Source organism: Cajanus cajan, chromosome 3 (genome assembly GCF_000230855.2).
Source record: "Cajanus cajan strain Asha chromosome 3, NIPB_CcT2T_4, whole genome shotgun sequence".
Classification (NCBI taxonomy): Eukaryota; Viridiplantae; Streptophyta; class Magnoliopsida; order Fabales; family Fabaceae; genus Cajanus; species Cajanus cajan.
In genome coordinates this window covers 66,553,735-66,697,913 of record NC_138519.1, presented here as the reverse complement: position 1 = coordinate 66,697,913, position 144,179 = coordinate 66,553,735, and the positions used below count along the sequence as shown (strand labels likewise).

Sequence of the window (144,179 nt, the reverse complement as noted above, 5' to 3'; positions counted from 1 at the left end):
TTCGTAATACTAACGTAAGACGTTCCTAAATAACAAAATAAAACATGAATAAAAGGAAAATATTAAAATTCAATAGTCACAAACAAACGCGAATAGGGCAACACCAAAAAAAAAAAACGCGAATAGGATAAACATAAAACAGATATTTAACCGTACTACATTCAACTTGCACCACATGAAGTGGGTCGAACCTTTGGATCTGCCACAACCTTTGAGTGGGCTTTAACAAATTTTAACATATGAAAGTCTCAACTCAACTCTGAAGGGAATCAAGAAGTGTGGTATGAATCAAGAACAAAATTTGAAGTTCTAAATCAGTGGTGGCCGTGAGTACGTGTGAGTGAGCAATCTTTCTAGAGTTTCATTATTTGAGGGACAAAAAAATTGTTATTTAGTCGATATAATATAAAAAAAATTAAATAATTAATTTATATAAAAATAAATTAGGGACAATAAATAACTATTTTTTCAATTAGTCGATAAAAGTCTACTCATAATTTTAAGAAAATAATTCAATAATATTAAATGTAAAGGGAAAAATATGATATATTATTAACTTATTTCCTTCTTTTTTTTTTCTCTCCGTATGAACTTCCATAAATATTAATGTAAAATTATAAATAGAGGTTGTCTTTGACCTTTTTCCTCCTTATCTCTAATTTATTTCTCTTTTTATTTTTTTTAAATCATGACCTATCATATTTCGTTAAAATCTTGAAATTAAATCGTGAACTTCTATCTCTCCACTGTGAGCTTCTTTTTAATATGTCATCATTATTGATTCATTATTTTTCGATACGTAGTGGTCTTCGAAGATAATTCATTGTTGTTGACTAATTGATGTGAAGTTTTATATATATATATATATATATATATATATAATTAGCTTGTTGCTTTCTACAATACATGTTTATTCTTTTTACACAATCTTACCTTTATTTTTCCATAATATTGAACTATGATAATCATACTTATTATGAGAGCATGTCAGGATTAGGCTGGAGGACAAATTCAGTGTTTTGATCATGCAGAAGATGGTGTTGATGGATGTTGTTCTGACATGGCTAGTTAGTTGTTTGATCGAAAACTTAGAATTTTTTTTCTAGTTTTGGATCTTGTATATATTTGAATAAGCTTTGTTGTAATGCCAATGTGAGACTTTATATTTTCAAGTTGTTATAAGCAGAGATTGATTTACGTTTTCTGTTCCTATACATATATTTTTACATGATTGTCTAGGTACTATTTGCATGAGAATCATAAATAAGATGATGTTTATGTTTTTTGCTATTTAGTTATTGTGTTATAGCAAATGTAATGACTTATTGGATCGTTATATATAACATAATGCACCAAAGACTCTTAACTTAGAGAAATTAAGATGTACTCTCACTTCTCTATAAAGTAGAAAATGAGAATATTGAGATTGCAATGACTTGGAATGTAGTACATTGATAATGTGAATTGCATGAGATAGTGAAATACAAAACTGGTTGAGCAAATTTATATATATCTAAATATTAATAAAGGTCCTAGAACTTGTTTGGATTTAATCTTGATGGAGATTTGAGAATTACTCTACTAAAAATAAAAAGCATATTTTAATAGATAAATTCTTAAAAACACTCTTTTAAATTTATATTAAAACATACTTCTAATAGTATCGAGTATTTGTTGGTGTTTTCACTCCACAATCTCATTTTATTGGGGTTTCAAAACAAGACAAAATCAATTAAAATCTACCTTGCCTTTGATTTTAGTGTGTGTTTGCTTTCACGTTTTAAACATGAAAAATCACGTTTAACGTGAAAGTTACAACATGTAGTTTCACGTTAAACGTAATTTTTTTACGTTTGAAACATGAAAGCAAACACGTATTGGGTTTCATCAACCCAACCCATGTATACTTAAATCTATCATTCACTATAAATAAAAAATAATGGTGGCATTAAAAACGGAACAAACAAACATCAACATGCAAATAATCAAGGTTGGTCATAGGCCTTAATCGTAGCTGCAATCGTCAAGGGTTTATGGTCAATAAGAGGGGTTCAAATATTTTAAAATATTATATAATTATGTTATAATTTCTTACATTATTTTAGAAAATAAACTAAAATTATTATCTCTTATATTATTTTCATATCCAAACATAAAGTGATATTATTATAATGTCTTATTAATTTTATTATTATTTATTTTTATATATTACATTCATAAAAAGGTAAAATATATTTTTAATTCTACTAAAGAATTTTAAGTTTGGTTTTAGTCCTCAATTTTTTTGGGTGTCTTATTTTGATAGTTATAATTTTGGAGATGGATTACTTTGTCTTCAAGATTATTTATAAATACCATTTTATAATAAACAATAGTATAGAAGTAAATTGAATGAAAAATATAAAATATCATTTTAAAATATGTTATTATTTATTTGTTAAATATAATAAAACATGTCCGTTTAATTAAAAGTTTGATACATTATTTAGTTTATACTAGCAATTTTTAATTAGATCTCTAAAAAAATGTAATTAAACTATCTATATTTTTATATTTTTGTTATTTAGGACATAGAGTTAGAGATTTGTTTATAATTTGTGCAATATGATATATTTATTATATCATCATACTTGTACAATCAAATCAAATTATTATTTAAAGTATTATTGTACATGTCTAGCAAATTTTAATCTATCAATAAAAATATTTATATTTTCCTTAATTATAAGATTTCTGTAACAACCCAATTTTCACTGAGCCAAGAGTCCAATTAAGGTGGTTTAGTAGCCCGGAACGGACCGTTCCAAAAGTGGAACGGGCCGTTCCAAATTACTAAATAGACCTACTTTTGGTAGCCTAGAACGGGCTGTTTCGGATTTGGAACGGGCCGTTCCAAACCATTAAAATTGCCTATGATACTTAGTTGGGAACGGGTCGTTCCCAATTGGAACGGGCCATTCCGGATTTTAGAAATGGCCTTTGAACCTTATTGAGAACGGGTCGTTCTGGTTTCAGAACGGGCCGTTATGGATGTGAATTTTATACATGACGTGAGATTTCAGAACGGGCCATTCCGGATTTGAAACGGGTCGTTTCGCGAATCCTGATGCCTATAAATTGAGTGCTCTGGCACTCCTAAAATCATATATTTCAGTTCTGACTTCTTTTAGTTCTTATTTATTTCTTCTACATTCTCTTATTTCCCTTCTACACTCTCTGAAAATCGAGGGGCACTTAGAGGAGGAGACCAAGAGATCTCTGTTTTAGTTTCAACTGTTGTTTATCCAGGTACGGGGAAAAAGAGGATTATTTATATGTAGAGTTACATGATAGAATTGGGTAGAGAAAGAACCCTTAGGATTATGAGTAATTTTATAATTATTTCTGTTTGAAGAATTATTGATCTTATGTGATTTTGTATGTATTTAGGACTATGAATATATGATTAATTTGTAAACATGATGCTCTGGGAGAGAGAACGAAATTATAGAAAAGTGCTTGTAAGTTAGGTTGTGGAAAATTGGATTATTTCTGTTTGAGGAATTGATGATCCCATTAGATTCTGTATGTGTTGAGGATTAGAAATATATATTTATTTTGTAAGAATGATGATATGGGAGAGAGAACAAAATTGTAGAAAAGTGCATGTGAGTTAGGATTTGGAACAATTGCGGGTTTTACTATTTATGTTAAGATTATATTAAATTGGTAATTATATTGATTATTATATTAATTTCTGAATGTATTGTTATATTATTTGTTAAGAATTGATGATCTAGATGTGAATTGCTTGAGGGGTGTGTAAACCCTTATTTTGTTGGACTTATCTGTTGTGTATGTGATATGGAATTGTGTATGTGATATGAATTTGAGTTGTGAAATGAGATGTGTGGAATGTGAATGAGATGTGGTTTTGGATCCTCATACTGATGACCAGGGGTGAGCACGACCCTAGACTGTTAAAAGGGTAGCGTGACCTTGGCATAGTGTTATGTCAGGGGTGAGCACGGCCCTAGGCTACTAAAAGGGTAGCGTGACCTTGACATAGTGTGATGTCAGGGGTGAGCACGACCCTAGGCTGAAGGGTAGCGTGACCTTGACATAGTAAAATTTGTGATGATTGTGATTGTGATGTTATTGTGGTTCCTCACACATATGATCAGGGATGAGACGAACCTTGAGTAAGTGATGCTACAAGGACGAGTGTGCCCCTGGCATGGTGTGGGATGAGTGAGGCAATTAATACGTATCACTTATGTCTAGAGTGGCACGACCTTGAGGTGGCGTGACCATTGACATAATGTTAATTGCAAGACTTGTGATAGATTGGTGTGATTTTGAAATTGTGATGTGAATATGATGCATGATTGATAGAATTAGAATGTATGGATATGTTTGTAAAGACTTCAATAATTGATGAGATTATGTTGTGTTTTTCCTTGTGTGCTTTATATATAAATATTTTCTTTTCTCACCGTACAATTTGTGGATGTTTTAGGTGAGTCCGACTTTGAGTGACATCTAGAATGTCAATTGTTGAGTTGTGGGTGTGCTCTGATATTGTGACATCGGGGCAGAAAATTCTAGGATATGGAATTTTTATATGGATTTAGAGTTGTATTTATTATTTTTAAAAATAATTTGTAAACTCTCAAGTTTTACTTTATAAATTTCATTTTTAATTATTTTGGTTATTTATGAAGGTTTTATGTGAACCCTTTTTACCAACGTTGAATATTTTATTCTTTAGTTTATTTACAAGATTTATTTATATATGTGTTGGGGTAGTTAGGGTGTCACATTTAGTGGTATCAGAGCAGGTCGATCCAATCGGCCGTGAGTTATGAGTCTACTATGCTTGTTTGGTAGATGAACGATAGAATGAATTGATTGTGGAATTTATTGATATGCTAGTATGATGATTGATTTTGTTTGTTGTTATTTAATTGTGTGTACTCTAACAATGTTTTGCATTATGATGAGGATAATGATGATGTTTCCTTTATGTTGTTAGTGTTGTGCTTACTTGTGTATTGTTTTCTCAGAATTTGGCTGAAAGACATGATATAGCTTAGTTGATGCTATTCATGATTGCTTATTTGTTTTGATACTTCTTACTTACGTAAGAAGTAGCGGTTGAGTGGTATCGCTCGTATTCCGAGCATATGTGTCAGTAGTAGTGGACGACGAAGCCTTGCTAATCAACTAGAAATTATTGGGACCTTAGATTTGGGTGAGACATTGATTTGTCGAGAGTTTACGGTTAATGAAATTTCTGGAATCTATAGTTGTAGCGATTGAATCCAAGGAGGTTGTATCTGAGAATTGGGGTTTTGGTATCCTTGATGAGAGATTGAAATGTTGGTATTTCTCTTGAGTGTTGGTGCTGGCATGTTAACCGTTTACGGTTTAGGTAGTGTTAAATTTTTTTTATAGGCTAGCGCACCCAAGTCTCTGTAGTATGAATAAAAGGTTGTCGAACCTCAGGGACTTGTGAGATAAACTTAGATTTCTATTATATTAATTGATGCTTATGAATTGAAAACTGGAATAATTACACATATTCAAATTTGATATAGATGATTTTCCAAGTTCAAGAAACCACAGAGTAATTTGACTTAAAGAAAAACAGATATAAGAAACAGTTGGGATTTGATTTCATCAATCTCCCTCCTATGCATTCCTATTGATTCTTTCTAAAAATTCCATTACCCATTGCCATTGAGTTCACTAAATTCATTCAAACCCAACCCCTTGGTATAAGAAATTCTAAGATATTTAACTAGACGAATGATCCCTCACTTCATTCAGTTTAATATCTTGCATTAAGAATCAGAACTTGATACAACTATTAAGTTCAAGACCATTCCTGGCTCTCAAAACTAATAGGTGATTCGTTCCAAGTCTGGGTTCAGAAAACGTTTTCCAACCAAATCCCAAACCCAAAATTAGAGATAAATGATCAGTTTATCAAAGCATTAAAAACAGGAACAAAATCACTAGCATAAAGTAATGGATGATATATATATTTGAATCAAAGAGAAATACATAGGAGTTTGATGATTACATCTATCCCAACCCTAGAGATTAGCTCTCCATTTTACAAGAAAATGACCAAATTACAAGTTGAGAGGTAGAAGAAGAAGAAGATCCTTTGAAGATTCGCGTCCCCACGAGCTCCAGAGTACTCTATTTCTCTCCTCTCTCTGTTTTCTTTTTTCGTACAGCTTCCCCCCTTATCTCTCTGTTTTTTTCTTATATATTAAAACAGAGTGAACAAGAGAGAGACGAATCCGCTCAGCGCCTTGAAACGGCTGAGCGGATTGGGAGTTCTTCACCATGAAGAAACCTCAAGGGCTGAGCGCCTGAGATCCGCTGAGCGCTTTAGAGGCAGAGAGCACCCCTTGTTCCTAGATGAAATCCGCTGAGCGGATTGGAGGCAGAGAGCACTCCTTCTCCTCCAGGGGCCAATCCGCTGGGCGCTTTGAAGTGGCTGAGCGCCTTCAGTTTGGGAAGTTCTCTGACCTGAATCCGCTGAGCGCTTTAGAATGGCTGAGCCATTCTTCTCCAGGTTTCAAAACCTACAAAATAAGCACCAAGTTGGATCAAAGGCTTCCTATTCCCTGTACTAACATTAATCAAAAGCACCTCTTTGATTCTAAGCATATATAGATCAAAATAATATCAGTATGTACACAAAATGTGCTAGATAAGTGTCTCAAGTGAGTATTAAATCAAACTAATTAGACACTTATCAAGCTACCCCCAACTTGGAAATTTGTTTGTCCTCAAACAAAAAGTCTTAGAGTATCATATAACTAGTTTATATATCCAGTGAATCACTAAAAGTTTCACTCACAAAAAATATGTTAACGCACTTACATGATTACAAAGAATCCAATGAAACTTGTTTACACAATCCAGTGAGTACATGTTGCAATAAATAGTGCCCACATGATAATGAAAATTATGAACCTCAAGCACACTCAAGGGGAATATTCACTCATCTTCCATTGTTTTCAGCCAAGAGCACTAAAATTTCCTCACCAATGTGTATCTCTCAGTGATATGTTGTGAAGGGTGAGTGTTTCTCTCATTTCATGCACTAAAACACGCTAAGTTTGATTTGTTACCTGTCTCCCACAAGTATGTTGTTAAGACTAAGCATGGATCACTAAGGGCTTAAGAGGGTTGTAATGTGGCCTGGCTATCAGAGAATTGGTTTTTCTTTGGGAATCTGAAGGCCTGTTTGACAAGAGACATTCTCACTCATATGGGTTAATTCCAAATTCTTGCACTAACTTGAACTCTCTTGACTCTTTATGTTTCATCCCTCTTTTTGATTGAATTTACTGGTTCCTTCTCTTTCAAACTGTACACAAATTGATGAACTGATAACAAGGAACCTTGATTATAAAATTAACTCTATTTTTTTTTTTAAGTAATGGATATACACAGGAAACACACTTTGCCTGTACAATTCAGCTCCAACCATATGATCTCTTCATACACGCTACCCCCAACTTGGTTCAAAACCCACTTGTTTCATGAGAATGTCTCTTACCAACAAGGCTAAGGACAATCATGGTTTTTCTTTTTAAGCTTAGGGGTTCTGTTTAGGCTCAAAACTGTTTGATTAAAGGTTTATGTAGTTCATGGGTTGGCTTTTTGGCTACTGGCTACATATAATAAACAATTGCCTTAGTAAATTCCAAGCATACTCCCCCAAACTTAGAACCTTGCTTGTCCTCAAGCAAAAGGTAATTAATCAAGCAGATAACAAGCAATGCATGTGTGTCAAGTTCCTTATTCTTGGTTCACTTACAATTTCATTTCACAAGCATGAACCTTAAACGAATTTTCAGCCACAATTATTGCAATGGAACATGACAATGTGCAAACAAAAGTTTCAAAAGAGATCAAAGAACTGAGAAAAGCTAATGACTATCTGTGTATGCATCCTCACTAGGAAAATGTTTCTCTCTATGCACACTAGTGTATCAGGGTGAGTGTTTCTCTCTAGTCTACTACTCACGCCACATAATTCAACTTTGCTCTTCGTTTCCAAATGAAACCAGTGGTAAAACAAATGCAGAAACTTATCACAAGGTCTTTATTAGGGCAATCTGGGTCAAGCAGGGTCAAGCGGTAGCAGTTTTATGGTTTTTCAAGGATTGAAGGTGCTATAGCTTAAGAGGGCAAATAAGATTTTACAATGATGTCCCTCTCCATACCCCATTACAACAATTAAGCACGTGCCCGTTACCTGATCCAAGCCATTAGCCTTTATGAGATGCATATTTACATTTTTGCATCTTAATATTTTTGTTTTTGTTTTGTTTTGTTTTTTTTGTTTTTTTTTTTTTTAATTTTGTAATGGCTGACCACATACTTTCTTGTTCCCAAAATTTCCCGTTCTTCAACTCCCCCAAACTTATTTGATGTCATCAGTTTGCTCTCTTAACCAAAGCAAGGGTTATGGTTAATTTTTCTATGGTTTGGGATAAGTGGAAGGCGTGGTGTTTAGGCTTATGAAGGTATGGGTCAAGTGAAAAGTGGGGATGGCTTTTTGGCTTAGATGGTTAACAAAATATGAAGATGTGAATGCCTTGATCATATAAGTGCTTAACATAAGCAAACCACCAGTGAAACTCAAGCAAAGTCTATCATGCAACCTGAGCGTAGTTCACTCATCAGTGTTTAGGCTCAGACCTCACTCGGTTGGCATCCACAGATTATCACACTCAGCTCAGTCTATGATCAACATTGAAACCCGTATGCAACTAATCATGAACTAAAGCTCTAATATGACTTGAAAATGTCTAAAGTACACACACCATAAACATTAAGCAAACCTCAATCCAAAATTGATCACATACAAAACAAGTATTCAACAAGATTAAAAACCATGCTCTAGCAGGATATTCAAAAAGATGTACCAACCAGAGTAATCCAAAGACAATTAAAATACTGAAAATAACAACAGAAAAAATAAATTGCAAACAGAGGTGAACTAAGGTGAGCTTCATCTATTTCCATCAAATTTGGTCATCTTCCTCAGTAAGTGCTCAACCGCATCTGCATCAGCAGCTCCACTCCCCCACATTTAGAAGCCTGGTCCCCAGGCCAACCAGTATATGCCTGCAAGTCCTAGTAACCAGAAGTTGTGAAAGAGTATAATCATGAAGAACATGGTGAGCATAGTATACAATGATGACCATACAATTATATCAAAAATGAAGAACAACCTTAGACCAAAATTAACCACAAAGAAACATGCTTGAAAACAGAGAAATATAGGTTCAGGAGAGTGCTCGCGCCGAGCGCAGCACAAACTCGCGCCAGGCGCCATCTCAGAAAAAGGCCAACGAGGTTCAAATTCTGATACCGCGCCGAGCGCAGCACAAACTCGCGCCGGGCGTGGTACTCTGAAATGGTTACATTTTGCCTAAATTTGCTTTGAAGGGAACCTTGTAACCAACCAGAACCAGAATTACCTCATATCTCACACTCCAAACAAAGTATAACCTATATTTACTCATTTCAAACATGATTCACACACTTAACAAATAACACAAACAATACATAACACAAACAACATATAACACAAACATATTTACATATAAACAAACAAGTCACAAATAGCTATAAATACTCAATTTGCCATTCTAATCCCCGGCAACGGTGCCAAAAACTTGTTGAGATTTCCGTTGAAGTACTTTTATTTATAATTATAGATTAGGTTACTTCCCTCAACGGACTCAAACACGGCAAGTGTACCGGCCGTACAAGTAGTAAAAATATCGTATCCACAGGGATTAGAAGGTAAACTAAGCATTCATTGGCTACTTGTGACTTGAGAACAATCCCAATAAATATGAATATGAATTTAAGAACAAAACTACTGGAATTGTTAAAACACAAATGAATGAATTAGAAATGAAATGGGGTGAGAAATGGTAAAATGGACACTTGAAGTTGTGGGGGTTTGATTTCACCAAAGAAACACTAGTGAATCCTATGTCTCTTATTACATTCATTGTTCAGTCAACCATAAATTTACTCAGACCTAATTCCTTAGAGAAAGAGCCTAGGTGCAAAATATTGAATATCAATCCCTTGAGTACTCAATACCTCCACCCGCATTACCGGTTAGGGTTTTAAGACTACTAATGAGTCAAGCCCTATCCCTAGGTACAATTCCCACTAGGCATATGTTCATAACTAGTTTCAAGGATATTTCCCAATACTCAATGAAACCTTAAATCATGCAAAGGGTGATCAAGCCAAAGCAAGCATTAAGCATAGAATCATACACAACAAGGAATGAAACAAAACATATATAACATTAAACACAAAAGGATTACAATAGAGTTTGTTGGTTACATCAAAACCCCAATACAATGGATAGAACCTCTCAAAACAAAGAGGGGAAAACTAAAATAGAGATGGAAGAGGAAAGGAAGAACCGAAGGAATGATCCACCGTGGGAGGCTTCTGAAGCCTGAGAATCCCTCCTGCAGCGCTCCTGGAGGCGCCCCTGGGCGAATGAGGGAGAAAACCCTCGACATTTTCCTTTTATGCAGCCCGAGGAGACAAATTAGGGTTATTGCGCCCGGCGCGTTACACTTCGCGCCCGGCGCGGGCTTCCCCTGATGCTCAATGTGCTCTCGGCCTTGAATTGAGCCCGGCGCAATTATAAATTGCGCCCGGCGCGAGGTTCCCAAAGGCTGAGAGTACTCTATTTTATGCCCGCCCGGCGAGATTAATACGGCGCCTGGCGCGGTTGCCTGCTCTGCTCCTTAATTCTTTTGTTTTCCACTCCTTTAATCCTTTTTTTCCTCAATTCTCTACTTGAATACCTGCATATACAAAAGAAACCAAAATGAGAACAATTATATGCAATGATACAAAGAATGGAAGAATTTGATCATTAAATCTTGTATAAGTCTCATCCAAAAAGAGGTAAAATTGAGACTTAACACATAGCTTAACTGTAACTCATGGGAGACTCAAACAAAACTGACTGCATGAATCAGTGATGACTCTCAATGATTGAATTTTAACTGTTTGGCTCACTCCCTCACACGGCTTGGTTAAGTGCCCTGGATGTCAACAACTTCAGACTCATTTCAATTTCACTTGAACATACTTGAAGCACACAATTAAAGTCAAAAATGTACAACCACTTGTGCAACAATGTAGATTTCCAGATTAGCAAACAATGCTGATTGAAAACTTGAACCATGAAAATGCTCATTCCAGAAAGATTATCAATTTGATTCCCAAAAAGAATTTTGTCATCACCACAAGTGGACACAAAACACATTAGATACTAATACGATATTTGTATGAAAGCACAACAGAAATCAAAAGAGAGAACTTAAAACTTACCTTGAATCAAAGAGAATGATGGTGTGTGTGAAAGAGAAGAAAGCGAGAGAAAATGAGAACACCAGGTTTGAAAGTGTTGGGAATGAAAGACAAATAAAGGGATAACTTATTTTCTGTTCTTGGATTGGTCTTTCTCAATTTTTTTTTTTTTTGAGGCGCTCAACCCTTTTTAGGCGCTCAGCCATTTGGGTACAGAGAGCATTATAAAGAAAAGCGCTGAGCGCTTTGAAAACGCTCAGCCATTTGATGCAGAAATCTCAACTAAAATGTTTTGCTGATATGAACGGTTGAGCGCCTTGAAAAGGCTGAGCCGTTTACCCCCTGTGAGGAAAATTTATCTACAAAGTAGACACTGCAACCAAACGGCTGAGCCGTTTTTAATGGCTGAGCCGTTTTGTCAGTTTTGTGAACTTACCTGGAAGAAGCACATTTTGTTCTCCTTTCACACTCCCACTTCTAGTTACCTTCAATAAACTATAAAAAGCATAACACAAGAGAAAAGAATGTTGAAGGAACAAAACATTTGATAGAATGCATCATCAAAACATCAAATCACAAACTCAACTCTTCAAAAGCATAACTACATATGTAAAGTATTAAACTAAAATGAAGATGAGAATTCAAACCAAAATGGCTGGGTTGCCTCCCAGTAAGCGCTTCTTTATTGTCATTAGCTTGACACTTCACTTAGTCATGGATCTTTGAGATGAATGACAGTGGTAAGTTTCTCAACCTCACCACCCAGATATGGCATAATTCTCTGACCATTCATCATCCAAGATCTTCTAGAATTTGGTTCTTCCAACTCCATTGCCCCAGAAGGTATAGCTGATTTCATCACAAAGGGGCCTGACCATTTGGACTTGAACTTTCCAGGGAATAATCTCAGCCTAGAATTTAACAATAATGCTTGTTGGCCTGGTTGGAAATTTCTCTGCACAATTTTCTTGTCATGGTAGGACTTCACCTTACTCTTGTAAATTTTTGAGGATTCATAAGCCTGCAAACGCATTTCTTCAAGTTCATGTAATTGAAGTTTCCTCTTTTCACTTGCAGTTTTCATATCAAATAAATTTAATGACTTCTCTACTGGTGTGGCTAATGAAAATTTTCTTTCAGATTCCAAACACACTTCATCCATCACATCCACTCTAAAACAATCTTTCTTGTCATTTGGGTGTTTCATAGCTTCAAAAATATTAAAATTCACCTCATCACCATGCACCCTGACCTTGAGTTTGCCATCATCAACATCTATAATGACCTTAGTTGTCTTCATGAATGGCCGACCCAGAATGAGAGGAACCTCAGAATCCTCTTCCATGTCCATGACAACAAAATCAACTGGAAACCAAAATTTATCAACCTTAACCAAGAGGTCTTCAACAATACCATGAGGGTACTTAATAGATCTATCAGCCAGCTGCAGAGTCATCTTAGTAGGTTTCACCTCCACATCACCTATCCTCTGTAACATAGATAAGGGCATAAGATTGATGCTAGCCCCTAAATCCAATAATGCCTTGCCCACAGAGAGATTGCCAATGGTGACTAGCAAAGTGAAACTCCCTGGGTCTCTAGATTTTTGTGGAAGTGACTTTTGAATTATAGCACTGCAACCTGCCTCTAATTCCACTGTTTCATCTTCACTCAATTTTCTCTTCTTTGTCAGAAGCTCCTTCATAAATCTTGCATAAGATGGCATTTGTTCCAAGGCCTCTGCAAAGGGTATGTTGATCTGTAACCTCTTGATTATATCAAGGAACCTTGCAAATTGGCGTTCCTTGTCTTTCTTTGACGGAGCATGTGGGTAAGGTAGATTCTTCACAGGAGGAGGCCTACTAACTTCTCTCCCTTTCTTCTTGCTCTCCTCCTTCACATCTCCATCTCTGCTCTCATTCTTCTCACTCTCTTTTTTATTTTTCTCATTTTTTTCTGCCTCTTTATTCACCTCCACCTCTTTCTCACTTTTCAACTCAACTCCACTCTTATCTTCATCCACTCCATCTTTATTTTCTCTCAAATTATCACCAATCCCCTTTCCTATCACAGTCCCTCTCCTGGTTGTGATTAACTGACAATACTCTTTAGGATTGACCTGTGTATTGGCTGAAAAATTATTGCTTTGCTGCTCTGCCAACTGCTTAGCCAACTGCCCTATTTGTACTTCTAGATTTCTGATAGAAGCTTCAGTATTTTTTTGATTGGTTGTGGAAACCTGGATAAACTGTGTAAGAGCTTCCTCCATTTTTGATAGCCTATCTAGCTGATAAGAAGATTGATTTTGATATGGCTTCTGAGGAGGTTGCCTTTGTGATGGCCTTGCTTCTTGCTTCCACTCAGAATACTGGTTTTGATTATTCCTCCAGCCTTGATCCTGATTATAATTGCTAGAGAAATTCCCTTGCCTTCCTGGATTATTCATGTAATTCACTTCTTCCTCCTGTTCTGATTCAGAGATAGTGCAATGTCCATTTGGATGATCACCTGCACAAAAATCACATCTCATTACCTGTTGAGGACGTGAAGATGATCCTACTTGAAGTTTGGACATTTGCTTCTTTAACTCTTCCATCTGCTGAGAAAGAAGCTTATTCTGGGCTAGAATTGCATTCTGAGTATCCAGCTCTAGAATTCCCCTTTTTGTAGGCTGGCTCCTATCATGGTGAGCTTGGTAATCGTTGGCTGCCAAAACATCAATAATAGTGATTGCTTCCTTAGAATCCTTCATCATCATTGAACCACCTGCAGAAGCATCCAATAGCATCTTAGTCTGTGGTCTTAACCCATTACAGAACATGTTGAGTTGTGCCACATCATCAAACCCATGATTTGGGCATTTCCTCAGCAAGGATTTATATCTCTCCCAAGCTTCACATAAAGGCTCATCAGCACCTTGAGAGAATGTTGCAATTGTTGATTTGGCACTTATATATCTAGAAGGAGGAAAGAATCTTGCCAAGAACTTCCTTTCTACATCCTCCCATCTAGTTAAGCTCTGATTCGGATGTGCCTGCAACCATGTGTTGGCCTTACCTGTCAAAGAGAAGGGAAATAATCGCAAATAAACTGCTTCTTCATCTTCTCCAGGTATACCCATAGTACCAATAAGCTCATAGAAAGTAGACAGATGTGTGTAAGGATCTTCATGGTCCATCCCTGCAAATTGATTGGCAGTAATGAGAGATAGTAATGCTAGTTTGATCTCCACCCCCTTGGTTGGCCTTGCTATACTGGAAAAATGCCTAGGACCCAACTGATGATTGTATTCTCCAAGGAGTCTCCTTGGCTGATGATGAGGTCTATCACCGCCTGGTCCTTCTTCAGCCATTGATTCAGGAATAAAATGTTGAGCTGAAACTGAAGTGGAAGTACCCTCCATTTCTTGTCTCTCCTGTTCAAGCTTCCTTTATCGCCTTCTTCTGCTATTATTTTTCCTAGCTGTTTTCTCAATCTCTGGATCAAATAGCAACTACTCAGCAGGAATTTTTCCTCGCATACAAAGACTGACTTAAACAGAAAAGTTAGAACAACAAGTAAAGAATATATTTAACAAATGAAAACTAAACAATATATACAATAAGCTCCAACTAGAACAATAGAAATCACAATTATCTTGACACAAGTCCCCGGCAACGGCGCCAAGAAACTTGTTAAGATTTTTTTATAGGCAAGCGCACCCAAGTCTCTGTAGTATGAATAAAAGGTTGTCGAACCTCAGGGACTTGTGAGATAAACTTAGATTTCTATTATATTAATTGATGCTTATGAATTGAAAACTGGAATAATTACACATATTCAAATTTGATATAGATGATTTTCCAAGTTCAAGAAACCACAGAGTAATTTGACTTAAAGAAAAACAGATATAAGAAACAGTTGGGATTTGATTTCATCAATCTCCCTCCTATGCATTCCTATTGATTCTTTCTAAAAATTCCATTACCCATTGCCATTGAGTTCACTAAATTCATTCAAACCCAATCCCTTGGTATAAGAAATTCTAAGATATTTAACTAGACGAATGATCCCTCACTTCATTCAGTTTAATATCTTGCATTAAGAATCAGAACTTGATACAACTATTAAGTTCAAGACCATTCCTGGCTCTCAAAACTAATAGGTGATTCGTTCCAAGTCTGGGTTCAGAAAACGTTTTCCAACCAAATCCCAAACCCAAAATTAGAGATAAATGATCAGTTTATCAAAGCATTAAAAACAGGAACAAAATCAGTAGCATAAAGTAATGGATGATATATATATTTGAATCAAAGAGAAATACATAGGAGTTTGATGATTACATCTATCCCAACCCTAGAGATTAGTTCTCCATTTTACAAGAAAATCACCAAATTACAAGTTGAGAGGTAGAAGAAGAAGAAGATCCTTTGAAGATTCGCGTCCCCACGAGCTCCAGAGTACTCTGTTTCTCTCCTCTCTCTGTTTTCTTTTTTCGTACAGCTTCCCCCCTTACCTCTCTGTTTTTTTCTTATATATTAAAACAGAGTGAACAAGAGAGAGACGAATCCACTCAGGGCCTTGAAACGGCTGAGCGGATTGGGAGTTCTTCACCATGAGGAAACCTCAAGGGCTGAGCGCCTGAGATCCGCTGAGCGCTTTAGAGGCAGAGAGCACCCCTTGTTCCTGGATGAAATCCGCTGAGCGGATGGGACTGGCTGAGCGGATTGGAGGCAGAGAGCACTCATTCTCCTCCAGGGGCCAATCCGTTGGGCGCTTTGAAGTGGCTGAGCGCCTTCAGTTTGGGAAGTTCTCTGGCCTGAATCTGCTGAACGCTTTAGAATGGCTGATCCATTCTTCTCCAGGTTTCAAAACCTACAAAATAAGCACCAAGTTGGATCAAAGGCTTCCTATTCCCTGTACTAACATTAATCAAAAGCACCTCTTTGATTCTAAGCATATATAGATCAAAATAATATCAGTATGTACACAAAATGTGCTAGATAAGTGTCTCAAGTGAGTATTAAATCAAACTAATTAGACACTTATCAGGTAGGAAGTGAGTTTTATTTTCTAAGTCTGTGGTGCTAAATATGTGAGTTGTTTTGGTTTAAGATTGTAGTGGGAAGCTTGAATGTGAAGTTGAGGTGTGAGTTTGGAAGATTTGAGGTATTTTTGTGGCCTTAGATATATTGATACACTATTGCTGTTTGGTATAGAGGATATTTTTGCTACAGTTTTGTTGTGCTAGTATGAGTACCGTATTAACAAATTTAAATTTTATGGTCTTCACAAAAGTTGTAGTCTTAGACGTTATCTTTCTAATGGAACTAGAATAAAGTAAAACGGAGGTCTAGAACTCCAGTTATAGTTATTTTGGTAATCAGAGGCTAGTTGTAAGCATTAAATATATCTGTTGTGATTTTTGAATTGTTAGCTAAGAAGAGGATCTATTCAGAATCTTATGTCTTCATAAGATTTATAACTTATTCTTTTATCTTTCTTTTGAGATAGAATTGAGATCATTGGACGAGTGTAACTCTCTAGGTGTCGTTTCTTGCCAGTTATTGAAGGGACATGTATGTTATCATGATGTTTTTGAGTTATTAGGCAATGCAAGGATAAAACTGATTTGGTTATGATAGCCTAAGGCATCGTCATATGGATTGAAAGGTTGTTTAAGGTTGTATGATGCTATATGTGGTAAGGTTGGTTCATATACATTGCTATGTGGAGTAAACGATGATGGATTCGTACATGATTAGGTATAGTATATACATGAATGTTTGAATTAGGTGTTTTAATATGATTTGATATGCATGTATATTGATATGAGGATAGATGATCTTATATATCAATTAGTGGGTGTTTGTGTGTTTAGTAAGATTGACCTTAGGATGTGATATCATCAAATTAGAGATGAGGATGCTAGACAGTTTTATGCTAGTTATCTAAGTGTGATTCTTGATTGTTTGAGGTGAGTGTTCTTGGCCCTGTAATTTCTAGCGGAGGTATAACGTAGATCTACCTAAGGTAGAAGTTATGCTTAAATGGGAGATACGTAAAGTCAATTAGTGAGGTTAAGAGTTTTCTTAGGATAATTTATAGGAGATTTACTGAGTAAATTTCTAAGATAGCAGTTCGAGGTTTAGGCTGCTATCATTTCACTCGCCTCTACTACAGGAATTGCTTTTGCTTTCTTTTCCTCTAGCTACTAAGATGTTTCAGTTCACTAAGTTTTCTTTTACCTACCCATGAATTCAACAGTAGTTTGAAAGGTTAACCTATATCGAGGATCCCCGGACCTATGCTTATTTTCAACTCCCCAAAGCATTTCGTCGCTTACTTCTCTAGTTTGCTTACTATTTGACTAGATTGACTAGGAAAGAGTTGCCTTTGTATGAGATAATAAATATGAGAGTAGGTTTCAAATTCTTAAGGAAAGATTGATTGGTGCACCATTATTAGCATTGGCCGATCTTAGTAAGCCTTTTATGGTATATAATTATTCTTCTAAGATAGGTTTGGACAGAGTGTTGATGCAAGCAGGAATAATAGTAGCTTATGCTTCTAGGAAATTGAGAATTCATGAGAGGAATTACCTTACCCATGACCTTGAGTTAGCGGTTTTAATATTTATATTAAGATTTGGAGACACTACCTATATGATTCTAAGCTTGAGGTATTTAGTGATCATAAGAACCTTAAATATCTTTTAACCAAAGAAGTTGAATATGAGATAAAAGAGATAGTTGGAATTTCTTAAGGAATAAGATTTTGATCTTATTTATTATTTGGCCAAAGCCATTGTGGTGACCGATGTTTTGAGTAAGAAACCTTTATATTTATCTTCCCTCATGATTAGAGAGATGGATCTTTGGGCTCAAGTTAGGGATTTAAGTTTGACTTGTGAGATTACTCCTAGTAGTGTAAAACTAGGTACGACTTGAGTAACGAGTGGATTGTTGACGGAAATTGGAGAGGCATAATTAGTTGATTCATTTTGGTGACAAAACATGAGGCTATAGGACAAGATAGTGGATGAGAGTTTGCCTTGGATGTAGGAGAGTCGTGAGATTTAGATACCGAGTATGAGTACCTAGTAAACTTATGCCTAGGTGTTTGATCTTTGGAGAGGGTCATAGAAGTAAAGCTAATATTGTGACAGATGCCTTGAGTAGGATGATCATTCACCTATCATTTTTGATGATGTAAGTGTTGGATTTAATTGAGGAGGTTAAAAACATAAGCGTGATGTATAAGCTCACCCTTAAGAGCATTGGATTGGGTATGTCAAAAGCAACTAGTGAATTAATGGATGAGATTAGAGAAGCCTAGGAGTTAGATCTTTTCTTAGTGAACCAAGTGGAGAGAGTTAGTAGGGGTATGGATAGCCCTTACAAGTGGAGGTTGATGGTGTTTTAGGGGTTCGAGGATAGAATATATGTGCTTAGTAACCTTGAATTAAGAAAGATGATCTTAGAGGAAGGACATAAAAGTACTCTTAACATTCATTTAGGAGCTACTGAGATGTATCGGGACCTTAGGAGGATGTATTAGAGTGGTGCAGCGGAAACATGGTGGCCTAAGATAAAGAGAGGAGTAGAGGAATTTGTATACTCGTGTTTAGTATGCTAGAAATCTTTAGGAATTTTTGTAGCACTTAGACGTCTCATTTTGGAAGCGAGATGGTGTGTAGATAGACCTTAGTTATAGGTTTGTCTGAGATGCTTAAGAAATTGATTCTTTTTGGATTATAGTGGATAGACTCACCAAGTTTACTTGTTTTACCCTTGTTGATTATAGACATTTCTTGGTGAAATTGATAGAGTTGTACATCTATATAAGGTAGTGAGGTTGCATAGGAATTAGAAGGCAAAATGCGAGGAGTCTACCATTGCAAAAATTTCGGGGACGAAATTTCATAAAGGAGGGGAGAATTGTAACAACCCAATTTTCACTAGGCCAAAAGCCCAATTAAGGTGGTTTAGTAGCCCGGAACGGGCCGTTCCAAATTACTAAATAGACCTACTTTTGGTAGCCCAGAATGGGCTGTTCCGGATTTGGAACGGGCCGTTCCAAACCATTAAAATTGCCTATGATTCTTAGTTGGGAACGGGCCATTTCCAACTGGAACGGGCCGTTCCAGATTTTAGAAATGGCCTTTGAACCTTATTGAGAACGGGTCGTTCTGGTTTCAGAACGGGCCGTTCCAAAATATGACCGTTGAGAGTTTTAATGCAAACCCCAAAACGGGTCGTTCTGGTTTGAGAACGTGCCGTTATGGATGTGAATTTTACACATGACGTGAGATTTCAGAACGGGCCGTTTCGGATTTGAAACAGGCCGTTCCGCGATTCCTGATGCCTATAAATTGAGTGCTCTACCACTCCTAAAATCATATTTTTTAGTTCTGACTTCTTTTAGTTCTGATTTCTTTCTTCTACATTCTCTTATTTCTCTTCTACACTCTCTAAAGATCGAGGGGCACTTAGAGAAGGAGACCAAGAGATCTCTGTTTTAGTTTCAACCGCTGTTTATCCAGGTACGGGAAAAAAGAGGATTATTTATATGTAGAGTTACATGATAGAATTGGGTAGAGAAAGAACCCTTAGGATTATGAGTAATTTTATAATTATTTCTGTTTGAAGAATTATTGATCTTATGTGATTCTATATGTATTTAGGACTATGAATATATGATTAATTTGTAAAAATGATGCTCTGGGAGAGAGAACGAAATTATAGAAAAGTGCCTGTAAGTTAGGTTGTGGAAAATTGGATTATTTCTGTTTGAGAAATTGATGATCCCATTAGATTCTGTATGTGTTGAGGATTAGAAATATATATTTATTTTGTAAGAATGATGATCTAGGAGAGAGAACAAAATTGTAAAAAAGTGCTTTTGAGTTAGGATTTGGAACAATTGCGGCTTTTACTATTTATGTTTAGATTATATTAAATTGGTAATTCCATTGATTATTATATTAATTTATGAATGTATTGTTATATTATTTGTTAAGAATTGATGATCTAGATGTGAATTGCTTGAAGGGTGTGTAAACCCTTATTTTGTTGGACTTATCTGTTGTGTATGTGATATGAATTTGAGTTGTGAAATGAGATGTGTGGAATGTGAATGAGATGTGGTTGTGGATCCTCATACTGATGACCAGGGGTGAGCACGGCCCTAGACTGTTAAAAAGGTAGCGTGACCTTGGCACAGTGTTATGTCAGGGGTGAGCACGGCCTTAGGCTACTAAAAGGGTAGCGTGACCTTGACACAGTGTGATGTCAGGGGTGAGCACGACCCTAGGCTGAAGGGTAGCGTGACCTGGACATAGTAAGATTTGTGATGATTGTGATTGTGATGTTATTGTGGTTCCTCACACATATGACCAGGGATGAGACGAACCTTGAGTAAGTGATGCTACAAGGACGAGCGTGCCCCTGACATGGTGTGAGATGAGTGAGGCAATTAATACGTATCACTTATGTCTAGAGTGGCACGACCTTGAGGTGGCGTGACCATTGGCATAATGTTAATTGCAAGACTTGTGATAGACTGGTGTGATTGTGAAATTGTGATGTGAATATGATGCATGATTGATAGAATTAGAATGTATGGATATGTTTGTAAAGACTTCAATAATTGATGAGATTATGTTGTGTTTTTCCTTGTGTGCTTTATATATAAATATTTTCTTTTCTCACCGTACAATTTGTGGATGTTTTAGGTGAGGAAGATCCGGCTTTGAGTGACATCTAGAATGTCAACTGTTGAGTTGTGGGTGTGCTCTGATATTGTGACATCGAGGCAGAAAATTCTAGGATATGGAATTTTTATATGGATTTAGAGTTGTATTTATTATTTTTAAAAATAATTTGTAAACTCTCAAGTTTTACTTTATAAATTTCATTTTTAATTATTTTGGTTATTTGTGAAGATTTTATGTGAACCCTTTTTACCAACGTTGAATATTTTATTCTTTAGTTTATTTACAAGATTTATTTATATATGTGTTGGGGTAGTTAGGGTGTCACAATTTCTACAATAGTAGAGAATTTTAATGGATAACGATTAAAATATTACACGTGGATGATGATATTGAATCGTAATCTAATATTATTGTTTGAGTATGGGGATATAAAAAATATGATGTAAAATTTAATGGATTATAAACAAGTCTCTAATCTCATAGACTAAATTACAAATATATAGAATAATGAAGGATCCAAATTTTTTTTTTATTTAAAGACCTCATTAAAAATTCTATAAAAAAAAATCAGAGACCAAACAATATATATTAAATTTAAACCATGGATTTATTTTTATGTTATAAATATTTACATTTGATATATATATATATATATATATATATATATATATATATATATATATGGTTTCAAATTTTATTACATTTATCTTATAAGAACACGCACAATTTTCTGAATCATAATGACAAATTTTTTCCTCATTAGAATTATCCTCTTGACTTATTTGAACTATTTCTTCTTCACATTCACTTTAGGTCTCATGTAAAAGTAATTTAGAAATCTGAAAATTTTGAAGATTTTGACAATCATATATATATAGAGAGAAAGGAGAAATCTACTTACTCAAAGAGTAAATTTACCTAGACTTACACCATTCAATAATTCATATTCTATATTAAATTTTAACAATTCAACCGTTAAATTAAAATTTCTCAATGCATAAAAGTTTTAAAGTTTTTTTAAAAAATTAAAAATATTTGATACTCCATTTTATTAATTCAATTGACAAATAATCGTATAAACATTTTATATATTAATTTAAATTTATATAATAAAATATTAAATAATTTTTAAATTTTTTTAAAGAATTTATAGATTTAATTTATGTATTAAGAATAATTTAGATAACTTTAAATATTAAGAATAATTCAACAATAAGATAATTAAAATTTGTAAAATTTGAATTATTGAATAAGATATACGGATGGTGCTTATATGCAAAGTTATATAAAGTATTAGTGTTGTGAGAAGGAAACGGGAGTCACTTTTATTTGGTAGAGTGACACATCACAAGCGGTCTTTACATGAGAATCAATATTACAGTTCATTTTTTTTAACAAAGAATGAGAATACAGGTAGCAGTATTATCAAAGAAAAATGCTTCATCCCAAAAAATGAATAAAAAATTGATTTAAATAATAAAATATTAAATTAAATAATTATTTTATAATAAATTTATTTAAAAATATTAATATTTTATTTATTCAGACACTAATTGAAATTTTGTTCGAAATATATAACAATGCTTATTAGCATTATCAAATGCAAAGTTATTATGTGACGTAACATTGTGTCTCAATTAATTATGTATAATCAATGTTCTCGATCAGCACTACCAATCATCCTCAAGGAGAACCTCTCCCAGATAAAACACATTTCATTAGCCATTGTAACATGACAAGATAGTGTCTGCATAAACTTAGCAATGGATATGAAATTAATCGAAAATGCTGGAATATAAAGAGCTACATAAAAAAAAATAGCGACTCAGATAGAGGAATATTGCCATGTTGGTAGCACAGGTTTATTGTCCATCAGGCAGCCTGAAATGGGTAGGATTGATCTGTAGCTCGGAATCCAGTATCCAAGAAGAAGAAATTTTACTCAAGATGAAGATTGCAAGAACATTAGCTAGTTCGTAGAACAATCTCAACAAGCCACAAACTCCACCACTTTCGTTAAAGTCTCCCTCAACATCGCTTCTATCAGGCCACAAGAACAAATGGTGTTCTTTTTCTTTAAGCATCCTTAGCAACATCATGCAACGACCAGTACTTCATCAAACTCAACGAATTACGTGACATAATGGCACCTATTTAAAGTGACCGGGAGTTCAAACAAGCCTAGAGCCATGCGCATATGCGTAGCAGACCCACACTCATCACCTCTGCCACCAGCAGGCCATGACTGAGCCATAGTCATACACTTCTGCCATCAACAACCCAATCAAACCAAGTGTGAACGCAACCCAAGAAAGGATTTTCTCTTTCCAATTAATATATGTGATTCCCGTCCATAAGGGCCACAAGAAAGACACACATGCAGTATTTAACCAAATCCAAAAAAGAAAATATAATATGAGTAGTGTTATGTAAGGAAGATTCTTCGGTGAAGTACTTAAAAAATGCTATACTGAATTATCGTTTATCATAATTAGATTTATTTATAAAATATTCTATGGCTGAGATTAAAGAAGGGTGACCGAAAATCTACTGGTTATCCGATAGGCAAATATTCTCCATGAGAAAAATACCAATTAAACACACGGTAACCCTTTGATATAATGGAAGTTGTTGATTAATCTTTCATGCTTTCCAGATATAATATCTTTCGTGTCATACAACAATTTCCATGTGACATTGACTAGGGAACACTAGTGACCCATTGAACGTAACTCCTGAATTAAATCATTGAAATCGGTGTACGATGATCCTCCTTCCTGCATGGCCCGATTAGCTAGTTGCGAAAACGCCTTTGCTTTGATCCTCATTTGAGTGGCTTCTTCCCTTTTCATCACCCTCTTCACAGCCTTCTCCACTGCATCCCATGCAATACTATCCCCCTGAAATCCCACCCGTTTTTTAGAACCAACAGGTACCCCAATTTGAAGAACTTCAACCACCAATTTCTCATTGAAAAATTGTTCTGCAGCAATAGGCCAAGTAACCATGGGAACCCCTGCAGTCACTGCTTCCAAAGTTGAATTCCACCCACAATGAGTCACATACGCTCCAATCGCCTCATGTTCAAGAATCAGTAGTTGAGGTGCCCATCCTCTTATTATTAGTCCCTTACCTTCCATCCTCTTCTCAAATCCATCAGGCACCCATTCCTCTCCACCATCTTGTTTGTTTTTCCTCACCACCCAGATGAAATCTTGCCCTGATGCTTCAAGACCCATAGCAATAGCTCTAAGCTGAGAATCACACAACTTTGCTATACTTCCAAAGCATACATAAACAACTGAATCGGGTTTCTTTGTGTCAAGCCACTTGAGGCACTCGTGCTCATCAATAGAAGCTTCCTTTCCTCTATTTGCTTTCTCTTGGGAGTTCCTGTTGCAAAGAGATAAGGGACCAACATGCCATGCTTTTCTTCCATGCACCTTTCTGTAATGATCGGCATACACCTTCTCGAGTTCGTAGAAGCTATTAACAACAACCCCATAGCTCCTCAACTCTGATTCCCTTGCCTCCTCAACCAACTTATACACACCTGTTATGTCATTACTCTTCAAAAATGATCCCGCTTGCATCCTTGTAATTTTAATCTCACCCGGGAAATTAGGAACAACGAAGGAGTCGGAATCAGAAGAAACATCATCGTAGAGTTCCAAACACGTCATGACACACAAGGAGAAGAAACTAGTTCCATGAAAGACGAGCCTAGGGATTCCAAATTTGGCTGCGGAATCCGTTGTCCATGGGAAGAACATGTCAGCCACAATGCAATGTGGACGTTGGTCGAGCAATAGTTGCTCAAACGGCTCTTGTAGCAAACGGGTGCCCAAAATGAAGGGTTTAAACAAGTCTAGGGAAGGGATTGAGTCAACATTTTCACAGCCATGAGATAAACCAACCTGTGCACTAGGGAACGCGATGGTTTGAATGTGGATCCCGTTTTCGTCGTTCGTTTTGGCTTTTCCAATGGCGTTGGAGATGAAATGTGCGTTGAGGGGTGTGGTGATTATAGTGGCCTTCACACCCTTTTCAACAAATAATTTGGCCATGTCAATGGCTGGTATAATATGACCATGTGCCAAGAAAGGGAAGAAGAAAATGTGTAGAGGATGATACTCACTACTACCCATCTTTCTCTCACATAGTATGTTTAATAAAAAGATCAAAATTGATTTTTTCAAAAAAAGTATAAGAAACTGTATTAGATGTGTGTGATAGTCTATTTAAATAATATAATAATAAAATAATATATTATTAAAAATATAAATAAATAATTTTATAAGATAAAAATAAATTATTAATATTTAAAATATTTTTTATATAATTATTTTTTATTATGAATTTATAAATTTACGATTTGTACATAATACATATTAATATACATAATTATACATAAATTATTCTTTTAATAAAAAATAATATAATTTTTTTCTAATATTTTTTTTAAGATTTAAATTTAATAATATTAAATAAAATTATATTTTAAAAATAATTTTATTAATTCTTAAAAATAAATTTATTAACTTAATTAATATTAATAATTTAAGTAAACTTTTAATTAGATTAATACATTAGACCAGATTTTAGATTAGATTTATAAAAAAATTATAATAAATTATATTTTTATTTTTATTTTATAAAATAAACTTAATTTATATATTTAAAATATGATTTAATTTAATCTATTTTCTTTTTTAATGAGAAGCAATTAAATTAAATTACAAAAGAAAAGAAATAGATATAGATTCAATTTATTGTGATATAAATATTTGTTCCACAGTTTATTTTTAGATTATTGTTATTATTATCTTTATTTATTTATTTTGAAAGAATTTGCTCGACAGCTAGAAATTAATTTCTGGGTCGGTCCGTGAGTGATTTTGTCGGTTACGGCATGCATGTGTCATTATTAAGAGAAGACTGAGGCATGTGATTGTCAGGAGTCAGGACAGATTGAAATTGTTACGTCATTGAATACATAGAAGCCGCTGCCCCCATTTTGTAGAAGCAATTCTTTTTTCTTTTTTTTTTTTAAATCAAACAAGTCTTAATTACATTTTTACAATACAATTTTATAAATTTTGCCTAGAAATATCTTATTTTTAGTTTATATATATATATATATCGAAAAGTTATAATAATATTGATATAATTTTTATTAAATATTACATTATTAAATAATTTTATATTAAATATAAATTTTGTAAACTCAACTGTTAAATTAAAAGTTCTTTATTCTTAAATTATATATATACAAAATTTTATATTAATTCAACATGATTTAATATTTTATTTTTATAAAATAAAATTGACGTAATATATTTATTTTAAAATATATTAAGATATGAATATTTTGATTATTTTCAAGTTGTTATTCTATTTTAACAAAATTTAATATACACATATAAGTCAATATAACGGTTGAATTTACAAAATTAATAATTAATATAAAGTTATAAAGCGGTGTATTACTTAATAAAAGTTACATCAATGTTATTATAACTCTCCTCATATATATATATATATATTATTTTTTTTTATTTTAATTTTTGTTATTTAATTTTATAGAAATTAAAAAATAGTATTTGTAATTATATAAACTAAAACAAACAAAAACATATATAAGTTAAAATAAAATATTCAAATTATATAAACTAAAATAATAAATTAATATGTAGAGCCATCAAATGGATCAAATTAGTCTAATCAACATGATCTATACATGTCAAATATTATGTCAAATATTATTTTTTATTAGACCATCTTAACTTATATATTTTTAATTGTAATATAAAACATCTAGTTATTTTTGTATAATTATGAGAAATTCTATCATTACATGTTAATTATAAAAATTATTCTAATAATATTTACATATAAATTATGTTAATTTCATCTGTCATTTTCTAAGTTGAAAACCCAACTTGATTTTTTTAAAATTATATTATATTGTTCACTATTTAATACTCAAATAACAATGTGATAAATAATCCAAAGCCATAAATAAAATGTAATATTATCAATAAATAATAAATCTCATACTTTCTCTTTAAATTTTGACCATGCTATTAATGGAAGATATATTATCCTATGTGAGAGAAAATATGTTTTCATCTATCCTTCACCCCTTAAGAGTTCCAAGTAATATTTTAGATAAATCTAATCTAGTATGTAAACTATTCAATTTACAAAATCAAAGCAACTTACAATTTAACCTCCAATTTAAATTAACATAATGAACAATTACAATCATATAATCTTTTTGAGTAGTACAAATGTTCATACATCATAAATCAAACATATTCTACTCAAAATAATAGTTAGCACATTCTTTAGTTTTTTCTATTTAGTTAAAAATATTTTATTGTAAATAATTAATCCTAATTCTAAACTTATAAATACAAGCAATACAAAAAATTTGAAATACTACTACTATTAGAGTATTATTATATTATTCTATTATTTTATAACACATTATGAATTGATGTTAATTTAGATTATTTCAATTATTAATTTAATGAACTAACCTATAAATTTGCAAGTCAGCTTGACCTGAGACCATTTAACCTATTAACCTTAGCAGACTTGGCTAAAATAGTTTGATTCTATTTAGACCATTCTTTTTAAAGACAAATTTGCTCTTATTTTCGAACTGAGTGGACCATCCTTTGAGTTAATCCCCAAATTAACAACTCTATTAATATGAAATCGTGTATTGCTCATCTACATGTGCTATCATATTTATTTTCTTATACTATTTAATTATTAATTTGTTTAATTTATTTTATAATAACTTGGTTGATTTTCATTAAATAAAGTTAATTAACAGGATAAGTATTTGCATTATTTTTGTACTGACTCAGATATATTAATCACTTATTCTTTTAAAACTAAAAATTTAAATTTTTAACTTTTACAATTTAAATTTTATTGATTTTAAAAAATATGATTTTAATATTAAAATACTTCTTAATTTACTTTAAGATTCATAGAGAAAAATATAAGGTAAAATGAAATGAACTAATTTTACATAAATACTATTTTGTTAATAAAAAATAAGTTTATGAAATTATTTTGGCCACAAAAATGATCTTATCACCGAAGTACTCAATTATTCTTTTTTTCTATTTTTTTTAATTGTGTTTTATTTCTAAAATAAAAATCTGTCTTTTTACGGGATGTCTTTCTCTTCTTAACCTAATAATAAGACTTTGTGACCTTGATTTTTTTGTCTCCCTCTTGATCTTGAATAAGTAATATTCTTAAAAGTGGTTAAATCAATACTAAAGAAGATGATTAATTTATCAAACACTTTAAGTTGCAGCAATTTACATTACTATTTAGATACTAAGCAAATGTTTAACTAAAGTAATATAAGATAAGACTTTTGTCATAGCTTGTAGTAGAAGAAATTCATCAACTAAACACCTATGAGTATTTAGACCTATCTATTACATACATGTTTCTCATGAAGAAAGGTAGAAACAAGAAAATAAGACTATACAAGAGATGTTCTTGGGGCACAGCACGCAGAGAAAGGACTACAAAGTTTACAATTTACAAACAAATCTCATCATTAGTTAAGATGTTGAGGTTGAAAAAATGTTAAGAACAACATTTTCGTTCTTGTACAATAATCTCAAGAATTTCAAGAAATGACGGGAGATCCAAATATATATATAAAACTTGCAACACAACTATGCTTGAACCTAATAGAATTATGAAGAAATATCATAGAATAAAAGAAACATAACAAATTCAATTCGAATAATATAAAACAGAAGATCAAATTATGAACTATGCTCAAAGTTACTGAAATTTGTATCAAGGAAAAGTATTAGATCCCAATGCAAATATAGGAATATGTTAGAAAAGTATTATCATAAATAATCAAGAAAAGTAAATAAACAAGCTCTTGAAAGTACTGTAATGAACTTTAGAATTCATGCTAACAAACCACGGACATAATGTTCTACACACTTTTACCTTACTCTTTTAAACCAGCACAACTAGTGATAAAAAATAAACGCAACTCCTGTGATACGTGGGCCATTACCATTACCGAGAATAATGTTCTACACACTTTTTTTTTTTCTATCCATCCGGATAGCCGTGACTAATCTCCTCGCTAAGTTGGAAGCACCTCAAAAACTACACACTTTTATTAAAACCAACAAAATTCTTCTAAATTAATAATTAAAAAAAAAACTTTCATCTTCCTCTTCTCGTTTAAGTCTCTCCGTATTATTTCATCACTTTATTCTTCTTCTTTCCTTTTACTCATTTTTTTTTCTTATTGTTGTTTGTTATTGGAGCACAACTACCCACGGTGATGTGGGAGGCTAAACCCTATTTTTTCAGTTATTTTTTCCAACGAATTTAACATATTCCGGAGAAATTAAAAAAAATAAAAATACTGCGAATTGGTTCTCTCTGCTCACTACTAGAATTTCTCTAATTACATGCGAATTTTTCATAAAAATTTGCAAGAAACGTTGTTCCTGCAAATTTTCCTACGAAATTTTAATTGCAGGTAATATCTTCGTGGATAATATTTCTTTTCGAATTTTAAAATTCGCAGGAAATTTTCCTGCGAAATTTCTTGCGAAAAAAATTCACAGGAAAGTTTCTTGCAAAAAAAAATTTGCAGGAAAGTTTCCTAAAAAAAAATTCGCAGGAAAGTTTCCTGCGAATTTTTTCGCAATAAATTTTACAAGAATATTTTTTACGAAAAAAATTAAAGAAATTACTATGATACATAAATTAATGAATTCATCCGAAGCATTTGTTTCCATGCCTCCAACATGTGATACATAATCTTATAAATTCTAAGATGGTAAATTATAAGCCTAACACTTAACCATATAAATCAACTTGTAAGGTAAGTGTTGCCCCAACTTATATACTCTTTAATTGCTTTATTTTCAATCGATGTGGGACTTGAAGTTTTTTTAAAATATTAAACTTATAAATTTAAATATATTTTTTTTTATTTTTCCTGCGAATTAAAATTTGTAGAAAAATCTGCAGGAAAAGTTACCTACAAAATTTTTCTACTATTTAGTAAACATTACTTGAGAATTTATTTTTGCAAGAAAATCTGCAAGAAACAAAATAAAATTCTTACAATATTTTCTGCAAATTTTTACCATGGAAAAAATTTTCTATGATTATTAAAATTGTAGCAAAATTTGTAAGAAATATCTGTAAATTATTTTTCGCAAAAAATTTTTACGAATATTTTTTTGCATGAAAATTTTCAAGAAAATGATACTTTTCTAGTTGTGGCTGGTTGGAGCGAATTATGTGAATGTGACTATGCTTCTGATTTTGTTTCCATGAATTTTGCCTGCCTTTGTTATTTATTTTAATGTACAAAGTATTATTGGTCAGGCCATTTAGGTTTCATTTGTGGTCCAATGTTTATTTTGGTGGTGTATAAGTATAACAATGGTTTGTATTGCAGATTTGCAGCAGGTCTACTTGTGTCTTTAAATGAGTTCGTTCATCTCCATGCAAAAGATCGATGGACTCGTGAATGCTAATTGGTGAAGCTTGTGTGTTTGATTTGTTTCACCATTGTTATCAATCTTATTTTGGTTGATATATATTGTTTTTTTAGTTTCGTTTTTGTCATTTAGTAATAATTGCTTCCCAAATTTAATATGAATAATGTTACACATACTACAAAAATTAAAAAATTATATAATAATTTACAACATCATTTTTTATCTATCTTTTTTATAATTAATAATATCATTAATAGTATCTCTTTATTAAAGAGGAACACAAAAGTGATATTATCCGATTTGTTTATAACATTACTCTTTTAATATTATTTGTGTTACTTGTGCAAGTGGTATGCTCATCCTGGATCCAAAAACCAATTCTTTAATAGTGCTTGTTTCCTTTGGGTTTTATTACTGCTGATTTGTATTTGTATTATTGAGGTCATTTAGTGAAAATTAGCGAATTCAGTTCCCATCTATATCCTATTTCTATTCCATGATTTCTATTTTCTGTTTCCAATTTATATATGTGATTTCAATCCAATAAAGTAAGAACCACAAGAAAGGTACACTTGCAGTATTTAACAAAACCTAAAGAAGAGAATATACTATGAGTAGTGCTACATAATACGCAAATATTCTCCATGAAAAAAATACCAAACACATACTAATATTTTACTTAATGGAAATTGTTGATTAATCTTCCCTACTTTCCGGCCATATAACATTGACATAGGTATATTACGTACCATATTAGTGGCTCAATAAACTTAACTCCTGAATTAAAGCATTCAAATCAGAGTACGATGATCCTCCTTCTTGCATGGCCCCCTTAGCTAGTTGTGAAAACACCTTTGCTTTGTTCCTCATTTGAGTGGCTTCTTCCCCTTTCATTACTCTGTTCACAGCCTTCTCCACTGACTCCCATGAAATGATATCCCCCTGCAACTCTACCGGTATTTTAGAACCAACAGGTACCCCAATTTGCAGGACTTCAATCACCAATTTCTCATTGAAAAATTGTTCTGCAGCAATAGGCCAAGTAACCATGGGAACCCCTGCAGTCACTGCTTCCAAAGTTGAATTCCACCCACAATGAGTCACACATGCTCCAATCGCTTCATGTTCAAGAATCAGTAGTTGAGGTGCCCAACCTCTTATTATTAGTCCCTTACCTTCCATCCTCTTCTCAAATCCATCAGGCACCCATTCCTCTCCATCATGTTGTTTGTTTTTCTTCACCACCCAGATGAAATCTTGCCCTGATGCTTCAAGACCCGTAGCAATAGCTCTAAGCTGAGAATCACACAACTTTGCCATACTTCCAAAGCATACATAAACAACTGAATCGGGTTTCTTTGTGTCAAGCCACTTGAGGCACTCGCGCTCATCAATAGAAGCCTCCTTTCCTCTATTTGCCTTCTCTTGGGAGTTCCTGTTGCAAAGAGATAAAGGACCAACATGCCATGCTTTTCTTCCAAGCACCTTTCTGTAATGATCAGCATACACCTTCTCAAGTTCGTAGAAGCTATTAACAACAACCCCATAGCTCCTCAAGTCTGATTCCCTTGCCTCCTCAACCAGCTTCGACACAACTGTTATGTCATTACTCTTCAATAAAGATCCCGCTTGCATCCTTGTAATTCTAATCTCACCCGGGAAATTAGGAATGACGAACGAGTCGGAATCAGAAGAAACATCATCGTAGTGTCCCAGACACGCCAAAACACACAATGAGAAGAAACTAGTCCCATGAAACACGAGCCTAGGAATACCAAATTTGGCGGCGGAATCCGTTGTCCATGGGAAGAACATATCAGCAACAACGCAATGTGGACGTTGGTTGAGCAATAGTTGCTCAAACGGCTCTTGTAGCAAACGGGTGCCCAAAAGGAAGGGTTGAAGCATATCTGGGGAAGGGATTGAGTCAGCATTTTCACAACCATGAGGTAATCCAGCCTGTGCACAAGGGAACTCGATGGTTTGGATGTGGATCCCGTTGGCTTTTCCAATGACGTTGGAAATGAAAGCTGCGTTGAGGGGTGTGGTGATCACAGTGGCCTTCACACCCTTTTCGGCAAATAATTTAGCCATGTCAATTGTTGGTATCATATGACCAGGTGCCATCATAGGGAAGAAGAAAATATGTAGAGGATGATACTCACTACTACCCATCTTTCTCTCTACTGGAATAAAGAGGAAAAACACAGTAACATAGAGAGTCGTTATTTGCTTTTGGTTTCAGAGTCTCAAAGAACTTGTTATATAGGAACGGGACTGGACAATTTGTTGGACGCACTGACCAATTAAAATTGCAAAAGAAATCTATCTATTTTTAAAATTATTTTATTCAAGTAATATTATATTTTCATAATATTTGAAATTTTTTGACCCCTAATATTAAAGTACTTTTATTATTTATTTTTATGACTACATGTAAGACTTTTTCTAAAAATTTACTAACACCGTAAATAAAATATGTTTTTAATTACTTCATGTATTGCATTCATAAAAAAGTGATTAAATGATAATGAACGTTTATTTCTCATTGAGCTGCCGAAATAGATGTATGAAAATTTAAATATGTTTAATTTTCAACTGTGGTAATTATCTATGTAAGAGAATGTAGCAATAACGTCATTTTAATCAGATGTATAATTTTTTAAAATATCTATGCAATAGCACGAAGATTATCTTTATACGAGTAGGAGGCTTGCTAGGTTGGGAAATTTGGGAACCACATTCAGAAAAACATTTATTAAGTTGTGGGTCACTTGAGAGAAGGGTTCACTTCACGGTAGACATTGGTTAACTAGAAGGCCACAAATTAGTTTGTGGACAGCACTTCCGTGAGCCTGTGCCTGTCGGTTTCTGCATCCATGTGTCACTATTAAGAGATGACTCTGGAATACAGATTCAAATTGTAACGTCATTGCATACGTAGAAGCCATTATGCAAAGGAAAATTAATTAAATAATCTATGCTTAAATGGAATTTTTTACTGAAATAATTTTTTTATCAAAACAGCACTTGTTCTAATTTATTTCTAATTTATTTATAGAAGTAGCACCTTTTACTATTTACACTCAGAATTCAGTTCTAGGAACCGAATTCTGAACTTTAATTTTTGTTTTGTTTTTTTTTTCTCAGAATTCGGTTCTCGGGAAACCAAATTATGAGTAGTGTTTAAATTTTTTTTTCTTTTCTGTTTGTAGTTCAAGTTGTGTGTTAATGTTGCAATTGGAACGACCCGTTCTCAAAGCAGAACGGGTTGTTCTGCTTGCACGCGTAGTCTGTTAATTTTGAAACTAAAACGTCCAAGCAGAACAGCCCGTTTTGATCCATTCGTCATGTATGTATTTTTTCATCTGGAACGGCCCGTTCTGAAAGGAGCACGGGCCGTTCTGCAGGGAGAACGATCCTTTCTAAAAGGAGAACGAGCTGTTCTAAATCCAGTTTTACACCATGCTCAGATCCAAAATGAAAAAAAAAAATCACAGCTCAGAATTCGGTTCCCTCCTAAACGTGAATAGTAAAAGGTGCTTCTTAGGTAAATAAATTGGTACAGGTGCTTTTTTGGTAAATTCTTTTTTAAAAAAAATTCTATTTTAGTGAAAAATTTTGCTTAAATGTGTCAATTGTGCACTTAGCGTGTTTGGGTTCATGTTTTCTGGACTCGACCCGCTTAAAATACGTGAAAACAAGAAGCTATCATATCTTGCTTCTGCGTCAAATTCGTCAAAACGTGGATTATTGACGTGAATTCAAACATGCACTTAGTCATAGGATGGCAAAATGGGCTATGACATGCAGGCTGGCCTGTTGGCTCATCAAAAATTGGCGAGTCAGATTCTTCATTTTAACTCGTCAACTCGTCAAATTTGTCTCGTCAAATTTGTCCCGTCAAACCCGCTAACCCGTCGGGCCAAATAATGGGCTGACCCGTCACAATCCCCTAACCGACATAAATAATTGGGCTTCAATTACTTGCATAAGTAATGGACATGCTTTGTGGACTATCAAAAATTTTTGATTATTAGTAATTTGTAAGTTTATAATTTGATTTTGATTTTGGTGTAAGTGAACTAATTTCTATTTGATTTTGTTCTAAATTTGTAATTTCCTTTTGTTGAACATATATTATGTACAATATGTATGCATTTTTAATTTCATATAGTTATATTTATTTATTTGTAGCAATTTTTTTTTATTTGAACATAAAATATATGTTTTTCATTTTTTTTGTAATTTTTTTTTTGTGGTATACCCGCCAGCCCGTCCTTAGGCGGGGCGCGCCAACGTTTCCAACCCGTTTTTCATAAGCGGCCCAACCCGTTTTTGGCTGGCCAGGCCAAAATGGGCCGGCCTGACCCGTTTTGCCACCTCTACTTAGTCATCCAGTATCGATTATAGTTGTTATTTTAATCTCTTAAATTTTAATATAATAATATTTTTAGTCTTTTAATTATTTTAATTGTGACATTTAAATTTATAAAATTTTGATTGAGTAATTATAGTTTTTAAGTTTTACAATTGTATGATTTTAATTTTTTATAAAAAAAATTAATAATTTTTATTGACACTACTATATTTAACATTTTTAATTATATTTTTCTATTTTTATTTATTAAATGTTATTATAGATTAAAATTATAGGTTATTGTAACATTTTTTAAAAAAATATTATTATAGATAAAATAATATTTTTTATTTTACTATTATTATTTTTAATTATTTTTTAAAATTAAGTCTAACATCAAGTAAAAGAATATGTAAGGATTATATTTCTCTAATTTCTAATTGATTCTCTGAATTTAAGTCTCACATTAACTATTGTAATGACACATAAAGAGTACAGATAACTATAGAATGAAACCTTAGATAAATAAAATTTGATATAAAATTTAAATTTAATGGTGATTAATCTAGGATATTTTTCTAATAAAAAAATTAAAATATATTCAATCTTAAATTTTTTTTTAAACAATAAGTGATAGTAATTTTATATTATTACTAATTATAATTTTATAAAATTTATAAAAATTTAACAACATTATTAAAATATTGCAAAACATCACTTTGAGAACTTTTTTAAATTGCAGTTATTAATATGTAAAATGTTACTAAAAATCTTTAATAACGTAGGTCTTATCTTACATTAAATAAAATGTTGCAAAAGTATATCAGTAATATTTACTCATAAATTAGCAACATTTTTTTATTGTTACTAAAAATATATTTTGTTGCAGTATGATGTGGCACTAATAAGTGATAGAATGTATCAATATTTTTATTTAAATTTATTTTAATATATTTATCATACCTAATATATTTATATTTTTGTTAATATATATATATATATATATTTATTAATTTATGTTTATAAAATTATTGATTTATTTATAAATATACTAATATTATTATTGATATTAATTTATCAATTATGTTATAATATTAATGAAATATATACATTTTGTTTATTTATTAATAGTAAATACATCTCATTTAATACATGAATAAAATTTATAAACTAATATAAAATTTAATTACATTATAACTTTTTAAAAAATAATTTCATTTAAGAATATTGTGATAACGTGTTGACACTTGGTATTGATTATCAACAGAAATTATAAATATGAATTTTTAAAAAAAATGATTAGGAACAAATTTTCAAAAAAAAATTCAAATTAAAGATTTTATACATCTTGAAATATGAATAGTTGTAAATACAAAAAAAATCCATTACTTACCTCTTTACTAAAAAATATTTATCAATAAATTTTTTAAAAAATTGAATATCACTTTTATATTAAAACTTAATGTAACAATTCGATGTGGTCCTAGATTTATCGGTTCAAATATAAACAAAGAAAATAATTACATCTATCTAAGGTTAATATACATGCAATATTTGGTATACTAGAGGTAATATATGCATACATGTACAAAGATTTTACAATAACTAAAATACTATACAAGTATATATATATATATATATATATATAGATAGATAGATAGATAGATAGATAGATAGATAGAGAGAGAGATACATATATACATATATGTATACAGTAATTCAAAGGAGAAAACTGTATGAACTTAGGTTACTGATTAAGCAACTTTGCAAAATATCCACCTTAGTAGCACCTAGCTACACTACATCCAACATGGCTCTCAAACCTCCAAAAGTCTCCAGTCTAACCCTACCCTACTCTCATGTAAACATGATTATCATAGTTCAACTACCAGGAAAATATACATGGGTAAGCTAGTGTACGAAGGGATAATCATACAATAGGTATAGAAGGAAAGACAACCATACTATTGAAACCACTCAACAAAGCACTTCATGGTCTATAACATGTCAAAACAACAAACGCCTCAACATAATATTCAACAACTTACAAAACTAAGCAACTTATAACATAAGATACTTCATATTTCACCATATCAATGTCGTTCAACAATCATTCCATATAGCATATGAACACACCAAAATACACACATCATATGCAACACGTCTCAACTACATGTGTCATCATGCATTCGGTTATGGAGATCTTCGACAACAAAGGTGAACAATCTAAAAGGCTTGACCCTAACGAACTAATCAATCTTTTTACACCTGCTAGATCAACAACCAATTGAGATATCAATCCTTACAACATGATTTCTCTGATGTCGTCACTTAAACTAGGAACGTGCAACACCAATGTTAGGTATAACATAGCTTGGGTATGAGCCTACCATGACATTGACATGCATTAACCAAGTCACTTATGGATTCAACTCGCTAATTATCCTCACAATACCACACACCTCTCTAGTAATCGGTTAAAAGTTTTAGTCCTCAACTTCATACATTACTCCAATATTAAATAAGGATCTATAAGAGACTTAACACCCACTCCAAGAGATAATGACTAGACAAGGAAGATTTTTCAACAATTAGACTCATAGAGCACCATGCCAATATCCACACTATGCGATATCCGACTTTCAAAAATATCATATCTTCTTGTCCTAAGATAATCAACACCACATGCCTAAATGTCTTGAGCACTCTTAATATCATCATCTCAACATTCAACAATTATAATCATTTATTTATATTATCTCAGATCGATATACATAGAACCATCAACACCTATCAACATACAACATGTTATAGATTCACCTAACCTATTCATGTTCACCATATAATCATTCAAACAAGTTTTCACAAATAAAACCATGCTTAGCACTACACACCTTGCATTTAGCACTATCAAGACAGGGAATACTCTACCTCACCTACACCTAGTGTCGTTTAACCTGCATCTAAAGCGGATGAGAGCAAAGATCCCCTGGTTACAATCACACTCGACCCCATTTTAGGTAGAGATGAGTCTCTCTTCTCACGCTTGATATCACTCCATTGACGCCTAGTGCCAATTCAGGTAGAGTCAATTTTCTCACCTCACATCCAACACCATTTAAATCACGTACAACATGACCAAATCAGAGACTATTCTTTTTTCCCATGCCCAACACCACCAATCTTTCACCTAGTGTGAATAAGATAGAGGACTCCTAATTTGAGCCACAACCAGAACCATAAAGGCATACTCTGTTAAGTCAGACGAAGCAATTCCCAGCAAGATTTTGAATGAGACAAATATAATACATATTGTTATGTCTAACATGTGTGTTAGTGTTTCAGAAAAATATAAGTATTGTGACACCCTCTACCCCAACATGATTATATAATAATTAAAAGAAATATTTTATTGGGTTAAAATAATCTTTAGAATTAAAACAACAATTCCAATAATGAGAGTAGAGAATTCACATTCATCAACTTAAAACGTGATCAAATGCGGAAAAATTGAAACATGAGTTCTTCCAAAATAAAATACAATAATGAAATCCTAATTACGCCTAACTATGCCCCGATGTCACATATCCTATCAGAGCATGCCCAACTGAAGCCTAAGCCTCATCACCAACATCCTCATGCTGATGATCACCTGCAACACAATTTTAAACACATATAAAGAACAACAAGGGAGTGAGAAATATCTCACTCGGTTCTAAGTGTAGAAATAACAGTTAGACAACACACACACAAATCATACAAGCACAGTCATAGCTACACATTATTTAGATACAAATTCAAATTATACATACAATAGTAACACATGCACAGTCATTCATCATGCAATGATCTCATGGACTCGACTCATAAATGCATGTGGCGCTAGTCACGTGTCTCATAATCACATTTCTCATCATTTCATCACTGGTGACCCAAGGTACACCTTGTTAGCTTGTTACATCACTTGGTGACACAAAGACACCTGTTACATCACTTGGTGACACAAGGTACACCTGATTAGCTTGTTACGTCACTTGGAGATCAAAAGGTACACCTGATTAGCTGGTTACATCACTTGGTGACCAAAAGGTATACCTGATTAGCTGGTTACATCAATTGGTGACCAAAAGGTATACTTGATTAGTTGGTTACATCACTTGGTGACCAAAAGGTACACCTGATTAGCTGGTTACATCACTTGGTGACCAAAGGTACACCTGGTTAGCTGGTTACATCACTTAGTGACCAAAGGTACACCTGGTTAGCTGGTTACATCACTTGGTGACCAAAGGTACACCTGGTTAGCTCATAAATGCAAATGATTCATGCCATACATTCACGATTTTATTGACTTAATATTTCACATTTCACATCTCATCATATCCCATGTAGCATTATTTCACAATATCATATCACAGATCATATGTTCACATTTCACATTCTCACATCATGTTCACATAGTCTCATGCAAGAAACTTCTCATAGTCATATACATAAATCATACCAAGTAATTATCCAAAACATGAAGCCATCATCAATTTTACATATATTGCCTCAAAATCATCCAAAGATCATATTCCTAATTTTACTTCATAGGGTTTCCCACAAGAAACCACAGACCACTCTAATTCATATCAAAACTCATCTAATTATGAAAGCAAATACATATTTACACTCTACATCACACAAGAAACACAACAGAATAATCAGAAGGCAAAACAGAAAACATTCATATTTTGCCTGTTTCTCATAGGGTTCTCTCAAGAACTCACAGAGCACTCTAATTCATATCAAAACATATCTATTTTCAAAATCAATCACATATTCATACATCACAGCCAACAAGGAACACAACAAAAGAATCAGAAAGCAAAATAAAAAACATTCATATTTTGCCTGTTCCTAGAAGCATGCATCAGGCAAGGGATTGGGGCCAATCCTACTACCTAACAATTATTTTCACACCCCGAGCGAGGTTTCCCACTCCCCCTTACCTGGATAAGCAGAATGCAAAGCTAGAGCGAAATCTAGTTGATCTCCTTCTCTTGGTTCTCTTTGGTCTCTAGAGAGTGTGTCCAGAAACAGTGCCAAAGTGCTCTATTTATAAATTTCAAGAGTGGCCAGAACGGCCCGTTTCGGATCCGAAACGGCTCGTTCTGGATCCTTTCATCATGTAGAAAATTCACATCTAGAACGACTCGTTCTCAAACCAAAACGGCCCGTTTCAAAGATGAGTTTTAACTCACAACGACCATATCTGGAATGGCCTGTTCCCAAAGTGGAACAGCCCGTTCTAGGTCCAAAATTTACTCATAATAGCTTGTGTTGGAACGGCCTATTCCAATCTCGGGTTTATAAGCCATTTTAGTAGTTTGTAACGGTCCGTTCCAATTTGAGAATAACTCGTTTTGGGCTACTAAATTACCCATAAATCTTATAAAAATTACTAAATTACCCTCCATAAAAAGTATGAAAATTGGGGTGTTACAAGTACAAACAAGTTGAAGAATAGAGCATACGCGACTTCTTATACGAGAACCAAGATAAAGGAAGGAAAGCTTGAAGCATCAGACGGAAAGGTCAAATAAAGCCTGGTTGAGCTGTACAAAACATCAGACAATTGATATCAAGCATCAAGACTAAGCATAATCTAAAGCCAGACAAAAATTCAACAAATACAAGACAAGACATACTACCAGTCGAAGTCTTGAAGTATCAAATGAAAGGCCAAAATAAGTATCAAACAAGGCTAAATCACACTAGTGCAAAAAATTGGATTTAAAATCGGAATTTTAAGATCGGTTATAAGGTAACCGATCTTAAAAGTGACGCGGTGGCAATTTTGTAAATAAAATGAACACTTTTAAGATCGGTTCAAATTTAACCGATCTTAAAAGTACTTTTAAGATCGGTTATTTTATGACTGATCTTAAAAGGTATGTCTGACACAACTTTTAAAATCGGTTATTTTATAACCGATTTTAAAAGTAGCACTTTTAAAATCAATTATTTCATAACCGATTTTGTATACTACATAGATTTTGTATACTACATACAAAATCGGTTCTGAAATAACCGATTTTAAAAGTATCGTCGGAAAAAGTACATTACTTTTTCAGATAAAGACAACGCCTCTGCAACTATGATGACCGAAAAAGGACAAAAAGTTCCCAGGTCTCAGTTAAAGTCAGACACTACAGCTAACAAAACGTAGAAGACTTCACGGAATGTCTATAAATAGGAAGCAACATTTAATGCAAGATCTAATGCATTAAATGAAAGATCAAAGTAGTCATGAACGACTACATCCTACTTCAACAGACACTTGCAACGGGCAGATTTTACAAAGACTATATATGTCATGACTTCAAACCTTGAAAGGTTGGTGAAGAGAGTGATTTCAAGCCCAAGAAGCAACGAAACCAGAGACAGAGCATATATAGTCAAATGTACAATAGTGTATTGTATTTATCTCTGTAAACTAAGGAGTTCTAAGTGTAACTTAGGAACATAAACCTTAGTGAGTGTAGTAAATCTTTGTATCTTCTCTATGAGAGTAAACCACACACTCAAAATAAACTATCTATCATTTGTAAAGCCTGAAGAGGCTAGGGAAAGAATACTTGTATAAGCCTGGAGAGGCTTGTCAAAGAATCCTCACTAAGAGTCTGAAGAGGCTGAACAAAGAATACTAACGCTAATAGGTGAAGTTAGCGGGCCAGAAGTGGTCAATAATCCTCACTAAGAGCCTAAACAAAGAATACTAGTGCTAGTGAGTGAAGTTAGCCAACCAAGAGTGGTTGATAATACTCGGGACCAAGAGTGGTCGAGAATACTCACTAAGAGCCTGAAGAGGCTGAACAAAGAATACTAAAGCCAATGAGTGAAGTTGGCCAACCAGGAGTGGTTGATAATACTCGGGACCAGGAGTGGTCGAGAATACTCATTGAGAGCCTGAAGAGGCTGAACAAAGAATACTAGAGTCAATGAGTGAAGTTGGCCAACTACGAGTGGTTGATAATACTCGGGGACCAGGAGTGGTCAAGAATACTCACTGCAAGCCTGAAGATGTTGAACAAAGAATACTAGCGCTGACGAGTGAAGTTGCGGTAGGCTAGAAGTGGTTGAAGATACTTGGCAAACCAGAAGTGGTGATAATACTTGTATTTAATTGAAAATCTAGTGGAACCCTTCAATTGAAGGAGACTGGGTGTAGCTCAGACTGAGCGAACCAGTATAAAAACCTTTGCACTGTTTATCTATGTTTCAGAAGCAAATTTCGTTTAGTTAATATAGCATACTGAATATTTCAACCATTGTTTATTCTTCTCTGTAACTCTCTTCAGACGAAAAATACAATTGCTTAACTTATTATTTTAAGAAACATTTTCCTTGTGCAGACAATAAACTTTTAGACGCAAAATTTTTTGTTGAGTAAATCCTGCACATTTCTTAAGTATTCAACATAATATTTTTATTGGAAGAAAAAGAATCCCTCTATGAAAACATTTTTAAAATTCTTCCGTTCGCACACACATATTCAACCCCCCTTCTATGTGTTTTTCTTCTAACTTCATGCTTGACGTAACGGTGAATTCTACACTTGCAGATTCACAAAAATTACTCACTTCATCTGAAAACTAGAAAATTCCAAGATACAATGCAATATAACATACATATACATCATTCACAACTCATTTGTACCAAAAATCCAATATGTAACCACCAATTTAATCAAGCCAACAAATTCATCCCAAACATGCTTCACAAGCAATAAACCCCAACTCCAATCATTCAATTCGAATCACACAACTAAGCATTTCTAGATGAAATCAAACGACATACAACTAAGGCAATTCAACATAGACAAGGTTTTAACTCCCCTTACCTCGGAGTCGAAGAGAACTGAGGAAGATGAAGAATGAGCTCCAAGAAATCGCAAGCTCTACACCTACACTACCAGGTCTAATTCCAAGCTTCTCAAGCACTACTAGAAAAATTAAAATTAGAGAGGGAACAAAATCTGTCACTAGATATCTTAAAATTCATCACAAAATAAATTAGTGACGGAATTTGTGACGAAACTGATTTCGTCACAAAAATTGGCGTCACAAAATATTTAGTGACGGATAATTTGAGTCCGTCACAATCAGTGACAGAATTAAGGCATCACAAATTCCGTCACTAATTTATAATATTAAATGTTCATAAATTAATAAATTTCCATCACAAATTGTGACAAATTTAGTGAGGGACTTTTTTCCGTCACAAATTTGTGACGGAATTTGTGACAGATTAACTCCGTCACAAATCTGTGACAAAATTTGTGCCTCTTATTAACACTACACGTTGATAGGGATGTTGGCGTCACAAGAGAGGTCTATTTTACAACATTTCACTTTTTATGTGTTTTATCGTTGCTTGCACAATTTTTGAGAGACTTCCCAGAAGGTCACTCATCCCTACATTACTCCATGTCAAACACGCTTAACTGTGAAGTTCTTATGAGATAAGCTACCAAAATGTATATGCATGTTATCAGTATAACTTGTACAAATTAATTCATTTAAGTCATCCTCAACTATACAATCTCATACTTGTACTATAATAATAATATATAATAATTTTATATTACGATAATATATATTTAATTAATTTTTATTTATATATACTTACTTTTATAATTAACAATCTACTTATTTCTATTTTAAATTATAATTTAAATTATTTATTTTTATAATTTATAATGATAATATAATTTATAAAATTATAAGTATTTATTTATTACATATTTATAAATTAAAATTTAACATTTTAAATAAATTATTAAATAATTTAATATATTTATTTATCTTAAATCAGTGATATAAAATTCAAAAAAATGTATTTATCCTTGTTTTATTTTCTAATTATCAACCATTAATAAAATACTAACTTAAAATCTTATCTAATTATATCATAATATTTTCACATCAAATTTAAAACCATATATTAGTTATACAAATATATTAAGATCATATAATAAATTGTCAATAAGATTTTAGTTAAATAACTTAAAATAATTAATGTTTCAATTATATTGTTAATTAATAAATAATTAATTCCAAAGCTAATTAATTTTTTTATATATTAATTATTAGTAAAATTTAACAACTTTTAATTTAACAATTGGATCGATGAAATTCAACACACACCATGAGTTACTGAGCGGAATTACTTTACCAAGAGTTATTTTGTAAATTATTTGATTTCGTCTCTCTCTCTCTCTATCTCTCTCTCTCAGAGAGAAAGGATGATTATACTATTACCGGTGTAATTTTTACTAAGTATTACACACCGTTTAATAACTTTATATTAAATGTGAATTTTGTAAATTCAACCGTTAGATTATTATAAAAATATAATAATATATAATAATTATATTACGAATAATAATAATAATAATATATTTAATTAATATTTATTTATATATACTTAATTTTATAATTAACAATCTACTTAATTCTATTTAAAATTATAATTTAAATTATTTATTTTTATAATTTATAATGATAATATAACTAATAAAATTATAAATATTTATTTATTACATACTTATAAATTAAATTTTAACATTTTAAATAAATTATTAAATAATTTGATATATTTATTTATCTTAAATCAAAGATATAAAGTTCAAAAAATGTATTTATCCTTGTTTTATTTACTAATTATCAATCATTAATAAAATACAAACTTAAAATCTTATCTAATTATATCATAATATTTTCACATCAAATTTAAAACTAGATATTAGTTATACAAAAATATTAAGATCATATAGTAAATTATGAATAAGATTTTTGTTAAATAATTTAAAATAATTATTGTTTCAATTATATTGTTAATTAGCAAATAATTAATTCTAAAGCTAATTAATTTTTTCTATATTAATTATTAGTAAAATTTAACAATTTTTAATTTAACAATCAGATCGATGAAATTCAACACACACCATGAGTTATTGAGCAGAATTACTTTACCAAAAGTTATTTCGTAAATTATTTAATTTCATCTCTCTCTATCTCTATCCCTCTCTCTCTCAGAGAGAAAGGATGATTATACTAATACCGGTGTAACTTTTACTAAGTATTACACACCGTTTAATAACTTTATATTAAATGTGAATTTTGTAAATTCAACCGTTAGATTATTATAAAAATATAAAAATATATAATAATTATATTACGAATAATAATAATAATAATATATTTAATTAATATTTATTTATATATACTTAATTTTATAATTAAAAATCTACTTAATTCTATTTAAAATTATAATTTAAATTATTTATTTTTATAATTTATAATGATAATATAACTTATAAAATTATAAATATTTATTTATTACATACTTATAAATTAAATTTTAACATTTTAAATAAATTATTAAATAATTTAATATAATTATTTATCTTAAATCAAAGATATAAAATTTAAAAAATGTATTTATCCTTGTTTTATTTACTAATTATCAACCATTAATAAAATACAAACTTAAAATCTTATCTAATTATATCATAATATTTTCACATCAAATTTAAAACTGGATATTAGTTATACAAAAATATTAAGATCATATAGTAAATTGTCAATAAGATTTTTGTTAAATAATTTAAAATAATTATTGTTTCAATTATATTGTTAATTAGCAAATAATTATTCTAAAGCTAATTAATTTTTTCTATATTAATTATTAGTAAAATTTAACAACTTGTAATTTAACAATTAGATCGATGAAATTCAACACACACGATGAGTTATTGAGCGGAATTACTTTACCAAGAGTTATTTCGTAAATTATTTGATTCCTCTACTCTCTCTCTCTATCTTTCTCTCTCTTAGAGAGAGAGGATGATTATACTAATACCGGTGTAGTTTTTACTAAGTATTACACATCGCTTAATAACTTTATATTAAATGTGAATTTTGTAAATTTAACTGTTAGATTATTATAAAAATATAATAATATATAATGATTATATTATGAATAATAATAATAATATATTTAATTAATATTTATTTATATATATTTAATTTTACAATTAACAATCTACTTAATTCTATTTGAAATTATAATTTAAATTATTTATTTTTATAATTTATAATGATAATATAATTTATAAAATTATAAATAATTATTTATTACATACTTATAAATTAAAATTTAACTTTTTAAATAAATTATTAAATAATTTAATATATTTATTTATTTTAAATTAGAGATATAAAATTCAAAAAATGTATTTATCCTTATTTTATTTACTAATTATTAACCATTAATAAAATACAAACTTAAAATCTTATTGTGACACCCTTACTACCCCAACACATATATAATATAATTTAATTAAGAAGAATCAAAGGTTTTGTAAAAGGGTTCACATAAAACTTCAAAACTGTTCTTTCTTCAATATAAGAAAATGACTGAAAATTAAAACTTGAAAGGTAAAATTTAAGAGTTTACAATTTTAAAATCATTTATTACAATACCAAATCCATATAAATATTTTGTCCTAGAAATCCTCTGCCCTGATGTCACACTATCAGAGCATGCCCATAATTTAACTGTTGGCATTCTAGATGCCACTCGTAGCCGGATCTTCTTCACCTAAAATATCCACAGTTTATACGGTGAGAAAAGAAAATATCTATATGCAAAGTACATACAAACACATCACAATATAATCTCATCATAATTCATTATTTGATATATATATATATATATATATATATATATATATATATATATATATATATATATCAATCATTCATCATCTTCACATCTCAATTCACATTTAACATATCTCATTTCACATACATATCTCAATCCATCATAATCCACACCAATTATACAATTAACAACATCATTTCCATATCCATAATTCATGTCAATCTTACAATTAACAATATCATATCCACATCCATAATTCACACCAATCTTACAATTAACAACATCATTTCCATATCCATAATTCATGTCAATCTTACAATTAACAACATCATTTCCATATCCATAATTCATGTCAATCTTACAATTAACAATATCATATCCACATCCATAATTCACACCAATCTTATAATTAACACTATGCCAAGACCTCGCCACATCTGACACAAGTGATACGGGTTAATTGCCTCCCACACCAAACCAGGGTCACGCCCTCCTTGTAGCATCACTTACCCAGGGGCCGTGCCATCCCTAGTCATTAAGGAGTACGCTCGTCCCTGAAGCATCACCTACCCAGGGTTCGTATCATCCCTGATCATCCGGGAGTACGCTCGTCCCTGAAGCATCAACTATCAGGGTTCGTATCATCCTTGATCCTTTAGTGTGAGGAACCACAATCACATTACAATCCACACAATCTCTTGCAATTAACTCTATGTCAGGGCTGCCATAATTGACATAAGTGGTGTGTGTTAACTGTCTTACTCATCCCACACCATGCTAGGGTCACACCCTCCCTGTAACACCACTTACCCAGGGGCCATGCCATCCCTAGTCACTGATGTGAGGCACCACAATCACAATCATAATCACATCCATACAACTTCTCATCTCATAATTCAAATTCACATCACGTACACAATTCCACCTTACATACACAACAGATAAGTCTAACAAATTAAGGATTTACACATCCCTCAAGCAATTCACATTTAAATCATCAATTCTTATTAAATAATATAATAACATTCATAAATTAATATAATAAACAATAGAATTATCAATTTAATATAATTTTAACTTAAACAGTAAAATCCCCAATTGTTCCAAAACCTAGTTCACGGGCACTTTTCTACAATTTCGTTCTCTCTCCCCGATCATCATTCTTACAAATTATTAGCATATTTATAATTCTCAACATATACAAAATCTAATGGGATCATCAATTCCTCAAACAGAAATCATCCAATTTTTCACAACCTAATTTACAGGCACTTTTCTATAATTTCGTTCTCTCTTCCAAAGTATCATTTTTACAAATAAATCATATATTCGTAGTCTTAAAGATATACAGAATCACATAAGACAATTAATTCTCCAAACAGAATTAATTATAAATTACTCATAACCCTAAGGGCTCTTCCTCTACCCAATTCCCTCATGTAACTCTACATATAAATAATCCATTTTTCCCCTGTACCTGGATAAATAGGAACTAGGGCAGAACCTCCTCCTCTTTTTCCTTAAACAGGGACCGGAACTAAAACTAGGGTAGAACTGGAACGGCCCGTTCCAAAACCGGAACGGCCCGTTCCAAAACCCAGCAGAATGGCCCGTTCTACTTTCAGAACGGCCCGTTCTCCAAACCAAAACGGCCCGTTCTCCAACCGGAACGGCCCGTTCTCAACTACGTTTTTTAGGCAAATTCTTTATTCCGGAACGGCCCGTTTCACTTTTGAAACGGCCCGTTCCGGGCAACGAATTGGGCCCAAGGCCTAGTGAGAATTGGGTTGTTACACTTATATAATTATATCATAATATTTTCACATCAAATTTAAAATCAGTTATTAGTCATACAAAAATATTAAGATCATATAGTAAATTGTCAATAAGATTTTAGTTAAATAATTTAAAATAGTTATTGTTTCAATTATATTGTTAATTAGTAAATAATTTATTTGAGAGCTAATTTATTTTTTTTCTATATTAATTATTGTAGACACCCAATTTCGTCCGGGGGCACACAAACAAGGACATGGATCTCTGTTACGAAGGGAAGGAGCTCCCGAAGCATGCCAACGAGAAGACAGGACTTCAGAGGGCCCAAAAGCACAGATTAAATATTTTTATGGGCCCGGAACGGGCCGTTCCAAAATCGGAACGAGCCGTTCCAAGGTCCGGAACGGGCCGTTCCGAGGCTCCCAAAAAGCCAAGAACCCTAATTTGGAACGGGCTGTTCCGAGATTGGAATAGGCCGTTCCAAACTCCTCCAAAAAGGGGTAAAAGCTTATTTGGAACAGATCCGAAACTGGCCGTTCCTAAATCTGAACGGGCCGTTCCAGACCAATCATGTGTGCTGAATTTGGACCCCAGAACAGGCCGTTCTGAAATCAGAACGGGTCGTTCCAGGGTCCAAATTAAGGCACTACGTCCATATCCAGAACGGCCGTTCCGATTTTGGAACGGGCCATTCTGGACCCCCCTTCTGAAGTCTATAAATAGACGGCTGGGGCTCATTTCTCCGGACTCCGAAATTTCGTCCAGACTTCCTATAGCTCGAAATTTCTCTCTTTTTCTCTCTTCCTCTCTCTTTTTGTATTTCTTGAGATTTTTGTGAGGCATTGTAGTGTGAAGGGCTGCCAAAAAGCACCCAAATCTCCATCTTTGAAGATTAATAGAGCTCGTTCAAGAGGTATTCAAATCAATTTTCTTCTCTCTATTTTATTTCTTACATTTGATAAATATTGTTTATAATAAGAGCAATCATGTAGATATTTTAGAGTCAATTGTTAATTTAAATTTTAAATCATGTAAATAATCATCAATAAAAGGGGATATAATATTTAATTTATTATTTCTTATCGCATTAACTTCATCATAGGGTACCGATTTAGGGCGTTGTAAGGGTGCTTAATACCTTCCTTACACGTATAGCTTGAAATTTCTCTCTTTTTCTCTCTTCCCCTCTCTTTTTGTATTTCTTGAGATTTTTGTGAGGCATTGTAGTGTGAAGGGCTGCCAAAAAGCACCCAAATCTCCATCTTTGAAGATTAATAGAGCTCGTTCAAGAGGTATTCAAATCAATTTTCTTCTCTCTATTTTATTTCTTACATTTGATAAATATTGTTTATAATAAGAGCAATCATGTAGATATTTTAGAGTCAATTGTTAATTTAAATTTTAAATCATGTAAATAATCATCAATAAAAGAGGATATAATATTTAATTTATTATTTCTTATCGCATTAACTTCATCATAGGGTACCGATTTAGGGCGTTGTAAGGTTGCTTAATACCTTCCTTACACGTAACCGATCCCGAACCCAATTCTGGTTATCAAGGCCATTATTGGATCTTTTAAAAATCTTTTCTTTTTCCAATGTTTTGAGTAAAACATTGGTGGCCACTCCATAGAACCTATTTTCAAAACCATTGATTAAGGATTAGTCTGGTGTCCGGGCATTCCTTAATTGATGAGATCTTTAAAAGGATGTCTAAACCATTAGTCGCGAGATCGAAAATTTTCGGGTTGCGACAATTATTAGTAAAATTTAATAAATTTTAATTTAACAATTAGATCGATGAAATTCAACACACGTCATGAGTTATTGAGCGAAATAACTTTATGAAGAGTTATTTCTTAAATTATTTGATTCCTCCACTCTCTCTCTTTCCCTCTCTATCTCTCTCTCTCTCAGAGAGAGATCTGAGAGAGAGAGGGGGGGTTATACTAACACATGTATAACTTTTACTAAGTATTACACACCACTCAATAACATTATATTAAATGTGAATTTTGTAAATCTAACAGTTAGATTACTATAAAATATAATAATATATAATAATTGTATTACGAATAATAATAATAATATATTTAATTAATCTTTATTTATATATACTTACATTTATAATTAATAATCTACTTCTTTCTATTTAAAATTATAATTTAAATTATTTATTTTTATAATTTATAATGATAATATAATTTATAAAATTATAAATATTTATTTATTACATACTTTTAAATTAAATTTTAACATTTTAAATAAATTATTAAATAATTTAATATATTTATTTATCTTAAATCAAAGATATAAAATTAAAAAAATGTATTTATCTTTGTTTTATTTTCTAATTATCAACCATTAATATATTACTAACTTAAAATCTTATCTAATTATATCATAATATTTTCACATCAAATTTAAAACCAGATATTAGTTATACAAAAATATTAAGATCATATAATAAATTGTCAATAAGATTTTAGTTAAATAATTTAAAATAACTAATGTTTCAATTATATTGTTAATTAGCAAATAATTTATTCCAAAGCTAATTATTTTTTTTAAATTAATTATTAGTAAAATTTAATAACTTTTAATTTAACATTTGTATCGATAAAATTTAACACACACCATGAGTTATTGAGCAGAATATCTTTATCAAGAGTTAGTTTGTAAGTTATTTGATTCCTACTCTCTCTCTCTCTCTCTCTCTCTCTCTCTCTCTCTCTATATATATATATATATATATATATATATATATATATATATATATATAGAGAGAAAGAGAGAGAGAGGAGGGTTATACTAATAACGATGTAACTTTTACTAAGTGTTACACATCGCTCAATAACTTTATATTAAATGTGAATTTTGTAAATCCAACCATTAGATTAAAAGTTCATATCACTTTATATGTTTATATCAAATTTTGTGAAATTTGAACAACAACGTGAAGGTAATCAAAATGTTCATATTTTAGTATATTTTGAAATGTATATATTACATCAATTTTGTTTTATAAGAATGAAGTATCAAATCATCTTGGATTAATATAAAATTTTGTACATATGATTTAAGAGTAAAGAATTTTCAATTTAACGATTGGATTTACAAAATTCTCATTTAATATAAAATTATTGAGCGGTGTAATACTTAGTAAAAGTTATACCGGTGTTATTATAACCCTCATCATATATATATATATATATATATATATATATATATATATATAATTTTATGGACCTTTTTTTTTATATTGTAACACCCCCAATTTTTCTACTAATACTACGAATAATTATTATTTATTTGTGTATTTATGAAGATTATTTCCTTATAATTATTTTGATTAATTAAATGGGTTTGATTGAATTTTTAAAGGTTTTTAATAATAATCATTTATGAAAATTATTTTTTATAATATTATTAATTATGATATTTTGTTATAATTATTATTTGAAGAAAATCATGTTTTAAATTGTATTGATATTTTATTTTAATTTGATATATATATATATATATATTATTTATTTATTAATTAGTAATTATGGATTTTCATAGCCCCGGAACGGGCCGTTCCACTTTGGGAATGGGTCGTTCCGGATGTGGTTTTAAAGAACAAATTATTGACCTAGAACATGCCGTTCTAGTTCTGGAACGGGTCGTTCTGGCCAAATCCTGATGCCTATAAATGCGTTCCGGCACTCCAGAAAAACGCATTTTTTCACTTTTGACCCTTTTTCTTGTACACTTTCTGGAGACCAAGGGGAACGCGGAGGAGGAGATCCTGCTTCGGTTTCAACCCCTGTTTATCGAGGTAAGGGGGAGTGAGAAACCTCGCTCTAGGTGTGGGATTGTATGCTGGGTAGTGGGATTGACCCCCAATCCTGTGTTTGTTGTATGTCATATTTTTCTTGTATGTTCCAATTACTTAATTAATATGCGTGTATGAATAGAAACTTTGTTTAGGCTATGATTGTGGAATTTGGTGCTCCTTTGGGTTCCTACGGGAAACCCTAAGGGAGTGCATTGGTGCTTGTATGAGTAAATTAATTGTGATAATAATTATATACGTGAATTGTCTTATTTTAAATGTTTATTGCATAAATTGGAACGCTCTATGGGTTCTTGAGAGAACCCTATGAGCAGTAGGCAAAATAGGAATATTTCTGTTTTGCCTTCTGTCTATTCTGTTATATTCCCAATTAAAAGAGATGTGTGAATGTGTGTTTAATTTTGAAAATAAACAAGTTTTGATATGAATTAGAGTCCTTTGTGGGTTCCTGTGGGAACCCTATGAGAAACAATCATATTTCTAATATTTTCTGTTTTACCTTCTGATTGTTCTGTTGCATTCCTTGTTGTATGAGATGTATGAATATATGTTTACTTTCGCAAATAGACGAGTTCTGATATGAATAAAAGTGCTCTGTGAAAATTGTGAATATGATGTGATAATGCGAATGTGATGATGAAATGTAATGAGGAGATGTGATGATGAGATGTGTTGAGACATGATAATGTGATATGGGAATGAGACATGATAATGTGATATGAGAATGCATAGACTCTTGATTGACATGCATCATTTGCATAAATGTTTTAAGGGTACGATATGGAATATACCGCCAGAGAAGGTCCCCTAGTGTAAAAGCTTTGGGGATTAGTCCTTGGGGATAGCTCGGTTTGGAAGTCTCAGTCTCGCCCATTGTGTGCATGGGATGTATCTTGCGGCTTAGCTATCTCGACGAGACTCTGATAGTATATCCTTCTAGTGAGAGTGCGCAGAGGGTGTGACCCGACATGTACTCCTAGACTACTCTTTGTGTATTGCTAGCGGCAATATGCCATGTGATGTTTTACTGGTGCCACATGCATGATAATATGTAGTCCGTGTCCATGCATGTGCATTCTTATTATTAAATGATGATAAATTACTATTTGTATGACTTGGATGATTGGATAAGCTATTGTTGTTGATTGATCTATAAGGTAACTGTATTGTTTGTGTTTGGCTATCCGGTGTGCGTTCCTACACCATGAGCTAGAGTGAGATGTTTCTCACTCCCTTCTTTTGTGTTGTTTCTCTTGTTTGATATACAGGAGACCATTAGCAGCATGAGGCTGAGGATGTGGACGATGGAGCTTAGGCTTCTATGTGAGATTTTGCTCTGATAGGACATGTGACATCGGGACATAGATAGAATTAGAATATGACATTGTTTATGATTTATTAAAGTATATATTTTGGAAATTTCAATTTTTATTCTTTGTAATTTTATTTGCTATTTGGATTAAGGACATGAATGTGAATTCTCTACTCACATGATTATTGGAATTATCGTTTCAATTTTATATATATACTTTTTTTATCCAATAAGATATTTCTTTTTATTATTATATATATATATATGTTGGGGTAGAGGGTGTCACATATATGATTGTCAATTTTTGTAAATTTTTTTTTACATTTTTGACAAATATAAATTTGTTGTCGGACATATTCCATTGGTAATATAACTTTTCTTATGAATTTTTTTTCCATCAAAAACATAAATTTTTCGATGGATTAATTTGTCATAATTTTAAAAAACAATTTAACATATATTCTTTAATTCTGCATAATTCTTACATATAAAAATTTCATAAATAAAATTAAATATTTTGATAGGGATCAATAATTCTTCATAAATGTTGACAAAAATTCTATCGCAAAATCCATTACTGACTTATTTATTATAGTATTATGACGCATTTTTGTGAGAGAATATTTATAGAGGAACTTAATCCGTCACAAAATCCGTCACTAATTTTATTTTTTTATTCAGTGACGGATTAAATTTTGTCTCTAAAAAATCCGTCACAAATTTTATTTTTTTATTTAGTGACGGATTTTGTGACGGATTAATTTTTGTCTCTAAAAAATCCGTCACAAAATTCGTTACTAATTTTATTTTTTTATTTAGTGACGGATTATGTTACGGATTTTTTAGAGACAAAATTTAATCCGTCACAAAATCCGTCACTAATTTTATAATAAATGCTAGAAAAACTTCGTAGGTAATTTTTCCTGTGGATGTCCCAGCCAATTTTAATATACAAAGATATATAAAATTTTTTAAATTTATAAGTTTAATAATTAAAATTATAAATTAAAAAAATATTATTTTACTAAATTATTTATAAATATATTATTATAATTAATTTTAAATTAAATATATAAAAATTTGTAAATATGATAAATTAATGATAATGAGTTTTAATTGAATGATAATTCATAAAATTTTAAAATTAAAAGTATTTACTTAACAAAATATTATTTTACTAAATTATTTATAAATATTTCATAAAAATTAATTTTAATTTAAAATATTAATTAATTAAACATTTATTTTAATTAAATGTATAAATTAATGATAATGAGTTTTAATTTAATGATAGGTTTTTAAAGAAAATTATTTAATAAAAATCTATTTTTTTAGAATATTGAATATTTTAAGAGTTAATATAATTTATAATAATATAATTTTGTAGTTCAATATGATGGAATTAATTTTATTTCTAAGGACATGATCTAATTAATTTTTAAAAAAAATCTAAGTCCCACATTGATTAGCAGAAATAAAATAATTAAAGAATATATAATTAGAGGCAACACCTTGCAAGTTAATCTTGTAGCCTGAGTTAGATTTATAACCTACATTAGCATATTATGAATTTATTGTGAGTGTTTGAAAGTTAAATAATTAAAGAAATAATGGTGATTTGATACTCATAATTATGATAGAATTTCTTGTAAATTTAAAATTTGTAAGAAATTTACACAAAAATTAATTTTGAATTATAAATTTGCAAGAAACTTTTTGCAACAATTTCTTTAATTTTTTTTTATAAAAAGTTTCTACAAAATTTCTTGCAAAAAAATTCGCAAGAAACTTACAAATTTTTTCACAAGAAATTCCCTAGGAAATTCTCTTGTAAATTTTAAAATTCGTAAAAATATATTATCCATGAAGATATTACCTGAAGATAAAATTTTGCAAAAAAAATCGTAAAAATTATATTTTTGCGAATTTTTATGTAAAATTCGCATGAAAATCACATATAATAAGAAAAATTCTAGTAGTAAAATTTTTGAATATGAATGCACCTTGATTTTTGTTTTACACTTTTTTTAATAAAATCTATTATGAAAGAAATTTTAGAAAATAATCAAAGACTTTCTATCCTTATCATTGGTCAAGAGAAAGTTTGAATTGAAAATTACATACCTCTAATTTAAGTTGAATATGCATGCACCTTGACTTTTTGTTTTACACTTTTTTGTTAACAAAATCTATTATAAAAGAAATTTTAGAAAATAATCGAATACGTACCTTCCTTATATCATTGGTCAACAAAATGTTTGAATTAAAAATTACATACCTCTAATTTAAGCTAAATATGGATGCAGCTTGACTTTTTGTTTCACACTTTTTCACAAAATCTATTATGAAAGAAATTTTAGAAAATAATCAAATACTTTCTTTCCTTATCATTGGTCAACAAAAAGTTTAAATTAATAAGTACATACCTTTAATTTAAGTTTTCTAATCGTAAATAATTAGCATTTTAACTTGTGAATGTACAGACACTTTTATTATATATAACTAAAATTAATTATAAATTATATATAAAAAAATTATGTTTGAATATATAAATTATATTTAAAATTTGTACATATAAATATTTTTAAACATATAAATTATATTTTATATTTATGATTATATTATAGCACAAAATTATTTTTATTTATTGACAATTTATTTTAAAATATTCATATTTAATTAATTAATAAATTTTATAAATAAAAACTAAATTAAATAAAATAATTTCTACAAACCATCTCATTGAAGAAAAACTTAAAAAACACTCCTACACAAGATAATAGTTCATGTTTCATATATAGATATTGATGCAAACACATTTTTTTAAATAAATAAGTATACTACCATACTACTCCTTACATTTAGTTTTGTTTGACATTTTAATAAAAATATAAATACTTTAGTTTGATTGTCTTTTGACAATGACAACGAAGTATTAAATTTATTTTTCTTATTATAAATTTTAAAATATTAATTACACTTCTTAATATACTTACAAAACTCTTAAATGTCACACAATTATTATTTATTATAATTACTTATTATACATTAAAAAATTACATAAATAAAATATTACCAAAACACTAAAAGTGCAAAGGTATGAACAATAGCCTAAATCATTTTGTTTTATAAATTCTCAATCCTCTGATAATCATACAGCCATACCAAGTCCTCTTCTGCTAATTTCTACACAAAATCTAAATTTTCTTTACCTACGATATTAAAGCGGGAAAGATGGGCACTAAGTATGATTCTTTACACATATTTTTCTTCCCCTTCATGGCTCATGGCCATGTGATACCTTTAGTAGACATGGTCAAACTATTTGCTGCAAAGGGTGTGAAAACCACCATAATCACCACACCCCTCAATGTGCCTACCTTCTCTAAAGCTATAGAAAATGCCAAAACTCATCGAATCAAAGAGATCCAAATCCAAACCATTAAGTTCCCCAACGTGGAGGTTGGTTTACCAGAAGGATGCGAACATGTTGATTCTATCCCTTCACCAAATTTATTTCCAGCCTTCCTTGAGGCTATTGCTTTGCTAAAAGAGCCCTTTGAGCAATTTTTGTTTCAACAACGTCCAAATTGTGTTGTTGCTGATATGTTCTTCCCATGGGCAACTAACTCTGCTGCCAAGTTTGGAATTCCTAGGCTCGTGTTCCATGGCATTAGTCTATTCTCTTTGTCGGCTACTGCAACAATGACCCTTTACGAGCCTTACAACAACACTTCATCTGACTCAGAGTTATTTGTTATTCCTAATTTTCCTGGTGAAATTAAAATGACAAGGTTGCAGGTGGGAAATCTCCTTAGTAAAGATGAAATGAGCTCATTTTGGAAGGAAGTGCATGAATCAGATGTGAAGAGCTATGGGGTGGTAGTTAACAGCTTCTATGAACTTGAGAAGGATTATGCAGATCTTTATGTGAAGAAACTTGGAAGAAAAGCATGGCCTATAGGCCCTTTGTCTCTTTGCAACAAGGATAAAGAGGATAAAACATATAGAAGGAATAAAACATCTATCGATGACCATGAATGCTTAAAGTGGCTAGACTCAAAAAGAAGTAATTCAGTTGTTTACGTGTGTTTTGGGAGTGTCGTAAGGTTTCCCAATTCTATGCTTCGAGAGATTGCTATGGGACTTGAGGCATCAGGACAACAATTCATATGGGTGATGGGAAAGCAGAAAGAAGATAGCGAAGAATGGGTACCTGATGAAGGGTTTGAGAAAAGAATGGAACACAAAGGACTAATTATTAGAGGTTGGGCACCTCAAGTACTGATTCTTGAACATGAAGCTATTGGTGCATTTGTGACTCATTGTGGATGGAATTCAACATTGGAAGGTGTGGCTGCTGGGGTGCCCATGATAACCTTTCCTGTGAGTGCTGAACAGTTTTACAATGAAAAGTTGTTAACTGAGGTGCTTAAAATTGGTGTGCCTGTTGGTGTTAAAAAATGGACTCTCTTTGTGGGGGATGATAGTGTTAAGTGGGATGCAATTGAGAAGGCTGTGAAAAGAGTAATGGTAGAGGAAGAAGCTGAGGGAATGAGAAATAGGGCAAAAGCGCTTGCGCAGATGGCAAGACTTGCAGTGGAAGAAGGAGGATCTTCCGACTTAAATTTGGATGCTTTAATTGTGGAGTTGTGTTCCCTATCCCATTGATGCAACTCACATGAACAAAGTGTTATGTTTAATTTGATGCATGCTAAGGCTAAATTAAGTCGAACTCTTTCTTTTGGTTTTTTTATTTTTACTAAATTGTACTTTTTATCTTCCTATAATATCAAATTCATAATTTTAGTTCTTTCATTGAATATTCATCCATTGTTAAAATTATAACATTAATTGTGATTTAATATTATGATGATTAATATTTAGATTAATTTAATATGCAATTTTAGTTCTCATCATTATTACATTTTTATCTCGTTTTACCAAATGCATATATAAAAAATAACACCCTTAACATCCTAAAAAATTGTCCCTTCTATATGCACTCTAGCAAAGTGTATGAAATATTTACTATATATATGCATTATACTGATAAATATTTATTTATCAAAAAAGTAGATATTAATAACGTGATCTTTAAATTTGTTAAGTAAGATTTCACTTGACAAATTATATATAATAAAAAAATGACACCCTTAGTGTCTAGAAAAATTTTTCCTTCTATATGTGTTCTAATAAAGTGTAGAAAATATTTATTGTATATACATCACATATTAATAAATATTATATTTACCAAAAAAGTAAATATTGTTAAATAATAACAAATCATAAAATTTTTCAAGTGAGATAAAACAAGAACTATTTTTGAAATTTAGCCTAAATATAATTATATATTAATTGACATGTATTTATTTAATGTTTAATGTAACAATTTTAACGATAAACAAATAAATATTAATCAAAACAAGAACAAAATTATGTACTTTATAAAATTGGAAAATCAAAATTGTAGAATTAAAAATAAAGGAGTCTAAACAGATATTATAAGAAGAGCAAAAATATAATTTAATATTTTTTATGCACCCTAATTTAAAAACTCATAATTATCATGTTTTAAAAGTTTTACTTTTGATGATAGAACTGTGTAAAAAATAATTATAATTCATTTTAAATACTTTTAAGATCTAAAATATTATTCGGTATTGTATATATAATCAAATAAAATAATATGGTAAAATATCATATCATTAAATCTAATATATTTATTAAGTATAACAATTTATTGTAGAAGTTGAATACAGAAGACAATAGTTAATACAAATATGAAACTAATTTAAAAATTAAATTACTCATATATTTATATTATAATATAAATTGAATTTATAATATTGTTTTAATCAAAAATTATTTTGTAATTTATTTAATATATTAAAATTAATGTCATATATACATATATTTTTAAAGTGCATGACAATAAAAATATTATATTTTTATTATTGTTTAATTTTAATATTTTTAAAAAAAATAAGTATAGTAGTATATAATTATATCTAAGTGACTAAATCAATACAAATATTTACATTAATTTATTAGTTAATGATAAGAGTTGGTTTAATTTTCACTAGTAAGTTAATGGATCATTTATTGTGGAGAGCACCATTGTTGGTAAAGAAGGACAATAATTAGAAAAAGAACAGTAATTTAAAGCAATATATCGATTACCTTCAACTGAACAAGTTGACTATCAACAAATATCTTTAGTCAATAATAAGTGACTTCATGGATCTACCAAGAGAAGCAACTGTGTACTTAAAGATCCTCTTTACATATATTAGTGACACACTCTATAGTGACACTATATATGTCACTAAAAATTACTTTTACTTATATAATAATTATAATATATGTCGGTATATTATTAAAAAGTGTGGATATAAGCTATAATGACATACAAAATATGTTGTTAAATCTCATTCAAAATCAACACTAAAATTGTGTGTAACTATATATCAAATAAATATATACCTACATATATTATATCTATAGTGACACTTCTTGTATGTCACTATATGTAACATTTCTTGTAGTAACAATATAATAATAATAATAATAATAATAATAATAATAATAATAATAATAATAATAATAACATTATTATTATTATTAGATTTGATAAAATACGAAAAATTATAAAGTAAGAACATGTTTGATTTAATAAATATTTTCTCTCTTCTTTTTTCTTTTTATAAATAATTATAACAATGTTGTTTTATTTTTAGTTTGTTTTTTATTTTAAAAAACTGTATAAAATAATGAAAACAAAAAAAATGACATTTGTTTTTTATGTACAAGTCATTGGAACAGAAAAATAAAATGGAAGCATAATATTATTCTAGTAATTTTTTAAAAATTAGAAAATATTGTTCATTAAACAAACATAACTTAAAAGTGATTCAAATGTATGAAGTATATTAAATCAAAGAAAAATGTAGTGGTATCATAGTACGGATCAAGTTAGTTTCTACCAAATGTTAGATTATTTAATCTAATATTGACTCATATATTTAAGAAATAATATTTAATGTGATGGTTGTTGGATTTAAAATATATTAAAAATTATTGGAGATTATTTTAAAGTTATTAAATTTATTCTCTTCCTTCCTTCTCACTTCATTAAAGACAATTTTGACAATAAAAAAAAGTAATTTAAAAAAGTAGATATTGACTACGTGATCATTAAATTTGTTAAGTAAGATTTCACTTGACAAATTATATAAAATAAATGACACCCTTAGTGTCTAGAAAATTTTTTCCTTCTATATGTATTCTAATAAAGTGTAGAAAATATTTATTGTATATACACCACATATTAATAAATATTATATTTACCAAAAAAGTAAATGTTGGTAAATAATAACAAATCGTAAAATTTGTTAAGTGAGATAAAACGAGAACTATTTGTGAAAATATTTTCTAGTAATTTTGTAAAAATTAGGAAATATTGTTCATTAAACAAACATACCTTAAAAGTGATTCAAATGTATGAAGTATATTAAATCAAAGAAAAATGTAGTGGTATCATAGTACCTCCCATGATACGGACCAAGTTCGTTTCCCTTGATGTTCACCAAATGTTAGATTATTTAATCTAATATTGACTCATATATTTAAGAAATAATATCTAATATGATAGTTGTTAGATTTAAAATATATTAAAAATTATTGGAGATTACTTTAAAGTTATTAAATTTGTTCTCTTCCTTCTTTCTCACTTCATTAAGAACAATTTTGATAATAAAGAAAAGTAATTTAATAAATAAATAAATAAATAAATGAAAGTTATGGAAGTTAAGAAGTGGAATTTTTTCGCAAGAAATTTCGCAGGAAAATTTCCTGCAAATTTTAAAATTCGCAAAAATATATTATCCACGAAGGTATTACCTGTAAATAAAATTTCGCAGAAAAATTTGTAGGAACAACGTTTCCTGCAAATTTTTATGAAAAATTCGCAGAAAAAGTCGCATGTAATAAGATAAATTCTAGTAGTGAATACTTGACTCAAAAAACCTTTTTTCATCCTGGAGTTTTGAAAAACGTGATATTCGAATACATGTTTTATTTAAATGACTGGAAATTGTATTTGAATGAACAAATTTTATTTGCATAGTTGGATAGTTTATTCAAATGATTTGTGTTCTATTTGAATAGCTGATAAACCTACAATTTTTTCAAATTGACATCATTCTCATGTCTCCAACGAGAAAAAATAATTCGAGACAAAAACAAAAACTTATGCACTAGAATCTTGAACAAAACCGTAGATGTAACTGGCAAATGAATATCTACTTAACCTAAAGAAAAAAAGGCTAACAAAGAAAAAACATGGAAGTTAAAAAATGCAAAGTCCTATGTTTTTCTGTATCAATAAATAATATAACAGAAAATTAAGTATTGGAGAAATTATAGCAATCAAAAACTAGTTATAAAAAACCTTAGTATAATTTCATTAGTCCTGCAAGTTATTTTATTCAAATAAACAACATAAACAACAATTCCACTTAGTTGTATTTTGGTATGTAACATAATGGTAAAATGTGATTTTTAATTGATTATAATTGTTTTCCTCTTCATCCATTCAAACTAAAAAAAAACTTTATAAAATTATTTATCTTCTATTTCTTATCTATTTCTCTTAAACCAAACAATCGTATTTTCATCTTTTCTCTACTCACTTATTTCTCTCTCTTCTATTTCTCTTCACTCTATTTCTTACCTATTTCTCTCTTCACAACCAAACATACACTAGTACAAAAAGGGTAATTTATGTTGGTTATTTTAAGCTTTTTACGTCAAAAAAGGTTTGACGTAAATGCGGGAGACGTAAATTTACGTCGGTTGTGATAGCCAACATAAATTTTCGTCAGAGATTCACAAGAGCCGACGTAAAAAAGTTGTAAACAAAAAAAAAACATAACGCGTGCAAGTAGAATGGGCGGTTCTGCAAGAAGAACGGGCCGTCCTCCAAGCAGAACGGGTCGTTCTGCTTGGAGAATGTCCCGTTCTGCTTGGAGAATGTCCCGTTCTGCTTGGAGGCGTGCTGCTTGGAGATCTACCCAAATGCGAAGAATTTTCTACTTAGTATTAACTAATATATTAAGAAACGATGATCCACCCAAACGCGAAGAAGAGGATAATATTAACTAATATATTAATAGATCAATACATACATTTATTTTCAACATATTAGCTAATATATTAAGAAAGGATTTTCCAAACTAACCTCAAACGCGAGCCCAATGCAATCGGTCAAATACTCAAGAACCACCCAAACGCGCAAACGTACACTCAGATGCAATACACTCAAACGAAATCTTAACTCAAAAGACTTGAATTGCACATACACGCAAAGCTCTCTTGTTTAAATATTGATGTGCGCGTGAAGAAATTTGAAATTTGTAGATATTTTACGTTGGAGCTTGTAGGGGCTGACGTAAATTGGAAAATCTACGTCGGACACAAGCTATATCCGACGTGGATTTTCTTTTTTACGTCGGCCCCTATGAGGTCCGACGTAAAAAGCTTGATTATAATTACAAAAATTCCACCGCATTTTTTTAACGTCAGATTTTCTTTGTCCGACGAGAATATAGTGACGTAAATTACCCTTTTTCTACTAGTGATAGAGTAAATTTTTAGAAACTTAATTTACAATTTTTAGAATTTACTTGAGATTTATGTAATTTTTACTCTATTTTAAATTTGTTAGATGAAACTTAAATAATGTAATTTTGTAATTATCACTCAATGTTGAAAATCTTTTTATCATATTTTTTTGCAAAAAAAATTTAATTAATTTCTAAGTGGGTACGGTATATCCAATACCTGATGGGAACGTGGATAGGAAACAAAAATATCTGTCGAGTATGGGGATAGGGGTCGATATAGGGTATAAACTTGAGGATAGAGATAAAGATATTGAAACATGCACTTGCCCTGCCCCATTGCCATCCCTAAACCATACTTAAAGTACTTGAGTTGACAAAGTAGACTCCACATTCTCCTGGCTCGCAACTAGTTGTTGACGTTTTGAATGAGATTACTAGTTCCCTTAACAAACACTAGATTAACTCATAGGTACAATAATATGGCTTGCTCTTTCTAAAGGAACCATAGCACCTCTACTTTCTCACTGGTCCCACACTTTTATAGTGTGATGCATGCGCTCAACTAAGACACCTTTCTACCCTAAAGAATTATAAACAAAAATTATTAATAAAATGCATTTAGTTAAATGGTAATTAAAACACACACACGTGTATGTATGTACGAGGAGTGGTGATTCATTTACTACAAAAGTAAGTCTTTGTAGACTTATTTCACTCAATAACTCATGTTTTACTTCAAATTCCAGCTATCTAATTTTTAAAATTAAAATTTCTTAATGTATAAATTAAGTACAATTTTTTAAAAATTGGAATACCATATGATATTTTGTTCTGTAAATTCAAATCAACGTAAAAGATTTTTATGACTATCTTTTAATTTGAATTAAAGAAACAAAGTATCAAATAGTTTTTAAATTTTGTTAAAAATTTATAGACTTGTTTTATGCATTAAGAACTTTTAGTTTAATAGTTGGACTATTGAAATTTTTTGTAGAACAAGAGTTATTAAGTGGAGTAAGTTTACCAAGATATACTCTTGGAGTTAGTGGATCCCACTTACTCTAAAAGTACTTTTGGTAGACTTACTCTATTTAATAACTCTTATTCTATATCAAAATTCAACAATTCAACCATTAAACTAAAAGTTCTAAATGTATAGATCAAGTTTACAATCAATCTCTCCCTCTCTCTCTCTCTCTCTCTCTCTTTCTCTCTTTCTATATATATATATATATATATATATATATATATATATATATATAAGAAGGGATTCGTTCACTCTAGGAATAAGTTTAGGCAAACTTACTCCATACAATAATTCATGTTCTATATCAAATTTCAACGATTCAACCATTGAATTTAAAGTTCTTAATCCATAGATCAAATCTACAAATTTTTCAAAAATATGAAAACTATTTGATACTTTGTTTCATTAATTCAAATCAATGTATAAAATGATTTTATAGTTTTCCGTCAATTTGAATTAATGAAATGAAGTATCAAATGATTTTCAAATTTTCTAAAAGTTTACAGATTTGATCTATGTATTAAGAAATTTAAATTCAACAGTTAGATCATTGAAATTTGATGTAGAACATGAGTTATTAAATGATGTAAGTCTAGGTAAACTTACTCTTAGAATAAACAAATCCCTTATATATATATATATATATAACACACACACGCACACACACACATACATATTACTCCATAAAGGGTTCATAATTCATTAACTAAAAACTCTTTAATAGAAAAAGGAAAATAAACATCATTATAAGTATAAAATGCAAAACCTATGGCACAAACAGACCTTTCATACAAACTTCAAAAAAAAACATAAACAACATAAATTAAAACCATCTACAACTAAGGAAAACATATAAAGATTCTCAAGCCTCAATGTTTATCAAAGCAAGATCCCAAAATAATCATCAAAGCACTAAGCTTCATCGAAGCACTAAGCTTTCTCTCCATCATACTGAACTTCATGTACATGTTCTACTCCTACAATGGCAACTAGCCCAAACAAAGACAACAACACAAACACAACAAGTAAGAATATATCTCATCCATGTATAACACATACAAGGCATAAATATAATACTAAAACAACATGTATCCATAAATAAACATCAACAATAATATCCCCATTCAAAGTATATACATCTCCATAAATCCAATACATTTAATCCAAATAAACCTCCACATAAAAATAAAGACTCTTGTGATGTATACTCTTAACTCCACATTCATGTGATACCAATACACAATATCATCATCACCAATACAAGATAGTCTAGGAGCCATGCACTCAATCACCAATACAAGACACTCCTAACTAAGGAATATCTATTAGGATTTAGTTGAAGCATTACAATTAGTTGTTATTAACTCTCATTCGCATTAGAGGACCCTTACTATAACTCCTCCAAGGTCTAGGTAGATGATCATAGAGACCCTCTTGCATAGATTCACACCACTTCACCAAAGAAAGTATGCAATGAATGGAATCTACACAATTATATTCAAAACCACCGAGGTTATCGATAGCAGATAACGATCTATGGTGGTGAAACCAAAAATCCTTTATACATTGATACGAATTAATGAAACGAAGTATCAAATGATTTTCAAATTTTCTAAAAACTTGCAGATTTGATCTATGTATTAAGAACTTTAAATTGAACGGTTGGATCGTTAAAATTTGATGTAAAATATGAGTTATTGAACAGAGTAAGTCTAGGTAGACTTACTGTTAGAGTAAAAGGATCCCTCCTCATATATATATATATATATATTATATATATATATATATATTATATATATATATATATATATATATTATACAAAGAAAATAAAAAAAACAATAATAACAAGCAACAAAACTAACAAGAGTACAAGAAGCATTTTGCTAATCTAATCATCATCATCATTTTCCTCCTCTTCCTCAATGTAATCATTCTCTTCATTGAATGCCAAATGGGCAAAGCATTCAACTTCTTCACCTTCTGAATTGTCAAAGTTAATATTTGGCAATTCTTCCTTTAACTCCTCACTAATATCTTCTGAATCTTTTTCAACCACTTTTCCTTTTCCTTTTTCCTTTCCTAGTTGAAGAAGACACTCCTTTGCCTTTTTTAGAAACTTTTTGAGATGATGCTCCTTCCCCACTTGGAAGTTACTTCCTTTTATTACGTCTAGTATACATTAGAGGCTTTCCAACCCCAGAAACATCATAAACTTGATTCCAAGTAAGTGGATCATTTCCACCAAAAACTCTCTCATCTAGAGCTTCAACTTCATCATCATCATCCCCATCCATCCCTCCAACCAGTCATTGATTACATTCATCAATATCATTAAGGCTAATGGGATCAACTTCATCCTTTAGATTGTATCATCGCATGATTACTTGATTATACTTAACATAGACCAAGTCATGTAATTTTTTATGATTAAGCCTATTCCTCATCTTAGTATGAATCTACAACATTAAGTTAAATAATTAAGCAAACATTTTAAAACATTTTGAACTAATAAGACTATTCAAAAGCAAATTAATTACTTGCTCGAAGACACTCCAATTACGTTCAAAATTGGATGAACTACAAGTCAAGCTCAATATCTTTATGGCTAGTTGTTGTAAATTAGGGGTTGATGAACCATAAAGTCTCCACCATTGAGCTATAAACTCAAAATAATGTGTGTTAAACACGGAGCAATTAGTAGAATATAAGTTTAAAACTCTTAAAGGTTTAGTTTGTAGCCTAGTGAAACCTTTTTCCTCATTGTTATAAAAAATTCAATCCCAAATAGTTCTCCTACAACTTTATAAGTGTGTGATTCCATCATAATTTTTCGCTCCACTTGTAAATCTTCTATCAACTTATTCATGCTTGCATAAAACCCTCTTATAATCTCACTATCAAAATCCATTTAAGGGTTTTCATAAAACATCTCTGGATTCAAAAAATGACCAGCTGCACGTAATGGGTGATGAAGCTGAACATCCCATCTTCTATTAACAATTTTAAACATGGCTTTATATTTGGTTTCATTGTTATTGAAAGACTTGATACTAGCCTTCTTTTCCTTATCCATAGCTTCATATATATAGCCTATAGATGGCTTTTTCTTACCATCAACAAGCCTAAGTACTTTTACAAGAGGCGTCGTGACTTTAAGTATGTACACTACATTCCTCCAAAAAGAAGGCATTAAAATAATTTTACATGCTTCTCTTCATTTTGCTTCCTTTTAACTTGTTTGAATTCCACTATTTCGAAACAAACAACTTTCTTAAATTTGATTTTTCTTGGTGGATCCTTTCCAAAGAAAGAAAAAAATGTTGCAAATCGAGTCACTGCATGCCTCACTAGCTCCCTTTTGTTTGCATAAAACCTTAAAAAACTTATGATGCTTGAATGGCTATAAATGAAGCAACCAAGAGAAATTGTTTGTTGAATTGTTTTCTTGATATTGGGAAGCTTCCTAATGTCCTCCAACATTAAATCCACTAGAAAAAAATATGGCATTTAGTGACCACCAAAATTGGTCGCTAAATTGCTAAAATCGGTCGCTATTTATCTTAGCGACCGAATTTAAGTAGTCACAAAAATCATGATCGCAAAGCTATATAGCGACGGAAAATTTTTTTATTGCTATTTAGCGACCAAAAATTTCGATCGCAAAAAGGTTGCAATGACTTTGGTCGCTGATGTGTATGGGGACCAAATTCGTGACCGAATAATGCGTCGCTAAATCGGTTGCAATACTAATATATGTGTATGGTCCCAATGATGCCTATGGTGTCTAATTAAGTTACAAATACAACACTATAAGTTCTATGATTTTCTAATACATCAATTATAGAAAATTAAAGGATATTTGAAATTCATGATACTCACATAATAATAAGAAAGTGTGTACCTTTCTTTATAATGAAAATCTCCTTTGATCCTTAGAGTGCTTTGATCTTCTTGAGAAGAGAACCAAGATTTCACTCCCTTTGACTTTTCTTTCTACTCTCTCTATCTTTCGTGATGGCTAAGGTTTGAGAGAATACTTTCTGTCAGGGGTATGGACCTTGTTTCACATTAGTGGATATTTATAACCCCTAAAGATTATTATTTCTATCAAATAATAATTATTCTCAAAATTGGTCCATTAAGCCCATTTATGATTTAGTCCGTAATTATTTAATTATTTATGTATTAGTCCCTTTATACATCACATGTTTCTCACATAAGACATAATTATCTTACATTCTCCCACTTGACTCATGTGACATTTCTCATAATGGACAAATAAATAAATTAATTAAATTAACATAATGTGCATTAAAATGACTAAATCATTTTATACATTGGGTTCATCATAATTTCATAATTAAAAAATATGAATTAATTTGAGTCATGACAGTTGTACATCAATTTAATCGACATAGTCCCTTCCATATACTACAAACAAGTCTTCTTCTTAATATGATCATTACTAAGGAGCACATACTTGGTCCAACTTTATATTTTTATTCAAGATAACACCTGTTTACATTACTCTAACATAAATATGCATAAAACCATAGAAAACCGGTACTCAGAAACATATCATTAATGAGCTCAAAATGTCAATCACTTAATATAAAATAAACATGATACTCAACAATCATTAGTAACAATAATGCCCATATTTTTAACATGCTTAATAAATGTTTTGGGCGGTAATTCCTTTGTTAAAGGATCAACTATCATAAGATCTGTGCTAATATGTTATATTGACACTCTTTGTTTCTGAACTTCCTCCTTCACGGCAAAGTACTTTAATTCCATATGTTTAGCACCCTTAGAGTACTTTTCGTTCTTAGAAAAAAAATACTGTTGTAGAATTATCACAATACATTTTCAGCGGCTTAGTAATACTGTTAACAATTCCAAGTCTTGAAATAAAGTTCCTCAACCAATTAGCCTGAATTGTAGCCTCAAAACATGCTACAAATTCAGCTTCTATAGTTGATGAAGCAACAACTGTTTGTTTTGCACTTTTCCATGATATTGCTCCTCCAGCTAAGAGAAATACATAGCCAAGAGTGGATTTTCTTGAATCCACACATCGAGCAAAATCAGAGTCTGAATATCCAATCACCTTAAGGTGATTAGATCTCTTATATGTAAGCATGTGACACTTTGTTCTCTGTAAGTATCTCAGAACTTTCTTTGCAACTTTCCAATGTTCCATTCCCGGATTACTTTGATATCTTCCTAACATTCCAGCTACAAAACTTATATTTGGTCGAGTATAGATCTGAGCATACATGATACTCCCAACAACTGATGCATACGAAATTCCTTCCATTTTTTTTTCGTTCCAAGTCATTTTTAGGACATTGAGTGAGACTAAACTTATCTCCTTTTTGAATTGGTACGGGAGATGCTGAGCACTTTTCCATCCTGAATCTCTCTAGTACTTTATTGATATATGCACTACAAGAAAAATGTAAATTTCTGACGGACATAAATCTGTCTGAAATTATTAAATAAAATATAAGTCAATTGCTTTTCAAATGCAAGCAATCATGATCCCGTCGATACACACAACAATGCACTATATAATATTTTCATTATTATATGGGTGTTTTCAAAATATAAATATATTGTAATGAATAAGATAAATATAAATCAGAGTGAGTGAGGTATGGCTTACCTATATATAATTATATCTTTAGGTTATTATAAATTATAAACTAATTAGCATAAATGTGTTTTTTTTTTACTTATTATCTTGAAAAATACCAACACATGACGTCCAAATTTAAGAATAACATATCTTTTCTTTAATTTTTAAAAATCAATCATCTCTTTCAAAATAACGTTATTAATTAAATAAGGGGGAAAGAGTTAAATTATGTTATGCAAATCATATATATGTGTCTATCATTTATTTCTAAATTACATCCAACACTATGTCATCTAAAGTTAATATATTTTTTAAATCATAGTGTGCATGATATTTAAAATATATTTCAAAAAAGTTGAAATGAAATAAGAGATCAAATCTCATTTAATTATTGATATTTGTATTAATAAATTATTTTCTCTTAATAGTATGTAAATAGTATTATCTTATATAAGTAGTTGTATGTGCCACTTAAATAAATAAATAAGAAAATTAATACTCACTTAAAAATTTGAGAAGAGATATACGACGTCATTGAGAAAAACTTCAAGTAGGGGTTAATGGAATTTTTTCTAGATTAAATCTTCTTTATATAAAACTTAAAACATTATATTTAAAATAATTACACTAAATAATTATTTTTGCTCTTAATAACTGATTGATTTAAAAATATCTCTCCAAGTTGTAGTCATTTCTTAAATTTGCATTTTATTGATTTCTAAATTTTATATTTAAGTAAATCAGTAAAATACAAGTAACGAGTATAAATATGAGTATTTAAAACTTCAACGAATCTATATATAAAAAGTAGAGATAAAGACAGAGAAAATGAATGGAAGAAAAATAGTTAAATATATAGTTGTTTGATTATCTATAGTAATAGATAAAGGAAAATATACGTCACCTTGTAACTGATTTTTGTCTAAAAAATAATGGATAATTATACCCTTAATTCTTAAGAAATAAATAAATAATTTTTAATTATTTTACTTTTAAAAAGATTTGAAGACACAAAGTGTCTGTTTCCTCTTTCTCCTAGTATATATATATATATATATATATATATATAATGATATGTGATAAACTAATTTAATATATGAAGAGGGATCTTTTTACTCAAAGAGTAAGTTTGCCTAGACTTACTCCATTCAATAACTCATGTTCAACATTAAATTTTAACGATCCAAGTGTTCAATTTAAAATTCTTAATGCATGGATCAAATCTGCAAATTTTTAGAAAATTTGAAAATCATTTGATACTTCATTTCATTAATTCAAATTGACAGATAATCATAGAATCATTTTATACATTGATTCAAATTAATAAAACGAAGTACCAAATGATTTTCAAATTTTCTAACAATTTACATATTTGATCTATGCATTAAGAACTTTAAATTGAACAGTTAGATCGTTGAAATTTGATATAGAACATGAGTTATTGAACGGAATAAGTCTAGGTAGACTTACTTTTAGAGTAAAAAAATTTATTCTCTTTAATATATAGACCATATATATATATATATATATATACATATATATTAAATGATTTTATCTATAAATTTTGCTAAAAATAAAAAATATTAAAAATTAAATATTTTCATAAATACTAGGAGGGTTGAATCACTTTGTGCCACTAATAATGATATGTAGATAGAATATTAGAAGATTATATGTAGTTATTTAGAGAGAATATAATTTTTTTTATATCCAAAAAATATAATGGTCCACTAAAAAGTAGAGACAAAAAATAATTACATAACCTTAATATCTTTTTTATAATAGGTATAGATAAAATTTAAAATTGATTTAAAAATTTAATATAATACTAATATATTTAATAAATATTTTTACCAAAAGAGAAGGAAGGAGGTGTGTGAAAAGAAAAAATAATAAATTGAAAATTAGAAATATAAAATTAAAAATTTTTAAAATAAAAAAATGATAAATATTTTAATTTAAAAAAAAATAAAACAAAGGAGAGTAGTTATAAAAAATAGGAAGTGTATATATCATTAGCCTATGTATTTTAAAACTAGATGCCAGGCCCATTAGAAATGGTGAACCGTGAGTCCAGGCCCAATCGAAACCCTGAGGGAACGCGCGAGCGCCCCTACGGCCACTGCAAGGTCATCAAGAAGGACTCCGCCAAGAAGTCCCGCGTCAAGGCCTTCCTCAAGTTGGTCAACTACCAGCACCCCCGACGCCCTCCACGCCAAGGATAAGAAGGTCACCGCCCTCAAGGAGACCAAGAAGCGCCTCGAGGACCGCTTCAAGACCGGCAAGAACCGGTGGTTCTTCACCAAGCTCAGGTTCTGAGCTATTCTATATGCCTTCTTTTTGCTTCTGCATCGGTTTACATTTCTTAATTGTTAACTTTTAATTCTCTCCTCAGCCTAGATTTTGCTACTTTTCGGTTTATTTTTGTTATATTTTCGCAATGTGTTTGATTCGTGTTGTTGATTCACCTTGTTTGGTTCCTGAATCGGTTAGATTTGCCTTGTTTGATTTCGATTGTAGCATGTTTTCGAAACCCTAGCATTTTAATTGGCCGAATTAAAAAGAGAGAAAATACACTCTAATTAATCTGTTCAGTATTTCAGTTACATTTTGAGAAACATTGTTTGTGAATGGGTTTAGAGAAAAAAAATTTGCGTCTCATTCTTTGATATGATGTTGCTTACTAACAGAGGAAATAGGACTAACATGAAACTGTTTCCAACTCTTTTTGCAGAAGCACAACAAGATTTGATGGGGATTGCTCAGTTCAGGTGTATAGTGTGCAGGCTAGCATTCCAAAGGATCCAGCTGTGCTTTGGAATGCTGAATTCATTCAAGCAGAAGAGCTCTTCAAGCAGCCTTCCTCAGTTGATAATTGTTTGAGGGATAATAGGCAGGTTCCATAACTGCAGAAAACGTATATAGTTTAGTCATGTGATGGTAGGTGTGCAATGTGAAAGTATTAAATTGTTTAGGGTTGACAAACAAGAAAATATTGATATTAGTTGGAATATTTTGTGTGAATTATTCGGATTCTTTATGAAAAAGAGATTTGATGCCACTCATATTGCAATAAGTGTTTTTGTTCCTTTTGCCAAGAGTTTTGGTGCTGCTCATTTCTGTATGTGTAAACTTGACATGAAGCTAGAGAATATATAGAAAAGGTTTCGGTGAAATGCTTGAATGGGAGTACTCATCAAGTTAGCATCCTTGATATTTATAAAGTATATGCATTGAAAAAATAACTTTTCGAGACCAATGAAAAAAAATTTAGGTTTTATAAAGAGAGATGGGAAGGCTTTCCATTGATTCTTTGAATGGTTCTGGTTAATAGGAAGACTTCCTGATTCCATTGTGTTATTTTCTTCTAATGTTTTGAATTTTGGCATCTATTTTACTATGAAAGGATAACTGATGGAATGCTATGATATTATGATGCATCTCCCATTCTGCCTGGGATGAGTAGTATAAGCCCCTTACTCATTTGTAACTTGCACCATATTTCCTTCCTCTAATTAGGCCATTTTATTGAAATATAACACAAGAGGTCGTTTACATAAATAACCCCAACTATTTCTGTATAAACTAAATGATATTATATGTCAATAATCCTAAATAAAAAATGATATAACTGTATGCTTCAAAGTTCAACTGGGTTCCTCTTATAACCCTAGCTAATTAACTCTTGATTTAAATTTAAATTTTATTTCAAAGATACTCATTCAATTAGAAAAAGAAATGAATAATTGTCTCATTAGTAAACTTTACAATAAATTAAGAGTAAAAGAAAATCAGTAACTAGTAATACAATAAAAGTGAGTCCAGGTTTCTTATAATTATGACAAAAAATACTCTCATTTTTTATTTATGAGTAAATTACACCAACATTTTTTTTGAATTTTTTGAAATTGAATAAACACCTTATACTTTTTTACTCCGTGCGGTAACATCTCCTTAGAAATTACATTATTCTAATTAACTATTTTTAAAATATTACATTGCAATTGATGACAGAAATTATTGTAAACATTAAAAGAATAAAGGATGTTAATGTAATTTGCAAACTTGGAGATAGTCCATATTTGCATTGACCTTAAACTATTAATATTAAAGAAATTGGATGGAGGGAATAGATTTTTTCTAATTTATTTCTCACTGCTCATATAATAAATAGTTAAGTCCTCTCTATTTTTCATAATAAATGTCAAAAATTAATAAATAGATAAAAATAATAATTTTACAAAATTAGTATTGTTATTAATTTTTATTAGAAGCGGTTCAGCATAACAAATTTTTATAAAATATTATTAGAAATACTAAGGTAGGTATATATACTTAATTTACTTATAAGATAAAGCCGTAGGTAATTTTTCACAGATTTATCGTGGGTAATTTCCCACGGATTTATTCGTGGGTAATTTCTCACGGATTCATCCGTGGGAAAGTTATCCACGGATTATAATCTATCGGCAAATATTTCAGACGAGCAATTTACCGATGGATTGTTGTCCGTCGATAATCCGTCGAAAATGAACTATTACCCACAGATTTTTGGGATTAGCCACGAATTTCGGCCGTCTGTAATCTCAAATTTTCTTGTAGTGATGCTTTCTGAAACAAGCCTAACAGTCCTTGTGATCTATCTCGAAATATTTCTATTCCTATCATATAACACCTTGCCCATATCTTTCATTTCAAAATTACTAGAGAGAAACTTCTTAGTCTCATAAAGAAGACCAAGATCATTAGTTGTAAGCAAGATGTCATCAACATACAGAATTAAAAGTATAACTTTACTCTCACTGACCTTCAAATATATGCATCGATCAACAATGTTTTCTTTAAATCCAAAGCAAACAATGGTATCATTAAACTTTAAATACCATTGGCGGGAAGCTTGCTTAAGTCCATATATTGATTTCTTTAATTTGCACACCATGTGTTCCTTTCCTTCAACCGAGAACCTCATTGATTGGTCCATGTAAACATTCTCCTCCAAATTTCCATTTAGAAAGGCGGTTTTCACATCCATTTGATGTAGCTCCAAGTCATAATGGGATACTAATGCCATGATAATTTTAAAGGAATCTTTTCGTCAGGTGAAAAAGTCTCTTTGTAATCAATGCCATCTTTTTGAGTAAAACCCCCAGCAACAAGTCTAGCCTTGTATCTTTCAAGGTTGCCATCAGAGTCACGTTTAATCTTAAAGACCCACTTACAACCAACTCTCTTGCAACCTTCTAGCAATTCTACAAGGTCCCAAACATCATTTTGTTCCATAGATTTTAATTCTTCTTTCATGGCATTTAACCATTTTTCAGAATTATCACAACTTACAGCTTGTGAAAACGAAACTAGATCATTCTCATTAATACTTGAGTCAGTTTCTAACTCATGTAGATGTACCATATAGTCATTTGAAATAGTTGGTCCTTTTTCTCTTTGTGACCTTCTTAATGCTATTTGTTGTGGTTGTTCTACAATAGGTTCATTATGAATCATGGGTTCATTATTGTGTTGCTCTTCTTCATTGTTGTTTGACACAACAGTTAGAGAAACACTTACTTTATTGTCAGAGGTATAAGTCAAAGGAACTCGCATTCTAACTTCTTTGACTTCCACTTTTTGTGAAATTGTACTCCCACTGACTTCACCATTTTCAATGAACTTTGCATTTTCAGTTTCAACAATTCTCATACTATGATTAGGACAATAAAACATATACCCCTTTGATTTTTCTGGATAACCAATGAAATATCCACTAATTGTTCTTGCATCCAATTTCTTTTCTTGTGGATTATAAATCCGTATTTCTGCCTGACAACCCCAAACATGTAGGTGCCTTAAACTAGGTGTCCTACCAGTCCACAGTTCAAAAGGTGTCTTTGAAACTACCTTACTAGGAACCCTATTTAACAAATACATGGCAGTTTTCAAGGCATACATCCACAAATATATGGGTAAAGTTGAATTGCTTAACATACTTCTAACCATATCCATTAATGTTTTATTATGCCTTTCTGATACACCATTTTGTTGTGGTGTACCTAGCATTGTATATTGAGCACAAATGCCACGTTTTTGAAGAAGTTTAGCAAATGGACCTGGGTGTTGCCCAGTTTCATTATATCTTCCATAATACTCACCACCTCTATCAGATCTTACAACTTTCACTTTTTTGTCTAATTGTCTTTCTACTTCATTCAAGTAAATTTCCAAGGCATCGACTGCTTGAGATTTCTCATGCAATAGATAAACATAACCATAACGTGAATAGTCATCTATAAAGGTAATGAAGTATTTTTCCTTTCTGAAAGGAGAACATTTCCAAGGAAGTTTCATTCATAGCCATTCCAAAAGACTTAAGTCTTACTGCAATATTTGTCATCTCAATAACATGCTCATGCATAGTACGTGAACCATCAAATTTCATGGTGGTTAATGTACTCATTAGTGTCTCAGCAAAAGACTTATCAGTTGTTTAAGAGCACTCTCCCATAAAACCCATAAATCTTTAGCACTTTCAGTTTTGGGAAGAGTTGTCTTAATACTGTCAGCAACAATCATTCTCATGAACATTAGGCAAAATCTGTTAAACTTTTCCCAAGCTTTATAATAGGATTTCTTTTCATTACTACTAGAGTCAGTAATAGTAGCAGACTTCTCTTCCAATATAGCAAGGTCTAGATCTAATACATCGAGATAAAATTGGACTTGTTCATTCCAGTAATAGAAATTAAGCCCATTAAAAATCGGAACAGACACTACAAGAGAATTTAGTGAAGATACTACATAATAAAATTTTCACATGAGTGTTTTGAGACATAAAATACATGCTACACATATAATATATTCAAACATCAATTAATAGTATATTGATGCTCTCCTTTGGGTGATACATCAACACACAACATACAAACATAATGATGTTAATAAATTTAATCATTATTTTGCAACTAAACATGCACCAATTAAAATTATCTAATACCTTTGGGTATATAAATAATTTGATAGCACACATAAGTCACACACAATTATATTCATTAATTATGAGAACAACTAATCAACCTTTGGGTGATACATAAATGTCTTATAATAATGAATTTCAATATACCCATAAACAAACAATTATTTTATTTAGCATCCATTATTCTATGAGTAATTGAATTAAATCACCATTGATTTGGAATTAAATAAATATAAAATTTGGCCACTTTGGTGACTAACAAATTCATCATACAATTAATTCCAAGTAAATAAAAAACTTTACTAGTCCCAATTTAATCATTCATGAATTTCATATAAAAAAAATTTCATACTTTAGAAATTGAAAACATTGGAATTCTATGTTGAAATACATGAAGGTAACATGCTCAATCACAAATTCCAAAATTTGATTAAAAGGAAAAATCAATTATTTCCAATTTGAAATATTAATTTCTACGTTGAAATACATATAAGGGTAAAATGCGCAGTCACGAATTCCAAAATTTGATTAAAAGGAAAAAATCAATTCTTTCCAATTTAAAATACAAATTCAGGCATTTCAAAAAAGGAAACCTTTCAATCACTCGATTTCAAGAAAATAATGCTTACGCGAATGCCATTAGGATTTCGATAATGTGGGATTTAATGTATTGATCATAATTCAAAATTAAGAATTTCATTCATGATCCAAACAAACAACATGCAGTGAAAAATTAAATCATAATTCCTAATTTATAAAATTAGGGTTCATATGAATTGGGATTTATATGTATATAATTGTCCCAAACATCATTTAACATTGCAACAATGACATTGATAAAATTATTCCACTTCTGGTGGTACTCAAAGGATCAAATATAATATTTATATCATATTTGTTTCTTTATCTATCCTTTTCCTTTTCACTTTTCATATTATTTTCTCACTTCCGGTAAGAAAAATATTCTTTTATTTTCATTATCGTACAATTATCTCATTTCCGGTGAGAAAATATTCTTTTATTCTCATTGTTGCACAATTATCTCACTTCCGGTGAGAAAATATTCTTTTATTTTCATTGTCGTACAATTATCTCACTTCCAGTGAGAAAATATCATTTTATTTTTCATTGTTGCACAATTATCTCACTTCCGGTGAGAAAAAAAAATGCTTAAAACTTCTTAATTTGACAAATGTCTTCTGGATCATTGCAAAATCGTTATATATGTATATATATAACATTCATGGAGAATTATACAATTTTACAACACATATCATTCACGGAGAATCATTCAATTTCAAAAACCTTGCTCTGATACCACATGTAAGTTCTATAATTTTCTAATACATCAATTATAGACAATTAAAGGATCTTTGAAATTCATAATACTCACATAATAATAAGAAAGTGTGTACCTTTCTCTATAATGAAAATCTCCTTTGATCCTTAGAGTGTTTTGATCTTCTTGAGAAGAGAACTAAGATTTCACTCCCTTTGACTTTTCTTTCTACTCTCTCTATCTTTCGTGATGGCTAGGGTTTTAGAGAATACTTTATGTGAGGGGCGTGGACCTTATTTCACATTAATGGAAATTTATAACCCCTAAATATTATTATTTCCATCAAATAACAATTATTCTCAAAACTGTTCTATTAAGCCCATTTATGATTTAATCCGTAATTATTTAACTATTTATTTATCAGTCCATTTATACAACACAGATTTCTCACACAAGACATAATTATCTTACAAACACATCAACTAAAAATAGAATTATTCAAACAATACTAAAAAAAAACAATACAATTTTTTTATTTGAGGCATTAATTTGATCAAACACCTCTAATATTGCATATGTTAAAAACAATCAAAAGAGCCACAATACAACCAAGGATATATACAACTAAAATACATTTTAAAATAAAATTAATCAACATCATAAATAGAACATATATAGAACTAAGGATAGCCAACAATAGTGAACCAAAATCAACATCATCAAATCTTAAAACCAACCAAAATCAATGGATAGGGGAGGATACAAAATCATCAAAATGACAATTGGGGACCAAAGTGACGAGGGAGAGAGAAGGGCGGAACACATACCTTTCATAGTAGAACGCAAGGGGCGGCGACAATAGCGAATACGAGGGAGAATGATAGGGTTGGCCACCAAGGTGAAGAGGGAGAAAGAAAGGTGCGAAAGAGAGAGTTGTGGGGAAGGTTGGGCGCAACAGTTTGAGAAAACGGAGATGGTGATGAAGACATGACGACGACGACGAAGTGGGGAGTGCGACAGAAAAGAGACAAAACATAACTGAGAAAGAGGGAGACTTATATCCTATTTAGAACAGGACAATTAAAATTTTTCTTGAACAACTAATTTTATATAATATATAGAATTAGATTTCAAAGAACTTTTAAAGTATTACAAATAACACCGGTTAAAGGTTAATCAATTTTGAAAACACTTTTAAAATCAATCAAATTTTAATCGATTTTTAAAAATGGTAATATTATTTATAAAAATATCATCGCATCACATTTGAAATCAATTCCTTTTTAATCAATTTTAAAATATTGATTTTAAAAATGTTTTTTATACTAGTAATATTTGTAACTTGCATCCATCTTGATATTCTCTTATTCATTCAGCAAGATTTATAAAGAGTCCATTTCTTTGGCTAATTAATTGAATTCATAATTGTAATTATCAATTGATTTTAGAGAGAAAAAAAAAAACTAAGAAAGAATCAAGATCCTAGGGGAAGAAATTTAATATCTGATTCACCCCATCCTGTTGTCTTGAACAAGGCCACTGTTTCATATAATAAAACAATTTAAGTTTTCATATAATAAAAAACGTTCATATAAAATGAATAAAATTAAGAATGCGGAAGGAGCCCAAGACGAATGCCTCATTCATCTTGCGAGAAACACAAGTCTGGGTTTTCTCTACCTTCATCAAGTGTAATGTTTTTTTTAAGTCCAACTTGGGTAGAAAATCATGGAACTTACATTTCAAAATCTTCATTAACGGATTCTACACTACTAGCTAGTACCCATTCTAAAGAGTTAACCTTCTAAATTAAGATTAAAATAAGAATTTAATATGTAAGGATAAATTAAATATAATAACAACCATTAACCGGACATTATTAATAAAGATTTTTTTTAATTACAATATTAGTAGAAAGTAAACCCTAAACAATTTTAGTTAAAAGAGACATTATCAATCGTGTAAATGAACAGTGATGTATCATTAGTAAAGATGGTGGTAGGAAAGAAGTATATATGTGATAAACATTCAGCACAAAACAAAAGGATCATGACATTGGAAATTAACAAGTTTGTGTACACATCAATGTGCATGCAAGCTCAAATCGTGAATTAAAGAGTTGAAATCGGAGTAAGACGATCCTCCTTCCTGGACAGCCTTTGTGGCGATGAGGGCAAGCTCCTTGGCTCTGTTCCTCATTTCCTGTGCTTCCTCTCCCACCATTATCCTCTTCACAGCATTCTCTATCACCTCCTTCTTCACAGCCACCCCTCCCATCATCCCAATCCACGTTTGCACCCCAACACCCACACCAATCCTAATCACGTCGTTCAAAAACTTTGCATTGTAAAACTGCTCCGCGTACATGGGCCACGTCACCATCGGCACCCCCGCACACACCCCTTCCAACGCCGAATTCCACCCACAATGAGTCACAAACCCCCCAACCGCTTCATGCTCCAAAATCATCACTTGCGGCGCCCAACCCTTTATGATCAACCCCTTCCCTCCACCTTCAACTCTTTCTTCAAACCCTTCTGGCAACCATTCTACCTTCTCACTCGACCCTTTCTTCACCACCCATATGAAATTCTGCCCCGAACCCTCCAAACCCATCGCTATTTCCCTAAGCTGGGCCTCGCCGAACGATGTCATGCTACCGAAGCAAACGTAAACAACCGAGTCTTTTTCCTTGGAGTCGAGCCACTTCAAGCACGCGTGTTCGTCGATCGCGGCTTCTCTTCCTCTACTAGCCTTTTCCTCCGTGTCCCTGTTGCACAAAGAAACCGGTCCCAAGTGCCACGCTCTTCTCCCGAGGTGGTTTCTGTAGTGCTCCGCGTAAACCGGTTCGAGCTCGTAGAAGCTGTTGGCGATGACGCCGAAGCTCTTCAGCTCCGACTCGTTGGCCTCTTCCAAGAGCTGGGTGAAGACCTCGTCGTCCTTTGGAGTCTGCGGAAGCTGCATCTTCGTCAGCGTTACTTCTCCGGGGAGATTCGGAACCACGAAGGGCTCGGTGTACGAAGAAACCTGTTATATCGTCAGAAAAAGAGAATGAAACCCGTTAAGATACAAACAAATTAAAATCCTACGTTATGGAATAAGAAGATGAAACATGTACTAGGAAACATGTTGAGACAAATTAAGTCCTATATTATAGAATAAGAGGATGAAACATGTTTAAACTCATGAAGTAACCGATGAAAACCTTGTCTTGAGGCTTGTACTGTCGCACGGAGGCCAACACGCAGAGAGGGAAGAAGCCGAGGCCGTGGAAGACGATCCTCGGAATCCCGAACTTGGCGGCGGAGTGGGTGGCCCACGGGAAGAACATGTCGGCGACAAGGCAGGTGGGGTGTTCCTGTTGCAAGAGATGTTCAAGTGGGTCCCGCAGGAGCAGCGTGGCTTTGAGGAAGGCGATGATCTTGTCGGGGGAGAGCGCGGAGTCGGAATTCTCGCAGCCTTCGGGCAAGCCGGTTTCCTCCGGTGAGGGGAACTTGAGGGTTCGGATTTGGATGCTGGCTTTCCCTACGGTTCGTGCAATGAGGGGCACGTTGAGGGGAGTGGTGACTATGGTGCTTTTCACTCCTCTTGAGGCGAAGACTCTCGCCAGATCAACGCAGGGTATGATGTGACCGTTTGCTGGGAAGGGGAAGAATAACACGTGAAGCTCGCCATGGTCGATGCCCATGCTGTGTTTCTAAGGACAAACGATGGATACTGAGAATAATGTGGGTATTGCTATTACCACTTGTTCTCGTTATAGTGGAACTTTGATGTCGCGTTTTGCACGGGTTATTATTAAATTATTCATTTTTTATTATTTTTTTTGTAGTATATGTAAATGTGTCATTTGGCTATGGCGAGGCCAATGCATGCTAGATCTCATCTTTACGCCACGCGATCCTCGAGCTTATTATTAAATACTAAATAGGATAGATAGTAACGTGGTTTATTTTGGAGAAAAATGGAGTAACCATTTCTGCTGGTTACTTCAGAACATACTAGCTAATTTTTTATATATTTTTTCATCAAATTAAATTATGTTTTTAAAAATTTTAAATGTTATATTACTATTTTAAAAAGGGTTTATTGATTAATATATTAATCCTTTAGAAAGTTGTCAATATAATTTTTCATAAGATCAGTGTTTTAATTTTTGCAAATATGAATATAATGACATTTTATGTTATAAGAAATTAATTTAGTAAAAAAATTAAAATTTTGAGCGACATAACTTTACATTGTCATATAATGATATATAACATATTATCATATTTATTTATGTGTTAATTTTTCTGCACTTCTACCTTTTGTTACATTTTTTCTTTATCCTGTATATTTCTTTTTTTTTTTGCACTATATTAATTTCATGTCTTATTTTTTTTATTGTCCAATTTTCATTCTAATGCAATTATCATCATAATTACAAGGCACTATTTTTTTTCTTTCTTTTTTTTTCTCAATTTTTTTCACATATAATTTAGAATTTGCTAATCTATTTTGCATGTGAATTTCTCTACAATTCTATTTTCTATTAATCTCCCTTTATCCTTTATATTACATTTATGTGTTTTATCCAATCCAACTTCTATTCCTCTATTATTTAATTCTTATCTCACTATAATCTTCATCTAAAATAGAAAGTACTATTTTTCCTTTTTTTCACTATTTTAAATTTTTTAACGCATAATTTGAGATTTTTTTTGCTGTTGTTTTCTTATATTTGTATATATATACACATATCTTATTTTGTATCACAATATAGAAAACAAGATTTGTTTGAGAGATAATAAACTTTGGACTTTTTCTCTACCATCATGTTGCGAGCCATCCTTACTAAAATAATCAGGGGAAAATGTTATCCAAGAGACGGGATTAATGCTATAACGAATGAAAAATGTTTTTTTTATCCATGTGTAAAAGCGGACTTTATTGTAGAATTACTTAAATTAATAAAGTTATTTTTAAGTTATTTATGTTTTTGAGATGATTTAATACAATGTTGTTATGGATTATATTGACTCAGATGACATGATTTTTTAAAAAAAATTGGTTGACTTTAGTTTAGTTATATTGAAATCGTTACAGTTAATGATAATTTCACTGATGTCACTATTAGTTATTTTCACCTGGTTCCACTTAATTTTTTTAATTATCGTCGTTATGACCTATAACTACTTTATTTTTATTTTTATTTTTGTCATTAATTATGGCCTATAACGTCTTAAAAAAAATTAAAGTAGCTATGGATCATATGGATCATAGGCATAGCAACCAAAATTAAAATAAAAAATTATTTTTGGACGGCATGGCCTATAGTAACATGAGTCTTATATATACCCCTCTTCCCGTTATGCTTGTTTATTATGGATTCTCATGTGATTACATAGTCAATACTTACATTTGTATTTTTCAGAGGTGATATAATAGGTGGTTCTTGATATTAGATTATATAATTATATTTATGCTGTAAATATATATTTTAGTTAGTTTTATTTTGGTTAGTCATTGATTAGTTGGTTAGTCTGTTCCTTCTTAGTCTCATATATTTAAGGGGTAGCCTGGTATTTTCATTATTAGATTTTCCTCATTCCCTAAATACAATTGCAACAATATTTCGTTTTGCTTCTTCTTCATTCTTGAGCTATCATCACTGTAATAGCATCAATATGGTATCAGAGGGATATAATTACACTTTTTGATCCTCCCATTACCTTTCTTTTTTTCTTGGACCTGTGGTTTCTTGCTCCCATGGCAGAACCCTCCAAAGACCCTACCCTAGATCCAACCCATCCCCTTTTTCTTCACCATTCCGATGGCCCTGGCCTTGTTCTCACCTCTCAGCCACTTGACAACAAAAATTACACAACCTGGAGTCGTGCCATGTTGGTGGCTCTTTCCGTCAAGAACAAGATTCCGTTCGTTGATGGTTCCCTTCCCAAACCTGCCGCTGATCATCCTACATATCCTGCGTGGATTCGTGGGAACAATCTGGTTATCTCTTGGCTTTATAATTCTGTTTCAAAAGATATCATAACCAGTATTTTGTTTGCAAACACAGCAAAAGAAATTTGGGACGATTTGAAAACCAGGTTCTCCAGGAAAAATGGCCCTCGAATATTTCAGCTTAGGAGACAACTTATGTCTCTCCAACAAGGAATTGATGATGTGAGCACCTACTACACGAAATTGAAGTCCATTTGGGAGGAGTTGTCGGGATACAAACCCTCATTTCCATGCACCTGTGGTGGCTTACAACATCTTCAAGAATACAATGCATCAGAATATGTAATGTCTTTCTTGATGGGGCTGAACGATTCCTTTTCTCAAATTCGTGGCCAGATTCTTTTATCTGATCCCTTACCTCCAATTAGTAATGTCTTTTCTTTAATTCTTCAAGAAGAAACACAGAGAGAGATTGGTACTGCTATAACTCATACTGCCTCTGTAAACTCTGATAGTATGGCTTTTCTTGTTCATTCCTCTAACAATTCTGCTGCTGCTGATCATAATAAAACCTATAAAAGGGAAAGGCCTAAATGTGCACATTGTGGTATAATGGGCCACACAAAAGACAAATGTTATAAACTTGTAGGATATCCTCCTAATTACTTCTCTAAGAACAAGCAAGTTCACGTTGCTAATCAGGTTCTTGACAACCCTGAATCTTCCGATCAGAACAAATCTGACCATTTAACACCTGCCCAATGCCAGCAATTAATCAATTTCCTCACCAATCAAATACAGCTTAACAATCCTGCTGAAGCTGCTCCTACAAATGTGTCAGGTATTTGTATGAACACTAGTTTACTGATGCATCATTCTCATTATAGGTGGGTTATTGATTCAGGGGCCACATCTCATATCTGTTGCCACAGAAACATGTATCATTCATACACTTCTTTATCTGATTCTTATGTTATGCTGCCTAACTCCACAAAGGTAAAAGTTTTAGGAATAGGTAGTATTCGTTTAAATCACGACATCCATTTGCACAATGTGTTATTCATACCATCATTTCGGTTTAATCTACTTTCCCTTCTTAAATTGATCAATGAAAATCAATTTCAGTTCACTATGCAATCTAACAGTTTTGTGCTTCAGGACCTCACGACAATGAGGAGGATTGGCACTGCTAAGCAGGACCAAGGATTACTGTTTTTTGATTTTCCTATGTCAAAATTTTCTCTCAATACCACTGACTATTGTAACCTTGTTTCTTATGATATTTGGCACAAAAGGCTTGGCCATATTCCTATTAATGTGTACAATTTGATTGCTAGTAAAACTGTTTTGTCTTCTGCTGATCCACATTTTCATTGTAGCACTTGTCAATTATCCAAGCAAAATAGACTTCCTTTCCCTAACCCCAATCATTTTAGTCCTAATCTGTTTGATTTACTGCATGCTGACATTTGGGGGCCTTTTAGGGAACATACTTATGATGGTTTTAAATATTTTTTAACTCTTGTTGAGGATAAAAGTAGGTTTACTTGGATCTTCTTATTAAAGCATAAATCTGATTGTGTTGTTGTTATACCCCAATTCATATCTTTCATTGAAACCCAATTTAATAAGACTATTAAAACCTTTAGATCTGACAATGCTAAAGAACTTGCTTTCAATGATTTATTCTCAAAGAAAGGTATTATTCATCAATACTCTTGTGTAGAACGACCACAACAAAATAGTGTGGTTGAAAGGAAACATTTGCACATCCTTAATATTGCCCGTGCCTTGATGTTTCAATCCAATGTTCCATTAAAATTTTGGGGTGAGTGTGTCAAAACTGCTGTCTTTCTTATGAATAGAACTCCTAGCCTTGTTCTGAATTCTAAGTCACCTTTTGAAATCTTGTATGCTAAGCTACCTAACTATGCCGATTTCAAGGTTTTTGGATCTTTATGCTATGCATCTACTTTATTATCTAGCAGGCACAAATTCAGTCACAGGGCCACTGCTGCTATTTTCCTTGGTTACCCCAAGGGATACAAAGGTTATAGACTCCTTGATCTTTCCACTAAACAAATCTTCATTTCTAGAGATGTTAAATTTTTTGAACATATTTTCCCGTTCAAAACTCCACCTATAACCAGTCATGACAATGATAATACGAATTTTTTTTGTTACTCCCAATATTACTAACTCTTCTGTTTCAGATGTTAGTGATGACCACATCTCTCCTTCCGCTGTTCCCAACAACATTACCATGACTGACACACAAACTCCCACAGAGGCACACCCCCCTCCTAGAAGATCCGACAGGGCTACTAATCCCCCAAGATACCTTAGTGACTATCATTGTTATAATGTCACTGATTCGGCTATCACTGCCTATCCTATCCAAAATTACCTAGATTATTCCAAGCTATCCAATTCTCATAGACATTATATTTGTCAAATTTCAGAACATTTTGAACCACAAACTTATGCTCAAGCCATCAAGTACACATCCTGGAAGCAAGCTATTTCTGATGAATTAGTTGCCATGGAAGTCAATCATACTTGGGATGTGGTGCCTCTTCCTCCAGAAAAGAAACCAATTAGCTGTAAGTGGCTCTTCAAACTTAAGTTGAACTCTGATGGAACGGTGGCCAAACACAAAGCCAGACTTGTTGCTAGGGGATTCACTCAACAGTATGGCCTTGACTTTCAAGAAACCTTTTCTCCTGTGGCGAAAATTACCACACTCAGGTTACTCTTGTCCTTAGCTGCTTCTCACCATTGGCATTTAGCTCAATTAGATATCAATAATGCTTTTTTAAATGGTAACCTTGAGGAAGAAATCTTTATGCAAATTCCTCAAGGCTATACTCATAATATTGTAAGTACCATACCGACTCCGCTTGTTTGTAAACTCAATAAGTCTATATATGGCCTTAAACAGGCTTCAAGAAGCTGGTTTACCAAATTCAGCACTATTTTATTATCTTATGGTTATAAACAATCAAAATTTGATTATTCCTTATTCACCAAAGGCACAAAATCCAATTTCATTGCTGTTTTGGTGTATGTGGATGACATTGTTCTTGCTAGTCCAAGCAATGATGTCATTTCACAAACAAAAACTCTTTTACAAAAATATTTCAGGCTAAAAGATCTTGGAGATCTCAAATTCTTTCTTGGATTAGAATTATCCAAATCCAAGGAAGGAATATTTATGTGTCAAAGGCACTACACCATGTCAATCCTAGAAGATTGTGGAATGTTGGGCTGCAAGCCTTCATCGCTCCCAATGGAATCAAATTTGAAACTCAAAGCAGATTCCGGCACAAAGCTATCTGATCCTGGAAAATACCGAAGGCTAATTGGCAGACTTCTATACTTGACTGTATCCAGGCATGACATTTGTTTTGCTATGCACAAGCTAAGTCAATTCGTTTCTAACCCATATACTGATCATATGAATGCAGCTAATTTGTTACTTAGGTACCTCAAGCATACTGCCGGACAGGGGATCTTATTCAAATCTGATTCAGATACCAGATTGCATGCCTATGTAGATGCAGATTGGGGATCTTGTCTTGACAGCAGAAAGTCCACAACTGGCTTCTGTATTTTCCTAGGGAATTCCTTAATCTCTTGGAAATCCAAAAGACAGAAAACAGTGAGTAAATCATCTGCAGAGGCAGAATACAGGGCCTTATCTTCTGTATCCAGTGAAATTACTTGGCTGAATAACATGTTAACTGAATTCAACATCAACACACCATTTGCCTTGGTCTACTGTGACAATAGAGCTGCCATTCACATTGCTTCCAATCCAACTTTTCATGAGAGAACAAAACATCTCGAGATTGACCTCCACTTCATCCGAGATAAGGTTACCAAAGGCGTCATCAAACTGATCCATGTCAGAAAATATCACCAACTTGCGGATGTTTTCACTAAAGCCTTACCCAAGACTGCCTTTCTTAGCATCATCTCCAAGATGGCTATAGACAACATTTTCTTGCCATCTTGAAGGGGGGGTATTAGATTATATAATTATATTTATGCTGTAAATATATATTTTAGTTAGTTTTATTTTGGTTAGTCATTGATTAGTTGGTTAGTCTGTTCCTTCTTAGTCTCATGTATTTAAGGGGTAGCCTGGTATTTTCATTATTAGATTTTCCTCATTCCCTAAATACAATTGCAACAATATTTCATTTTGCTTCTTCTTCATTCTTGAGCTATCATCACTGTAATAGCATCAATACTTGAGGAATTACATATAAACGTGAAATTCTTAATTTTTTTTTTTAGGATTGATGAAGGAATTTTGTTAGAGTTGTTGAATTATACAAAATTAAAGAAGTCATTGGTATAACAAGCATTGAGAATATAAAAGAAGCTCATTACTAACATCTTGTACACTGTGAGGAAGATAATGATATTGATTATAATTTTTTTCAACTTTTGAATGATAATAGTGTAGATTATATGTTGACGTGTATAAAGAATTTTGTAGAGTTGGACCAATTGAATTGTATACCAAGATTGAAAGAAGTCCTAAAAATATTTTTAGGATATATGTGTCGACCACATAATCCCAATGAAATTATTGCTTGTTTATGGAAAGGATTTTCTAAACATGTTGATGATAAATCAACTAATTTAGCTTATCCATAATATGTATTCTATATATTGATATTGTATGAATAATATGATGTGTTATTTAATTTGTTATATTAATTATTTGTTATTTGTATAAGGAAAATAATTTTATATATTAAAAATTAAAACTAAATATATTTTGAATGACGTAAATATTATTATATTTTTAAAAAAATAAATTGATTTTTTAGTATACGTTTTCCAATTGGAAAAAATAGTTAACAATTCTAAGTAATTTTATTTGGTTATAGTGTAAAGTGTGATTTCTTCATTTTAGAAAAAAAAAATTAGATAACATGAGATGCTAATTAGAAGGTCCCATAAGTTATAATATTTAACAGTGTGGAATTTTTATGGTATTAAAAAAAATACAATGATGGTTAATTAGGTCTTGAATTCAAATGAGATAAAATACACTATTATTTTCTCACTACACTTGGTTGTAGTATTGGACATAAACAAATAATTGAGTCAAAATTTATTGCACCGAAGATGAATGGTTATAAGACTTAGTGGTTGAAAAACTCTCAACAAATATTCCTTTGAGAATATAAATTCAAAAATTGTGTGGTAAAGTAATTGCTTATTAAAGTCATTATCGAACCCCAAGCGTGTGGTTCAGCGGTAAGGGTTGATCCACGCTTAAGCAAGGTCAGGAGTTCGAATCCTGCCTTGTGTATGCAGCCGCGTTAAATCTTGGGGCCAGCTATCCCACCTTTTGAGGTGCCTCCAACGTAGCGAGGAGATTAGTCACTCCAGGAACGAACCTAAAAAAAAAAAAAGTCATTATCGTCACCACATTTGTTACTTTTATAACATCCTTTAGCTTTGATGTCTCAGCGACTCCACCCCACAGCACTTTACACGGTGATATTTCACACAAATTCTCGTTGATCAGAATCCTTCATTGGTCAAAACTCTTTGTGGGTAGCCTTTTCTAAGATACTTGTCCGCCTCTAGGATCAACAACTAATCTCACAAACCAACACAAGACTTAAGCAAGGTCAGGGGTTCGAATCCTGCCTTGTGTATGCAGCCGCGTTAAATCTTGGGGCCAGCTATCCCACCTTTTGAGGTGCCTCCAACGTAGCGAGGAGATTAGTCACTCCAGGAACGAACCTAAAAAAAAATGTCATTATCGTCACCACATTTGTTACTTTTATAACATCCTTTAGCTTTGATGTCTCAGCGACTCCACCCCACAGCACTTTACACGGTGATATTTCACACAAATTCTCGTTGATCAGAATCCTTCATTGGTCAAAACTCTTTGTGGGTAGCCTTTTCTAAGATACTTGTCCGCCTCTAGGATCAACAACTAATCTCACAAACCAACACAAGACTTAAGCAAGGTCAGGGGTTCGAATCCTGCCTTGTGTATGCAGCCGCGTTAAATCTTGGGGCCAGCTATCCCACCTTTTGAGGTGCCTCCAACGTAGAGAGGAGATTAGTCACTCCAGGAACGAACCTAAAAAAAAAAAAAGTCATTATCGTCACCACATTTGTTACTTTTATAACATCCTTTAGCTTTGATGTCTCAGCGACTCCACCCCACAGCACTTTACACGGTGATATTTCACACAAATTCTCGTTGATCAGAATCCTTCATTGGTCAAAACTCTTTGTGGGTAGCCTTTTCTAAGATACTTGTCCGCCTCTAGGATCAACAACTAATCTCACAAACCAACACAAGACTTTTTAATATATTTTGTCCTCACTTGCATACTTTTTGAGAAAATATTCTAGAAGGTCATCCATCTCTAAATTACTCTAAATCAAACACATTTAATTATGGAGTTCTTATGAGATAAATTATCAAAAAGTAAATACATCTTGTTAGTATAAGTAGTACAAATTAAATCTTTTAAGTCATCCTCAACTATACAATTTCTATATCCATCTCATTTCGGTGTGTCCTAGCTGTTACAACTTCCACCATTATGTTTGCTTCCAAACCACCACACTATCAAAGCAAAAGAAAAGGGAAAGGGAAAGAAACCAAAAAGAAAAAAATGCAAAAGAAAAATGAAAGAAAAAGAGGGAAATAATTTTCCTAAATGTGTGAAGAGGAGGAGAACAAAGAAAAGGGAAAGACAAAAAAACCAAAAACAAGAGTTTAGAGTTGAAAAATGTGAATTATGTTTTCTGAAATTTCAAAACACTTTTATAACAATTATTATTTCACCTGTCATAGAATTTTTTTTTCTATATTAAGTGTCATTATACTCTCCATATATAAAAAGGTTATGATCAACTACAAATTGGACTATCACCAACACGTTCTATGACGAATGTCAATAAAATTGTGAATTTGTGAAAATTAATGGGTGTGATTCTTAATTATCTTTTATGCACATATTTTATATATATATAAAAGATGTATTTTTAAAAATAAAGTATACACTTATTTAATAACTTGTTGATATTATTTAACATATTAGCAATAAAGATGTAATTTGTACCTTTATATACTTTTTTATACGTAAAAAAATTGCTTTTATAGTGTACCAGCAAATATTTAATTTATTAAGACTATTGAAAATAGTTTAATTAATTAGTGATTAATAATGTTATAATTTATTATTTTCAAAAATATCTACAAAATTAAATGATCAAATAATTATATTTAATGATAAATTAAGTAATAATTTTTATAAAATAATAAATATGACTTTTAGTATTAATAATTTAATAAATACATTTATTTTATGAAGGAAAAAAAAGAGTGCAAAATTTATTAATAGACTTATAATAAATTAAGAATATAAAAATTATCAATTAATAATTTTAAAATAGACATATTTCTTATAATTAAGAATGAAAAAATGTTATATATATAAGAGCGAATATAATTTATACTTTTATATTTAATAAATAATGGAGAGACGAAAATCCTTAACCACATTTTAATTTTCATTTTTATAAGACTATTTTTGTAACATAGTAAGTTGGTTCAGGGTTTAGTGGATGCTAGAGGGAAGAGTATATAAGACATTCTCTTATAACAGAGTCTCATAAGCTCATTCTCAAAGGAATCCTAGAGAGAAGTTTTAGACAGAAGGGTCCTGAGTCCGTGAGCTCCTTTCTCTCCCAAATTTCTCTGTTTGATTTTCTTATTCTCTAAATCACTAATCTCTTCTATATTTTCTTGGAATTCAGGCTAGGAAGCTAGTTTTCAGAGGATTGAAGATCGCAAGTCGAGCTTTGGGAGAAATTCATCTTCTTCTCAGTTCTTGGCTATTTTGAGCCAAACTTTCAGGTGAGGGAAGCTAGAATGTAAGTTGTTAGGTTGCATGTGAGTTTATAAACTCAATTGGTGCATGAATTTTGAGAATCAATGGTTGAATTGAAAGAATTGCTCATTTTTTGGGTTTTGGGCAAAAATGGAGTTTTTGGTAATTTTGATGCATCCAGTGAGTGCATGTTGAATCTAGGAACGTTTTTGGATTGTATGGGGTCTAAGTATTATGTTGTATGGATTGCATGTGGTGGAAATCTTCTGATTTTTAGGTTTTGATGCAATTTTCTAGGTTTTGGAGGTTGCTATTTGAATGTGTCGGGTGCATGTTCTTTGCGTCGATCATGCATTCACCAGAGGTAGCCATTTCTTAATCACGTCGGGCGCGAGGTTAGTCATGCTGGGCGTGATTTGAGATGGGAGCCTCTGGATGAGTCACGTCGGGCATAAGGAGAGCCACGTCGGGCGCGATATCAAATAATGGCCTTATACGATATTTTACTGATATGGCATCGGGCGCAGGATGGGTGCGCCGGGCGTGGAGACCCTTGGAGGTCTTTGTCTGATTTGGTGTCAGGCGCAGGATGGGTGCGCCGAGTGTAGAGATCCTTGGAGGTCTCTGTCTGATTTGGCACCGAGCACCGGATGGGTGTGTCGGGCATGGAGACCCCTGGAGGTCTCTGTTTGAATGATGTCGGGCGTGGTGATTCCACGCCGGGCATGGGAGAGTCTTAGAGCTCTTGAGTTGGATTTAGGCCAGGCGCGAGCCGACTTGCGTCGGGCGTGAGTATGCTAGGAGTTATGATTGAAAATGATGCTTTTGCATGTTTAAAAATGAAATTGGTTCATGTATGTATGATATATAATGTATGATGATGTATGATTCATATGTATGCTTGGTAATGATATATATGAATGTTTAAAACATGGATTGATATGTATGTAGGTTTATATGAGAATAATATTGATCATGATGGTGGATTGACCATATATGAGGCATGATGCATTATTGCATGTGATGTATTGTGACATGTGTCTAGCCCAGGACTTGAGGAGATGGAAAATTTTTTCGAACTGGAAGACCTCACATAGAGTCTCTTGAGAGTGGTGCTTGGATAGGCCACTGATTTATACTAGAGTGGTGCTTGGATAGACAACTAATTTTGGGTGAGAGTGGTGCTTGGATAGGCCACTGGTTTGGGTGAGTCTCCTCTAAGTCCTTAGCTAGTGTTGGAGTGGAGTATGAGTTCGAGGGTTATTCCCTTAACCAAGTACTAGGGAAGGTGCGTGCTTCCTTGCGGATAGTCGGTGGGTGAAATCCACAAGTTACTTGGTAATGCATGTCAAGGTCGTGGTAAGCCTGTACCTAGTTGTACTATACCTGACGGTGGAATCGGATTTCCAAGTGTGTAAGTGACATCATTCGAGTAAACCCGAGTGGGGATTTATATCTCGGTTAGCTGTGACCAAGCGAGCGCATTGGGCGTGAAAAAGGTTGGGGTAGTTTCGGTAGGATGAGATGTTACTTATATTGTTCTGTTATTAGGGAGATCTCCTAGATGAATGTGTGACGACGCATTAGATGATTGATATGCATTGATATTTGTCATGAGTTGTTGTTATTGCATAATTTCTATTATGATGAAGTGTATGGTGTTTGACTTCATGACTGATGAGTTGGTGATTGAGTAAGATAGAAGTCCTTTAGGACATGACTGAATGAATTTGTAGTATAGATTACTATTCTATACTGGTATGGTTGTTTATTGAACTCTAACTTACCATTCTGTTTCCATGTGGATGGATTGCGATGATCATACTGTGTATGGGAGCAGGTCAGGGTTAGGTTGGAGCTGATTGTTGTAGTCGCTACGAGACGTGGAGTTTTGTCCTTGTGTTAGAGTTACCAATTTGGGTAATTGCTTTGTTTGGGCTTGATCAACACTAGGACAGTATTATTTTGGATGACTATATATACACAGTTCTATATTGTGTATATAAATATTTTTTTTATTATCACTTCTTTTTATATATATTCTATTATCCAACTTAATATTTTACCTTAGATGACTAATATAGTTCGCATGATTCCTCTAAGTGTAAAGGCCATAGTGGGTCGTTATAATTTTATTCTCAAATAAATTTAAATATATTAATTATTTTATTTCTCTCCCAAGCTATTATTTTTAATTTATTTATTTTTAAAAAACTAGAGACACAATAATAATATATATAAATTATTCAAAATCACGTTATCCCAAATAATATGATAAGTTTTCCATAATAATATATGATTACTAAACTCTTTTGTTTGTTTATTAATTTAATATGTATTCTCAATATAGATAATTTTATTTGAACTTATTAAGAATGATGAAGTTCTCCATGAGTATTTATTATAATAATATGAGTATTTACAATAAATGCATAATGAAGAAGTTAAATTTGAAACCACAAATTAAAACAATTTGAAACACTAAAACAATTCAATGAACCAAAAGTCATTACCTCCAATAATTTATCTTTATATTCTTTAAATAAAGATTAGGATTTGATTCTTATATTAAACATAAAGATTCAATTGGAAGTATCACTATTTTATTGACTCAATATAAAAATTATAATTTCTTATATAAAAAATTTGATATACTTTTTTAAATAACTATATTATTAATATAAAATATTGTCGAGTTCATTAATTTTATATAAAAAAATCTAATTAATTACTTTTAATAAATTTTTTATTTCGGTCACATTCTTTTCATTCATAATAATTATGTTAAAGAGTTGAATCTAACACTATTTGCAACCAGAGATGTTATTGATGATTGGTTATTAAATTCTTCAAGTAATATTATTAGAGAAAGAAAGAGACGTGTCATATGGTGATTGGTCATGAAGTTCTTCAAATTAATTTATTAGAGAAAGAAAGAAAAAATAAAATATGAGAGAGAGAGAGAGATTGAGTCGGTGAATAAATGAATGAGAGAGAGAGCTGGGTGCAAAGGAGAAAGAGAGCAATCGAGTCGGTGAACGAATGAATGGAGTCAGGTCCTCCGGCGAACGATTTGTGTTCGGTGTGCCATGCCAACTTTCACATCCCATGCCAAGCCAATTGTTCTCACTGGTTTTGCGGTCTCTCTCTCTCTTTCATTTCAATCTTTCTTCCTTTCTTTGCATTCGCATGACCCACTTCTTATTCTTCATTTATCAGGTAATTGCATCATGCTGGTGTGGCAGCACGGATCAGGGGCTCGCCCTTGCAAGTGCCCCCTCTGTCGCCGACCCATTACTCTCTTAGTCCCAACCGAAGACTCTCTTAGGCAGAACCATGACCCTGAAGTTGCTCAGATTCTATCCAAGATTCATGCTTATAACCGTTTCTTTGGTGGCCAACCCACCTCACTTCTTCAGGTTTCTATATATAACTTTTTTATTATTTCTTACTTACTTATTATTACTCTTTACCTCACTTCATTTTTATTGCAGAGGATGCAAGATCTCCCTTTTCTGCTGCATAGGCTGCTGCGGGAATTCTTGGACCCTCAAAGATCCCTTCCTCTTGTCATTCGTGCCCGTGTCTTTGTTGCAGTTACTTTCCTTACTCTTTCACTTCTTCCTTCCTTACCTGTTGTGTGTGTGTGGTTGCCCTAGTTAGGTCCTTCAACCAATTATGCATTATTTGCTTCCATGGTCTTGAAACAAGTATGTATTTGGATTTTGGGGCCAATTTGCAAATCTTTGTTTCATGGACACTCCCACAATGTTAGTCTACCTGGTGAGAGAAAGGAACAGAAGAAAGAAAGGTGATTAGATGTACTAGGTGAGTGGTGACATGATAGAATAAGTAATAAGAAAAGAGATAGAGAAATGAATGATGTTAATAGGTCCATGTCCAAAAAATGTTATTCATAACTCATTGCTCTAGCACCAAAGCTCATATGGGATAATATTAAACAGATACAGATATATGTTATATGCTGATATTTGGAGAACACAGGGAAGGAAATAGGTATATGTTTAGGGAAGGGGCAGTTTTCTTTCTTCTTTGAGTTTTACTTTTAAATTAAGATTTTTTTAACTGCCAGTTATATTTTAAAGAAAAGGGTCATATAGGTGCATTTTTGAGCATGGGGTCTCACAGTCTATTTTATATACAGATGATAGCAAGTGTTATATACCTCTTCAGTCCTATTGACATCATTCCTGAAGGTAGGTGGTATATTGTTCCTCATTTTCTTTTTTGTTTGGGATTTGTTGAAATTTTCATAAAGTATTTGTCTTTTTTTAAAACCTTTCTTGCAGGGGTATTGGGAATAGTTGGTTTGTTAGATGATCTCCTAATTGTGCTTATATGCTTCCTACATGTTGCTGCACTTTATAGATCAGTACTTTACCTCCGTCATGGGGGTTCATGAACATGTTATAATGCCTTATAGGTAAAGTGATACTATCAGATAATGCCTAGGGGCCTGATATGGGGGCATTATTATTTCATTTTCAAAATTGAGGTACTTAGTTTTGTATGTACATAGACAAGTTCAATTTCAAATAGTGTATTTGGCAATGGAAATTACAATGAAAAAGCATTCTATAAAATTTCGTACAGCCTCCTAAAAATTCAGTTATTGAATGGTTCATTTATCAGAATATACATGCTGCCGAGACACCTATTCATATGCAAAAAAAGGCTAGTAGTCAGGTATAAGAATCGCACGATTTGAACTAGGGGAACCCAGCAGTGTCTTCAATCTAAGAAAACTAACAAAACACTATCGAGGGCATTTTGTTTTGTTATTCTTTTCTTCTCTTCCTCACCCCGCCTTGCTAAAATGTCCTTTTTTTTTTTATCAATTACACGACCCATTTGCCTTCCCCCCAACACCCCCAACTAATCTATTTTCGTTTGAGAATTTGGGTAGTGGCATTCCGTGCATATGCCATGACATTGACTGAATCAACCTTTATATTATGACAATTGCATCATTTAATCAATCCTAAATTCTCTCATTGGTAATACTTATTAATCACTGTAAATTCTGTTTGAAGTTGAAATAAGAATAGCATCCCTTCGCCCAAACTTTTTTCTTAAGCAAAAATTTAGATAAAATAATAATGGTATTTTTAAAAAATTGTTGCATATTGTTAGCTAAATTCCAAAATCTGATTATTATATTAAACCGAATAAAATATATCTATTAACAATGAAATAAAAATCTGTTTTTCTCATTGCATAATTCGTTCACCATTGATAGATTCAAGGATTATATATGTATTATCTGTCACCTAATGCTTGGACGACTCGTCTAGCCATGTGAAGTAAATGTAAAACAAGACATGTTTGAGAAAGTTCCAATCAATGAATCATGCTCCCATGAATTAACTTCTTGCATTTGTCCAAGAAAATGAAAAACCTGGACATCCTACTCGAGCCGAACCCATACTACCCGTTACTTGTAAGCAAAAAAAACCTAGCAATAGCACTATTTTATGGTAAATTCCAGTAAAAACTTTCCACCGCTTGAATTTTATCTCAAGCTTGGTACTGGCTATGTGAGTATAGTAAAAAATGCAAGATGTAAGAGTTCGTGATTACATGACTCAAGTAACTGTAGAATTCATCAGTTTGGTGGAAAATATTTGCATCACATAATGCCTATACATTTGAGAACATTTTTCAAGAAATAACTAGACATATCATTACACCAACAAATCCTCTAAAAGACACCTGAATCATCTAGATACTTATTTACATGAAAGAAAGATGTGGCATAGGGTACAATTAGTCAAAAACTCAAAAGGCACAGACCTACACAAGAACTGATGTCATTAGTCCCACAAAATCCACATGGTTGCTTAGCATCTTTCAAAAATCCTGTACAGTTTCTCCAGTGAAGTTACCTGTAAAAAAATGGGGGAAAACGAAAATGAAAAAGATCATATAAGGTACTAGTAAAATAACTTCTCCAGAATTAAATTGTATGTTTATCCACCAAACTAAATCCGTTAATTCTTAGATACTGGCTCATGCCATGGACAGGTCAATGAAAATGATTTAATCGGCACCGAGTTTCAATGCCATACTTAGCCTACATTTTCTCCCCTCACGAATTCTTATGATGTCCTCTGTAAACCAGAGAGAATAAGTTTATCATCAATAACTGAAACTCTAGTCTTCATGCATTCTTAATCAGGCAAGCCAACATATATAAATTAGCAAATAAAACAGCACGGATTTTGCCATTCATAATGGAGACAATACTAAGGGATAAGATTTGCATGAAGAGAAAGGTAAGCTCCCTAGGCTTATTAATGTATAGAAAAATACTTGGAACATACTTTTGAATACACCCCATCTGATTGGTTGGAATTTGTTGAAAATCATAAAATTTAGTGAATCTCACCCTATTTAGTGACTTTACTTATTTTATAGTTTTTGATGAAGTTTAACCAATAAACGTGTGTTAGATATAATGTTGCTAGCACTCCTCTTAATGTATATTAGTAGAATAGTAGTAATGAGAAACACATATTACCTGAACAAAGGTTCCATCAGTAGCCATCGAAACAGGTGGTTTAAAAAAGAGTCTCATTGAAGGAAAAAGCACATGTTGTATTGACCATTCGCGCTGGGCCCATGCAGTCTCAGCTTCAGAAAGCAGTTCATGTTCAACTTCGTTGTCGATTATGTCACTCCCTGAAGACAACTCAGTCAAGTTTATTATATAGCACCACCTTAATGAAATTTTTCTTAGCAACAGTTTCTACATTTCTCTTCACAATCAAGACCCCCACCCCCAATATTTTGATAGAAATAACATGGTCAAGAAAGATGGAATCAAGTTAAATTTTAAGTAGAATCTTGTTGAATGATTTTTTGGTAGAATCAAAATGAACATAAGCATAACATGCTGTTCTTAGAGCAAATGTATAAGCAATGTGCTTAATAAATGGTTGAACTAGAAGGAGGAAGTATAGCTGGTTCTAATCCAAAATAATCAGCCCAAAATATCATCATGTGTTCCTTAAATTATAATCCAATAGTTAGTGAATAATGAGCTCAGCAGTTGAAAGATCTCTGCAAATACTGCAATTTAAGCACACATAAACATGCGAGGAAGGGCAGCCTCAGCACCCTGTATTGAAACTAGGAATGATGTATTACAATGTATTGATGTATTTAATATATATTCATATAAAACATACAGTGCTAACTCTTATTTATACTGTAATTACGGAAACAAATCATAAAATAAAGAAATATGATAACTAATACTAAAAAAATAAAGATGAAATACATTTAAGAAACTAATCGTTTAAGATAATCTAAGATATTCTGATATGATAAAATATTTTTATATATTCTAACACCCTGAGCAAGGATTAGTCTAGCATAAAAAATGGTGGGGGGCTACCTGAAAGTCAAACAAAATATTGAAATATTTAGCATATTACCCACTATTACTCCTTGTAAGGAAAAAGAATTCAAATCAAATTCAAACCTCTGGAATTTAATAAAAACATAATTATTCTAAAATAACTGTCACTTATTATGATGTCAAAAGTAGGAAACAACAAAAATTACATTGGCAATAACAAAACTTTCTTTACTCGTACGTAACAAATAATCATTCACAATACAAGAAAACTCATCTGCGCAAAAATTGCAGATAAGTCTCCATAAAAGATACTATATGTTTTGAAACAATCACCTTTTCGTAGGACATGGTTTGCTAGGTTCAGTGATGCAACCTTGGAGCCTAGCTTGAAAAGGAAACCTTTTTCTTATTTGTTAATAAAATAAGAATTTGATTATGACAGAAAAGAGGACAAGTAATCCACCATACAAAAGAAGACAGAAAGCTGCAAAGCAGCCCAATTCGTCAACATAGCAAGCTTGCCCAACTCATGGTTTTCCAAAGAAAGGGGTGTATGAGGTTTAAGAACCATGGACATAGACAGATTGAGGCCCTTCTACATGTACTGCATCTTTTTGCACTGGAACTCTATCAGTAAGCATTGTGTCTTTGTTTGTTCAAGGAAACCAGATTTTATGAAAGAGCAAGAAGCAGATCTAATTGTGTGATTTAGAGTGGAAGCAAAGTATCATATGATACAGCACAAAATATTTACGAGCTTAACTGAATTTGATAGTTGCTATTTGAGGCTGCTTCCCAACCTTAACAACAATTTCAAAACTTCATTCTGTCACTCACAAAACCCATTCGTCCAATTTTAACTTTTTACAATACAAGTGTGCCTATGCAGTGACAAATGAGGATATGTGAGTACATGTGGGTGTGAATGATCCAGAAAGTAATAAGCATAAGTTCATACCAGTACTATCACAGGTATTCTCTTCAGCAATACCATCTATCAGTTTTCGCTTCTTGTAAAAAAGCGAGCCTTCACCAGACGGATTGGGCAACATCAGTGGATGCATAGCATAGAAATTTCCTAGAGCAGCTGAAACTGCTTGAATGCAATTCTTTTCCTCTTCCCAATCAACCTAACATAAAAATGCAAATCACAATCTTTCAAAATGTACAGCAAAAATAGATGTGATCAGGTACATTATGAAAATTCACAATTATCAATAAACACACGCTTGAATATTTAGTTGGAAATGAATTCAATGGAATAGCAACTGGAAAAACAAGATGATGCTTGATCACAAAAAGTGTAATCAAGAGACAAAAGATGCACAAATGTTATGACCATATTAAACACATCAGTGCATAAATTGAATTCAGGCAAAAGAAAAATAGCTGATAATATTACCAATGTACAGAAAAAGAAATCAGAGACACGTCTGCAAACATGTGAAGAGAGAAAGAACAAAGAAATTTATAACTAACATCATTGCCCAAGCAAAGAGCAAACTCAGGGACGCGATCCATGTCAGGAGTGTACTGGTCAAGTATCACAGGAAGTCTAGAGACATTTCCATGTTCATCAATATGAATGCGGAAATACTCCTCCAGCATTTCGGCCTTTTGTTTCAGTAGTTCTGTGTTCATCTGGAGAATAGCAAAAGAAATACCCTTAAATACCAATACCAAAAAACAGATCCAAAAGGAAACTATCAAGTGAAAATGTGCATATGCAAGAAGTTTAATTTCTCCAGTTTACTAAAACAAATTGCATTATTTTGTCACCCACTCTAATTCAAAATCTAAGGGTCAGTGAAATCCTACAAAGACAAACACAATATATTTTGTGCAGTAAGGAGTGTAGTCAAATTTTGTCAAAAGCAGTATTGCTTCGGTTAGTGTGACTTTGTTTCTGATTTGTAATCAATAGGGTTTTTTGTGAAGATTTTGCATGATTTTGGTTTATTGGATGGTCTGAGACTGACATCCAGAATAATTGGGAGAAATTTGAGAAGGAAACTAAGGAACAAGGTAAAAAAACTTAAGGAGATTTGCTGATGTGTTTAGTTAATGTGCCTATGTACAAGAGAAGTTTGAGAGCCCGTTCAGGAGAAAGGTTGAAAACTTTAGGATTCCTCTACCAAGAACATCATCAAATGTTATGTTATCCAAAGGAATGTTAGTTGCCTTAACTTGGGGGGAAAAAGGCACTTTTATGAATAATATTTTTCACACAAATTACATTCACTAATCATGTTTTTTTATAGAGAAAACTACTATCTCTAAAATAAGAAAACAATGACAGGAAAAGGATAAAAAGAAATAATTATAAAAGATTAAATAAGATATTGATAGACCCCTAAGATATTTTTGTTATTTACAACACCTTATTTCTTATGAAAGCTTCAGTTTAAGGAGTATTACTAAGTATATTAAACTGCAGAGGAAATTCTTCTGAGTTATGGAAGTGCAGATCCTTTTAATCAAGGATGATTTGTAAGGATTCATGCTAGGCAACTAATAGGATATTGATCAGAAAATATGGCAGTAATGTTCCTCCAGCATTTAGTATAAATCAAGCTGCAGGGTGGCTTCATCCAACATTCCTTCTAAATTGTCACCTTCCCCACTCCTTCTCTCATACTCTTCCAAACGAAGTTATATCTCTAATATTTCAACAAAACAAAATGCAAACAAGCTTCTACTGTTTTTTACAATTAAACTTCTTGATATTAATAATTCAAAGAGGTTACCCTAATCCACAGAATAAACAATTATAGAAGATATAATACAACCAAAATAGTTAAAAGTATATATATCAGTGATTCAAAGCCAGTGGGAGATTACTTCTGCAATCTTCTCTTTTAAGCTGTCGTCATCATTACATTCTGAATCTACATCCTCTTCCTTCAGTGCCAATATAATTAAGTCTTTCAAAGGGACTGGATCACTTAGTTGAATGGCATTAAAATGGCCAAAACGGCTAAGAACTTGCTGATACATAAGTTCTTTGCTGCAAATGAATTAAGGATAGAATGTCAATGACCAATTCCCAGTAGTAGTTAGACAGAGGACAAAAATAAGCTCCATCATAAAAGAGTGCTTTGGGCCTAAAGCCTGAACAGTGAATGGTGTATGAGTGTAAAACTCCCAAAATTTAATAATTTCTATTACTTTGAAGAATTAATTATCCTACGTGCTTAGATCAGCACAAGAATATGTTTTCAGTTCCTAATTTCTTATTAAATTAAATTAACTACTTAAAATTAAACAAAAAGGAACTAAAAGTTCTTAAAAAAGTGGATTGAAATCTATTTAATTTTACAAAACCGACTTATAAGGTGAAGATTATTCGACACCTGTAAACACTAGTGTGGTCATCTCACTGGTCAATATGAGATCTCAAACAAAAGTAATACCAAGCCCTTACTTGTAATTGACATGGGGTAGAATTTTAACAAAGAAATCAGGCTTATGGCAGGATTGATTGGGTATCATTGAAAAGGAAGGGGATCGTTTTTTAATGCCAAAATGCATCCAAACATAGGGGAGGGGGAGAGAACTTCACCAGCACACTCACTTGAAGCTAGGGCTTTGAGCCTTTGAGATGAGAGATTCAGGGTAGAAGACCATATTCTTCAATCTAAGTGCTCTCACGCCAGCAGAAATGGAAGAAAGAAACTAGCAAACCACACTTAATGGCTAGGGTCAAACATTAGAGAAGGGAGACACGAAGATTGGCAGAGGAAAGCACACCTTGCTTCCTTGAAGTAGGTTGAAAACGAAGAAACTTAGTCCGTAAAATGTGTCAGAATTGACAAAAGAAAACAGGATGAAAATTATAGAAAGAGGGGAAGAGGATATGATACAAGTTAACAAGATTTTAAGGATGGTGGGAATACTGAATAGCGGTGATTTTGGCCCATAAAATTCAGGGAACCAGTCAAGGTGAGATTTCGTTTACAATTTGTGAAACAAATGGTTTACAGTACGGGCTTAGATTCCTCAACATTTTGATATGATGTAAATTAACAAGATTTTAAGGATGGTGGGAATACTGAATAGCTGTGATTTCGGCCCATAAAATTCAGGGAACCAGTCAAGGTGAGATTTCGTTTACAATTTGTGAAACAAATGGTTTGCAGTAGGGGCTTAGATTCCTCAACATTTTGATGCCCAGTAGAGTGTGAAACCCAACTTCCCCTCACAAACCAAATACATCTGGAATACATTGGTGACAATGCTGGTGAGTTCATTTTTTGTTGCAGCAAGGGACAAAAGTAGGTATCTTGCTTTCTTTAATTCATAATAGGTATCTTACTTTGATGAGTCAAGAACACTGTGAATCTGAAGGTATTCCTTTTATTGAATTCAAGCAGAGATCAGTGACTGTGTTTTCAATTTTGAAACCCAATTTTATGTTTTATTTTATATTTTTTGTGTATTTTTTAACTTCTAGAGAATAAATTAGGAAAATACTTGAGGAAAAAAAAAGGGCAATGATTAAGCCAAGTAGATGGAAGTAAGAAGATCTGGATTTTGGCCACGTTCATGGAGCATGCTGCATGCATGAAAAGATCTATTGGTGTGACTGTTAATAGTTAAGGACTGAGATGCTTTTAAAGTTCATGGGTTGTAATTTGCAAATTGTCCAAAGTTTACAACGCACTTTTCCTTTCTTTAGGAAAAAATCAGTAAGACAAAGATGATTCAAGAGTGTACATTCATGTCATGTGCATGAGATATATGTGAGAAGATTTTTAAACTGGTTAATCTCACGTACTAAAATTCAACCATAAGAATTGTACGTAAGAGATTATACTCATCAAGGACATTAAAATTCCAGTCTGAAGTGAAACCTCAAATGGATTAACAAAAGCAGTTCATACGCAGGTTTACATGACAAAATTTCCTCACCATCACTTCCTTCTTTCTGCCTATGTTAATTATCTGCCTATAAACCAGAAAATGGTCAAATCTAAATGTAAAATTAGTAATCCCTATCTCATCCATTTTTAATATTCATATGCTTCTGTTACAGATATTGTGAATATATTACAGATATTGTGGATATATATATTATGGTTATTATCCTCACTATCAATTAGGGATATGATTAGATTAGTTTCCATAATATAAGAGATTAGTATCTCTATCATTTATTGTATTCACTCTATAAATAAGATTGGTGTGTGTACAACAATACACACAATTCCTGAATCACAACATGGTATCTAGAGCTTAGGTCTATTCCTTTAGATTTTTTTTTCTCTTTCTTCTTGCAGAGGCCTTCACCCACCGCCGCCACCCGCCACCCGACCACCGCCCGCCGCCCGACCACCGCCGCCGTCGATCGCCAACCGCCGCCTGCCGATCGCCGCCACCGTCGACCGATCACCGCCGTCGCCGACCGCTGCCTGCCAATTGCCGCCGTCGCCAACCGCCGCCTGCCAATCGCCGCCGTCACCGACCGCCGCCTGCCGATCGCCGCCGATCGTTTCCACCACCCACCTCCGACCGTTGTCCATATCAACGACCTCCGGTCGCCACTGATATTCGTCTTTCATGGCTGCTTCTACTTCAACTACGACATTTACCAACATCCCTCCGATTCCGTGTGAAAAGTTGACCGGAGCAGCCAATTATACCACTTGGGCAGCTGCGGTTCAGCTTTGGTTTCGTGGTCAAGGACGTGTCGACCACTTAACCACTCATTTTTCTGAAATTGCTACCGATAACCGTGAGCAGTGGCAACAAATTGATGCCTCACTGTGTACGGTTCTTTGGTTTTCTATTGCTCCGAACCTTCAACATTCTTATCAAGCAATCGACACATGTTACGATGTTTGGCACAAGGCCAAAGTTTACGCTAATAATGTTCAACGTCTTTACAATGTCATCACCACTATGATGACCACTAAGCTTGAGAATAGGGACATACAGACATATTTGAGTAAGCTTGACCGTCTGATTGCTGATTACAATAATTTAATGCCTTACCCCTCTGATGTGGCGAGCTCTGAGAAACAGCGAAACCAGTTCTTCATGATTCTTGCACTTGCTAGTCTTCCTCCTGAGCTTGAGTCTGTCTGTAATCAGATTTTGTCTGCCCCTATTATTCCTACATACGACATTGTTAGTGAACAATTGTTGCGTCTCTCCATCTCTCATACTGTTGCTACTCCTTCTGCAACTGCTGCAGACTCCTCTGCTCTTGTTTCTCACTCATCTAATCGTGGTAGTGGACGTAACGAAGGTCGTGGAAAACAGAATCGTTGTTGCAATTATTGCCACCTCTTTGGTCATCTTGAAGTCAACTGTCGCAAAAAGGCCCGAGAACAGTCATCATCAGCGAATGTTGCTCATGTGCCCAATACTACCTCCTCTGCCGGCTCTTCCTCTCTTACAGATGTCACTATTTCTGCCTCTGACTATCAAGATCTTCTTCAGCTTCGAGCAGCCCAACAATTTGCCTCGCCTGCCACTACCGTGGCTCACTCTGGTAATCCTGTAGCCTTTATGTCATCGATTGTCTCCTTCCTACTTTTCTTTTGTTTCTTCTTTAGATTCTGTGTCTATTCCCAAGTCTACAGGTGAAGCTATGGCTGATTCTCGGTGGAGACAGGCGTTGCTAGATGAAATGGATGCTTTGCAGACTAGTGGCACGTGGGAGTTGGTACTTTTACCACCTGACAAGTCTACCGTTGGTTGTCGATGGGTGTACACAGTGAAAGTTGCACCAGATGGTAGCATTGACCGCTTTAAAGCGAGATTGGTTGCAAAGGGCTATACTCAAATCTATGGCCTCGATTATGGGGATAATTTCTCCCCTGCCGCCAAGATGACTTCTGTTCGCTTGTTTCTTGCTATGGCTGCAATTCATCATTGGCCACTACACCAATTGGATATTAAAAATGCCTTTTTAAATGGTGAATTGTAAGAAGAGGTTTATATGGATCAGCCCCCTGGCTTTATTGCTTCCGGTGAGACTCACCTTGTTTGTCGTCTTCGTCGTTCTCTTTATGGCTTGAAGCAATCTCCTCGTGCTTGGTTTGGATGCTTCAGCTCCGCCTTGACTGAGTTTGGTATGACTCGTTGTGAAGCTGACCACTCTGTTTTCTTCCTTCACTCCTCATCTGGACTTTGTATTTATTTAGTGGTGTATGTTGATGACATACTGGTGATGACTCCGATGGTATTTGTCATCTCAAATCTCATCTTTAACGCCAATTTCAGATGAAAGACCTTGGTCCACTTAGATATTTTCTGGGGATCGAGGTTGCTCACTCCACTTCTGGTATTGCAATTTCCCAACGAAAATATGCTCTGGACATTCTCACTGAGACTGGTATGGTTGAATGCCGCCCTAGTGATACTCCGATGGATCCCAACATCAAGCTTCTTCCTGGTCAGGGGGAGCCATTGGATGACCCAGAAAGATATCGTAGACTTATTGGCAGACTTAACTATCTTACTATCACCAGGCCAGACATCGCATTCCCAGTAAGTGTGGTAAGCCAATTCATTAACGATCCTCGTGATAGTCATTGGACTGCAGCAATGCGGATACTCAGATATATCAAGAAGGCACCAGGCCGAGGACTACTATACAAGGACAAAGGCAATTCCAAAATTGTCTGTTATTCAGATGTTGATTGGGCAGGATTACCATCAGACAGAAGGTCTACCTCTGGCTATTGTATTCTAATTGGAGGAGGCAACCTAATTTCATGGAAAAGCAAGAAGCAAACTACAGTTGCTAGATCCACTGCGGAAGCTGAATATCGTGCTATGGCAGCAGCTGCAAGTGAAGTTACATGGCTACAACAACTTCTCAAGCAACTTCAAATTGGAGACACTCAGGGAACTAAACTCATCTGTGATAATGAAGCTGCTCTCCACATTGCCTCCAATCCCGTCTTCCATGAGCGGACTAAACACATAGAAATAGATTGTCATTTTGTAAGAGAGAAAGTGCTCTCAGGAGAAATCACCACTGAATTTGTCCACTCTAGTGACCAGTTAGCAGATGTGTTCACAAAATTTCTTAAAGGGCCTCGGGTTGATTATATTTGTAACAAGCTTGGTACATATGATATATATGCTCCAGCTTGAGGGGGAGTGTTACAGATATTGTGAATATATTACAGATATTGTGGATACATATATTATGGTTATTATCCTCACTATCAATTAGGGATATAATTAGATTAGTTTCCATAATATAAGAGATTAGTATCTCTATCATTTATTGTATTCACTCTATAAATAAGATTGGTGTGTGTATAACAATACACACAATTCCTGAATCACAACAGCTTCAATCATTGACTTGTTATAAAACCTTTTGTGTTAAAGATTCCATAACATAAACTAACAAAACAAAATCTCTACCTCAAGTTTACAACATTTGCAAGATAAAGACGAGTATTATGCTGAAGCAAAGCAAAAACATCATCTGCCATTCCAACATATGTGCAATGCCTTACAATGTCCAGCATGCCTGCAGGGCAGATATCGGCAGTAAACAATATCCAAATCAACCTATTTCACAGAACAGAGTCATCATTATTAGTAATTTAGTAGCCTAGAATCATACCAGGGTCACAGTTGCTACTGATCTCATCAAGAAGCTCTTGAACACTAGTGAGTTCTGAAGAATCTTTTGGGTTCCTTCTTTGTCTAACAGAAGACCTGGCAAGGGACAAAGAAAATTACCGATACATATATTTTAATCATTAAAAGGTGTCTAACACTTGAATATTTCTAACAGCGCGGTATACTTGAAAAGGGATAAAAGATTTCTAAATTGCTCAAGGAAATTCTCAGAACTATTAAGTATATATAGAACATGTTTATAACCTGAGTACAAGAAACAAGGAAAATAGAAAAATATATCAGAAAGTATATAAATCATATCCTAATTATTGATAGCAAATATACATCTCCTAAATAGAATATATAATTCCCTAAATAAGATGTATTTTCAATCCTCCCCTCAGGATGGAGCATACGATGATACAAATCATACACATTTAAGTTCTTCACAAATAAAATGGCTTTGAGAAACCAGTCAAACCAGAACAGACTTTGCAAGGATATTTGCAAGCTGGTCACTATAGTCGAAAGGCGCAATATGATTTCCTTGGAAAGAATATAACTCAGAGAAAGTGAGAATCAATTTCTTATGTTGAAAGAGATGAAAATAAAGACATGATAGACTCAATCAGTGTGTCTCAACTACACAGCATAAGTTTATTAAATAGGAAAAAATACATGAGATAGGTATGAATAGGGAATATTATATTTCCCTTAATTATGAGATATTTTCATATATTATGTTATAAATGAAAGATATATTCTCTTAATTTTCAACACTCCCCTCAAGCTATATACATTATATGTACCCAACTTGTTACAAATATAATCAATTTTTGGCCTCCTTAGAGACTTGGTAAAGACATCTGCCAATTGATCACTAGAGTTAACAAAACCAGTATGATTTCTTGACTCAATCTTCTCTATGATGAAAGAGGAAATATTTTCCCCAAGAGTTCTTTCCAACATCATATAAATAATTAGAAATAACCAACTCCTATGGAAGGATGTGTGTGTTTAAGAGAGAGAGCTCAACCAAAAATTCCATAGCACATACCACATATTCCTTAAGGAACTAAACATACTGAAATGACTAAGAATTTACTGCTTACTGAAACCAATGTAAAATATGAATATTAGCTTGTTAGATACAAAAAATGTAAAAAAAAGCAAATGGGAACCACCTTACTGCATTCAAACTAGCACTCTTTTCAAGATGTCCATCAGACTTAATTCGTGTGTAGGCATGTAATCTTCCCACGGGATCTAATGAATCTGTTCTAACCAACTTATGTACAGGCACTTTCAGTGATCTAGAACCTATCATTATAAAATTTATTAGAAGATACATCAAATAAATTGAGTACAAGCCAAAAACAAAAGGCATGCAACACAAAAGACAAGCAAATTTCCCATACCTGTTGGCATAGGGCTGAGGTTAATCTCCTTACTTGTATTAATACAAGACAATGAAGATTGCCCAGCTACCTGCCACAACCAAGAAAAAATGCAAAGAAAATGAATCTATTAAATGACTAATATTATAATACATGAAGCAAAGCAGAATCTGTATTCATGGTTTGCATGAATTGTTAATTATTAAAACAGAACAGACATTTTAGAAATTTTAAAACTTGATACAGGACATGTTCATGAGATTTTAGTAACAAAACCTAATAAAAGTTGGGGATAAGTTGATATTTGAATACTCATTTCAGAACTTGGAGTTGCAGCAAATCATAAGTAGAACACTAGAACTTCAGTAAAGTTTGGCTTCATTTGAAGAAAGAACCAACATGATTATTTGTAAAAAAAGCAATTCTTTATAGAGCTATACTGGACTTGACCATATGAAGGATTTATCTAAATTGCTAAGGCCTTTAAAATAATTGAGCAATGGAGACCCAAGAACCTCAAAAACCATTTTTTGAATCTTGGATGGCCACAGCTCGTCAACCTAAGGATTGTTGAAGCCCTCCTACAAACCTGGTGCATTCCTGATATAGGCCTTGCACTAATAGTGTATATCAGCCAATGTTAGTTGTAAGTCGGTTAGTTTGATGGCTGTACAGCTGTCAGCTAGTTATCAGTTTGTTAATCTCTTAGCTTGTCTTAGATGCTACTCAGATCGTATAAATAAGTATTGTTACTATATAGCAATAGTGGTGCATGGAGTAAGCTTCAGTGATGAAAATTAGAGCCAAACAGAAGGCAAGTATCCTATCTAAGGATTTACAACCAGAAGAAGCCCCGTCGATCTAACCATGTGCCTGCAGATTTGTCTTTGTTGATAGATGCTAAAACTACAATTCCTCCCACAAGTACCAACACAACTCAAAAATGTGCACATAAGCTATGAGCTTTTGTGAGCAGATGCTGTCCACTCTATTACAAACCAGCACTATTGCATTGCATTTGCCACTATCAACTACTCCGCTCCAGGCATGACTCAAACAAATTCATTAACTAATTGGTACAAGGTGTTGAAAATTGTAAAAGTCGATTTACACATAGTTCTAAGAAAATTTCATGTGCTGTCAATTTTATAAAACAACTTGTCACTTGTTTTCCTATCTAAGAACTTGATTGACGGAGCAAAAAATAATATAATCAAAATTTAACAAATACTTAAACCATATGCTAGAAAACATCAAATATTGAGCAGTATTGTAAACATACTTGCTCTTGAAATGTCCGTGCCTCGTTGGAACTCCTCAATGTTGATTCCACCATCGACTGTATCTTCTCAATGATGACTTCCTGATTTAAAAGGCTCACCTGTACACACAAACAAACACACTATTTTCAACAGAGAAGGGAGAAATAGTGCATATAGTGTTTAAATTTAACAAATGATGAAAAATGCTAACTACACGATAGGTATCATGGTGGTATCAATTACTAGGGTGTTGGGAAAGAACTTTCTTCCGGTCCACACAAATTTTTAAATAAGATTGCTTGTTTGTCCATTGACTACTTCTAGTGATCCTTTTATAAAGGTGTGTTTGCCCAAGATGTAAAAGTTTAATCCTTGCCATCACCATTCATCTAAATAGAAAGTTGAATTTCAGAACAAGGTAAAGTCAGCCTGTATGCTGTCTATGTTTCAAACCCAAAGGGTTCATATTTGAGGAGATATTAGACATAAAACTAAGAATAAATTTTTACCTAATAGCTTAAGCTTTTGGGACGGAGAGTTAGTTCATGACATGACATGATATAAGAGCCTCTATGACCATGTGGTTAGGAGTTTGATCCATGCCACCCCCATTCTTCTAAGCACACATTGTGATTCAGCACAATGCAGGGTGGATGAATGCATATTCCATGCTTCAATCCAAAAAGGACTCTTGTGCAAGGGGGCATGTTAAATATTAAAATTATCTATATACCTTCACCCTAACAACTCAAGCTTTTGAGATAGCTGGTTCATTTCACCATCAAAAATTAATTTCCTTAGCAAACATCATAAATAAATCAATCATCAGAAATTTAAGTCAATGACTTTAGCTATAATATTGACAAAGAATCACATGCATGCATATTCCTAATTAGGTTTGTACCTCTCTCTTTGTTGGATGCACATTGACATCAATATTCTCTGGTGGTAAAGCAATTGAAATATATATGAAGGGTTTAGATGCTTTTGGTAATGTCGCTGCATAAACAATTTCTATAGCCCTCTTCAATGCAGAGCACTCAACCAGTCTATCTGAGGAACATAGGCAAGAAGATTTTCATAAGAATGGATAAACAATTAGCTCATGTCAGACATAAATATAAACAATGTCCAATGGTAAATTGAAGTAAATAAAGATAAACACAAACAAAATAACATATAATACAAAACTTGTCCACGATAAATTGAAGGGTATATCTGTTTGAGTGTGCAAGTTATCCCAAATTTAGAGTTTCCATGCGCACCGCTCATGAATTTGTGTAAGTAAGGATGTAGAACACACTATTAGGGGAGACAAAGAAACAGACAGATGCAAAGCAAGAAACAGAGACACAAGAACTTTTTGTACTTTTGCATAGTAGCGTTCAGGATAAGAAGCATGTAGTAAAACAAATTATCCAGCATTATAAATTATCAATGACAGAGGCTTCATTTAATAAAATTAACACCTTAAAAGTTTTAAAAGCGCCATAGTTAATGTTTATGCAGTTAATGTATACCATTGATGAAAAGCACCATGGTGATTTTCTTTGCAGCATAATTCGCATTTGACATGTAGCCATGCATCTCAAAAACTGAAGTAGATGGATCATTGTCTGAAGCTTCAATTTCAATCAGATTGCGAGCAACTGAGACCCCATAAACAGATTTGATGGCATCAAGCCTTGAAGATGTGGCAACAGTGTGAACATCTGCCCTAACAGCTCCATGCTGATTGCAGCAGGAGTGCAAAACATCCAATGAAAAATCACATATGTAAATCATAATGCAGCTAGCTTATAAGATTGTTGTAGCAAATAAGTTTTACTGCTCAAGAGACCAACCTTTCTGCAAGAGAAACTGACATGAATATGATGAATAGCAAACCGGCTTACTAAGTCTACTATCTTTGAATAATCATCAGAAGAATTTTGCAGCGTTTTCCTCCTTGCAGCCATGTTATAGAATAGGTTCTCAACCTAACATTCACAACACAAGCACGAAAACTTCAATCATAATTCCAATTGCTTATTCAGAAGAGCATAATGACAGCTCAGTTTAGAAAATCTCCAACAAATCCTACCAATATGCATTACTTTCAGCTAATCAGAAGGAAAGATCCTAATCAGCTTCATTAGACCTTTAATAATATAAAATACTAATAAAAATATCGATAGTGTTTGTACATGAATAGTCCATTAATAATATCACATATTAATTACAATGTCATTAGTTTAGTACATACATAAATATTTACATGAAAACCAAACACATTCAAACAAAATGGTAAGTCAAGTAGGAAGCATTAGTTTACCAACCATTATCTGCGTTCCTTTAACAGCAGCACATGGCCTGGGTTCGTGCTCCATGACACCATCTCTGTAGGATACCCTGAACCATAAAAGTAGAAATGTTACTTAAACAAGCTTCTTAATTTACTCATACTATAAATCAAAATCCATATCGTGGAGAGTGAGACACCTACTCTCTCAGTTGACATTCTAAATATTTTCTCTCTTAGAAGTGAATTCCACACTACCATTATACAACCAATCAAAAACTTATCTTTTGTCTAAATACCTTTTACTCTATAGCTTCATGAACTTAACCATTTAGTGCCCAAAATTAACGGCTAAAACCATTCCATTTTAGTTCCAATACATACCATTTTTGTTTCTTTTCAATCCCTGTCATCCATTGCTATGGGAATTAAAAGATAAAATTTTTTTATAAATCTATAGAGACTAAAAAGAAATAAAACAGTATGTATATATATATATATATATAAGAATGGAAATAATGTTTAACCAGCAGAAGTCACCTTTTACAAGTGTAAATTAGCCTTTGATTATCAGTTTTGAGACATTTGGATCATGTCCATGGACAAAAAGAATATAAGAATGAAAATGATATATTTTTTATTATATGAAACAAAAAGTAAAGTTTATAAAACTTAGGGCCAACAGGTATTTTAAAACTTTTTTTTTTCTTTCCTCCTCTCTAACCACCCTCTTTCTATCTTTATCAGTTTCATCTCTTGCTTTACACTAAATTGCAATGGTTTTTCTTTCAAAAATGTGAATGGATACAAATAATATTATATCAAAGTTTAAATTATTCATTGTAAATTTAAATTATGATATAATATTAAAACTATTGATTTGTTATGAATTCTAATTATATTATATTATACAAACATACCAAGTAGGGGAATATATGGGAATGGAAGAAGTGAGTACCTGTAACCGTGCAATTGGTCTTTGGTAATGGTGGTGACGGTGACGTGAGCGACATAGGTCATGCTGGCGAGAGCCTCGCCGCGAAAGCCCATGGACTTAATGCGCTGCAAGTCCTCAAACGCAGACAACTTTGACGTCGTGTGGCGCTCGCACAGTATCGGCAAGTCCTCAAACTGCAGAAGCGGAATCGAAACGCGAGCGTGTGATGACATGAATGAACGAATGAACGAATTGAAAGTGAGTGAGACGAGGGAGTGACTTACTCGGATTCCGTGGCCGTCGTCGGAGACTTGGATGAGTTTGAGGCCGCCGTCCTTAATGAGGAGGTTGACGGAGGAGGAGGCGGCGTCGAGGCTGTTCTCGATGAGCTCCTTGACGGCGGAGACTGGGCGTTGGATGACCTCGCCGGCAGCGATGCGGTTGACCACGGAGTCGCTGAGGCGCTGAATTTTGGGAGGGTCGATTCGGGACAAGGGTTCGACTTGGGTCTCAATCAGTTCCATTTCCATGCGGTTGGATTCAATGTGCATAGCCAACACCTTTTCTCAACTTACTCGCTTTTCTTTGGGCGGGTTTAACTTACATATTCCGTTTGTAAGTAAGGAAGGAAATGAAACTAAAGGGAATTTGTTTCTTAAAAGATAAGCTGGACGATAATTTCATTAAAATTAAAAAAAAAAATTGTATTTCATGTATAAATTTTAATTTTGTTATATAAGTTATTTTTTCATTACGGTTATGAATTTATTATTATCGATTATTCTCTCTCCCAATTAACTTTTCTTTCTCCTAATTATATAATTTGAATTACAATACAAGATTTTGGTATCTTTTAATTAATAATAGATATTTTGTCATGTTTAAATATTTTTGTCATAAGTATTTTGGTTAAAATAAAAAGTTATTGTTGGATTTCATAGAATTTTTTATAATTTGATTTTTTATCTCAATTATCTTTAATTTTTTAGTATGTTCAAGCTACAAGTTTAAAGTTTAGCAAAATGAATTATTTTAAAACCGGGGGTATCGTACCAAGACCTGTCTGGAAACCGAAGGTGCTCCGAAAGTCGTCAGTAGGTCTACATATCCCCGAGTGTGAATGCTTGTCCCTGCAAAACCGACTAGAGGTTCGGTATGAAGTTGTATGAGAGAGTGGGGGATGTCTAACTTGAGGAATGTTGGCCAGTATAGGATGTCAACCGAGCTTCCTTGGTCGACCAAGGTCTTGCGAACTTCCCAATTGGCCAATGCCACAACTATGACCATGGGATCGTCTTGATTTCGGCTGACCCCGGTGTAGTCGTCGTCGGTGAAAGTTATCATTGGCGAGTTCCGGCGTAAAGCGTCGGTGGCGGAGTGTACGCGGTTGACCTTGCGCAGGTATTTTTTCCGGGACGAGCTGCTAGCACCGCCTCCTGCGAAGCCTCCTGCGATTGTACCGACTAATCGGCTTAGGGGAGTTGACCCCGCTTCCTGGCCTGCCTCATCTCGCGCGGTCCCGCTGGGGTCGAGTTGAGGGTCAGAGGGGCGATCAGGGTGTCGCCATCGAGTTTGAATGCGAGCTCTTGAGTTTTCTGCGTGCGAGGTTTGTAGGTCGACTTTGCTGGTCGGGCTTCTTAAGGTTGTATTGTCGCCGTTCATGGTGATTGAGTGCTCGTCTGGTACGGTTTCTGGTAGGGACCGTACAGGTGGCCGATAAGAGCTGTCTTGATCGGCCCCACGGTGGGCGCCAAATGTTCTTACCGGAATTTGGTCGTAGGGGTGATCCGTCCAGTAAGATCGGTGAGCCTCCTTTGCTTGATGTATTGGTGCTCCAAGATGGAGGAGATACCTGCAAAAGAGACTTCGATGCCAAAGTTAGGGTTTGCATGAATAATAGTCTCATATATATAATGCACGTACCTTAGGGTGGTTTAGATTTGCCTTGGGCCTTGGGCCTGAGATAAGGTATGTTATGATATGATATAGTTGAAGGGCGGATCCGGTCCGGGGCGAGATCCTCGGGTTCGAGTGTGATTTGGTCAAATACCGGGCTGACGTCGCGCAGCGCGTTCCCGGGGTTATTTTGTATTGCTGATCCGGGCTCGGAGCCCGGGTGCAAAGTACGGTTAGTACACATAGAATTTTCTATAATTTAATTTTTTATCTCAATCATCTTTAATTTTTTAGTATGTTCAAGCTACAAGTTTAAAGTTTAGCAAAATGAATTATTTTAAAATATCTCAAATTAGGATTCAATGTATGCTTCTATTTTAACTAGAGTACCTATAGTTAAAATATTTAAATGTGACAGATTACTCGTTGCTAATTAAAATGTACTAAAACCTTATATTATAGTTTATATTAGATAATTATAAGAGAAAATAACTAAATGTGAGAGAGACTACGTGCCAAATAGAAAACAATTAATACCTTTTATTTTATTTGATTTATAAATAGAGAATTTTAAAAATTAATTTATTTTATATTTTATAATTTTTATTTTAAAATATAAATAAAAGTATTTTAAATTTACCAACAAATTGTTTTATGATTAAGAATATGTTTGATTAAAAGCAATTCCAAATTTCAAAGCTCTATTGAACAAAGAAACTATCTCATAAAGCTTTCTTGTTCAAATAAGAAAAATGACAATACAAATATGTTATAAGTGTGTAATTAGGTAGAAGTTAGATTCTAGTTGGAGGGTATATTGAATATATTTCAATACTTTGAGAAATTAGTCTCTAATTTTTTATATGAGATATTTTTTATAATCAAAAAACGGTTTAGAAAATTAAATGAGAAGAAGAGTACTTCGAGAAATTAGTCTTTAATTTTTTATAACAAATAATTTCTTTAAAAAATAATTACATATTTATTAGTTTAACATGTTTAAATGTATTTTTTATAGTTTTAAAATGTTATTTTAATTTATAACAGAAAAAGTTGATTATATAAAGTTTATAAAGTAATGTATAAAATAATAAATTTGATATATTTATTTATAGTTGATGTATATAATATTTGAAATGATTATTGATTAATAATGTTAGTATATAATATTGTCTCTGTTAAAAATGAATTATTTATTATAATTTAAATTATTCATCATATATTTATATCTTATTTCAAACTTTTCTATCATAACACTAAAATATTTTTTTCTCAATGATGTTTCAAAAAACTTAAAAATAATTTTATAAATAAAGGAATGATACTTTGTGGTAAAATGTACTAAGGTATGCCAATAGACTTTTAAAATGAATGATAATGAAAAAAATTAATAGGTGAATGAAGAGATGATAGGTAAAGTGAATCTAGCAATTAGCGAATGCAATTAAAAAGAAATGTAGCAAAAGAAAAATAATTGCCTAAGGAATAAGATGAGATAAGGAAGGTGAACGTGAAAAGAAGTGAAAATAAAGAAGATATTGTAGATATTCTGTAATATTTTCCTAGAGTCAATAGAGAAATATAGGAGATGAAAGAAAAAAAATGAGAAAAAATGAAATTCATTATTTATATATATATATATATATATAATAAAGATAGAATAGTCTTCTCGCTATTATATGTATTTTCTTATGATATTTTTTATGAAAATTTATGTGTTTCATTGACATAATTTAATTTATTAAATGTTAATAAATTTATTTTGTAGTTAATAAAAAATATTTAAATTTTAAAACAATAAAAAAAATTTAAGGGAAAAAAAAGCTCCAAACTATGCAGTTTTGAGCGAAAGAAATATTCTGCCTTTAATAATATATAAATATAGATAAGTCAATTTTAAATTTGAATTTGAATGTATAATTATATTTAAAAAATATTAAAATAACCATCATTTTACTATTATTATATGCTTTTTTTTTTTAATGATGTTTCAAATTTTGTATGAAAATTTATTTGTGTTCAATTGATGTAATTCAATTTAGTAAATACTAATAAATTTGTTTTACAATTAATAGAAAATGTTTAAATATTAAAAGGTTGAACAATTTTTAGAAGAAAAACAAATTGTCCCAAGCTATGTAATTTTGAACTGTAAAATTTTTTAGAAGATTATTCTACAATTATTAATATATAAATATAAATGTAGATAAGTTGATTGTAAATTTGAATTTGAATTTACAATTACATTTTTTAAAAAATAAAAATAACTATTATTTCACTATTATATCCATTTTTTATATTAAATTTTCTATAAAAAAAATTATGTGTTTAACGACATAATTTAATTTATTGAATATTCAATAAATTTATTTTACAATTAATAAAATTTAAAATTATTTAATTTTTCAAATTTAAAATTCATTTTTTTGAATCCTTTTAACTTAAGAAAAAACTCATTTTTATACCCAATAACATGACACAATGATGACATTGCAACATTTATACAACACCCACATGAAAAATGATAATAATAAATAAATTTTATGCGATAAATTCAATAATACATGATATCCATAAACATGATGTACACAATTTCTTAACATTGACAATAAATAACTAATTTATCCTTACCGCCAATAAAATATCAATCATAAGAGGGCAGGTCTTACAACCCTAACGCCATTGACTAAAATAACATGTATTTGTAATTTTTTGTTTATTCGTTGTTTGTGTATATATATATAGAGGCACGTAGCTAGCATTAGATTTCAAATTTTCCAGAAGGTGACAAGCTTTTATTCTTACGTACATGCCACGAAAACCAGCTCTTGGTAAGCAAAGGGACACTTTCTAGTTTTCTCTTGTCATTCAAAAATCAAAATTCTTCTAACCTTCTTCCTTGGCCAATCTGCGAGCCTTAAGCTCTTGAATTAAGGCCTCAGCATCAGCGTAAGAAGTTCCACCTTCTTCAACAGCTCTTCTGGCTTTACCTGCAATCTCTCTCACTCTTCTTCTCATTCCCTCAACCTCCTCGCTCTCCGCCATCAACCGCCTCACCGCCAACTCCACCTTCTCTCGCCCCACCACCTCCTTCCACTCCTCATCCCATGACACCCACTCCCTGCTCCCCACTTGCACCCCAACCCTCAGAACCTCCGTCACCAGCTTCTCATTCGAAAACTGCTCCGCCGAGACAGGCCACGTGATCATGGCCACCCCTGCGCTCAGCCCCTCCAGAGTCGAGTTCCATCCACAGTGTGTCATAAACCCTCCAATCGCACCGTGCTCCAGAATCAACAGCTGAGGAGCCCAACCTCTGAGAACCAACCCTTTACCTGAATCCCTCATCCTTTCTTCAAACCCTTCCGGAAGCCACTTTTCACCACTTCCATTTTCTGATGGGTCCTTGAGGGTTCTCGCCCTGGTCTTCCCCACCACCCAAATGAACGATTTTTCAGAAGCTTCGAGACCGTAAGCGATTTCCTTTAGCTGCTCAGGGGGCAACTGAACCAGGCTTCCGAAGCTGATGTAAAGAACCGAATTGGGTTTCTTCGAGTTCAACCATTTCAAGCATTTTTGCTCGTCGATGGTGGGTGGCTTTCCTCTGGCGGTTTTCTCCGCCGCGGTTCTATTGCAAAGGGAGACTGGTCCTACAAGCCATGCCTTGTTTCGCTTTTTTACGATATCAGCATAAGCTGGCTCCAAGTCACGGAAGCTGTTGATAACAGCGCCAAAGCTGTTCTCCTCTAGTTGCTTCATGGCTTTCATCCTATCGGGGATGTTTGATGGGCCTCTCAGAAAAACGGGAAGCTGAGACTTCGTCATTTCGATTTTGTCGGGGAGATTAGGAACAACGAAAGGCTCCGAGTCTGAGGTTAGATTCTCGAGCACCACGTGGTTTCTGATGTTTTCTTGGACGCAGCGAGGGAAGCACCCGTTGCCGGTGAAGACCATTCTGGGGATTCCAAGTTCGTGCATGACTTCGCCGGCCCAGCGGTGGAACATGTCGACGACGATGCAGTCGGGGCGGCGTTCGAGGAGGAGCTGTCGCAGAGGTTCGAGGAGAGCCGAGGTGTCGACGAAGGGACCGGCGGACATGTCTGTGTCGGCTATGTCGGCGGAGAGGGTGTGGACGGTGATGGGGAGGCCGGATTGTTGGTCGCGAGTGATGGAGTTTTGGATTTGGAGAGTGTTGGAGGGTGTGGCTATGATGGTTGATGAGGCTCCGTGTGATGCGAACACTCTTGCTGTGTCTGTCATTGGGATCTGGTGGCCTCCCCCTATGAAGGGGAAGAAGAACATTTCGACTGAGCCGGTTATGGGGTTCATGTTCAAATGGAGATGCTTTCTTGGTGTGTTAGAGTCTAGAGATGATGAGAGTGATGCAACATGCAAGTAACTGATACAATCGCAGCTTCTATTTATTATTTTTCTTTGGAGATAGGTGGTGGGTTTGGAGATTCATTCTTTCCAAGAAAGAGGAGAAGTTCAAAGAGAATACGTCATGAGTGACATGTTACAAGCCAAGTCCAACTTTGAGTGGTGGTATTTGACTGGAGTTTACGATAGCTGTGATCGGTGGAATGCACCAGTCAAATGATATTGACAAATCGTGTAAAAGTAAAATACAATGCGTATATACTGTCATATGGAGCAAAGACCTTTACTTGGATGCTCTTACTCTAATCATAGGAGCCCCCGAGGTTTACGCAATATGTAATTTCACGCACAAATCAAGGGTGATTGAATAATCTGGAACTCTTTTACAGACTATTTAGTAAATTGTGGTTGTTTTGAAACTAAAAACTGGTATGGGGACTGTTGAAAACTATTGACAGTATTAGTAGAAAATAACCACAAGTAGTTTAAACAATCACATGCAGTGGCCAGTGATTAGTTAGTTATAAGTAGTTTATACGCTTCTCAAATCAGGCCCCTTTCAGCATATGGATGATCGGTCACCATGACAATGATTTTCATTCTATGAAAGACCTACGTACTTTCTTGACTAACGCTCACACGTATGTTTTATTGTCTTATTAAAGATTTAGAATCTCACTAGATCTTTCTTATTTTCAAGTATTATTTTATACCCTTTTAGCATACTTTACTCAATTTTAAGTAGTATTATATGCCTGCATCTCTTGCAATGATTCAATATTAGTTTATGGTTGGATAATACTTCAAAGTGAATAGAAAAAATAAAATAAACAAAGAGAGGTTGTAATCGTATATTATCATTTTTTCCTCCTTCCCCTGCATTCCCCACCTGCACAGTAGGAAATTAAGAAAATTAAGAAAATTATGTTCATACTTTATGGGATCACGTGGCCTTCCATATCTATAATATGACCCTGTCTATATATAACAGATATTCAATTCGACAATAAAATAAGACTCGAGAAGTTTTTGCATAATCCAAAATATGAAGTAGGACCAGGGCATAATTACATACAGATTAAAATCCTAAACAATTTACCCTATGAAGTTTATAATACAGGGCTCATAGTGATCTATTCCGACCTAATAAACGTCAGATTTAACAGACTACATAAAAAAATAAAAATAAAAAAACTCGATGTAATGTGTCCAAGCTCGTAACAATCCAATGCAGCGAAATTATGTCGAGAACTTTATAAAGGTGATCGATAAATCACTTCCCATTACATGGTTTTTATCCACCACTATAAGATCTCACGAGGCCATCAAAAGTTGCCTCCAGCTCCTTTTTCGGCCTGTCATACATCCAAAATAGTCTAAACATCCACTAGATATGATTGCATACATTATCTTAACTAATTATATGGAGGTTACGCTGACTGACGTCATCACAACCTGCGTGCAAAGCTATTTGAATAACGTTTCCCAAACTATGGGGACCTCTCACCACTCCCCAGCGCGTTTTGATAGCAAAGCTGCCTTAACAATATTTCCTCTTGTAATTAGTCCAACCTTGCAAGAATATGAGAAAAATAAATGAGCAAGAGTCACTACTGGAAGAAGCACAAAAATTACACTAGCAAGAGGGAATAAATAATCTTCTTACCAGCTTTCCGTCATCATCTACCACAGGTAATCGACGATATTTTGTTTCAAGCAACAGCCTAATACAAGAGTCAAGAAGTAATGGTGTCAGGCATCAAGTGGTCAATGGTTGCATGCTAGATTGCTAAACTGTGATGTTTATGAGATTTAGGAATCTTATTTGATATATAATTTAAATTCCATGGAAACATGTAAGTATGTAACCAAATGGTTGCCCTGATGTTGCAATAAATCACCTGTGATTTTTGTTGTCTTGAAAACATTGGTATGAATTACCTAAAACCGAGTTGGTAACAAAACAATCAGAGTTCAACATTATTTTATTGGATATGTATGCTAAGTCAGTACCTAGCAGCTTCCTCAAGACTAGTCGATTCATGAACAACAAGTGGAGTTGGAGTCATTAAGTCACCAACAACTTGGCCATTAGTCTTACTAAGCAGCTTTTGTATATCATTGAATGTCTGTCAAGCAAGACAATAATTAGAATTACAGATGTGTTGCCAATCAATAGAATAATAATAGTTCTTGTTAAACAAATACAGCTTCCCTTCTCTTTGAGAGGAGGTGAAGAAAAGAAGAGAGAAAAAGGACTATAAATCATGGTTAGATGCTTGAATTTCCAAAATGCTCAAAAGGCAGGCATATCCTTTATTACCTGGGACAAGATTGATTTCAGTGACACTCAACAACGTGAGTAGTTTGAGGTTCATGGGCAATCACAAATTCATTAAAAAATTCTGAGTATCTTGCAAACCAATTAAGAATAAACTTATAAAGGGAAAAAAAGTACGGTGTTAAGACAGAGACCAAGGGCTAGAAATAAATGTAGATAATAAAATCAGCACAGGAAAGAAGAGAAAATGTATTGAATAGTTTTACTCTAAAATGAAGGAAAACTCGATACAGTAAGTACTGACTTGAATTTGAACACCTGATTTGTTCCTCTACAAAGTAGAAAACCCCCACAAAGGCAAAGCCTGTCCACCACCACCTGACCTCCTCCCCATACACCCCTACCCCTCCACTTTTTGGAAACAATTCCTTATCCCTCCCTCCGCGTTTTGATTGCCACTTTTCCTTTTTATTTAATGCCCCCCCCCCCCCCCCACCCCCTCCCCTCCTTTTAACTGTTTCTCCTTCTTCCTTTTCTGCTGTGATTTCTATGTCTTCCTTCCTTCTTGCATATACTCGTCAGCTCACTCTTTCTGGCCCACTGTTCTCTTCAGATGGGCTAATACACAAAACACATACCTTTGTCCACTTCCTCCTCTTGTTCCCCCCTTTTATTCCTTCCATGCTAGACTTTTGTTATAATGGGTATCTATCAACTACCTCAATCCTCCTCCCCATCCCATCTTCCAAGGTTGTCAAAATTGAGAGTTTACGTAAACTTGTTAAGAGCCCATAAACTCGAATTGTAAACTCGTAAAAGTTTACTTAATATAAAAATATGTAAAAATACTAATAAATAACATAATTACTCAACATTTCAACTCCATATTTCTCGAAGCATAAATATCATAATACTTATAAATAACATAATATATAATCTATTTCCTAGAGCATTTTTTGCTTTTAGCAACAGAGGTGGCAACTACGTTACCGGATGAATTTGATCCAGTCCCAGACATGATCTTTAACAAATATTAACTATTATAGTATAAGTGTATTTTTGGATTGAATAAAAAAAAATGGGACACGAAGAAGAGAGAAAAATACGCAGAAGGGAAATGGGAAGGAACCTTTACCATGAAAACCCTGGAAACACTACAACACGACAAGAACGACCCCGAAACAGGGGGCGACCGGAGAACAGCAATGCCTACCAGCGACAAGCCAGCCACAAAGAATGCGACCCTGACCAGAGCTCACAGCAAAGAAATCCCAGTGCCCAGCTCTCCAACAAAAGCAAGCAAGTGATGCAGCAACCCTGACTAGAGAAAGCAAAAGCAAGCAAGCGACGTAGCAACGCCGATGAAACCCCAGTGCGCACTCTCAGTGTCGTTCAGCAGTTGAGATCAAGTTATGGGGGTTCAAAGCGTTCAAAAAATGAGAAGAAAACAAAACCTAAAGAGAAATGCAACTCTCGGTGTTGTTTTGGGGGTTTTCTTAGTGAGCCACATAGACACGCAAAATCACTGGAAACTTGCAATTTTGGCCGAGTTTGTGCAATTTTGCTCGAGTTTACCGAAAAAAGAGTTTGTATATGAGTTGAACAGGTTGGGCTTCCCAAACTTGTAAACTTGGTAGGTTTTACAAGTTAACACTCAATTTTGACAACCATCCCCCTTCCCTTCCCTTCCCCAAAAGAAGGGAGAAAAACAGGCAACCTCAAGTAGAAAAGCATTAATGCATAATTTTGGGCCTTATGTCCAAAACAGTTTGTGAGCATCATCACTCATCATAATAGACACACACGCACAAAAATCAAATTAAAACCACATTAGAATCTTATATAGCACCATTTGGCATCACCTGTAGAGGAGTTACCTGTGATTGTCGGTAAATGACAAATCTATTCCATATAAATAGAATTCATAATATAGTAGCACAATAAATGCTAATAAAAAACAACACTCTGGAAGTTGAACATCAAATGGTTACACTTACTTTCCAAGAACTATCAACAGCGGGGAACAAGTTTGCATCACTTTGAGGACCTCCTAAAAGCCAAGCATAACAATTAGTAAAATCTTGGCAACAGCATGCAGAGAACTTATTTCACAAGATTAAACACATCTCAATGGAATCTACTGACTGGCTGGGTTTCATACTTGGCCATAAAATTAAATACTCTCTTCAATTCAAATTATTTGTCATTTAAGCCAATGCATACATCATAAGAAAAATATTAATTGCACTAATTACTATGTCAAAATAGTCTTCTTTAACTAAAATACCCTGACTAAAAGTGTTGGTGTATCCTTCTTAATTAATAATGCTTTTAGATATAAACCAAAAAGTAATTGAATTGTAGGGAAAAAATTAATGTTTTATTGACTTTCCAAAGCAACATTTTGAAAAGAACCAAAACTCCTAAAGCTGCAGATAATTTGAAATAGAGGAAGTACCAATGTACCACCGGCCTCTTCCCTCACCTCACGCTCCAAAACAGAAAATACTCTCTCTCTCTCTCTCTCTGACAATAACATAACACATCGTATCTTCAATCTCTCAACAATAAGTCAATTACAGCACAAACTTTGGAAAAAAATGAACTATAATCATTACCATCGACCATTCAACCTACATGGACATTGCTTTGACTTGGTAGTTGACAGAAATTTTGCTACTTTAAAAGTAAAAAACAAAGGAATACAACATGATATTTCCAAATTCATATCCATAGTACCTGATATCGAATCAATAGCTAATAAATCATAATCTGAAACAACTCCAACCTGCAGCACCAAAAAGGAAAAAGAAGAAAAAAGGTCCAATGAGTATTTGAATCCGGTCCAAAATAGAAAACAGATATACTAAACATAAAAAATACATAATAAAGCAAAATAAAAGTAAAGGAAATTAAACAATTACCAGATTCCAGTCGTCATCGATTACCGGAAGACCACTGATTCTGTTGTTTACAAGAGCCTCCAGAGCTGTAAATAGATTCACATAAACAAATAAGAACAGTAAACCGCATAATAAGAGTGAAGAAAATTGGGTTACCTTCATCAACGGTGGTGGTGGTTTTGACAACAAGCAAATCATGCTTCTTTGTCATGAAATCAGCAACCGCATACGTTCCATTCTCGCGCTGAAGAAGAAATCGCAACCGGCGTGAGAAAAAGTTAAAAAGGAACACGGTAGCGTGAGAAAGACGCTTGATCCAAAGAAAATAAGACTTACTGGAACCGAATTCACGGTTGAACCGGAAGCGAGGCGGAACCCGGAGGAGGGAGAGGAACGACGCCGTTTCGGGACTGCGGAAGAACGGATAAGAGAGTGGCATTGCGGAAAAAGGGACGGAGGAGAGAAAGAACGAAGTGGAGCAGCGAGTGTGTTAATCAAATGAACCGAACTCATTTCTTTTTTCTTTTCTTTTCTATACTAAGTAAGAATATAAATAATTTCACTTTTTTTTTTTTTTTTTTTTAGTTTCTTCTGCTAAGGGTGAAGCGTGAAGAGGGATCAGAGTCGAATAATGAAATGGGAAAGTAATAATGGCGATAATGGTGGGTGCTGTATGTAGCTGTGTCTTATGGGAATGATAAAGTAATTGAATAAGTGAATAATAAATAAATAGAAAAATGGTTGAGAGAAAAAGAGGAGACGTGAGCGTGCTTTACTTTTCCGTTGAAGGCGGTGGAATGCGAACAACGTTGACACTTACGAATAAAAGTCGGCACGGGGCTTTTCACAACGGCGTCGTTTGGAGTGGGTTCATTTCATTGACATTTCTAATTTTCAAAGTTTGTAATTTTGTATTTACGTGATTGTAGATTGATGTCTTATTCATGCCTTTGGGCTTTTGCCCCTTTCTTTGCTTGTCCTCTAAAGCACGAGGGACGGAACCTTCCTCAGGTCCTGTTCCGTTTCTAAATTTACCTCTTCCGTTTGGGAATTTTAAACGTGTTCAGACATAAAACACTTCTAGAAAAACACAAACTGCTAAAATTGAATCGGTGTCATGCCATAAATTATCAACCTCAAAACTAATACTACTACTTTCGTATCAAAGCAATGATGAGTTATATACCGGATAACAGCCGATCCGGGTGAACACAGCCGGTTAGGCCAACCTGACCGAACACCCCAGTGCGGTTGGCCCAATCAGGTCGGCCGTCTCGGCCAGCAGATCCACATACTCGAACACACGGGATTAGGTCAGGTGGGTTAAGATTAATTTACATAATTCGAAGGTTTAAATCCTTAATTTTCTGGGCTCATTTCCTAATCACGGCTCAGCAACAACTAGTATAAATAGATTCCCAATGAGGTGCGTAACTAACTCTAACTACCGCATTTAATACGCCGATCACTTACTTGAACGTCGGAGTGTCTTTGCAAGCACCCCCTTCCTTGGACTACCTAGAGCGGAACGTGAAGATATCGACCGAGAATCAAGATCGTGACAACTTAGCACTAAGGGTTAAACGACCATTGTGGTGCAGTTTTATAAACAATATACCAAAATGGGGTTGTTTTGAAACATATTACACCTTTGGGGCTATTTTATTGGGTGTCGCTATGGCCCATAGCGACTCCCATGACACGTGGCTTTTTTGTTTTTTTTTTGCTTGGTTGGGCTGGACCAGTGTCGCTATCAGCTGGTCCACCACAGCTGATGGACTTAAAAAAATTATGTAGCCCATAGCGACACTGGGTAAAGAAAAAAATAAAAAAAAGAAAATAATAATAATGTAAAATAAATATAATAAAGTGAACTATTTATTATATAATTATAAAAAGAAAATTAAGTTTTAAAAAAACGTAATTTTAAAATAAATAAAAATGTATTTTTTTAACACAGTCGTTGTGGCCCATAGCGCCTGAGTGGAGCTATGGGCCATAGCGCCCCAATTTAATTTTTTTTTTCGTTTTTAAATTATTTTTTACATTTTATTACTTATTTTTTAAAATTAACATTTTTTTCTTATTTCAATCTTTTTTTCCCTTTTACCCGTTATTTTTTTATAAATTTGTAAAAAAAAAATTATATTTTAAAAATATTAGATATATTTTTATAACTGGCGCTATGGGCCATAGCGCCTGAGTGGAGCTATGGGCCATAGCGCCCCAGTATTTATATTTTTTTTCGTTTTTAAAATATTTTTTTACATTATATTACTTATTTTTAAAAATTTACATATTTTCTTATTTCAGTTCTTTTTTTCGCTTTTTTTGGAAATTTTTTTTTAATTCATTTATCAGTTTTTATATTTAAAAATTATTAAAAATAATTTACGATAGGCGCTGTCTGTCATAGCGCCCAGTATGCGCTAGCAGCCACAGCGCTCCAATTTTTACATTTTTTAAATACTATAATTACAAAATTTTGTTTATCAACTCCAATATTTAATACTGTTAATTGATTGTTGCCGTAATTTTTAATAAAAAATTTAGAATAAATTATACATGGAATATACGTATATATACACCAGTTAAAAACTTCAAAGTTACAAGACGTGTAAAAGGTAAAAAAAAAATGATATCAAAATTGACGAAGAGTAAAATATGATTTTTAATGTTCTCTATTACAATTTTCATAAAATTATAAATATATCTCAACAAATTATGAGCATCCAACTATCCCACCACTTTTGTTCAACACTTCAAATCATTATTAATGTCCCAGCAAAAGGTAAAAATTAGAAGCGCTACAGGCGCTATGGGCCATGACGCCTAACAGGCGCTCTGGGCCATAGCGCCCCACTTTTTTTTTTTTTTTTGGTTTTAATTTTTTTTTTGCATTATATTATATTTTTTTTAAAATTTATATTTTTATAAATTACAGTTCTATTTTTCCCTTTTACCAACTAATTTTTTTATAATTTTTTAATCATGTATAATATTTAAAAACAAATTTTAAAATGATTTATTACAGGCGCTATGGGCCATGGCGCCCCACCTTTTTTATTTTTTTTTCGTTTTTAATTTTTTATTGCATTATATTATTTCTTTTTTTAAATTTATATTTTTTATAATTTTTTAATCACATTTAATTATTACTTTTAATTTTATTTATTATTACTTTAATTACTATTTGTTATCAAAATTTATTTTTTATTTTTCTTACATTACCGTTATATTTATTCGTTTTTTCTTCACATTTTTTTTAATATTTTTAAATTTATAATAATATATATATTTTTTATTTATATCAATGTTCTGTTTTAGGCTATAGCGACTTCATTTTTAGTCCAATGGAGGCGCTATAGCCTATAGCGACTTGTTCAAGTTCTCCACCAGCTACAACGACACTTCTGATATGGCTTTCATGGCTTATCTTCAGGCCCGGGATTGCCACGTGTCATGTGTGTCGCTATGGCCCATAGCGACACACATGAATACAGCTCCAAAGGCGTAAAATGTTTCAAAACAACCCCAATTTCGTATATAGTTTCCAAAAGTGCCTTACAATAGTCGTTTAGCCTAGCAATAAGCAAGGTGTGTCTCCTAATATAGGAACAAGTTATATACCGGATTGGTCTTGAACAGCCAACACCTCTTGACGTTGCCTTAAATTTCATGTTCATGTAGTATGAACGAAACATTGAAAGAGTACTCTATCAAGGGGTATTCAGCTGAGGGTACTCGACCAATGGATATTTGTGACCGAGGAATATTCGATTAAGAGGTATTTGATTGAGAAATACTTGATTTGATGCATTAATATGATAAAAGAAAATAATATTTGCTCATTACACAACAAAAAGGAATTAAATGTATTTAATTAGTGAAATTCGTAATGGTAACTTTATCTTATCTATTTATATATGTATTTTACCTTCAGAAGATGCGTAATATGTACACAATACACTTAATTACTTCGAGTACTTCCTAATTTTGGCAGTCCCTTTGTAGGTATAAACAACACCTAATACTTAGAGGTCGAGGATCGAGTAGCCAAGGATTGAGGACCTTCAATCAAAGGCTTCTTGCATCTTTCTGGCAGGTACATCTGGTGTCCATTATGGAGCTCGTAGAAAACTTTTTCCTACAAACTATACTAAATTGATACACAATGATTGAAACGCGAGGATCCCCAAGTACGAATTATGGAATGCCTAACAACACTCAATTATTGTTGGCAAAATTACAACAAGAACTACAATAATGAAAAATGCAGTATGAGTAATAATAAAAACAATATGACAATGATTGGAATCACCAAGTACGAATTATGGAATGTCAAACAACACTCAATTGTTGACGGAGTTACAACTGTAACGACCCGCCATAGTCTCTACACTTAGTGGAATCGCACTACTGCTAGTGAAACTAAGAGAAATATTAAGCTGGATAACTCATACATACATGTACAAATAAAAATGAAAATAACTAAGTTTCTGGTTATAAAATAGAACTCCATATATGTACAGTCATCCCAAAAATAATATTCCCTAGTGTCGGTCAAGCACAGACAAAATCGTTATCCAAAATGGTAACTCTAACATGAGGATCAAAACTCCCTGTCTCGCAGCGGACACCTCAACTCCAAGCTAGCCCTGACCTGCTCCCATACCAAGTATGATCATCGCAGTTCCACCACATGGAAACAAAAGGGTAAGCTAGAGTTCAAAACCAATCATACAAGTACAGAATAAAATCTATACTACACATCATCCAACTATCAATCATATTCATAGAGTCACACCATACACTCTATCCAATACTACTCATGCATAAAATACAATCCACCAATCATGAAGTCAAACGCAACACTTCATCATATTAATAATCATGCAATAAATGCATCTCATGACAGATATCAATGCATATCAATCATCTAATGCATCGTCACGCATACACCTAGGAGATCTTCATAACAATATAGTTGTATAAGTGACATTCCATCTTACTGAAATCACCCCAACCGTTTTCACGCCCAATGCGCCCGCTCGGTCACAGCTAAACAAGATATAATCCTCACTCGAGTTTACTCGGATGATGTCACTTACATAATTGGAAGTCCAGATCCACCGTCAGGTATAGCACAGCTGGGTACGGGCTTACCACGACCTTGGCATGCATAACCAAGTCAATTGTGGAGTTTGCCCACCGACTATCTGCAAGGATCCACGCACCTTCCCGAGTACTTGGTTAAGGGAATAACCCTCGACCTCATACCCCGCTCCAACACTAGCTAAGGACTTAGAGGAGACTCACTCAACCCAGTGGCCTATCTGAGCACCACTCTCCCAAATCTAGTGGCCTCCCTGAGCACCACTCTCATATATCAGTGGCCTGTCCAAGCACCACTCTCAAGAGACTCTATGTGAGCTCTTCCAGTTCGAAAATATTTTTCCTCTCCTCAAGTCCTAGGCTAGACTCATGCCATAAAGCATCACATGCAATTATGCATCATACATCATACATGGTCTGCCCACCATCATGATCAACAATCATACACATGTCATAAGACATCACATGCAATAATGCATCATACATCATAAATGGTCTACCCACCATTATGATCAATAAACATACTCATATGAACATATACACATGTCATATCATATTCAAACATTCATACGTATCATCACAAAGTATACATATGAATCACACCTCAACATACATCATATATCATACATACATGATCCAAAACTTCAACTTAACATGCATTAGCATCATTTTATTCATATACATGTTCAAGCCTGGTGCAGCCTGAGCTCGCCTAGCCTAATCCCAACCTGAGAGTCCTAAAACTCATCCACACCCGACGCGTTCAACTCACGCTCGGTGTCCTTGAGACAGAGACTCCTAAGAGTCTCCACGCCTGACGCAAACAAATCACGCCTGACCCAACATCCAACCCGAGAGCCCTAAGCTCTTCCACGCCTGGCGCGCTCAACCTGCGCCTGGCCTAAATCCCAGTCAGAGAGTTCAAAACTCTCATCCAAACTAACAAATTCAGTCACATGCAAACACAAAACACAATGCATAGGCTCCATACGACTCAAAATAAACTTAAATCTCACATGCATCCAACCTATGCATCCAAATCATCAAAATCCTCCTTTGTCTCAAAACCCCAAAAATGAGATTTTCTTCAATCCATCTTTGGATTCTCAAAATTCATGCATCAATTGAGTTTCTAAGCTCACATGTAACACCCCAGTTTTTATTTCACTTTTTATTTATTTATTTTAATTGAGGGTATTTTGGTAATTTTATAAAGGTGATAGGGGTGATTTAGTAGCTTGGAACGGGCCGTTCCAAACTACCAAAAGGTATGTGATTTAGTAGCTTGGAACGGGCTGTTCCGGAATTGGAACAGGCCGTTCCAAACTACCAAATTGTATGTGAGTTAATAGCCCAGAACGGGTCGTTCTCAAGATGGAACGGGCCGTTCCGGACTATTAAATATGCCATTAACCCTAAATGGGAACGAGCTTGGAACGGGCGTTCCCAAAATTATGGCCGTTGTGAGTAATTAATGCACACCAGAACGAGCCGTTCTGGTTTGGGAACGGGCCGTTCTGGATGTGATTTTTACCCATGGTTTAAGACTCCGGAACGGGCCGTTCCGAATTTGGAACGGGTCGTTCCGGCGTAGAATGCCTATAAATAGAGTTGTTTGCCACTCCCAAAAAGCACACCTCTCATTTCTGATTTCTTTTCTTCTGCTCTCTCTCTTCTTTCCTCTACTTTCTACTTCAGACCGAGGAGAACCCAGCGAGAGAGATCAACCAAATCTAGTGTAGATTCAGCTTCTACATATCTAGATTCAGCTTCTACATATCCAGGTACGGGAGAAAAGGGAATTAGTTATATATAGAGTTACATGAGGGAATTGGGTAGAGGAAGAATCCCTTAGGATTATGAGTAATTTTATAATTATTTCTATTTGAAGAATTATTAGCATTATTTGATTCTGTATATATTTAGGACAACAAATATATGATTTGTTTGCAAAAATGATGCTCTAGGAGAGAGAACGAAATTATAGAAAAGTGCCTGTAAGTTAGGTTTTGGAAAAATTGGATTATTTCTGTTTGAGGAATTAATTATACCATTTGATTCCGTATGTGTTGAGGATTAGAATTATGTATTTAAATTGTAAGAATGATGATCTGGGAGAGAGAACGAAATTGTAGAAAAGTGTCTGTGAGCTAGGTTTTGGAACAATTGGGGGTTTTACTGTTTATGCTGAAATTATATTAAATTGCTAATTCTATTGATTATTATATTAACTTATGAATATCATTGTTATATTATTTGATAAAAATTGATGATTTAAATGTGAATTGCTTGATATGTATGAAACTCATTATTTTGGACTTATCTGATATGTGTATGGAATTGAACTATGAGATGTTGTGTGGAATGTGAATGAGATGTGGTCGTGGTTCTTCACACCTATGACCAGGGGTGAGCACGGCCCGAGATTGTTACATGAGTATCGTGACCTTGGTTAACATGCCAGGGGTGAGCACGGCCCTAGGTTAGGGGTAACGTGACCTTGGCACAGTGTTATATCAGGGGTGAGCACGGCTCTGGATTGTGATGTGGGTATCGTGACCTTGGTTAACATGTCAAGGGTGAGCACGACCCTGGGATAGGGATAACGTGACCTTGGCACAGTGTTATATCAGGGGTGAGCACGGCTTGAGATTGTTAAATGGGTAACATGACCTTGACATAGTGTGAAGTGCAAATTAGTGTGATTGAGAATTATGACGTGATGACGAGGCATGGTTGATTGAATTACGTTATGTTGAAATATTTATGAATATTAAGTTAATATGTTGTGTTTTCTTATGTTCTATATATATAGATGTTTTCTTTTCTCACCGTACGATTTGTGGATGTTTTAGGTGAGAAAGATCCGGCTTCGAGTGGCATCTAGAATGCCAACAGTAGAATTGTGGGTATGCTCTAATATTGTGACATCGGGGCAGAGGATTTTTAGGACATAGATTTTTATATGGTTTTGGAATTGTAATTATTATTTTTAAAAATAATTTGTAAACTCCTGCGTTTCATTTTTGTTATTGTGGTTATTGAAGGATAATTTTGAAGATTCTCATGTGAACCCTTTTACCGAAATTGAAAAATTTATTTGTTTTTATTATTACAATATATACGTTGGTGTAGTAAGGGTGTCACATCACATGCAACCTAACAACAAACATTCTAGCTTCCCTCACCTGAAGATTGGCTCAAAATAGCCAATAACTGAGAAGAAGTAAAACTCCCTTCTGAAGCTCAACCCGGAACTTCAATCCTTCCAAAGCAAGCTTCCAAGTCTGAATTTCAAGAAAAGCCAGAAGGCATTAGTGATCTAGAGGAGAAAAGGAATCATACAGAGAAATTTGGGAGGGAAAGGAACTCACAGACCCAGAGTCCTTCTCTCTAAAACTTCTCTCTAAAAACTCATTCTCCTCAACTGCCCCCAACCCTTATTTATAGAAGTTCCAGAGTGGCCAGAACGGCCTATTCCGAATTCGAACGACCCGTTCTGCACCCCTTCATCATGGGCAAAAATCACATGCAGAACGGCCCGTTCTGAAATCAGAACGGCTCGTTCTGGGACTCATCTAGAACGGCCCGTTCTCCATCCAGAACGGCCTGTACTCCAACTAGAACGGCCCGTTCTCCAACCAGAACGGCCCGTTTTGGAATTTGGAACGGCCCGTTCTCCCTCTAGAACGACCCGTTCTCCCTCCAGAACGACCCGTTCTCCCTCTAGAACGGCCCGTTCTCAATTACGTTTTTCAGGTCAATTTAGTAGTTTAAAACGACCCGTTCCAGTTTGGGAACGACCCGTTCTAGGCTACTAAATCAACCACATTTTTTTTTCTACGTTACAACAACAAGAACTATAACATTGACAAATGCAACATGAGTAATAATAGAAACAATATGACAATTAATTGAGCCAAACTAGTTTATGAGTTAAGAATGTATTAAAAAATTTATCCCTCTCTCCCTTTATATATATGTGTGTGTGCATGTGTATGTGTGTATGCCATACATCTTATCATTAATTAGTAATTATCTTGTATAATTACAAATGTTTCAAACGTTAGTTTAAAATTTAAATGTTATAATATTTTGTCATTGAAAAATAAAATAATATTTGATTTTTTTTTAATTTTAAGCGAGTTAACTCAGTGAGTTAAATCGGGTGAAGTAATTTTTATTAGCTAAAAAGTGAGTATGGTATGCCAGACTCACTTTTTGACCAATCCTTGGTAAGTTGATTCTCATAAATTTATTTGACCCACTTTAATGATTCTAAATTATTTTCCTCAACTATGAGAAAATGCTTATTGATTGAATTGATTTTAACTCTTAAGACTTTTTTGAGAAGTCTAATTAATTCCATCATCTTTATTCTTTCAAGATTTTTTTTTGTAAAGATAGGAAAGATTACAAAGATGGTTGCAATGAGGATTGAACCTAGGTCCTCATACTTCTAACTACCCCAACTCCTCCCCACCCTAACCCTAGTGGTTCTTTATTCTTTCAAGATGATCTTATATTAAGAGAGATATTAATAACATTTTCTCTAACACTCTCCTTTATTTATTGAAATTTATTGAAAAATATAAAATTTAATGAATTTACGTCTCATTAAAATAAGTTTATTTTAATTTAGATATTAATATGCCAAATTTTTTATTTCGGATGAATTTTAGTCAACAATAAATAAAATATTAGAAAATTATAATTAACATTTTCCCTATACTAATTATTTGACTTGATTATTGCATATTGACCACATAATGAGATTGTCTATATAAAATAATTTTTTTGAAAAAAACTTGTTTGCCTATATTATAGTGTAAAGTAATAATATAAAGGCAAAAATATATTTTTCGTCCCTTATATTATTTATTAGCGTCAATTTAGTCCCACTCTAATTAATTGAATTGAATCAATTTAGTCCCACATCTTTAAAATTTATCTCAATGTTTGACCTTCCATTTCTTTCGTTTAAATACTTAACGGATGTGACATGTGTCATGTTACGTGTCATTCTATCATGCCACGTGACATGACATCATGATACGTGGCATGACACATGGCATGATGACATGGCACGTGGCATGTAGCATGACACGTGTCATATCATCATGTTGACACGTGTCAGATTTGTTAAGTATTTAAACGAAAAAAATGGAAGGTTAAACATTGAGATATATTTTAAAGATGTGGGACTAAATTGATTCAATTAATTAAAGTGAGACTAAATTGACACTAATAAATAATATAAGATACGAAAAATGTATTTTTACTTAATATAAATTATGTGAATATAATAATCAATTATTTTATTTAGCATTTTAAATTAATAAGAGAGACAAAAAATAAAATAAAAATATCGAAGAACTACGATCAATCACATTTATTTTTAAGAAACTAAATATGTAATTCATAATAAAATGAGAGACCCTTTTCACATTTTACCTTTTTTACAAAAAAAAAAGTTATATCAATTTTTTAAAATACAATATTTTGCCATGTGGTTACTACATCAAACTAGTAGTTCATATAATAATCTACATCAACCTAGTAGTTCATATAATAATCTATGTGGTTGTTAATGTTAATGCTACATTGTAACGACCCGCTTTGATTTTTATATTATACAATATAGTTATTAGCACAGGAAAACATCTAACTTAAAATTATAGAATTACAATTACTAGAAACATGCACTATATTACATACACACAAAAGTACACAACTACATATATGTGCAATATAAATATAGTAATCCGATAAATATAAATTATACATTATAAGTTATCGGTCAAGCAACTACAATTATTTATACAAATCTACCACCATTGGATAGTCAACAAAATATCTTTTGGCTCTTGTGTAATTGGATGGCCTCTACAGCAATACTCAAGTCCTATCCATGCCTTGTTCTTATACCAAATTTGTTATTTCTAATAAATTTTAGTCAATAATAAATATGTAATTGTTATTAGAAAAATTATTATTAACATTCCCCTTATACTAATTATTTGACTTGATTATTGCATATTGGTCACGAAATGCAATTGTTTATATGAAATAAATTTTTTAGAAAAAAACTTATTTACCTATATTATAAGTGTAAAATAATAATATAAATTATGTGAATGTAATAATTAATTATTTTATTTAACATTTTAAATTAATAAGAGAGACTAAAAATAAAACAAAAAATATCAAAGAACTACGATCAATCACACTTATTTTTAAGAGACTAAATACGTAATTCATAATAAAATGAGAGACCATTTCACATTTTACCTTTTTTACAAAAAAAAAAATTCTATCAATTTTTTAAATACAATATTTTGCCATGTGGTTATCGCATCAAACTAATAGTTTACATACATACAAAAGTACACAACAACATAAATATGTGCAATATATATACAATAATTCAATAAATGTAAATTATACATCATAAGTTGCCGGTCAAGTAATTACAACTATCTATACAAATCTACCACCATCAAGTAGTCAACAAAATATCCTCTAACTCCTATGTCACTAAATGGCTTCCACAACAATACTCTAGTCATATCCTTGCCCTACTCCCATATAACGTATGATTATCATAGTTCACACCACATGGAAACACACGAGAGTAAGCTAGAGTAAAAAGAAACAACATGTATACAACATAAGAGCATCACATCATCATCTTATCTTTAACAACATAACAACAAGGCATCATAGTATACAACACAGATTAACACAACAACTATATGTGTCATCCTACATTTTAAGTAGGAGATCTCCTACAACACAGGATGAGTAATTTAAGTGGCTTGACCTTATCGAATCGACAACAAAATGTGATCTTTTTGGGCTTGCTAAATCAACAACAAATTCGATAAAAATCCACAACACAGTAACTCAATTTCTTGGATGTCACGACTTAAGCGAGGAAGTATAGTACTACTATCAAGATATAACAGTTGGGTACGAGCCTATCACAACATTAGCTAGCTTAACTAAGCCTCTTATGAGATTAGCTCACTGACTACCCTTTAAATACTACGTCATTTCAATACTCGATTATGAACTAAGTTTTTGACTTTGTACTTTACTTGGTTGGTCACTTATAATTAGTATAACTCGACCTAATCCTTATATTGTGGTCACTTCATACAGTATGCCTTGACATTACCCACATACGGTACCAACAAAGCCCTAGAGGATAAATTACGCAGTATCCACTTTAAGGATTAACCTCCCAAAAAGGGTTTTCAACAAATTAGGTTCTTGGAGCACAACAACACAACATCTACACAATGAGATATACAACTTTAAAAAACCTCCCATTTAGTTCTAAGTGGTCAATACAACTTAACAACACAACAATTGTTATAGATTCAACACAACAATGAAATCAATACACAACTTTACATCTTACAACTCACTCATCACAACTCATTTAATTTTGTAATCAATAAACATCTTAGCAACTATTCAACACAACTACACAGTCACCATACAACCTGGTCAACACACATCTCACATCTCATATCTACTCCTCATTTAACAACTCACAACACAATCATCACATGCTAAGTCATATTTAACTCATTTGTCATATTTTCATGTAACAACTTAAATCAACAAGAAATCAACACTTTATCAACTACATCATCATGTTTTCCTTCAACAACTAGCGCCTGACGTTACTCACCTTGTGCCTAGTGTCATCCAACTAGGGAGCTCTTTGCCTCACCCACGCCCGATGTTACACAACCTGCACCCAACATGGCTAAGGTAGAGACCCCTAAGACCTCACATTTGGCATAATAAACTACCACACCTGACCCCACCTTAGGCATAGAGTCTCTGCTTGGGTCTTTGCAATGTCACCACCCCAGTGCCTAGCGAAATCCAAACAGAAAGCTCTAGCTTTGCCATATTAGGTCCATACTACTTTGGATCCCGCATCACCAAGTCAAAGAGCTTTCAAGGCTCTTATGGCTGACGCCCTTCTACCACGCTCAACGTCATTCTAACATGAGACGAATCTCTCTCCTCACGTGGCCGATGTGATTGAGACAAAGAACCTCAAGTTACAATAGCACTTGGCGCCTTAAAGGCGCGCCCAACATGACTTAGAATTTTGCTAATGTAGAACCCGATTTTGAACCACAACCTGAAATCCAACAGAAATCCAACACAAGCAACAAGAAATAATGTTCCTAGATAACACAAACAACTAAATTCCTGCACAAAAAGGCAACATATAACAACAATTCAACTTAAATCACCACATTCCTCATCAAGAACATAAAACCCCAATTTTCACTACTTAAGTCTTCATTTTAACTCCGCCATTTCAAATTTCTAAGAAATTCATGCAATAACCACTCATGCATCAATCAATAAATTGACAATTCCACTCAAAAGCAAAAATCTAGCTTCCCTTACCTCAAGGTAGTTTGGGTCCAAGGTAGTTTGGGTCCAAGGTAGAAGAAAAGAACTATCATAGCTCTACAATGAACTCAACTACTTGATTCAAGGTTTCCACCACCTAAATCACAACAACACTACTTAGAAAAGATCAAAAGAAGAAGAGAATAAGGTTGAGAGAGAAAAAGAGCTCACGAACTAGAGACATTCTCTCTATAATCCTCTCTCAATCTTTGGAGGGAAATGAGTTTATGAGACTTTATTCAAACAAAAATCTTATATATTTTTCCCTCTCTTAGAATAGTGGATTTAAGCCTAACTCAACCCTACAAAATTGACTTGTAAGGTGAGGATTATTCTCCACTTATATACTCTTTAATTTTCTTATCTCTAGTCAACGTGGGATTTGGATTTTTCCTAATATACTCCCTCACGTCCAACACTATTAGGCTTGGTACGTGGATAAATGGTGGATGACCCTTTTTAATGATCAAGGATAACTCTGATACCATCTTAGAATATAAGATTTAAGCCTAACTCAATCCTAAAAAACTAGCTTGTAAAATGAAGATTGTTCTCCATTTATATACCCTTTAATCTTAGAATAATGAATTTGAGCCTAACTCAACCCTACAAAACTAGCTTGTGAGGTGAGGATTATTTTTCACTTATATACTCTTTAATTACCTTATATTTAGTCGATATGAGACTTGGGGGTTTTTTCCAATACATCCCCTCACGTCCAATACTATTGAGCTTGGTACGTGAATAAATGGTGGGTGACCCTTTTTAATGATCTAGGATAGGTGACCATTTTTAATGATCTAAAATAGTTTTGATACCATCTTAAAATAGTAAATTTGAACATAATTCAATCCTACAGAATCGACGTAAGGTGATGATTGTTTTCCACTTATATACTTTTTAATTACCTTATCTCTAGTCTGTGAGATTTGAATTTTTTCCAATACTTTCTGAGATTAAACTGAATCTATGCCCAGAAAAAATCCCCTCTCAACACCATCGAAACTCTAAAACAATTCTCAGACCCTCAAACCTCTTAACGCTAACAATTCAACTTAATAATATAAAACAAATAGAGTTAATATAACACTACCAAACTTACAATATTACATATATCACCACTCAATGATCTAAATTGACGTGGACTAAAAATGTATATAAAAATTTATAAGGGACTATATATATTCAATTTTTTTAAGAATTAACAATAGAAATCAACATAAAAAAAACAATTATCCCTTAAAGAATATATAGAACATATTTACTATAAAAAAAAACTACTTATTACATTACAAATTAAAAATCATCATTATTTTATATAATTGAAAGTGGTCTAATAAATTTGATTGTTCAGGAGTATTCTTAAAATTTTAATTAAAAATAAAAATAATTTTTAAAATTTTTTTATATTAAAAATGCAAATGTTATTCGATAATTTTAGAAATTTGAAACTAATAAAAAAAAATTGGTAGTTACAAATGAAAAATAAAACATAGACTTAAATATACTTTAATCACTGTTGTACTATCCGCGCGCAAGCACTGAGCTTGAACCCGACACTAAGCCCTGCATGACATCGGATGAGCGCTACAAGACATTGGCCAAAATAAAGGTCCATTATCTGAACGGGCCATAACCGACCTCGGGCCCAGATAAACCTTAATTCACACTAAGGTACGTGCACTACATATACGAGACCCATACACCCACAAAGAGTAACTTTAGCATCGGAGTCTCTTTTACAAGTACCACCCCCACTTCGGAGCAACCGACGTACTCGGTGAAGGAGGCTCACCAATCTTGCCCTAGCAGATCGTTCCTCGCGACAGATCTCCGGTATGAACTAAAATAAATAAATTTTAATTTTAACCTTTATAAAAATCTTCTTGAAATTTCATCCCTCAAAATGTTAAAATTATTATTTTTGGTTACTATTCTTATATACGAAAACCCAATTAACAAGTGATAGTCACCAATGTTGCGGTACCTACTAGCATGTAATATTTCTAAATTCTAAATAATTTTACAGATCATTAAAACATTATTTATTTACCTTAAAATAAAAATAAAGGAATAAAAATAATGATTTTATATTTAAAAATATGAACATTAAAAAATATTTTATAAAAATTAAAATTAAAATTTACTTAAATAAAAATAGTTATGCAAATTTTTGGAAGATAAAAAAAATATTTTTACAAGTATAAAAACATAGACTCAATCATTTTTTAAGAAATAAAAATAAATTTGTCTTAAATATATTAAATGTCGTTTCAAAAGTATTTTGAATGTACTAATTCAAAGAATTTCTTATTAAAATATACTAAATATTTTTTATTTATATTTTTTAATGAACTTACTAATTGTATTAAAAATATATTATTTTAAGATAAATCTAGAAGGAAAAAAAAAAAGGCGTCAGTTAGATTTTTCGTTGACAATTTCATACATAAAAGGTTGATAATTATTTTTTAACGTTAGTAACATATTTTTATTAATTAAAATTCATTATAAAAACAAATTTTTGGAGAGTTTCACGGAAAGTCTTAGGGGGGTGTATTGGTTTAGGATTTCGTAGGATTTTAAAAGACTTTTTTTGAGTAAAAAAATCCATTGGTATTCAATCAAGATTTTATGTCACTTAAAAACAATCCAGTGGTATTCAATCTGGATTTTCAAGATTTTTTAAAGAGTCCATTAAAATTCACTGGTATTTATTTGAGATTTTTTACAACTTAAAAACAATCCATTGATATTCAAAAATATAAGGATTTTAAAGGATTGTTGTGTGAGAGAGATTTTGAAGGACTTTATAGTGTTATCTATAAATACCAGATTCATAAAACAATCTCATCCAAACCCATCGAATTTTGAAGGATTGTTTGAAGTGATTTTTCAAGTGTTTCAAGAATTTTCAAGTGAGTTTTTCATCTTTTTTTTTTCTATGCGTGAAACTCTGATATGTAAATGATAATGTCATTGACTTCTCTATTTTTCTGTTCGTTCTCTTTAATTGACTTGCTTTATTTTATTCTATGTAGTTGAATTTGTTCTTTTATAACAAAAAAATGCTTGAAATTTCAACTTTTAAGTGGTAATTTTTTTTATAACACACGTTAAGAAAAAAAAAAGATGAAAGATAAAATTGATATCATAATCTCTATATATATACACACACACACATATATATATATATATATATATATATATATATATATATAAGATGAATTTGTTAGGGTTTCTGTGAGTAGAATTAATGAGATGAAAATGGATCTTAGTTGGGGGAAGAACCCTCTCAGCATAAAAACTGCGAACTCTTTCATTCCCTTGAATTTGTTACTCTTATCTCTCCTTTTATCACTCAACAATTATTTTATTGTTTTCACTATGATTATTTCTTTTTATTTTTATATTATGAAATTAAGATTTTTTTATATTTTAAAAAAAGAAAATTAACATAAGACATTGCAGTATCTAATTTTTTAGGGTTTAGGATTTATGCCTTCATTAGCTTATTTTTTAAAAAAGGAAATATTGTTAAAATATTTGTTAGAATAATTTACATTTATAAATATCGTTAAAAATTATCATATAATATATAACTAAAATAATATATATATATATATATATATATATATGTAACACCCTGAATTTTCTTGTTGATTATTATTTATTAATTAAAGGGGTTTTATAGAGGTTTGTATTAATTTAAAATTATTTATGAAATTTTTATAAATCATATATTTTTTTTAGGCTGGAACGGGCTGTTCCAAAAGTGGAACGGACCGTTCCAGATAATGAAAATAAGTTGTTTTTGAGGGACTAGAACGGGCCGTTCCAAAAGTGGAACGGGCCGTTCCAAAGAAGAAAATTACTCATTTTTGTATTTCCAGAACGGGCCGTTCCCAAAAGGAAACGGGCCGTTCCAAGGTTATGAAATTGTCTAAAGACCTTAGTTGGAAACAGGCCGTTCCAACTATGGTCAATCAGTGTTAATGAGAACTTCAGAACGGGTCGTTCTGCTTTTTGAAATGGGTCGTTCTGCTTTTTGAAACGGGTCGTTCCGATTTTGGAACGGGCCGTTCCAGTTGCTAAATTTTCCTATGTTCGAAGGATCCAGAACGGGCCGTTCCGAATCCAATACGGGCCGTTCCGGAGACCCCAGGATGCCTATAAATAGGGGCAAGGGGGGTGAAAATTTTATACTGAGTGAAAAGTGAAAATTCTAGAGAGAGAGAGAGAGAGAGAGAGAGAAAGAGAGGGAAAGAAGGAGGGAATCCAGAGGAGGAGGCCCTGCCCAAGTTTCAACTCCGCTTATCCAGGTAAGGGGGGAGTGAGAAACCTCGCTCAGGGGTGTGGGGATAATTGTTGGATAGTTTGTTTGTCGGATTGGCCCCCAATCCCTTGCCGTTGTTCTATCCTATTTTCTGTTTGCTCTACTTTATTTCTTGTTGGAAATAATAAATGATTATGTAATCTCAATCCCTTGCTATTGTTCTGTCTGATTTTCTATTTACTCTACTTTGTTCTTTGTTGAAGGTGTCGTTGTTCTGTTTGATTTTCTATTTACTCTACTTTGCTCTTTGTTGAAAGTAATAAATGAATATGAAATTAATGTTAATAATAAATGAGTTTTAATATGAACAAGAATGCTCTTTGAATCTCTGTGAATACCTATGCGGACCTTATGAGGAGTATTTATGACATGACCATGTGAAATATGGACAAATGACATGAGACCTAAGAATGGACTATTGAGACAAACTATGATTATGAGACTATGACAAATGAGGACATGATGTACTAAATGAAATTCTGTAATAAGTTAAATGTTGAGTTAATGAAATAATGAATGTGTGACATGCATCATATGCATATATTACTCCAGGTGTGCCGCTGAGGCCGCATACCAGTGATGTAACTTGCTAACGAGGTGTACCTTAGGGTCACCAGTGATGTAACTTGCTAACGAGGTGTACCTTGAGGTCACCAGCGATGTAACTTGCTAACGAGGTGTACCTTGGGGTCACCAGCGATGTAACTTGCTAACAAGGTGTACCTTAGGGTCACCAGTGATGTAACCAGGTGTACCTTAGGGTCACCAGTGATATAACCAGGTGTACCTTTGGGTCACCAGTGATGATATGTGAAACTTCCTTATGGCGCCACATGCATGCATTTATGAGTCGAGTTCATGACATTATTGCATGATAAATGAATGTATATGTGATATTGATGATGTATGTGTATTGTTTACATGTGACTTATATTTGTTGTGTGTGTGTGGGTGCTATCTAACCTTTATTTCTGCACCTGAAACTGAGTGA

At 32.8% G+C, this 144,179-nt stretch overlaps 9 protein-coding genes and 1 long non-coding RNA gene across 15 annotated transcripts; 3 read left to right on the top strand and 7 right to left on the bottom strand.

The window, feature by feature from the left end:
• Nucleotides 1–12,085: 12,085 nt before the first annotated feature.
• Nucleotides 12,086–14,776, bottom strand: LOC109816146 (uncharacterized). The gene has a single exon (XM_020381036.2). The coding sequence runs from the start codon at nt 14,774–14,776 to the stop codon at nt 12,086–12,088; it is 2,691 nt and encodes an 896-aa protein (XP_020236625.2).
• Nucleotides 14,777–23,649: 8,873 nt separating this feature from the next.
• LOC109816155 (scopoletin glucosyltransferase) lies at nt 23,650–25,265 on the bottom strand. The gene has a single exon (XM_020381046.3). The coding sequence runs from the start codon at nt 25,216–25,218 to the stop codon at nt 23,782–23,784; it is 1,437 nt and encodes a 478-aa protein (XP_020236635.1). The 5' UTR covers nt 25,219–25,265; the 3' UTR covers nt 23,650–23,781.
• A 5,912-nt stretch (nt 25,266–31,177) lies between these two features.
• LOC109816145 (scopoletin glucosyltransferase) lies at nt 31,178–32,852 on the bottom strand. Its single transcript, XM_020381035.3, has one exon. The coding sequence runs from the start codon at nt 32,770–32,772 to the stop codon at nt 31,351–31,353; it is 1,422 nt and encodes a 473-aa protein (XP_020236624.1). The 5' UTR covers nt 32,773–32,852; the 3' UTR covers nt 31,178–31,350.
• A 23,711-nt stretch (nt 32,853–56,563) lies between these two features.
• LOC109816156 (scopoletin glucosyltransferase) lies at nt 56,564–58,467 on the top strand. The gene has a single exon (XM_020381047.3). The coding sequence runs from the start codon at nt 56,835–56,837 to the stop codon at nt 58,269–58,271; it is 1,437 nt and encodes a 478-aa protein (XP_020236636.1). The 5' UTR covers nt 56,564–56,834; the 3' UTR covers nt 58,272–58,467.
• A 13,478-nt stretch (nt 58,468–71,945) lies between these two features.
• Nucleotides 71,946–72,959, top strand: LOC145955851 (uncharacterized). The gene is made up of 2 exons (XR_014432579.1): nt 71,946–72,210; nt 72,633–72,959. It is a non-coding gene; the product is annotated as an uncharacterized LOC145955851 (long non-coding RNA).
• Nucleotides 72,960–80,171: 7,212 nt separating this feature from the next.
• On the bottom strand, nt 80,172–81,886 carry LOC109816147 (putative UDP-glucosyl transferase 73B6). The gene is made up of 2 exons (XM_083071115.1): nt 81,350–81,886; nt 80,172–81,171 (listed from the first exon to the last, which is right to left on the bottom strand). The coding sequence occupies exons 1-2, from the start codon at nt 81,830–81,832 to the stop codon at nt 80,227–80,229; spliced, it is 1,428 nt and encodes a 475-aa protein (XP_082927241.1). The 5' UTR covers nt 81,833–81,886; the 3' UTR covers nt 80,172–80,226.
• Nucleotides 81,887–94,968: 13,082 nt separating this feature from the next.
• On the top strand, nt 94,969–96,580 carry LOC109816140 (uncharacterized). Of its 2 annotated transcripts, none has more exons than XM_083071114.1 (5): nt 94,969–95,108; nt 95,196–95,395; nt 95,471–95,572; nt 96,142–96,193; nt 96,287–96,580. In XM_083071114.1, exons 1-5 carry the CDS (start codon nt 95,066–95,068, stop codon nt 96,397–96,399), a joined length of 510 nt encoding a protein of 169 aa, XP_082927240.1. In that variant the 5' UTR covers nt 94,969–95,065; the 3' UTR covers nt 96,400–96,580. The 2 variants fall into 2 exon arrangements, with proteins under 2 accessions (XP_082927240.1, XP_020236615.1); XM_020381026.3 differs by having other exon boundaries at nt 94,977–95,116.
• Nucleotides 95,572–114,467, bottom strand: MLH1 (MUTL-homolog 1). 3 transcript variants are annotated; one of them, XM_020381024.3, is made up of 17 exons: nt 114,114–114,466; nt 113,851–114,023; nt 112,930–113,002; nt 112,456–112,590; nt 112,132–112,342; nt 111,516–111,664; nt 110,632–110,730; nt 109,371–109,440; nt 109,137–109,272; nt 107,954–108,048; nt 107,749–107,857; nt 102,202–102,367; nt 100,840–101,001; nt 100,319–100,490; nt 98,518–98,678; nt 97,791–97,882; nt 95,572–95,756 (listed from the first exon to the last, which is right to left on the bottom strand). In XM_020381024.3, exons 1-16 carry the CDS (start codon nt 114,378–114,380, stop codon nt 97,838–97,840), a joined length of 2,223 nt encoding a protein of 740 aa, XP_020236613.1. In that variant the 5' UTR covers nt 114,381–114,466; the 3' UTR covers nt 95,572–95,756; nt 97,791–97,837. The 3 variants fall into 3 exon arrangements, with proteins under 3 accessions (XP_020236613.1, XP_020236612.1, XP_082927239.1); XM_020381023.3 differs by lacking the exon at nt 95,572–95,756 and having other exon boundaries at nt 97,545–97,882; XM_083071113.1 differs by lacking the exons at nt 95,572–95,756; nt 97,791–97,882 and adding an exon at nt 97,899–98,107 and having other exon boundaries at nt 114,114–114,467.
• Nucleotides 114,468–118,247: 3,780 nt separating this feature from the next.
• On the bottom strand, nt 118,248–120,486 carry LOC109816153 (abscisate beta-glucosyltransferase). Its single transcript, XM_020381042.3, has one exon. It carries the CDS (start codon nt 120,052–120,054, stop codon nt 118,612–118,614), a length of 1,443 nt encoding a protein of 480 aa, XP_020236631.1. The 5' UTR covers nt 120,055–120,486; the 3' UTR covers nt 118,248–118,611.
• A 618-nt stretch (nt 120,487–121,104) lies between these two features.
• On the bottom strand, nt 121,105–126,073 carry LOC109816154 (CBS domain-containing protein CBSX1, chloroplastic). 3 transcript variants are annotated; one of them, XR_014432578.1, is made up of 9 exons: nt 125,626–126,073; nt 125,446–125,533; nt 125,311–125,375; nt 125,126–125,174; nt 124,384–124,436; nt 122,119–122,234; nt 121,772–121,829; nt 121,550–121,677; nt 121,105–121,460 (listed from the first exon to the last, which is right to left on the bottom strand). XR_014432578.1 is itself a non-coding variant. In XM_083071112.1 (9 exons), exons 1-8 carry the CDS (start codon nt 125,800–125,802, stop codon nt 121,609–121,611), a joined length of 675 nt encoding a protein of 224 aa, XP_082927238.1. In that variant the 5' UTR covers nt 125,803–126,073; the 3' UTR covers nt 121,105–121,460; nt 121,561–121,608. The 3 variants fall into 3 exon arrangements, 2 of the variants coding, with proteins under 2 accessions (XP_082927238.1, XP_082927237.1); XM_083071112.1 differs by having other exon boundaries at nt 121,561–121,677; XM_083071111.1 differs by having other exon boundaries at nt 121,105–121,677; nt 125,626–126,072.
• Between the last annotated feature and the right edge of the window lie 18,106 nt (nt 126,074–144,179).

Excerpts from the sequence above, each read along its gene's own strand:
- LOC109816146 (XM_020381036.2), bottom strand. The coding sequence starts at position 14,776 with ATGGAGGGTACTTCCACTTCAGTTTCAGCTCAACATTTTATTCCTGAA.
- LOC109816156 (XM_020381047.3), top strand. The coding sequence starts at position 56,835 with ATGGGCACTAAGTATGATTCTTTACACATATTTTTCTTCCCCTTCATG.
- LOC109816155 (XM_020381046.3), bottom strand. The coding sequence starts at position 25,218 with ATGGGTAGTAGTGAGTATCATCCTCTACACATTTTCTTCTTCCCTTTC.
- LOC109816154 (XM_083071112.1), bottom strand. The coding sequence starts at position 125,802 with ATGAGTTCGGTTCATTTGATTAACACACTCGCTGCTCCACTTCGTTCT. Across the intron at positions 125,534-125,625 it reads CAACCGTGAATTCGGTTCCA|CGCGAGAATGGAACGTATGC; the intron begins GTAAGTCTTATT and ends TTTCTTCTTCAG. Across the intron at positions 121,678-121,771 it reads TAGATGATGACGGAAAGCTG|GTTGGACTAATTACAAGAGG; the intron begins GTAAGAAGATTA and ends TATTCTTGCAAG.
- LOC109816140 (XM_020381026.3), top strand. The coding sequence starts at position 95,023 with ATGGAGTCAGGTCCTCCGGCGAACGATTTGTGTTCGGTGTGCCATGCC. Across the intron at positions 95,396-95,470 it reads AACCCACCTCACTTCTTCAG|AGGATGCAAGATCTCCCTTT; the intron begins GTTTCTATATAT and ends TTTTTATTGCAG. Across the intron at positions 95,573-96,141 it reads GTGCCCGTGTCTTTGTTGCA|ATGATAGCAAGTGTTATATA; the intron begins GTTACTTTCCTT and ends TTTTATATACAG.
- LOC109816147 (XM_083071115.1), bottom strand. The coding sequence starts at position 81,832 with ATGGGCATCGACCATGGCGAGCTTCACGTGTTATTCTTCCCCTTCCCA. Across the intron at positions 81,172-81,349 it reads AGTACAAGCCTCAAGACAAG|GTTTCTTCGTACACCGAGCC; the intron begins GTTTTCATCGGT and ends ACGATATAACAG.
- MLH1 (XM_020381024.3), bottom strand. The coding sequence starts at position 114,380 with ATGCACATTGAATCCAACCGCATGGAAATGGAACTGATTGAGACCCAA. Across the intron at positions 113,003-113,850 it reads GACCAATTGCACGGTTACAG|GGTATCCTACAGAGATGGTG; the intron begins GTACTCACTTCT and ends TTTATGGTTCAG. Across the intron at positions 110,731-111,515 it reads TGCATCCAACAAAGAGAGAG|GTGAGCCTTTTAAATCAGGA; the intron begins GTACAAACCTAA and ends TTGTGTGTACAG.
- LOC109816145 (XM_020381035.3), bottom strand. The coding sequence starts at position 32,772 with ATGGGTAGTAGTGAGTATCATCCTCTACATATTTTCTTCTTCCCTATG.
- LOC109816153 (XM_020381042.3), bottom strand. The coding sequence starts at position 120,054 with ATGAACCCCATAACCGGCTCAGTCGAAATGTTCTTCTTCCCCTTCATA.